General features: G+C 38.6%; 2 protein-coding genes across 6 annotated transcripts; both read right to left on the bottom strand.

Annotated features, from left to right (window-relative positions):
• Positions 1-13659: 13659 nt before the first annotated feature.
• Positions 13660-39973, bottom strand: FHL5 (four and a half LIM domains 5). Of its 5 annotated transcripts, none has more exons than XM_060689123.2 (7): positions 32854-33378; positions 30435-30484; positions 28481-28659; positions 24119-24293; positions 19549-19718; positions 17667-17853; positions 13660-16920 (listed from the first exon to the last, which is right to left on the bottom strand). In XM_060689123.2, exons 3-7 carry the CDS (start codon positions 28637-28639, stop codon positions 16769-16771), a joined length of 843 nt encoding a protein of 280 aa, XP_060545106.2. In that variant the 5' UTR covers positions 28640-28659; positions 30435-30484; positions 32854-33378; the 3' UTR covers positions 13660-16768. The 5 variants fall into 5 exon arrangements, with proteins under 5 accessions (XP_060545106.2, XP_060545107.2, XP_034264919.2 ...); XM_060689124.2 differs by lacking the exon at positions 32854-33378 and adding an exon at positions 32556-32795; XM_034409028.3 differs by lacking the exons at positions 30435-30484; positions 32854-33378 and adding an exon at positions 39537-39973.
• A 6528-nt stretch (positions 39974-46501) lies between these two features.
• Positions 46502-79125, bottom strand: UFL1 (UFM1 specific ligase 1). Its single transcript, XM_034409027.3, has 19 exons — positions 78818-79125; positions 75662-75807; positions 73525-73553; positions 72683-72780; positions 71529-71643; positions 69681-69811; positions 67973-68031; positions 63903-64049; positions 62678-62853; positions 60846-61025; positions 59598-59718; positions 57922-58044; positions 56505-56625; positions 53980-54143; positions 52811-52941; positions 51665-51745; positions 50134-50219; positions 48898-49078; positions 46502-46750 (listed from the first exon to the last, which is right to left on the bottom strand). The coding sequence occupies exons 1-19, from the start codon at positions 78892-78894 to the stop codon at positions 46532-46534; spliced, it is 2385 nt and encodes a 794-aa protein (XP_034264918.2). The 5' UTR covers positions 78895-79125; the 3' UTR covers positions 46502-46531.
• Between the last annotated feature and the right edge of the window lie 36414 nt (positions 79126-115539).

Raw genomic sequence — 115539 nt, 5'->3', positions numbered from 1 at the left:
ATCTCCTGCTTACAACACATTCCTTTCAGCAGTCCCAAGAAGGTTGCACTCCCATTTGCACTCTGATTCAGGTGACCCTGAGGGTACAGATCAGTGGTGAAATGTAAAATTTGTTACTACCAGTTCTGTGGGCGTGGCTTGGTGGTGGTGGGTAATGTGACTGGGTGGGCATGGCCAACTTTTTTTTTAAAACTTTTCTAAAGCATTTTTTACAACCTATTCGGGTGAATAGGTTCTAAAAAAATGCTTTTAAAAGGTAAAAAAAAGAGGCTCTGACGATCGTGCGCCACAGCTGTGATCATCAGAGCCTTTTTTTTTAACCTTTTAAAAGCATTTTTTTTACAACCTATTTGCCTGAATAGGTTGTAAAAAAATGCTTTTAAAAGTAAAAAAAAAAAAGAGGCTCTGACGATCACAGCTGTGGCGCATGATTGTCAGAGCCTTTTTTTTACCTTTTAAAAGCAGGAAGTAATGACACCCGAGCGGGTGGGCAGAGCCTCGCGCCGCCATCGCTACCGGTTCTCCGAACCACCTGCCACAATCGCTACTGGATTGTCTGATCCAGTCCGAACCGGGAGCATTTCACCCCTGGTACAGATTAATCCCCAAATGGCCTTAACAACTTTCAGAGAGGTAATGACAGATCTTCAGAGTACTAATGACCAGATGCCTGCAAAGAATATAAATCCGTTTATTCCCCATTATTCAGTCAGAATTGAAGAAGCTGCTTGGTTGAGAAGCAAAATGTTTTCAAGAAAAAAACCAGGGAAGTCCAATTGTCTTTTGAAGAGCACCTTTTGGACAAGATGTTCTGTAATGTTGGTGCAGTCATTAAAAAAGCCCTCCCTTTGATTCCAATCCATTTTTCTATTATAGGCAAGAAAAGAAAATAGTGCCTTCTCATGTCTTTTTAATGATAACATTTTGAGAAAATCAGTTATTGTTTTGTGGAGGAGGTATTAATGAAAAGGAAACAAAGGCTTTGGCCTAATAATTCAAATCACTCTTAAATATGCAATGACCTGATAAAAAAAGTTGCAATTTTAAAAGTTAAGGGAGAGACTATAGAGCCTAACTATAAAAAAAATTGTTCATGAGATTGTAATCTCTGCACTATTTTTTCCTGTCTTATTTATCTGATGTCTTTTCCTCTTGTCTTAGTTTAATTTATATACACTGCTCAATTTAGATCTCTAATCATAAAGGTTTTCTCCCTCTGTGGGTATTGGGTCAAAGAGGCAACCTTTGCAAAACAGAAATTACAAATGTACAGAGAACCTAATATAGTCTTTCCATTGTGTGTGTGTTTGGAGGGAAGGAAGGAAGGAAGGAAGGAAGGAAGGAAGGAAAGAAGGGAGGGAGGGAGGGAGGGAAGGAGGGAGGGAGGAAGGAAGGAAGGAAGGAAGGAAGGAAGGATTGATTTTTTATTCTCCCTGTCAGATTGCCACAAGGAAACTCAATCAGGAATCCAACAGGAAGTCAAAAATTGCCCCTGCTCCCACTGCTTTTTTGCTCACCTGTGATCTTCCCATTTCTCTGTTTAGATAAGGAAATATCTTTGAACAATCATCAATGGGGTGTGGGTTGTCTAGGTCCCTATACAGATCTTGAAGCTCCATCATACCTTGTGATATCTCCTTCTTCTGAGTGTAGCTGCTCACCTTTAGGCTAGATACAGATTGGCACTGGAGGACTGGAATAATTGTGGCTATATAGAAAACTGGGTTCCCATGTTTCTGCAAGTCAAAACATGGTTTGTCTGATTTGGTGTTAGCAGATTAGATGAAGCCAGCCAATGAGATTTATAAACCATGCTTTACAATTTAGTGTGCTGTGTAGTCCCAGACAATTGTGGTGTGTTCAGTGAGCCATGGCTAAATAATGGAGGTCTATGAATCCAGATTGATTCTCTATAGATAGTATCCTGATTGTTAACATTTCCCCAATAAACATATGTACTTGTTGCTTAGTAATTCTGTGTATTTAGCATAATGTGGAGTTTTGTCCTGATATTAGTATTTTTTTTTTGCTTAAGCTTCTCAATTGTGTGCTTTCAGATGTGTGGACTCCAATCCCCAAATTTCTCATTGCTGAGAATTGTGTATGTTCAGCTGCATTGCCTAGAGGCAAGTCTTGGGCTGTGACAGCCCAAGGACGTATACTAAACCTCCCCCATCCAATCAAGAATTCTTTTAGAGCAGGCACAGTTGGGCTGCTAATTTGCCTTTGACAGAATAAGAAAGAAGTGATATTTCAGAAAATGTCTGTGAGGAGGAGTAAGTCTTCTTGAGTCACCGAATTCTCTAACAATCTCAATTACTTATAATTGTCTGAGGAGCCATCTGCCAATTTTAATACCCCCATCTGCTAAACTGGGACAAAGTAGCAGCCTCCTTCAGAAGGACATTTGGAGGATGGAGGCAACAGTGGCACTACAGGAGCAGCAACAGTGAGGTACAAGGCAGAGGATATTATAACAGAGAATTAGTAGAGGAGAGAAAGGAGCTTCACAGTGGTGCTGAATGTGAAGCAGAAAGGATACAAAACAACAGTGTCTTCTCAGTAACCCTCTATCCAAATCAGCCCAATTAGAGGCTGAGAATTAAGCAACAAGTACACAGTTATGTTGACAAGTGGTATAAATCATTTAGATAAGATACGTACAATTCTAAAAGAATAAAAGGCCAGCTATTTATCAGTCTTCTCCAATGTAGTAATATCCAAATACATTGGTCCCAGAAAATCGAGACGTGTCCCCAAATTTTGAGAGATGGAATCCCAACACCTTAAGACAGGGGTGTCAAACTCAATTTCATTGAGGACCGCATCAGGGTTGTGTTTGACCTTGGGGGGCCGGGGTGGGCATGGCCAGGGTGGGTGTGGTCAGCTCAACATCACTCATGTTGGGGTGGGCTGTGGTAGCCTGAGCGCTCTGTCAGCAAAAACGGGGCTCCCGAGCTCCGTTTTTGGCTGCAATGGCCTCCTGCAATCCTCTGCCAGTGAAAACGGAGCTTGGAAGTGCTGCCCATGGCCCTCACAAGCTCTGTTTTCTGCTGTGATTGCCTCCTGGAACCCTCTGCCAGCAAAAATGGAACTTGGGAGGGCCGTAAGAAGCCCTCCCGAGCTCCATTTTCACTGGCAGAGGCACTGCAGGCTGGTCTTTCATTGTTTCCAGGGCAACCCTGAGGGCCAGATCTAAGCACCCCACAGGTCAGATCTGGCCCCCAGGCCTTGAGTTTGACACCCCTGCCTTAAGAGTACAGTAGACTGGAAAAGCTGAAGGATGGTGTATAGGTGACCACCAAATTATTCTAAAGATTGCTCTCTGCATTTTGTTTGCTTGTCTTTTACATTTATAAAAGGTAAACCATACCTGTAAAAGGTATAGGTATACAGGGAGTTCTTGATTTACAACAGTTCATATAGCGACTGTTCAAAGTTACAACAGCACTGGAAAAAAGTTACTTATGACCGATTTCCCCCACTTATGACTGTTGCAGCAATTCCCATGGTCATGTGATCAAAATTCAAAATGTTTGGCAACTGACATAGATTTATGATGGTTGCTGTGTTCTGGAGGTCATGTGATCACCTTTTGCAAAAAAAAACCCGTCAATGGGGCAGCCAGATTCACTGAACAAGCTTGTTGGTATCTTAATAACTGCAGTGATTCACTTAACAACAGTGGCAAGAAAGGTAATAAAATGGAACAAATTTTGCTTAACAAATGTTTCCATTTTGGGCTCAATTATGGTAGTAAGTTGAGGACTACCTGTAAACGTTGCTCATGCAGGATGATAATGGGAGTGGAACAATGGTGGGTTTCAAATTTTTTTACTACCGGTTCTGTGGGTGTGGCTTGGTGGGCGTGGTGTGGCTTGGTAGGCGTGGCTTGGTGGGTGTTGTAAAATCTCCATTCCCTCCCCACTCCAGGGGAAGGTTACTGCAAAATCCCCATTCTCTCCCCAATCCAGGTGAAGGTTACTGCAAAATCCCCATTTCTGCCTGATCAGCTGGGACTTGGGAGGCAGAGAATAGATGGGCCTGGGGCCAGTCAGAGGTGGTATTTACCGGTTCTCCAAACTACTCAAAATTTCCACTATCGGTTCTCCAGAACTGGTCAGAACCTGCTGAAACCTACCTCTGGAATGGAAGTCCAATATATGACAAGACATAGGAAAGCTGTTGCATAGGGTTCAAAATTCATCATTCATGATATTGTCCATTTAGTATGGGAAGAGGAGGTTGGGTTGGTGTTATTTTGGTTTTTCTTTTAAAGCTTTTTTTTTTTTTTTTTTTACAAAATGTATGTTTCTCTTGTTCAAAAGACATTTCAGGATTGGCCAATTTGGTTATTTCTTGTTCTTTTTCTGTTACATTTTCACCTTTTTTGGTGCCACCTTTGAAAGAATCCTTGTTTCCTTTCATTCTCCTTATCGATGTTGCTTTCCTTGGATATAAGCCATACCGTCCTTGTATTCAGCACTTCATTCAGTTAATCAGTTGTGATAGTTAATTAAAGACTGCAGTCAATTTAAAAGGTGAAAATTAAGCTGCTGATTAATTTATTTAATGCGCTGCTCTCCTGCTTTCCTCCATGGTGCTCAAGGCATTGTACATGTTCCCGTCGATCATTAATCTTGTTTTTACACCAACTGATTGGCCCAAGTTCACCCTACAAGCTTCTTGGTTAAAGAGAGTACAGCAATCTTTATTTGAAAGATTGTATACTTTCCATTGCTTTCACGCCTACAGATCAGATCAGATCTACAGCACGTTAGCCCTAAATCAAATAATTTGGAAGGTATTTGTTTGGAAACAGGCTCAGGCAAAACATACCATTCAAAGTTACTTCATGAAGCAACAGAGCTCTTCACTTCTAACAGGGAATAGAGTCATTCTCTTTCCAGGAAAGTCAGAAAAAGCCAGAAAAGAAAAGTAGAATATTTTATTAAACCAAGTAAATACACTTGTTTATAACAAATATGGGGCAGAGAGATGGGGAAACTTGAAGGGAAAGACAATTAGAAGTTGTGAGGAGTTGGTTGACAAATAAAAGAATAAAAAGAGAAGGGAGAATAGAGGAAAAGAATATACTCTTTGTGCACACAGAGGTATAAGTGTTTATCTGCAAAAATAAACACTGGTAGACCTTATGAAAAAATAAAGTTTATTCTGTACACAGCATGAAGTGCTGTACTTTTCAAGAGAACCAACATTTTTCCTATCACCTGTTTAGATAATTAGCTTTCATCACTGATAAATCGTCTCTCAGCAAGTGAGAGATAGACCATAATACCTCTCCTGCAAGCCTAAAATAATGCATTATCAGAAGAAGATCTGATAGGAGAGAATAACATCAGTATAAGAACTATACATTTACGATTTGGGTGTTGTGGTATCAAAGTTTTAAACTCTATTTATTTACACACACACACATACACACACCACAATAAACTTAGAAGCAATGATTTAGCAAATAAACATGTCTGGTTGCAGTGGCAATAAAGAAATACATCTTCATTTCACCTTGCCAATATCAATTTATCTGCCTTTTTGTAGTGGCAGCTAGTGTGCTCTGCCTCCTTTTTCTTATGTTGTCGTCTTACCCAAATTGTCAAATACTCATAAAAAGTAATTTGAAAGGAAAAACGTATGGCATTTCATAGTTCTATTTTCAGAAAGCAGGTTTCATAAAACCAATTGTATCTTTGATAAGTTAGTTAAAGCTTTAATTCTCAACTGGCTGTTGCATAATGCCATCTATTGTGTTTGACACAATGCCATTTTCACAGGTAGTTAGGCTGAAAACTGATTTTATGCGCCAAAGAATTGTACTGCTATCGTAAAGGTTTTGAATTTTATTTCGATCAATGAATCAGTTAGCCAATTAGTTAACTACATCACAAGAGCCATTTATGTACATCTCCACCCCGGACCACCCCAATGATGCCCTGGAAGTGATGTCCCGGTGCCTGGAGGCCGTGCGGATCTGGATGGGGAGAAACAGACTCAGGCTCAACCCATCCAAGACCGAGTAGCTGTGGTTTCCAACATCCCGATATAGTCAGTTGGTGCCATCACTGACTATTGGGGGCGAGTCACTGGCCCCCACGGAGAGGGTTCGCAACTTGGGTGTCCTCCTGGACTCACGGCTGTCTTTAGAAGAGCACATGACGGCCGTGGCCAGGGGGACTTTTTATCAGGTCCGCCTGATTCGCCAGTTGCGTCCCTTTCTGGATCGGGACTCGTTAAATACGGTCACTCATGCTCTCGTTACTTCCCGCTTGGACTACTGCAATGCTCTCTATATGGGGCTCCCCTTGAGGAGCACCCGGAGGCTCCAGCTGGTCCAGAATGCGGCCGCGCGGGTGGTTATGGGAGTGACGTGGCGCTCCCATGTGACCCCCCTCCTGCGTGAGCTGCACTGGCTCCCGGTGGTCTTCCGGGTGCGCTTCAAGGTTTTGGTTACCAACTTTAGAGCGCTCCATGGCATCGGACCGGGGTTTCTACGAGACCGCCTTCTGCTACCAATAGCCTCTCACCGACCAATACGCTCCCATAGAGAGGGGCTCCTCAGGGTGCCGTCGGCCAAACAGTGTCGACTGGCGGCCCCCAGGGGGAGAGCCTTCTCTGTGGGGGCACCTACCATCTGGAACGAGCTCCCCCCAGAGATACGGAAGATCCCGGACCTGCGCACGTTTCGCTGTGCTCTCAAAACTTTTCTATTTCAGCAAGCTGGCCTGGCCTAACTCCCATCTTTTAAATTTTTAAATTTTTTAATTCATGATTTTATAAATTGGGTGTTTTAATCTGTGTTTCAGCCGAAATATTTAATAATTTTAAGGGATTTTTTAAATATTTGTATTATCTGTATTTTATCTTGGCTGTTCACCGCCCTGAGTCCTTCGGGAGTAGGGCGGTATAGAAATTTGATTAATAAATAAATAAATAAATAAATATTTATAAATTCCCACCACTACATGCACAAGAATCTGTTTATTTTTATTGCTACTATACGCTCTCTTTGTATCTGAGGAATATCCTATCAGCAGAAACAATCCTGTAATTTTTAATGATAATGTAAAAAGGAATACATTGAATTTTAAAAACAAAATGCTGGCATAGCAATTCTGTTTGCAGCGTTTTGTAACAAAATCCAAAGGTAAAGATAAAGGTTTCCCGTGTCCCTTCATGTCCAACTCTAGGGGGCAGTGCTCATCCCTGTTTCTTAGCTGAGGGAGCCGTTGTTGTCCAAAAATATTTCCATGGCCAAGTGGCCAGTATGACTACATGCCAAGATAGATGAACCACTGTTACCTTCCAACTGAAGTAGTACCCATTTATCTATTTGCATTTGTGTGTTTTTGAACTGCTAGGTGGACATGAGCCAGGTAAGTTCCACCCCATCACATGGGGCTTGGAGCTTGAACCTGGGCTGTTAGCTTTCCAACTAAAAGGCTCAGCGTTTTTAACCTCTGAGTCAGATACCTCCCCCAAAAACCTCAAACACTTTTAATTTCTTCTACTGTTGTATGAAATATTCAAATACCAAATAGTGTGTGATCACTTCCTAAGTATTTGATAGTATGCATAAATGTATTATACTAAAAATGATGGCAGAACTGGAAATAAGTTACTGTATTTTTCAGAGTATAAGATGCACCAGAGTATAAGACACACCTTAGTTTTTGGGGAGGAAAATGGGAAAAAAAAATTCTGCCTACCAGATATTCATCTGGCTAGCGTCCTTAGCCTGGTCAGCTTCAGCACATTAGTTCACTCACTAGTTTTGAGTGTGCGCTGAAAAAAAGCTTTGAAAGCACAGCTGATTGTCAGAGGGAGCTCCAGTGAGGCTCGGAAGGGTAAGAGAAGGCACAGCTGTTTTGGGTAGCCATTTTTGGCACCACGTGTCACATTTTAAGCCTCCAAACACATTGAGTTTTTGGGTGGCAATCATCGCCGATGTGCTTTGGTGATCCCCACAGCCTTGAAGGGCTCTCAAATGGAGCGTTTGGAGGCTGAAAACATGATGCGTGCAGCCCAAAAACATAAGCCATTGTTGGTGGCAATCTCTGTAGGCAGGAAGAGGTCGTGCGTAGGCCGAAGGGTGAGGGCTGGTGGGTGGGAGGTGCTACATTCAGAGAATAAGACGCACCCAAATTTTCAGCCTCTTTTAGGGGGGAAAAGTGCATTTTATACTCTGAAAAATACGGTATCTCTCTTCTTTTTCTTGATTCATAGTTTCTTGACTCAGGACCAAGGACAGCTCCAAATGAATTAAGATACTGTACAGTACAATGATATAGCTATAAAAAAATCCCTTCATTAAAATAAAAGTATGCTTTGAAATCCACCACATTACATAATTTTCCAGTCATAAAAAAACATTTCACTAACTTTTATTGGTTTTCGGTTACTTTTGACTCTCATGACCCAATGCAGGTATTTTGCTATAATATCTGACAACCAATTTGGTATAGTGATTAACATGTTGACCTGGAAATCAGGATATTGTGGAACTGTTTCCCTCTTTCTATTTGAACTGAAATTTCCAACATCCTTGACTAGCATGGCCAACGTCATCATCTTAGAAAATAATGCTGGGGTTTTTTTTTTTTCATAGATGACGACAAGAAGAAACAGACTGTTGATCTAACTGACCTTGGGTATTGATACAACCACAGTCATTTTGTTTCCATTGCTAAAATTGGTAATTCCACTCCATTGAGATAATTTGTAGGGCATATAGAATGCAAGGGCAATAAGCATCCCATGTAACGACTTCAGACAACGTTCTGCACAGAGACTGCAGATGCATAGCTTAACTAAGAGCTGATTCTTTCTATGGAATTGGGAGCCTTGTATTTTTTGGAATTCTTATAATCTAAGAAAAAGGAATATTGTCCCTGTATACACGCAAGCTCATTGTAGCTATTTGATGATGTAGGTGGAGACTGAGTGAGACTCCTCAAATCAACCAATGTCAACCATGCTTACCATGTCACTATCTCCTGGAATTGAAGTTGGTAGTAACATTGTAGGAAGAACCGATGAGATTTGGGCAGCAGTTCCACTTTGAATAGCTGCAGCCATTGTTGGAACAGTGAGCAAATAAATTACTAGTTTAAGAGTTTTGTGTATCAGTTTCCATGGTACCTGACCATGGAGCATAAACAATATATGAATCATAAGAGATGCTCTTCAATGCATGTGATAAATGGCTTAATGTCGAACCACATTGATTGGAAATGTTTAATAATATCATTGGGCCAGGCCCAAAGTTGGCAATAATCAATTTTAGCATAAATGGAAGCAACAGTGCCAATTTATTTCTTCCATGAATTCTACTTTCTCATTGTTTCTTTTTCCTATCAGTTTTTTTTAAATTTATATAAAACAGAAGGGATCAATTTTATGCCTATTAGTGGTCCTGAAAGCAGCATCTCATTCCACTTGGTGGGTTTAAGCATCTTTGCTCAATTTTTCATACAAGAGTCCATTTGTTTGGGATGGTTTTTATTACTGCTGCAGAGTATTAGCCATACAGGAGAATACTCTTCTTGGTGTTCCTCATTCAAAGTCACTTTGACAAAAATTGACAGCTATTATATGTTCTTATTTGCAATTTCTCCTGCCTGCAGCAATGCAATCCACACTAAAATAAATTGGGTATTTGTGGGGGTCTGTAACCTTGAAAGAAGACCATGATGGAGCATTCCTTCTCATAAAAGGAGTCAGAGATGGCAGAGAAAATACAGCTCAGGGGAAGGGATCAGTAGCAACCTTCCCCTCTGTGTATAGGAAGCATTAATTCAACAGAGTTTGATAAGGTTCAGTTAGTAATACAAGTCATTGTGAACATCGATGATGCTCTCATTAAAAATAAATAGGAATGAAATAAATACTGTGGAACCAAAAGGGATAAAACAGCCTGGATTGTGAAATAACTCAGAAGAGATTTTAGCTGCTTGGAATCTCCTAATAATTTGTGGAAGGAGAGAGAGGAAAGACAGATTTCCTCAGTTTTGTTTTTAGTTTTATCCTTAATTTCTTTGGTATTTTTCTTCCTTTTAGTAAACCAGTACATTGTTTCCAATGATTTTCTCCATAAAGGCCGCTGCATACTGGGTGATTCGATTTTATTTTAATTTTTCCTAGTTGTTGAGCAGATTGCATGGTATAGAAATGCCTCTGGCCACACAATCAGAGAAAGAATAAAATCATGGTCTAGGGAAGAAATCAGCTAAATAAAGTGTCTGTAGTGTTTTCTTAAGGGATGCTGTGGCTCAGTGGGTAAGACGCTGAGCTTGTCGATCAAAAGGTTGGCAGTTCAGCAGTTTGAATCCCTACTGCCGCGTAATGGGGTGAGCTCCCGTTACTTGTCCCAGCTTCTACCAACCTAGCAGTTTGAAAGCACGTAAAAAATGCAAGTAGAAAAACAGGGACCACCTTTGGTGGTAAGATAACAGTGTTCAGTGCGCTTTTGGCATTTAGTCATGCCGACCACATGACCATGGAGATGTCTTCGAACAGCGCAGGCTCTTCAGCTTTGAAACGGAGATGAGCATCACCCCCTAGTCGGGAAAGACTAGCACATATGCGCGAGAGGAACCTTTACCTTTACCTTAGTGTTTTCTTGAAAGACATGTTTAAATCTCAGCAATTATGGGCTTATGTTATCTGTAAAAAACTAGAAAAATTATGTTTATTGTTAACTGTAAAATTAACAATAAAGAATGAAAAGGCATTATTAAAAACATTTGGGATTCTTTTAAAGAGAAATCTCTTTGGATAGATTTTCCCCAAACGATTTTAAAATACTTTTTTTACTTTATTGTTCAAGAAATCAATCCTATTCAAGGCACAATTACATTTATCTCAGAAAGAACAAAATCTCAAGGAGAGGAAGAACTCCTACTGAATCCACAGATTAAACAGCTAGGAAGCAGCTGGCAGAGAAAACATTTTTGCCTCAGCATCTGCAGACATCAGAGAGACGTATCAAGAGGTGCCTCCTCTCCCTAAATAAATAAATTTTAAAAAAAAAACAATCTAAGAGATTTGGCAAACGTTCACCAATCTCATGTTAGATATTGAAGATTCACAGAAAATTCTTGAGCTGCAAGAATACCAGCCTGACCAGATGTTGACATTCTACAGTGAAATGGTGTGGGATTTAGTGTTTTCCCATGAGTTCAAAGCAATGAATTTTGGGTGTGGGTGTGTTCAAAACATGTTAGATTGTGCGATATATCCGGGTTCAGAAATGATTGCTGACTTGGGCCAACAAATACTCATAGAATGCATTTAAAAAATTGGAACACTGACATTTAAGAGAAGAGCTTGTAATATTTATTTCAGTGAAAAACATTCTATTGCTAAAAGAACAAGAGATGTCTTGCAAACGAGACCACTTGTTTTCGTGACAAACAAATAATGATCCTAGAGCCTCACTCTGTCTAATTCTTGTACCTCTCTACTAGGTTAAAATTTGTGGAGGGAAAATGTCATGCAGGCTGGCAATGGGGTTAAAGCATGGATGCCTACAGTATATCAATATAAGCATTTCCTTGAACAAAGAGGCACCAGCATTATACACATCTTACTGAAATAAAATACATTGTTGTTGTTTAATATGGTTTGGCATCAGGTTGGTGTCAGTTCTTAGAGACACAATGCAGATAGAACTTCTCCAGGATGATAGTATTGTGGCCCATACGCGGCCTGTGCGGCTGGTAGCTGATTTGGCCAGTGAGGAGGCTGGTGTGATGCTGCGTCAGCAGCCTGTGCAGCTGGCACTCGAGTCGGACAATGAGGCTGGAGAAGATGTGGTGCCAGAGGCGGGCATTCAGCCAGGGTCTTGGGAACCTCCAGAAGCTCCCTTAAGTGAAGAGGACGAAGAGGAGGAGCCTCTTCTCGATGCATGGATGCGCAGAGCTGCCAAAAGGCAGGAGTGGCTCCTCAGGAGGAGGTCTCCTCGAGAGTAAGGCTTGGGGCTAATTGGCCACTTCCTTAGCCTATTTAAGGAGAAACGCCGACTGAAGCAATTTGCAGGGAGCAACTTCGTTCACTCTCCTTCGTGCCTTGATCTTAGTTCTCTGCAAATTGCTTCTGGGCTTTCTGCCAACCATAGTAAGATTAAGATTATTTATTCCTTGGATTCTTGTAGGCTGTTAAGAAAGTTAATTAACAGCCTTGGTTTGGAAAAAAAACCTGTTTACTTTAGTAAACTAAGGTTTGTACAGACTTTGTGTGTGCTGCGTTCTTTGGGGTCCGTAGCTGGGGCAGAACAGATAGGTCTCCGATTTAGCCTTTTACGACTTCCAACTGTGCCTATACAGGTAGTCCTTGACTTAAAACAGTTCATTTAGTGACCGTTCAAAGTTACAATGGCACTGAATAAAGTGACTTATCCATTTTTCACACTTACAACCTTTGTAGCATCTCCATGGTCATGTGATCAAAATTCAGATGCTTGGCAACCAATTCATACTTATGACTGTTGCAGTGTCCCGGGGTGATGTGATCACCTTTTGCCACCTTTTGACAAACAAAATCAATGGGGAAGCCAGATTCACTTAATAGCCATGTTATTAACTTATTAACTGCAGTGATTCACTTAACAACTGTGGCAAGAAAGGTTGTAAAATGAGGGCAAGACTCACTTACCAAATGTCTCAATTTACAACAGAAATTTTGGGCTCAATTGTGGACATAAGTTGAGGACTACCTGAGTTGCTGCTTTGTCATTGAGTGCATCCACCTTGTTGTTGGTTGCTCTCTTCTTTAGAAGTACCTGTCAATGCAGATTAATGCCCACAGTCCCCAAAAGAAACCAAGGATCCTTGCAAAACTTGCACAAATATCAAAGTTCAGAAGGCTGAAAAAGCAAAACATTCGATAAAAATAAAAAGATGTATTTTGTGCTGTATAGCTTTACTTACAAATATAGGGGGTGGTGCGATGATTAAGACGTTGAGCTTGTTGGCTAGAAAGCCGGCAGCCCAGGTTCGAGAGCCGAGTGCCATGCAACAGGGTGAGCTACCATCTTTGCCCCAGCTCCTGCCAATCTAGCAGTTTGAAAACATGCAAATACGAGTAGATAAATAGGTACCACTTTGGTGGAAACATAACAGCATTCCATGATGTCGTGCTGGCCACATAACTGCAGAAATGTCTTCAGGCAGTGCTGGCTTAATGGCCTTGAAACAGAGATGAGCACCACCCCCTATAGTTGACAATGACTAGCGGAGTAAAATCCACAGGGACTCCTATAACTTTACTTTAACTTGAATTTAGTTCAAAATTTGCTTTGAAAAGATAAGCATATACTTTTAGAAGCTGACAATTGAGATTCAGGATGTAGAACCAGTTTTATGATGATACCTATATATTTTATTATCTAGCAAGGGTTATGTGAGATTTTTTTAATCTTAAATTCTAAAGCAAGTTTCCATAAATACTATATTTGGATTAAACTCTATGTTTTCTTCAGTGTTTCTCCATGGGCCTTTTCTTTAAAAGAAAGTTCAGCTAAAAGGATACAAAGCAACCAATTAGATTAGTTCTAATTCTTACTTTATGATCTCGCATTGTAATCCATCTGGCAAGTCCCGATACACCCAGTTCTTATAAATGATGGCACACATGTGCTTCTATCCGTGATTTTTATTTTTAGCTTTCACAACCTACTTCTATTTTTTGCTAACGAAAGGGTTGTTAAGAAGGGGAAATTGTGGGAAGACAGAAGAGCAGGCAGCTGGAGACGGTAAGCAGGGTTTGTACAAAGTGGGGGGGCAGGTGATGCATACAGGTGCAAAAAGGTGTGATGCTATTTTGAGTAAAATAAAATATGTATTTCATATAGTTAATAAAAAATGGAACACAACTATTTTGATGACACCGCTTGCTGTCTACTGCATCCCCTTGTGGGTCAGGAAAGATTATCTAAAATAACCTGAAAAGAAAGCACGACTCCTTAACGGGCAAAACTGGCATTGTCAATAAAAATACAATTGTGTAAAATGAAATACCAGCACTCAAATTATTATTTCTTTGCTCCTTTCCCTATGGAAAACAACCATCAGCTCTGAAGCAAGCAGTGCTTTGCCTTCTCTTCAATAAACCATCAGTGGATCCAATAAAACGGGATCCATTTCCATCAGGTCTGCAATTTTTCCTTGGTAAGAATCTTGCTGAAAAGATGGTGGGCCTATAGCCGTTGAAGACTTGGAAGAAGCCAACTATCTGTACCATTTTAAGTTTGGTTTTAGGTTGAGTGATAGTACCATGATAGCATTAATCACATTGATTGATCATCTTTGCAGGGTTCGAAGTGGGAAAAGTGCATTCATTCTGGCCCTTTTGATCTTCCGGTATCTTTCTGGTTTTTCTGATCATGGTATCCTTCTGGACCAGCTTGAGGAACTGGGACAGTATGGGAGGAGCTTTAGTGATCCAACTCTCTTCTCCAACTCTGGCTTCAGTCACTGGTGTGGGTAAGGTCCAACTCTAGATACTCTGCAAAGCAGGATGACTCAGAGCTCAACTTTTTCCCTATTCTTATTTAACATCTATATAAAACTGTTGGGTGATGTTATCCATAGGCACATGTTTAAATACCCTGTTTTTCCCCAAAATAAGACATCCCCTGATAATAAGCCCAATCGGGCTTTTGAGCACATGGCAGTAAGGCCAACCGCTTATTTCAGGGTTCAAAAAAATATAAGACAGGGTCTTATTTTGGGGGGAACACGGTATCATCAGGTATCATATGATACCTAGCTATATACCTCGATCATGAACTAAACAAGTGATACCATCATTTTTTTTTCCTGTGTCTGAAAGCTGTAAGAATCTGGATCCTAAACCCAAACAAGACTGGTTGTGGTTCTGGTTTTAGAAACTTCCCTGGATCTGATGACACTTCATTTTTAGTTGTGGATGGCAGTACTTTTGTTTAGACAGAACTCTTTGCAATTTGGAGTACTCGCAATTCCTGCCTGAGAAGCAGGAGGTAACTGTGGCCAGGAGGACATCTGCCCCAATCCATATTGTACACCAATTGTGCCCATTTCTGGAACTGGGAGGCTCTGCTCCTGATCATTCATGCCTTAGTCACATCCTGATTGAACTATTCTAATGATACTCTTTCTCTGCTTCTAAAGGGCCCAAGCTACTCATAAAACAACAGCTAAAGTAAAGTCAACCAGGTATAATTTGTTATAGGTTTCGATTATGTGAATAAATTCTAGAGTTTAAGATCTTGACATGCACATACAGCAGGCTAACTATCACAGCAGAATTTACACATTCAGGGATGATACCCATTGTTTTTCTTCATGTTAAGTGTTTTTCCTCTTCCATCAAGCTAATTCATATTCGACAACTCCATTAGAAGAAAAAAATATATGATGTATACTAAATGCAATAGCCTTTCCATAGCCAACTAAGCTAAAGCCAATCAAACGATATCATGTATATGCTTCCAAATACAGTATGCTACTTCTGCACTGCACAATTTTTTTCCCCCAGGACAAGCGGCCTCATTGGCTGTTGAATGAGATGCTACAGCTGCATATCCAACCAAATTAATTAACTTAAGGCGATTTCCCCTTTAGTTGTGTATTTAATAATGTTCTCTTTCAGTTCCCCTAAAATTGCAGTTTGGTGACAACTTTGGAAGAGAGTCTGGGAGGTCACCTTCAAAGCCTTTGAGGATTGACATATAGTCTAAGAACTTCAGATTTTGTTCCTCGGGATAATAGCAGTTTTAGTTCTGTGCATATATTGGGGAGTGGGGTGTGTTGGGAGGAGGAATAAAGATTTGAATGACTACATGACAGTCTGCATTTTTAATATTTTTATGGATAGTTATGGGATGTAATCTTAGAATGATACCTTTGGTGCAGTGGTGAAATCCTCCGAGGTTTGCCACTGGCTCGTGGTGCATGCATGTGCGGTGCGTGCCAAACGTGCACTGTGTGCGCATGCATGTAGTGTGCACCAAATGCACGCTGCACACACATGAGCACCACAGGGGCTACCACGCAGTGTGGAAAAAGGAGGCTTAAAAAGGTAAGTAGAATAGCGAGGAGGGGAACAGCTGTGCCGCGTGATTTAGATTCACTAGAAAGCAGGATTTCGTGCTTTCTAGTGAATATAAATCACACGGCACAGCTGATCATCGGAAATACCAGTTTGGACGAACTGGTAGCACTTTTTTTACTACCAGTTTGCCCGAGCCGGTAGCTTTTATTACTACCAGTTCACCCGAACTGGTGCAAACTGGTAGCATTTCAGCCCTGCTTTGCTGGCAGCAGACTATAATCCTTCCTCTCTTCTTAGTTTTTTCTAAAGTAAGCAAGCCAACAAAAATAAACCATTGAATCTTAATTGCCTGCCAAGATATACTTTTACAGGTATGTGTTACGCAATGAAAAAACATTGTACTGTTGGAGAGTTTGAAGGGTTTTTTCCCCTTGCAACACAGCTCTTGCGTAAACTTATTCACTGAGAATTTTAGCACGATCATGTACAGACTCAGATTCCTAACAGCAGAGTGCACTCTACTACAAGAAAAACACAATGACCGCAAACTTTTTCTGGCTCTTGTTATGTTCGGAATGATATGGAAAGTAGCTATACTGGATGCAGGGGTTGTAAACTATGAATCTTCTTAGATGGCTTTCTGACTAGTGAACAATTATGTGCATGGCTAAAATAACGAAGGGGAAGGGACGAGCAACCTTGAAGAGCTCCTGAGTCATATAGAAGACCCACAATTGCTGCAGAGGACTTTATCTTCCTGGATGAGGAAGCCCTTTCCCACCAGGGAGCAGGCGCATTGGCTGCACTTGAAGCAGTCGCTGTGCCATTGGCGCTCCTCAAACGAGATGAACTTGCCTCCTCCAAGAGCTAAAAGGAGAAAGCAAAAAATGAGATGTTGGGATTGCATGCGGCTTTTGGCAGATTTTGATTAGACTCTAATAAGCAGAGTTTTTTCTTCTATTTCTTTTGTTGTTTTGGTCTTCTGGCTTTGCAAACATATGATCCAACCCTGAATTACTATGTTCTCAAATGCCTGATTATTTCATTTTTCTCTTTAGAGGCACAGATTCTGAAAAAAGAATTATTTTTAGGCATTTTGCCACGAACTCCCCACATTCACAGGGAAAAACCTGCTTGCTATCTCAGCAATGGATCCCCCCATGCACTGACATGATAAATGGCTGAAACTGGTTAACTGAAGCCCAGCCCAACCCAGACCCTCCCTCCCTCCTCCAGTAAAAGCAGCAACATTTTTTCTTCTTTCCCCAATTCTGCTCTTCCTCCAGCGAGTAATTCAGTCGAATGTGCTTATCCCTTTCCACTCCAAATTCCAACCTGTTGGTAATTAAACCTGCAATGTTGTGGTGTCAGATACAATGAAAAGATTAAAATCATGTTTTCTAGTGCCACCACATATTTCAGATCACTTTCTATCTAGCCTGAATATCATTTAGTCTTATTCATGATGGAAAATTGTGACATTGCTATCTGATCTTTCATATGCTTTCATGAAGTAAGGAATGCAAATGCCAGCTATGCCTAGAACAAATTTATTTCTCCCAGGACTGTCAACATTGAAGTTACTTATATGCAAGAAGATTAAGAACAGTCACCAGTAATGGGTTCGGTGCAGGCCACACACTTCTTTGCAAAATGTCCTCTGAAGCACTCCAGGCAGTAAGGAAGTTCATCTTTGGACATGAATTGATGTTCTGCAAGTTGCTTCTTACATCCAGTACATAGAAAACATTCCTTATGCCATGGCTGGTCATGGTAAGTCACCCCACCATTGGTGACCGTCTAGTATATGAGAAAATATCATTAGTGTAAAATGATGGATTGACATATGGTTGTACCAAAATTACATTAAATACTGTGTTTTCCTGAAAATATGACCTACTCAGAAAGTAAGTCCTAGCTTGATTTTTACACATGCGCCCAAAATGAGCCCGAATTAAGACCCTGCTCACTCCCGGATGCATGGGTAAAAATTAAGCTAGGGTGAGGGTAGTGGAGCTGCCCTAGTTGCAGCCAGTCCTCGGCCCATTTCTTCTGCAGCCAGCAGAAGAAGAGCTTTTCTGAAGGCCGCTACAGCCGATAACAGAGCTCTGGATCGATCCAGAGCTCTGTTATTGGCCACACAGGCCTTCAGGAAAGCCTTGCTGGCTTGCAGAAGAAATGGGCTGAGGTGTGCAAGGCGTGGCTACAACTATCCTAAAGGCTTCTGACAGCTAAAAGGAGGCCGGGGGCAATGCACGCAAGTGAGGTGCATCAGTGGATAACATCCCTCCCCCCAAAATAAAACCTGGTGCCTTTTTTGATGGCAAATATATATATATATATATAAGACAGGATCTTATTTTTGGGGAAAGATAAGTAGTTATTACTGCCGCTTGATCAAATTTCAAAAAGAGATAATGAGAATATTGAGGAAAGCACTATAGGCAGTCCTTGTTCAGTGACCACCTCGTTTAGAAACCGTTTGTAGATACAAACAGATTGAAAATGTAACTTTGCAACCATCTCTTGCATTTATGACTTTGCAGGTTTGCAAAGGAAAGCTGAAGTAAGCTCATAAGGACAATGGTGGGTTCACTTAGCAACTGCTTTGCTTAATAACTATGTTGCCAGTTGTTCACAACTGCTATTTGGGGTTGCTAAATGAGGACTATCTGTATCACAGTGTCTGAAGAACTAAGCCTTTTTCAATTAATATCTCCCTTTTCCTTCTCTTTAGGGTAGTGCTGAGGAAGCAACAATGCTCCAGATGTCGATAAATTATACCGTAGCAGCTTCAACCGGCATAAAGCCGGTTATTGTCCAGTTCGCATGGTGGTTTTCATCTGTATTTTATTTGCTTTTATTGTATGAGGTGGTATCGGGGTGAAATGCTCCCGGTTCGGACTGGATCGCCCAATCCGGTAGCGATGGCGGCGGGTGGTTCGGAGAACTGGTAGCAAAAATCCCTGCGGCATTTTTTTCTGCAACCTCTTGGTCGAAGAGGTGGTAAAAAAAAATGCTTTGAAAAGTCTCTGACGATCCCAGCTGAGTTGCCTGATCGACAGAGGCTTTTCAAAGTGTTAGAAAAAATGCTTTGAAAAGTTAAAAAAAAAAAAGTTGGCCACGCTCACCCAGTCACATTATGGCCGCCCCCACCAAGCCAAGCCCACAGAACCGGTAGTAACAAATTTTACATTTCACCCCTGGGTTGTATTCCAATTATCTCTTTGGATTTCTTTCATTGTAAATCACCTATTGAAGAATATTTATTAAACAAACATAAATATATATTTTTAAATGTGCGCTTCCTTGAGGTCCAAACAGAAAGTAGGATATACAGTATATATATATATATATCTGACAAATAAGTATATTCTCACTGTGTTCATAGAGTTTATCCCCAGTAAAAGTCACTTTTTAAATGAATGCCTGCAAGGCCACTGTACGACTCATCCCTTCTCTGCTCCCTGCTCTTATTTTCATTTCCCATACTACCTTTTTGCAGGAGTAGCAATATTGTGCAAATTGCTTCTCATAACAGGGTACACAGTAATTGTCATCATCCTTGGTAATCAAAGGTTTCATTCCTAGTGGTTGCCGGCAGTACCGGCAAACAAAGCAAGCTTCGTGCCAACAATTGCCTTTAAATTCCATTTTACGAGAACCTGCAAATTGAATTGTAATCCCAGTTACTTTCCTGGCAAACAGCTCTTCTTTCTTTCTTTTTTTTTTTTTTTACTGAATCCACTGAAACAAAGATGAAGTACAGTTAGTCCTCAACTTACGACCACAATTGAGCCCAAAATGTATGTTGCTAAGTGAGAAATTTGTTTTCTCACTTAGTGAGAATGAGTTTTGCCCCATTTTATGACTTTTCTTGCCACATTTGTTAAGTGAATCATTACAGTTGGTAAATTGGTAACACGGTTGTTAAGTAAGTAAATCTGGTTTCCCCATTGACTCTGCTTGTCAGAAGGTTATAAACAGTGATTTTTTGTTCACTGTTTATGAACAAAAAACATGTCCATGGACCCCAGGATATTGCAACTGTCATAAATATGAATCAGTTACCAAGCATCTGAATCTTGATCACATGACCATGGGGATGCTGCAACCGTCATAAGTGTGAAAAATGGCATACGCCACTTTTTTCAGTGCCTTTGTAACTTCGAATGGTTACTAAGGGAACTGTTGTAAGTTGAGGACTACCTGTATTGAGGTACTCTTTCTTTACCAGTTGCATATAGCATCACATCACAAAGGGCACAAATTTGTCAATAAACACTTTCTGTCAAGATTTCTTTTGCATTGTAAAGATTTTCACAAACTAATCACAGGATATACAAATAATTTGTTGATATGAGGGCCCTACAGTTTATGAAGTTTGCTTCAACATATTTCTAGTAACTTTCTTTAAATTTCTTCAAAAATCTGTATCCATCTCCCTCTCCCTCCTCCTCTCTCCCTCTCTCTCTCTCTCTCTCTCTCTCTCTCTCTCATATCTATCTATCTATCATCTATCGATCTATCGATCTATCGATCGATCTATCCATCCATCCATCCATCCATCCATCCATCCATCCATCCATCCACATATATATTGTATACATCCACACAAATATGCATCGGTTCCTTCGAGTTCCTGTAGTTTACTTGGTAAGATTTTAGGTTGTCATTGCCTGCTTCCTAGAGTTGAGAGAAATGATTGGCCTAAGAACACCCAGTTGGTTTTGTGCCTAAGGCGGGAATAATTTCCTCAGTCTCCTAGTTTTCAGCCTGGTGTTTTAACTATACCACTTGAGTTTCCAAAGCACCACTATGGTGGTACCTTTTTGCAATTACAATTGTGTGGACACATGGTGAAATTAATGCTGAGATTTATATGCTGCCAATTTAGACAGAATCATGAAAGCTAACAACAAATCCATAGTAAAACAAAAATACAGTAATCACAATTGAAATGTCCATGGTAGCAATTAAAACTTCCAAATAAATGATAATTTGAAGAGTCCATAGGATTGGCCCTATTAACACTGTGAGCTAGGGCCATGCACCAGTGAATAATGTCATAATAATAGGATAAGTAGTATTTTAAATATATATTTTACCATCAGATAATTGGAACTTTACAGCATCATTGCCTCAAGGAATTGAAAAATCATTGTTTGAAATTGCTATGTGAGGGAGACTTTGCAAAGCAGAGGAAGACAATTAGAGAAAGACAATTAGAATAGTTTTCTTATATATGGAATAATTTGAATATAAGCATAGTGAAATCAATGTGTTCCTAATCAGTGAGTGAATTAAGTACCTTTTTAAAGATACAAGCATTGCAAATTGAGTCAGTACAGAATGACTTCATTTTAGCTTCAGTACTGTATTATCTTTAGGTTTACTAAAGACACCTGTGGCAAGACACATTTCCATGAGTTTCTTCTTCATTTTATTCATTTAACAAGAGGAAGAATTGCTGTGGATATGCTAGAAACTGAGATCTGCCTCTGTGTTTATATATCAGTATTCCTAATCTAAATCAACATAAGAAAAGTTAATAATGTGCTTATCACTGACCTGATGGATGGCTGAAACTGGTTAATCGAAGCATGGAAGTGATAAAGCAAATAACAAAATGCAGCCAAAGAACAATGGTGAATAGATTTAGTGTGTTGTTATTGAATATGAGTTTGCAGGTGCTGTGCTAAGGGAAACTGTGAGCCTACACAAATATCTCAATGAGAAAAGCACAAATTGGAAATACAATTATAAATATCAAAAAGCAGGATTTCATCACGTTTCTCCTCTCTTAGTAATCAGAGGTTTCCACTGAAGACTATTCTTGACTAGCAAGTTTTTGAGAAGGGTTGTTATAGGATGGGATATATATTTTATAATTACTGGGTTCTTATTTCCGATTCTTTGGGCATCTATTGTTTGAAATAAAGTCAAAGTGAGCAAAGTAGCCTTTTCTTTATGGACAGAAGGAATGGATCATAACCATTTGGATTAAACACGGGGTGGGCTGCTGGGGGTTCACAGGGGTTTGGGAGAATCTTTAACTAAGATTCTGTACAGTTCAGAGTACCCCCAAATCCCATTCCTGGCTGGCCCTCCCCTCCCAGGACTCCCCACGTGGCCTGTTTTGGATGCAGGGCTTGCACGGAGGCTCAGGGAGGGCGAGAAATCAGAAATGGGCCTCCTGGAAGTTCAGGAAGGCCAGAAACAGGCGCATTTCCGCCCTCCAGAGGGCCTTTGGACCCTGGGGAGGCTGTTTTCGCCCTCCTGGAGGTTCAAGGAAAGCCTCCGGAGCCTGGGGAGGGCAAAAAGCCCTCCCTGCTGTGGTGCAGGAGGCCAATTAGGCCATGCCCACCATTGCCACACCCACCCAGCAACCGGGCAGAGAATCCCTTGCTAAAATTTTGGAAGCCCACCCCGATTAAACACACAGACAGACACACAGACACACACACACACAAACCAAGATTTCAGCAAGCAGTGTTTAGTCTCCCAGAGTTTTTTTTTAAGGAAAGGACATCACATGGCATTCTAGTATCAGCCACTTCTGTTTGGTATACTTCAGTGACAATAATGGGACAACACAACTCTAAAGTGTAGGTAGTGTGTGAATGTATGTAAGTATAAATGTGTGTGTGTGTGTGTGTGTGTGTGTGTGTGTGTGTGTATTTGTTTTCGTAGATTTTCACAGGGTACAGGTATGCAAGTCTTGGTGTATTCGGGTCTTCTCCTGTGTAAGAAGACCCCTTGCATATGCCTGATGATGGCAGATGAGATTCTGCCAAAACGTTGCCAAAGTGCTCTCAATCTTACATGGGAGAAGACCCGAATACACCAATACATATACATATACATATACATATACATATACATATACATATACATATACATATACATATACATATATACATATACATATACATATACATATACACACACACACACACACACACACACACAGTGTATATATCTATATCTATATCTATATCTATATCTATATCTATATCTATATCTATATCTATATATATGTTTTTCTTCTAGCCAGATCAGTAGCCTGGCTTGAAGAAAAACACACATAAACCCTACGAAGAAGTAAGAAAATTGATATATATCTATATATATAGTTTTCTGAGTTTTTCGCGGGTGTTTGTATGTAGGTTTTTGGTTATTCGGGTTTTCTCCCGAGTAAAATTGGAAGTGTCTTGGCGACGTTTCGACGAAGTCTCATTTGTCATCTTCAGGCTGGTGTTTTCAGCTTCGTGCTTCTATGAGCAAAGGATTCTAGGAGCAAAGGAAAACACCAGCCTGAAGATGACGAATGAGACTTCGTCGAAACGTCATCAAGACACTTTCAATTTTACGCGGGAGAAAACCCGAATAACCAAAGACCTACATATATATAATAATATATAATAGGGCTGCATAATATCTTGGTTTACGTAGGTAGACCCTGGCTAAAGAGACATACACATAAAACCTACGAAAAAGAAAGAAAAACATACACACACACACACACACACACACGTACACATACATACACACATACATGTGTATACATACATACATACATACAGAATGTGAGAGGGCACTTTGAGAAAGAAACAGTGATACCAGTGGAAAAGAAGAGTGGGGAGAACTGCAATGAAGAATAATTTTAATTACAGTTCTATAAGAAGAAAAGGGACTACAAAACTCTATGGTTCTGATGTAGTGGAGACTATATCAGCAGTGACACATTTTACAGAGACACCGGCAATCATTTCCCATTATACTTACCCATCCCAAATGCTTGAAAGATGAAGAATTATTAATAGGTCATGGGATGGAAAAGAAATAGCTGATTTCTACAGCAACATATGGTCTATGCAGGGCACATATAATGAAGCATTTGCCTGAAAAGGAGAAGCCCTTGGAAGAAACCTTCCCCCATCAGATTTTTTTCCCCCTTACCAATTTCCATGAATCAAAGCCTCCAGGTTCAAGTGTCATCCCACCCTTTTCGTTTATTTATCTCCATTAAGGAATGCCCATCTCCAGCTCCCTATGATCTTACCAGGCATAATAGTCCTCTTGCAGTGAAAGCACTTAGATGAATATTCATTAGAATAACAAGTTGTACACAGCAGGCGCTCGTCTTTAGCTGCAAAAGGCTTCTCAACCAGGGAGTGGTGGCATTGGGCACACTTGAAGCACGTTTCATGCCAGTGGCAGCCTTTATAAGCAAAATCCTTGGAGAGAGTGAATAATAAAAAAAGCATTGGCTACTCTGATTCCAACTGAACAAAACTATGAGCTCTCGGACTTCACACCAATTGTTTAACAATGACCCGAAAGAAGATAATTTCCCTGTCTTTTATTCCTCTTCTTTTTTTTTTCTTCTCCTTCTGATGTTCTCACAAGGAGAACACTTGCAGATTGCACTTGTACCATGGTCTGCAAAGGAATCAGTAGTCTACTGTACAGCTAGTCCTTGTCTTACAACCACAATGGAGCCCAACATTTCTGTGGTTAAGTGAGACATTTGTTAAATGAGCTTTGCCCCATTTTACAACCTTTCTTGCCACAGTTGTTAAGTGAATCATTGCGGTTGATAAGTTAATAACCGGATTGTTAAGTGAATCTGGGCTGCAAAGGAATCAGTAGTTTACTATATAGGTAGTTCTTGATTTACAACCACAATGGAGCCAAAAGTTTCTGTTGTTACATGAGACATTTGTTAACTGAGCTTTGCCCCATTTTACGACCTTCCTTGCCACAGTTGTTAAGTGAATCTGGGTTCCCCATGGACTTTGCTTGTCAGAGGGTCGCAAAAAGTGATCACAAGACCTTGGGACACAGCAATGGTCATAAATATGAACCAGTTGCCAAGCATCTGGAATTTTGATCATATGATCATGGGGATGCTGCAAAGGTCGTAACTCTGAAAAACGGTCGTAAATCACATTTTTCATTCCTGTTGTAACTTTGAATGGTCACTAAATGAACTGTTGTAAGTTGATGATGACCTGTATATCTTTAGGTTTGTTATGATTTTATGGTTTAAATTACCGTATAAGATGCATTGGAGTATAAGATGCACCTTAGTTTTTGGGGAGGAAAATAAGAAAAAAGCTGATTGGCAGGTGGATCGGTCTCCCAAAATATCCCCAATCAGCTGTTCCCAGAGGTGAATTTTAGCAACAGGTTCCTTGGCTGTGAGCGCTGTGCCTTGCTTTCCCCCCCTTTTTTTCCTGCTTTTTTTTCTGCCTCTGAAACCTCCGTTTGAGAAGCTGGGCGGGGCTACATTCAGAGTATAAAACGCACTCAGATTTTCACCCTCTTTTTTGGGGGGAAAAGGTGTCTCATATACTCTGAAAAATACAGTAGTACTTTCCCTGCAAAGGATTCATGAAGAACATATGCCTCTGCAGCAGAGCTAGAGCAGAACTAAAATATCTGCAATCAGCTGTTAGGCAGAGTGAGGCTTTTGCCTTGAGCAGCTGATGGTTGGTGGCTAAGAGAGGAAGGAAATGGAAGAACAGCCACACAACATCTTGACACCATTTAATCTAACCTTCTGCCCTCATTCTGGTTCTTTTGTTGTTGCAGTGCTGAAATAGAGCTGGTCTGGTCAATTTTAATGCATGGAGTGTGAGATAAGACTTTTGTCCTTGCTTCAGATAGTAAAGTGACTGAGTTCATTTATAAATGTACTATATATAGCACTATATTTTTATATATACAGACATGTTTTGGGTGGTTCTACCCTATAGACTCCAGTGGAATCTGCAAAATAATAGATATTATCATCTTCAACATCATCTGACAAATGTCTATGGAGATTCTCAGTCATGGTTGTCCCAAAAGTGCTTTTTCAAGGGACTACTGGACTCTCTGGTATTTTTTCTTTGAAGCTTCTTGGATGAGAAGCGAAACGTCTTCAAAGAAAAACCAGAAAGTCCAGTTGCCACTTGAAACTGGGATGATCCCACTTTTGGGATCATCTGACAAAATTTGTATGAGGAACATAATTAAAAAAGAAAAAGAAATAGAGAAGATCTTGATAGTTATCCAGGGTAGTTCTGATTCAATTTGGCCACTAAGGATTCACAGAATATAATTTGTGTTTCAGTTACTTTGCTCCTAATGGGCATCGAGTTCCAAAGGTTTCTTCTCCAAAGCTTTCTGGAAATTCTAGGGGTCGAACTTTTGTCATGCAGAGTATCACCTAGATTTTTTCCTCGCTGTCCGATTTCACTTGATGATTTTGCAATTGTAATTCATTATGATTTATTCAATTTAGATACCACCTTTTTACTTAGAGGGCTATCAAGGCAGCTATTCATTGCTATGGCTGTTGTCTATGTGCATATAGGAGACAAGAGGTAAATGTATGTGTATGTGTATAAACATGTGCATTTATGTTTAGAGAGACTCAATGGAGTTATTGAAGATGCCTCCCTTCCTTGATGATAACTGCTAATAATTAACTATAGGAAGGAAGGAAGGAAGGAAGGAAGGAAGGAAGGAAGGAAGGAAGGAAGGAAGGAAGGAATTATTGAAGGATACTTTGAGGAAAGATGAAACCAAAAAAACCCTCCAAAGATATAGTTAGTGTATTCAGGCTTGCCCTATTCCTGGAACTGCAAGATATAAGAGATATATCAAAAAATTAAATTATCATTTAGCAAGTACAGTATTTTTTTTAACCAAAGACATCAATTTCTTCCTTTCTCTTCCTTTCTTTTTCTTAGATATCATGCTCACGTAGATAATGTTATAAACATAAAAATGATGAATGTCATTTTATTTTCTAGTGAAACTCCCTTTAAATCTTTGCAGTCAAATAGAGACCATTGGCAATATAGGGGAAAGGAAGTCATTTTTCACTAGCTATTTGTCAGTGGAATTTATTTTAAAGGTTTGGTTGATCTTATCAATTGAATGAAACCACGCATAGAAAAGAAAATCAATGCTGTTATCATTATGGAATAAATTGTGAGAATAAAACAAATACTTTTTTTAAAAAAGGGGGATACTAAGGGAGCTAAAATGTTGCACTGAAGTTAATACAACTATTTTATATCTTTCTAAAGCTTCTGCAGTCAGATGAAGGATGAAACCAATCCTATCTGATCTGTAGGGAATCTACGAACCATTAAAATTCTCTGTATCTCTCTAGAAGCTTAATCACATACTTGCCTTTGTGTCTGCATAAAATCTATAGATCTTAATCTATGTGTATACAGTGGAAGTAATATTTTCTTTTAATTGGATTGTATATTAATGTGTCAATGGATTATATATTACTGAATATAAAAACATCTTTATCAGGTCACAATGAAGCTCTATCTCTGTGCCAGCAATATTAGATATAAATCTTTATTTTAAATTTTTATAATGGACACTGCTGGACTATCAGCAGCAGATGGTCTTCAGGACAGGGGTGTGGATTCCATCTTTCATTATTCTCACTATTGGCCACACTGGTTGGGGTTCACAAGAGTTCAATCATACTAGACAAGTGATACAATACCTAAGAAATAAAAAGGTGAAATTTGCAGCTATCCAAATTCTACTTAATTCTGAATAAGCAGACTTGTGCAGTCAGGGAATATTTTAGGAATATCAAGAAGATGTTGATATTCTGTACTCTGCCATAAAGATCCTGCCTATTCAAAATGTAGTGGTTTTTGTGATGTAGCCAATCAGAAGACACATTCACCCAGGGACAACTGGTGAAATTGTTACCTGCAGGTCCCTGTCCTCTTCCAGGATTGTCCCTATCACTTCTGCCAACTTTAGCTTTCTGTTGCTTTGTTGACAGATCGAAAGCTTCCAACGAAAACATCCATCCATGTTTATTGTTCATTTGTATTAACATTTATGTGTTATTCTGTGGTCCAGAGATACATTTGGAAGTAAAGATGAATATTAGAAGCATGACTCCCTAATAATTACCAGGTTGCTAGCAATTTTTGCCAACAAAATAAAAGTGGATGCTAAATTTGCCAGGTGCTAAAGTAGATATCCAGGGTCACACTAGTAGCAGTTTGCTAATCTGCAGGTTATTTCATTTAGTACATCTACATCAGATAGTACAGAAAAAATGATTGTGTACTCCAGTGCTAAATTTGTTACCCAAATTAAATCAAATGTTTCCAAAGTTTTAAATACTAAATGATAACAACCTTCTGTTCCCTGCTGACTTAAAACATGCTGAAAATGAACCCATGAAGCTGGAAGATTCCAGTTTAGACAATCTAAGTTTCATCAGTTTCTGTATTAACATAAGAGTACCATTAAGAAGAATCTCCAAATTATTACAGAAGAAAAGATTCACATCACAAATAATAATTGGATAGATGAGCCTTTGGGTATTTTTTTTCCCCAGTGGGAGTATAGATGGTCATGAAACTAACTAGTCAGTGCTTACCTTTGAGTCACATTCAATGGCTTTCTTACATTTTTCACAAAAGTTAGCAAAGCAGCTGTCATAGCATTTCACACAGAAAGCGTTTCCTTCTTTCATGACGTATCGTTTTCCACAAAGTGAATCCTTGCAGTGAAAGCAGTTTGACTGAACACTGGCCATTTTTAAGCCTTTTGATGCTGCTGCAGATGGAAAGACAAGGCACGTATCAATGAAATAATATGGCTGCAAGAACAAGATTCTCAATTTTGGAAGTTCTGCACAGTCACAATGAGTCAAACCCCTCCCCCCAAGTTCTAATACAGAGGAAGGAACAATTTTAAATCTTCATTAGTCTCATTGATGATTTCAGCAGATTTAGTCTGTCTTTTTCAATCACCCCACCCCCACCCCGGCTAGTCCCTTTAAAATATAAAAATTATACAACTTGTCAGTTTTTAACATTAAGCAGAGGATTCTTTATGGGTGCTAAATGATCTTCAATAGGACCAACCAAGATCAATAGAAAACTGATTGGCAGATTGCTATTTGGGGAAGTAGCATGAGACATCGGCCCCCATTTCTGGATATTTTTCAGAAATGCATTTCTAGAAAGATTTATTATCAGTCCATTGCAAATCTTCCTTATCCCAACACACCCACACATGTATATTTTTGGCCTGTTCAAACTGAGAAAAACACATTTTAGATAAACATTCAAACTTCACGATACAACAGAATCTTCAGAGGTTTGCAGGCAAGCTATTTTAGTCTCGTTATTTGCCCACTGGACCAGAAGAACTTTGCTAAAATTAGTTCCTGGTTCCTGAGAATGAAGAAATAAACAGAACCCAAAAGAATTCCCAGTGAAGCTGATCACAAGTGCATCTGCTGGATTCATTGAATTCTCACTATTATAATATCACTATGCATAGGGTCTGTTATGGGCTTAAAAAAGAACTATCTGGAAAAAAACCCCAAGAAACTCCTTTCACATATTTAGCATAGGTGTGTAAACTGGTTCAAAGGGATGTGCTCTGAAATATGCCTTAGAAGAAATCAACCAAATGAAAACCTTTCTTCCATCTTTGTAGTCTTCTACTGATACTTCTTTATTTCTATATTTTTCTCCATGCATTAAATCACTGGTCATATGCTAGTGCTGTCTGGATATTGCCTGAACTCACTATTTTATTTCAGTTTTAATAATTCTACTCAGCAATTTTTAACATGATGTATGACGATATATAACTCTTCTCATTTTGTGGGCATTCAGTTTTACTTTCTTCTGCAATGACCTATAGTATGCAGGGGTGGGCTTCAAAAATTTTAGCAAGGGGTTCTCTGCCTGGTTGCTGGGTGGGCATGGCCTAGTCGGCCTCCTTCACCATGGTGGTGGTGTGGGGGCGTTTTTGCTCTCCCCTGGCTCCAGAGGCTTTCTTCAAGCCTCCAGGAGGGCGAAAACAGCCTCCCCAGGCTCCAGAGGCCCTCTGGAGGCCAGAAACGGCCCGATAACTGGCCTTCCTGAAACTTTCAGTAGGCCCGTTTTTCACCCTCCCCAAGCCTCTGTGAGTGCCCTGCACTTACCTGCCGCGTGGGGACTCCTGGGAGGGGTGGGCGGGGCGGGGCCAGCCAGGAGTGGGATTTGGGGGTTCTCTGAATTGCATAGAATCTTAGCTAGAGTTCCCCCGAACCCCTGAGAACACCTAGCAGCCCACCTCTGCCTGTAGTATGGTATTTATTGGACCGAGTTTGTTTGAGGGGGGGCAATGTGCTGACTCTGTAAATCACTTAGAGAGGGCTGTGAAGCACTGTGAAGTGATATATAAGTCTAAGTGCTATTGCTATTGTGAATTAACATTTTACATTGTTTTTCACTACTATCTATTTCATATCTAAGTTCCCTGTTAAGTCCAATTCCTTCTTTCTCTCTCTCTTTCTCCCAAAGGAGAGGATGTGGCACGCAAGGAACCCTCACCTGCATTTTAAGTTATATTCCAACTGTAGAAGTTAGCACCCACTCCTTTCCTAGAAGAATGAAATATTTTAGGAAATATTAAAAAGGCAGAATATTATGTTTCCCTGTATGAGAAATGGAGAAACATGTTTTAAAGACAAAGCAGCTCCCTTTGCTTTGTCCATCCTTTGTTAATGGGCCAAAGGCAGAAACTCAATCTTTGTCAATGGACCATCATCTGCAACACAATAGCAACAGAAACTAACACAATGGGACCCATCTAGGACAGAAACTCACCACATGGCACCTGGGAAGATTACATCAGCCAGCAAGGCTAGCTAAGACCCCCAACCCCTGAAAGTCTGACAACCAATCAGGATACTCTTTCTGGGCCCTAGGAAGTTCAAAGCCAGAGAGAGCATGAAACCCAGGGACTCGCTGTATCTCATCCCTTTTTCTGTTCAGGAACTCAAACCAGGTGATCCTGTCCACCATTTAACCATCTTTCCAAGCAGTCTCCATGTTTCCAGTGTCTTTTTCCCCACTTGGAGCTGAACCCAGAAGGATAATTCTTCCTACACTAACCATTCCTTGTTGGGCTGGAAAGGAGAAGAGACTAAATCCAGCTTCCTATTCCTGAATGGGTAATTCAAAGTTTTACAAAGAAAAGTAAAACGTTCATGCACATATAGGTAATCCTTGATTTACGACAATGGGAACTGGAACTTCCATAACCCTAGCAAGGTGGTTGTTGCATAATCACCATGCTGATTAAGCAAATCCAGCTTCCTGGATTCACTTGTTAATATTCTGACAAGATTAACTTGTTAGAAGCCCCCTAGGAAGGGCACAAAGATGATCAGGTGACCTTGGAACAGTGCAACTTTCATAAATATGTGTTTGTTGACAATTGCCCAAATTTTGATCATGTGATCACAGGGTTCACTGCGGCAGTTGCAAGTGCAAGGATCAGTCAGAAATCACTTTTTTCAGTGCCATCAAAGTTGGAAGGGATCTTGGAGATCCTGTAGTCCAACCTCCTGCTCAACTAGGAGACCCTATACCAGTGATGGCTAACCTTTTCCAGACCAAGTGCCCAAAGCACGCACGCATGGATGCAAATGCATGTGCGTGCGGCCGAACCCCCAAAATGCAATTCGCACAAGAGTCCTCCACATGCGCCCCTCCTCCCGTGCATGCACGTGTGGCCCCCCCACAGCATCCTGCACACCCACATGCGCCCCATGCATGCCTGTGCTGACCTCCTGCAGCACCATGCTACCCCGCACATGCGCGGCAGAGACCCAAAGACAGCTGGCTGCCAGGAGGTGTGTGCACATGTGTGGTGGAGCTGAATTGGGGTGACAGCTCACATGCCCACATAGAGGGTGTTGTGTGCCATCTTTGGCACGTGTGCCATAGGTTCACCATCATGGCTCTATACTATTTCAGACAAATGGCTGTCCAATCTCTTCTTAAAAACCTCCAGTTTTGGAGCACCCACAACTTCTGGAAGACCAGCCATTCCACTGGTCAATTGTTCTAACTGATCTTTTTCGGGATGGGGGGTGGGTACGGCTTGCATGATGTTTACCATCTGCTTGGGGGAGAAAAAAAAACTGCTTTTTTTTTATTGTCCCTGCCTGCAGATCTGTGCTGAACTGGACTGGGAATGGCATTCAAATAGCAGATACTATTGTCTAAATATATAAGCACATCCATGAGAGTTATTACTAATGCAGATTTCTCGGGTAAAAATGAACCAGCGATGGAGAACTGAGTTTTTAATTCTATTCCTGGAGGATTTGTGGTATGACAGCGTGGGGGAGTAGAAGAGTATGACAAGGATGGAATGCTATCTCAGGCCAAAAATAGCAATAGCTTTATTTGGCATAAGCAGTGGAAAATTTCTTACCCAGGGCATTCAGAATCATTGCATTTAAATGCTTTGCTGCATCTCCAACTGTGTCACAGCTCTCCACTCTCCAAAATGACACATAACACAACCCATTAAAACAAGCCACAGCGTAAACATTTGTGAAAGCCTCATACTTTCACAAATATTGTTCGTTTGTTCTAGATCAAATAAGTGAGAAGAGCACCACAAATCTCAAGAACAGAGATAATTGTTGCAGTAGAAACCTTTCCAACATGGGAATCTCATTTGCGGGGGTGGTGGGCAGCTCCGTTGGAACAATTGAAGCAGGAATATTGAACTCCTATGTCAAATTTCCTTATAATAAACAAACAAATAAATAAATAGGCATTGTTACCTACTGTATGCTTGGCAAAGAAGTATTATAGCCTATAGAGAAAGAGTGATGCAAAGACCATTGATTTCAAGAGCTTTATTTCCAAAAATGTACTGTATGCATAGATTACAATGGCTTGTTTTATAAATATTTAAAAGAGAACATTGGGTAGAAAATGGATCACTTACCATCTTTTTTAAAAATTCATCTTCTGGCTATCAGAACTGTTAAAATAGTCTAAATGAAAAAAATGTTAGTCTGCTCCAACAAACCACTCTTTATGGTTATGAATTAAGAGTACATAGCTGGAATCATTTAGCACAGAATTCTTGCTAGTTAATCATTTAAACAGTATCAACTTTATCCTCTATACATTTAAAGCATGCAGAGAGAGTGACAGGATAATAAACCATGTAGAAATACCCAGATTCAATGAGTAGGGTTCACATATCACTCTAGGTCATAGTGTGTGTTGGTTTTGGCTTAGAATATTAGGTGAAGTCACCCCCTGTGGTTGGCAACTCATGACTTATGTCTGAGCATAATATGTGAACCCAACAAATCAAGTCCTAGTGAACATGTAACTATGTTAACAATTTAGACTAAAAAATTAAGGAGCCTAGCTAGCTAGACAAAGCAAGATCATTGTTCATACCCGATTTGTGACAACAGTCGCAGTGGTGAAATCTGAACCAGTTTACTACCGGTTTGCTGGCTGTGCATGAGCAGTGGTGAAGAGGTTGTAAAAAAAAATGCTTTTAAAAGTAAAAAAAAAAAAAGCCTCTGATGATCGTGTGGCTCAGCTGGGCATGGGCTCGGGAGGGGGGCAGGGATTTTTGCTACCGGTTCTCTGAACCACCCGCCGACATCGCTACTGGATCGGGTGATCCGGTTCATACTGGGAGCATTTCACCCCTGAACAGTTGGCTCAAAAAATCTTTCATTTGATTCCTGTTCTTTCTGATGAATTCTATAAATGAAAGAGCAAGGGAGCGAGGTTTGTTCTTTCAGTCTCCATCCTTCCATCTGTTGTATGAGACTTAAAAGCACTGATTTATCATAACTGATAAGGATTACAGTTAGATAATCCCGTGATATCGTTTGAATACTTAAAAGCTATATAGATGCTAACTATGAAGTGGTTTCTGTTTTATATTAACTGATAGTGCCAGGTGTTCCACTGACGGTGACTAAATCAGAGTTCTTTCTCCAATTTTAATTTTAGTTTTGTAGTAACTAAGCTTTCTTTTTATTGCATCTTTATCAGATCCACAGAGTTAATGGATGGCTCAGCGGTTAAAGACTCTGAGCTTGTCAGTTGGAAAGTTGACAGGTTAGGTTTGAGACCTGAGTACCATGCGATGACATGAGCTCCTGTTCTTGCCCCAGCTCCTGCCCATCTAGCAGTTCGAAAGCATGCAAATGCAAGTAGATAAATAGGTACCATTTTGGTGGGAAGGTAGCAGCATTCCTTGCACCTTGGTGTATAGTCATGCTGGCTACATGACCACAGAAACCTCTTGGACAAAGCTGACTCCCTCTGCTAAGAAATGGAAATGAACACCGCCCCCTAGTGACTGGCAGGGAAAACCTTTGTCTTTACCTTTATCCACTAGGGATCATAAACTGAATGACAACTACTATGAGTTAGATGTGCCTATCCTGACTGGTTAGTTTTGTTATAACTAACATAATCCCATAAACATACACTGCTTTTTTTTTTTACAGACATGAATATAATATATTCCAAAAAAGTGAAATACCTAGGGATAAATATGACAGCCAGAAGTACAATGATAAAAGAGAATAACTATGGACTTTTGGTCCAAAAAATAAAAGAAGATTTGGAAAAATGGGGAAAATTAAAATTGTCATTGTTGGGGAGAATTGCAGCAATAAAATCAAATATACTGCCAAGGCTCCTTTATTTATTCCAAACAATCCCAATAAAATTAGATAAGACATTTTTTAGCAATTTGGATAAAATAACTACAAAATTTGTGTGGGAGGGGAAAAATCAAGAATTAAATTAAGTATATTACAAGATGACAAAACTAGAGGCGGATTGGGACTCCCGGCATGGGAAAAATATTATAAAGCCTCAAGTTTAACATGGATTAGAGAATGGGTAACCCTGGAAAATCAAAGATTATTAAATTTAGAGGGTCACGATTTAATGAAGGGATGGCATGCCCTTTTATGGAGTCCCAGAAATAAAATATTTAAGTATTTTAATAACCATATTATTAGGAAATCATTAATTGACATATGGCAAGAGATAAAAAGCAAACGTTATATGAAAGTTCCTGGCTGGTTATCAACGATAGAAGCAATAACTCATCCCAATTTATTAGTAAAACAAAAACTGTTAAGATACAGAGAAATATTAGATTCACAAGGAGTATTGAAAACAAGGGAAGAACTTAATGAACAAGGAATATTAAAAGACTGGTGGCCATATTCACAAATAAAAATAAGATACAGAAAAGACCAAGAGGAGGGAGGAATAGACCCCAAACCAAAAAGATTAGATAAATTATTAGAATCCAAGGAAGGAAAACTAATTTCAAAAATTTACAAATACTTATTAGAATTCGATTTGGCAGAAGAACTGGTTAAAGGACAGATGATAGCATGGGCAAAGAACATCAGGCATAATATACAGTTAGAAGAATGGGAGAGGGTATGGGAAAATAATTATAGTATGACAAAATCGGCAGCATATAAGGAGAACCATTATAAGATGTGGTACAGATGGTATCTAGCTCCCTCGAGGCTAGCAAAAATGTACCCGAATGTAAATCCTGTTTGTTGGAAATGCAAACAAGCTCAGGGTACTTTTTTCCATGTTTGGTGGCTTTGCCCAGAAATAAAGAAATATTGGAAAAAAAAACATGGATAGTAGAAATAATAGATCAAGAAACTGAATTAGAACCAGAAGTTTTCTTATTAGGCATGATAAAAAGGAATATTAGAAAAGACATAAAATATTTAACGCTATATATAATTACGGCGGCCAGACTGGCATTAGCACAATTGTGGAAAACAGATCGTATGCCAACAGATCAGGAAGTAATTCAAAAAATTTATACATGCGCAGAAATGGATAAATTAACTCTAGAATTAAAAGACAAGGAAGACTCAAAATATTTTATAGTATGGAATAGATGGTATAAGTGGATAAACCAAAGGAAAAAAGGGTAAAGATAAGAATTAGGGGAAATTCAATCAATAAAGAATGCACCGTCAGATAGATAGAATAGGTAAATAAGTCACTGTTTGTATATATGTGTTTATATAATCACATGTATTTAGTTTGTTAGTGTAATTGTGGATTGAAAATGTAATTTTATGATTGAGAAAATTTGTATATTTTCTCTTTTTTAAAATATTTTTAAATTTAATAAAGTTTGTTTTTTAAAATAAAAAAAAAAAGAATATAATATATTCCACCTTTGAACTTTATTATATCATTTTCCCAGTCCTAAAATTTTGTCAATCTCTTCCCTGAAATTGGAAAAGACAAGTTGGCATTGGCGTGCTGTCGTCTGCCAGTTCTTTAAATTATATCTTTGTCATCATCAATATAAAAGAGGCCTCTTTGAAATGTTTTGATCTTGACATTGTGTTAAAAGCAGCAAATGCCAGGTAAAACCACAAGGCAGAAATGACAAAAAAGTGAAAAGGTGGGTGACTTAATCCAGGTTGGTTCATGGACCCAAAACAGTCCATCAGAGTGATTTAATTCCTGTTTCTTCTGTCCTCCAAAGATAAATATTGGAATGTCAGAATTTTTTTCCTCATAGTAATATATTAACATCTAGGTTTATGTTTCCTAATTTTATCCCTCTTTTTTATGGAGGGTAGATGGGTAAAACCACCAATCCACCTGACTCTTAGTTCTGAGAAAATTCCATTTAGGCATGAAGTTTGTTGATTCAATACTTTTAAAATATTTATAGTAACCTTTGTTTGATCTTGCATCCTTTTAAAATTCTTTAAGTGATGTCAGATTACCCAGGAATTTTTTTAAAATAGTACAACATTAATCTCTTTCAGCTAACATGACAGCCTCCTGGATATAAGCTTGGTTTTACATTTGTACGCAAAAATGTGCTTTGTTAGAACACCAGATTTGTTCCACAAGACCAAATCAACCAAATATGGCACGATCCATACCTAAAATGGAAGACTTAGGTTCTTCCAATTTTTTTAAATTTTTATTTTAAATATTTGATTTCTAGTTTTACTAATCACAAGATACTGCCTTTGGTTATCCTGTTCATTTATCTTCTTTTTTTTTTACATAAGAAAAAAACTATAAAGAGTGATGGGAATATGCAGTAGATTTAAAAGTCCTGAATTTGAATTATTGATTACATCCTGATTACATCTTAAAAGGTACATCCTGGTAGCTCTCGGGAGGAATTTCAAGCTTGACAGTTGTAAAAAATAAAAATAAAAAGTTTTTTTTCAAAATGATAGGGGTATGGGAATGGACTTATAAAGTTCCTTTCTTTTTCCCCAAAGAGTTTCAGAAGCTCTAAGTATGCTTCTTACAATTAAATTGCTTCTTGGGAATCCCTTCTACAAAAATCTGCTGTGCAGATGTTGAATAGCAAGGGAGGGACTAGGAGCAGGAAATACAGGTAGTCCTCAACTTAGGACCACAATTGAGCTCCAAATTTATGTTGCTAAGCGAGTCATTTGTTGTGAGTTTTGCCCCATTTTACGACCTTTCTTGCCACAACGGTTAAGTGAATCACTGTAGTGGTTAAGTTAATCATACAGTGAATCTGGCTTCCCTATTGACTTTGTCACATGTTCGCAAAAGAGTGAACATATGACCCCGGGGCACCGCAACAGTCATAAATATGAGTCAATTGCCAAGCGTCTGAATTTTGATTGCATGACCTTGGGGATGCTGCAATAGCCACAAGTGTGAAAAACAGTCGTAAGTCCCTTTGTCAGTGCCATTGTGACTTTGAACAGTCACTAAATGAATTGTTGTAAATCAAGGATTACTTGTACTGCCGATTCTACCATTTGTGATGAAGTAGCCTCTTCCATTTCAGAACTTCAGTGCTTACTTGAACTTGGGGTGAAAAAGAGCCCGATTCTGATTCTAATTAGAAAAATGAAAGTGGCAGTTTTAGCACAGTAATGCAAGGCCACAAATATATGGTATGGATATAAACAGAATAGTTGCAGAATAGAAAACAGAAGGCAACTGCTGATGTCCAGGTAGTAATCTTTGTCCTAACTGGTTCTTCTTATCGAGGCATTTTAAAATTTTAAATATTAGCCCGTCTCTAATATATGTGGTTTCTGAAGGTCGAAACATGGATTCTTTCTGTTTTTTAAAAAAGTTTGAAACTATGACATATGGTCGACATAATTATTGACCATAATATCATTTTTAAAATGATTTAAGTAATCTGGTCCAAAGGCAAATGAAAATAACTACCTTGCTGAAGCTCAGAAGGTTTGCCTGCTGTGAAATTCGATGTATTATTTCAAGCTTAGGCAGTAGATACATAGATATGGCTTTGTCAAGAAGAGGGGCTTGCAACGAAGTGGAAAAAAATATTTTGTTTGACTAATTTGAAACAGATCTCTATTTCTGGTCCCATTTGTTGCGCGATAGAGAAGCAGATTCCTGTATTGGGAATTGACGTAGTTAATTGTTAATAATTGGAATCAGATGTGAGAAATTCCAACTTGTACCTCTGCTCTTCCCTGAAGCAACATACTGAAGAGCAAACCATGAGATCTTCTCATGGTATGATTACGGTCCATCAGGAAGTGAAGTTAGATTGATGGATTTGTTTATTTGGTAAATTTACATACCCACCTACTACATAGATGCCACTCTGACTGGATTTCAGGGAGTGATGGGCTTGTTCTGTGGCTTCTCGGAACTTCTGAAATTCCCAGGCACAGAAGATATATATGGTCCAATTTAAGAATTCATCTTTGAAGATACTTTATTAAAAGTGTTTTATTTTCTTCATCAGAAACTTTTAGAGGAATGAAATGATGATCAGCTCTTCTAAGAAACCCTTATATTTCTTACTGTGAGAACAATGTGCTCTGTAAAATACAATAATCTGCTTATTTTTTCCTCATAAATAAATATCTCTCTGCTATACTTGCCTGAGCATTGCTCACCCTTTTATAGCCCTTACTTAGTTTTATCTTTGCATCTATGCCGTTTACTCCACCGTACTGTAAGAATTATCTTATTTAGCAATATATTACACAAGGGTGGGAGATTCCTTTTGGTAGCAGTAAATAATTTGTTAGGGATTTATTTATTTAATGTATCAAGGGATTTATACTCTTGTTAAAAATGTTGTATTTATAACTGCACAGAATACTGTTTTTTATTGTAACAGTTGGTCAAGGACCATCATAAAGATATTTATTTCTAAATAAGCACATACATAATAGAATATGACTTATAACTGCAGATGAACACAAGTTTTAACACCCCATCAACATACAATTTGCAACATTATTCCTTATTCAATTTTCCGGATATGTTCCCATTCCATAGTTTTTCTCAGAACAAATAAAAACTTCTGAAGCATCTAAAATTAATTAGTCCTTCCAGTGCATAACATGCACACTTCTTTAAAACTGTACTTTTTTTTTTGATATAAATGTTTTTCCACTATCCACATAGTGAATATTAATTGACACATTTTGTCAATAGGATTACAGGAATAAAAGGAACTAAAGTTATACATTATATTTCATAATGGCAGCTATGGGAGGAGATGCTTGGTACAGATTTGATTAATATTTTGAAATCATGACAGGCAAAAATAGATTGGAAAAGAAAAGGAAAACTTGTCGCAATACTCACCTTTTTTTTAACAGTTGCTTCTTGTCATCTTTGGACCTGAGAACAACAACAACAACAAATCTTGAAGAAACAAGCTCCAGCCGCCAGCCCTGTTTTTCTTCTGCAAGATTCTTTTGGTTTTGGAAAAAGCAGCCAAGAAGGTCACTGTTTCCTTCAGATCTCAAACAGCTGACTCCCTTCCTATTTGTCATTACACACAGCTTGCAAATTGGAGTGCAAATCCCTGTAGGAGGGTCTTAAACAGGCTTATACTTCAGAAGCAGGGAGGAGACATTTCAAAGATCTGGACATTTGAGAAACTACAACTGGCAAAATAACTTGTCCTGTATTTTCCATATAAAAGAACTGATCCTGTGGAACAGTTGTTTACTAAGTCGCATTTGGCTGGTTATATGGTATTGAATTAAGCAAGAACCAAACCAGCTACATGGTAGCTTAGTAAAATGTATGAAGTCAGTCACTGATTTATAAGGTGCCACATTCTATGGGCCCATCCAAATTGGGCCATCTTTCCATAAATTCTAGCTTCTGGGTGGCCATGAAACTTGGCTTTTCAGAATACCATCTTCCTTTGGCAGCATTTTGATCAAGGTTGAGCATTGGTAGTACAGTGGTCTAAAGCACCCTGTTATTAAGACCAGCTGCCTGCAATTACTGCAGGTTCGAATCTCGCCAGGCTCAAGGTTGACTCAGCCTTCCATCCTTTCTAAGGTAGGTAAATTGAGGACCCAGTTGTGGGGGCAATAAGCTGACTTTGTATAACTATACAAAAGTATGAAGGCTATTGCTTAGCGCATTGTAAGCCGCCCTGAGTCTCCGGAGAAGGGCGGCATATAAATCAAATTAAAAAAAAAAAAAAAGGTTGCCTAGGTGCCATCTCTGTCTGAGTTGGATCCAAGAGTTCAGATTACAGCTCTCCATTTCAAGCAAGGTGTTTGAAATGTATTGGGGCACAAACCCATTTCTTTTTGTCTTTTAAAAAGCAACTACCACTGCAAACCATAGTGATGTCACAGGGTTGTTCTAATCACCCAAATGCTGCAATTAATTACATAATTGCTTCAGGAAGTCTGATGCAAGTACACAAGTCACAGCACTATTGTGATTACATCATCACACACATAGTTTTGCTTCCCTTGGGTTGCCCAACCCATACATATATATTCAGGATAGCTGCTCCTGGCTGCCTTCATATTTTGAAGTAGCTGTGCATGTGCTCACAAGCACAACATTTGGAAGTTTCTAGAGGCAGCTGCGAGACTTTTCCTGGGGGGAAAAGATTCAGCTGTTTTCATAATTTGGTGTCAGTCCTCCTGGGTAATCCAGATAGGAAACACGATTAAAAGAGCTAAATCTACCTAATTGTAAGGCTACATTAACAGAGCAAGTCTGAAGGTAGAAATTTCCCATTCCCACTTTTAACCACTTGACAGTTGGGCAGGTCTTTCCTAAGTTTCGTTCTCTGCCTGTTAAACAATTGTAGGCTCCTCCCCCTTGTCTGATTTTTCCTAGGCAGCATATTTTCTCTTGTCTTCAAGGTTGCAGGTTTAGATTTGGCTAGTCTAAAGAAAAGAAGGGACATGATAGCAGTATTCCAGTATTTGAGGGGCTGCCACAAAGAAGAGTGGGTCAACTTATTTTCCAAAGCACCAGAGGGCAGGACAAGAAACAATGGTTGGAAAGTAATCAAGGAGAGAAGCAACTTGGAATTAAGGAGAAACTTCCTAACAGTGAGAACAATTAACCAGTAGAACACCTTGCTGTCAGAAGTTGTGGGTGCTTCATCACTGGAGGTTTTTAAGAAGAGACTGGACAGTCACTTGTCTGAAATGGTATAGGGCTAACCTTTTCTGGACCGAGTGCTCAAAACGCGTGTGTATGAACCCCCAAAATGCCCCCACATATGCGCACCCCACGCACATGTGCGGCAGAGACCCAAAGACCAGCTAGCTGGTGGGAGGCACGCACGCATGCGTAGCAGAGCTGAACTGGGGCGACGGCTTGCGTGCCTACAGAGGGGGCGCTGCATGTCATCACAGATATAGGGTCTTCTGCTTGAGCAGGAGGTTGAACTAGAAGACCTCCAAGATCCCTTCCAGCTCTGTTCTGATTGAAGTCAGGTCATTCAACGGCCTCCCATCGACCTGTGCGCTCCCACAGAGAGGGCCTCATCAGGGTGCCATCAGCCAAACAATGTAGGCTGGTGACCCCCAGGGGGAGGGCCTTCTCTGTGGGGGCACCTACCCTCTGGAATCAGCTGCCCCCCGAGATAAGGAGAATCCAAGACCTCGGTGCCTTCCGCCGTGCCCTTAAAACCTTCTTTTTCCAGCAAGCCGGGCTGGCCTAACCCTTTTTAAAATGTTTTTAATTGTTTGTTATTGTTTTTAATCATGGGGCCAAATTTATATATATCTTTTTAATTGTATTTTAATGTTTGTAGTTTATGCTTTTACTTGGCTGTTCACCGCCCTGAGTCCTCAGGGAATAGGGTGGTATACAAATTTAAAAATAAATAAATAAATAAATAAAATCCACATATTCCATTTCATTTGGAGAGATACTTCTTTTGGGCTTGTTTGAATACTTTGTGTGCTTCAAGCTCATCCAGGTTTTTCTTCAGTTTATGGTTGTAATGGGAATGCTTAAATAGTATTCCTTAACTAGAATTGAACAACCTTTCAGCTTTCAAAGCACAATGATCACTGTTAGTTCCACTTTAGTTGCAAATTACTGTACTCTGCAATCTGCAGAATAAATTACTTGTACACATGGGTAGAAATTATCGTACAACATTGGAGCTTTCTTCTAGTCGTCTTCTACTCTTCTAAAACAAATAGTCAACTTCCAGAGTTCTCAATGCAAAATGTTGGGTTCCATCCTAACTGCTTTTCCAATTTATTATATTCATGCCCTTTTTCAAACTCACTTCTGCATGTAACCTTTGCAGTTATTTTCCATATGACAAAATATATAAAAATTACCAGTATGATTTCTTTTATCTGTTGCCCCAGACAAATTTGAAATACAGATTCATGCAGGGACCCAGGAGTGTCAAATAAATGCCTATGGTTATCTGGTTTAAAAAGAGTTATCAGAATTGCAATTTTGATACCTCAGGGTATTAAAAAGATAAAATAAATATCCCAACGTATTAAAGTTGGTTCTTCTTGCTTAATATAGCAAAAGATCTGTAATCCTCTAGTTAAAATAAATATATGAAAACCTTACTTGCTTTAATTAAAACATTTTAAAAATATAATTTTATTCAGAAGCCCTTACAAAATGCATTATTGTATATATATTTAGGATAGATAATCATATAAAGCTATATCCAGTAACAAGTTAAATATGCTGAACAGGCTTGTGTAGAATGAGAGTCGGAGTATTTGAGTAATTAGCTTCTGTCATCTTTGTTTTTTTATCATCGGCTTAGTGCTATGCTGTTTGGATGCAACACGGAGGCACAGAACTGATTACAATACATCCCACAGATGCTAAAACTCATAGTTACATTTAGAATAAAACAGTGAGACTACTAGCTAATGTACACGTAAAGCTGGCATGTGGTGATTTACTTGGCTGCTTTTACCATTTGGCAAGTAATATATTAGCAACTCATCCTTATCTGCAAATGATTGAGCACTCCATGCAAATTTGAGCTGGAACCTGGGGTGATACTGCTGCTTCCCAGTTTTCAAGTGATTTTAAATCACAACCCTGTCTTTTTAGTTCTCTGATCCTTTCCAGTATCTAAAGCAAGATCAGAACATGAATACACTAGTACTATTTTCATTAAAAGGAGACCCTGAAAGTTAATGTTGGAATTTAATGAAAAACTCTGAAATATAAACACACACACTCATATATTGATTCAGAACCTTTTACATTTGGTTATAACTGGCAGTGGAGGGGGGGATGTTTTAAAAATTTGATTATTATGCATTCTTCTCGATCAGTAGATCAAAATTGAATTGCAATGTTTAATTTGTAAGAACAAACGAAAGAAAGCATAGGAATACAGAATAAGGCAAGACTGTTCTCCAATGGAAACTTGGAAGCACTGAGGAAAGCAGAATACTGAAGAAAAGAAAATTGGAACTGATGTAAGTAGCAGAGATCTGATCCAAAGTGAAGGGCAGAGAGAGAAAATGGGAGGGACAGGCACAAAATATGCCACAAAGGAGAGGATACTAGCATGGAGCAACTGGGTACATGATGGAGGTGTGGGAAAACCAGGAGGGTAAGAGTTGGATAAGGCAGGGAGAAAAAAAAATCTGTCCAAGAGGAAGGAAGGAAGGAAGGAAGGAAAAAAGAAATCTCATTTTGAGACAAGTAATTCTGTTATGCTTTTATGACTAAACACTCTTCCATGGAATCCAGTTTGGTAGAAGACAACTCTGCTTCCCTTTAAATCCAGCTGTCACAATCCTATTTTGTGTCTTCATTTAAAGCCAGCAGATGCAAATTACGTTACAAATGCAGACAAGACATGAAGAAACAACGTTAGAAACATGGGAAAAGATATGGGTTCAGAATGTTAAATTTACACAATCGCAGAATTTGAGGGAAAATTTTTATAAGATGTTTTACAGATGGCATTTAGATCCCAAGAAATTATCCTGTATGTATCCTAATGTCCAGCCAAAATGTTGGAGATGTGATTGTTTAGATGCTACATATTATCATGTTTGGTGGAATTGTAAGAAAGTTAAGGCTTTTTGGATTAAAATATGGTGGGTTATGCAGAATGTTTTGAAGAGAAAAATTCCATTTTCCTCACAATTGTTCTTATTGGGTATAGTAAAGGGTTTTACACTGGATGAAATTAAGTTGATATTGTACATGATCACAGCAGCGAGGTTATTGATAGGTAAATATTGGAAAAATGAGTCTTTACCCACTATTGAAGAATGGACTTTGAAGATGGCCAGTTTTGCGGAGATGGCGAAGATTTCAGCATTTTTAAAAGATCGCCCACAAGAGACTTATGAATGGGAATGGAAAAAGTGGATAGATTATGTGCAGAACAAATATCAAGTTAGGAAATACCAAATAGCTTTTCATTGAAAGTATTATATAAAAATAGAAATGTATGAATACTGTGAGGGGGGGGGAATTTTTTTTTTTTTTTCTAAGGGGGTTTGAGGGGTTCAAGTTTTGTAAAAAGGGGACTTTGATGGGATTATACTTCATGGAAGTCAGGGGGGGAGGGCTAGGGGGGGTTTGAGGGGGGTTAGGGTGGGGAGCGGGGGGTGGGATGGGGGGGGGAAATGCGGTGAAAATGTAATTGTAAAACTTTTGCAATAAAAAAAAAAAAAAAAAAAGACATGAAGAAACAACATCAATTCTGGCATTATAAAACCTGCTAATATTGTAGTATCCAAAAAGCACTACCATATTACTGCATATAAACTGGGCCGGGGGGGGGGGGAATCAGGAATTACATGAGTGTCGATAAACCAAATGCTTACTACAGTGTTAAAGTCTGATGAAATTATACTGCTAACACAAATGGATAGAATGAAAGAACACAGCAGCACTTTGTACAAAAATAATAAAATCCTCCAAAAATAGCATTAGGATGAAATAACTCACTCAACAACACTGAGAAATACAGAAACTGATGAAAGTGCAAGTGGTAAGTTTTCCTTCTGAAAGAAGATAAAATCCTATTATTATGGATATTACTGAAGAAGCATCTTGCAATAAGCAGCCATAGATCCTATTTAAGTCCCTTTACTATAAAAATACGGCACGCTAGCAAAAACATAAGCTAGAATATATTGGCCTCCAAAGAATCTTAAAAAAAATTTGGTGAGCAAATTTTCTCTCCCCCCCATAAGATCAAAATGATATATCTTTATATTTAATATAAATTTAATTTTATTTAATTTATAGTATTTAACCTTTTTCAGTAACTTTAAGAATACCAGACAATTTTGGCCACTCCCATTTTCTTCATAATAATATGGCTTTGACATTGCCACTGTAAGAGCTTATGCATATTATATTGTATTCTTCACCAAATAATCATGCGTGTTGAAAAAAAGGTTACAGTGATGGCTGTTGAAAGACCAGGTTATTTTTTAAATCACAGCCCTGTCTTTTTATTTCTCTGATCCTTTCCAGTATCTAAAGCAAGATCAGAGCATGAATAAAAAGGAGACGCTGAAAGTTAATGTTGGAATTTAATGAGAAAAATCTATCCATGTGGTTGCTAAGGGCTGACACTGACTTCATGGCACAGAATCAATTAATTTTAGGGGGGTGGGGGATTGCTATTTCCCTCTTTCTCCAGTGGACAGTTCTGGAGAATAACATACTAAACATACCAAAACACAGTCTTGTATGTTACCAAATGTTTCAGAATGATTCCATGTTCAGGCAAGTCACGGTTTTGCAAAAATACTAGATTTCCTAAGGGGGGGAAAAACCCTCTCTTGTACTGAATGTATGAAATTGTAGGTTGTCAAATTAAAAAGAATTTCCTAGACAGTGTTGTATAAAATCTGAAAGTTGGCATGATTCTATATAAAGCACTTTAATAATACTATTACTGATATAACTAATATATTTTATATTTAAAGATCATTGCTGCAGGCAGCCAATCTCCAAAACCGAGTATTAATTCTGTTTATAAACCTGCCTAATAATCACCTGATACAAGAATTATCAGCTGTATAAATAATACGGAAATCAATTGACCACTGACCAAAATGTAAATGATTTTTGTAAAAAAAAAAATCTTGTTTATTTAACTGCCCACCTAGGAGCTCTTGTTGTTATTTTCCCTTTTTTCATAATTAATATTCAATGAATATTTCTTGACTAGATGCCCACATTGCTACTACATTATTAGCTTCTGGGTTTCATAATACAATACAGTTTTCCAAGCAAAGCTTCTAAAAGCCAAGGCTGTTTCAAGATCATTAGCAATGTTTTTCTCTAAGAAAATATTCTGACTCTTTGAGAAGCCTGAAGGAAGTTTATTAGTTTTAACATTCCTCCGTTACAGAAGATTTTCTGGACCTGAGAATAAGATCTTTGACAGAGCCAGACAGCTCCTGGAGTTCTTTCCAGATTGCTTCTGTGTTTTCTTCAGTGTTCAAGGTGCTCTCGACTGAATCATCATCACCTTGCCCAATCTTCTTGTTTTGACTGATCAGTTGCTTCACTACTAATCCCTGGTACTTGACAAGAAGAGAATGCTGATCCTAAAAAGAAATAAATTAGAATTCAAAGTGGCTTTTATGAAGGTCGTAAGGAGCCTGAGTGGCGTAGGAGGCTAATGCCTCCTAAGGCAGCATTTAACATCCAGCTGCCTGCAATTACTGCGAGTTCAATTCTCACCAGGCTCAAGGTCGACTCAGCCTTCCATCCTTTCTAAGGTGGATAAATTGAGGACCCAGTTTGTGGAGGCAATAAGCTGACTTTGTATAAATATACAAAAGTATGAAGGCTATTGCTTAACACATTGTAAGCCGCCCTGAGTCTCCGGAGAAGGGCGGCATATAAATCAAATTTTAAAAAAAAAGGCTAATTAGATGAAATGAAACAGACAAAAATAAACTCAAAAATCCAGAGAAACGGCTCAAAGGAAATGATAGATCGCAAGTTCCAATCTTGCCTTAAAGTATGGAAGACTTTGGGCCACTCACTTTCTCTCAGACAACCCACCTCAAGGGCTGTTTTTGTGGGGAAAATGAGAAGCGGGAGAATTAATGTATGCCTCCCCGAGATGCACAAAATGAAAGTGGAATAAAAACCTAACAAATTAATTAATGCTTTCTGAACAGGATGATAACATTGGGATCAAGGTAAAAGAGAAATGTGCAGTTTTGTACACCGTGCCATATTTTAGTTCTTTTATGAAGAATATGTCAGATCCAGAAATGTAACATAACAGCTGCATCAAAGGCCTAATTTGTTAACCCAGAGCTATTTGGGTTTCATTTCGTTGAAGACTTAAAATATTTTGCTAAAATGTGGTAATAGAAATGCAACCCATTACAAAACAATTCTGTACATCCCCATAAAATCAAGGCCCATCAAATTCAATGGATCTTTTCCAATAAATGAGCATAGCAGTGCCCATGAGCCGTGCAATTTAAGGGCTAGACAGTATTGTATCCATTACCATATCCCAAGCTCCATTGGTTTCTACTGGTCAGATGAGAAATCCTGTATGTTTGTGGGAAAGGGTTTTTTAAATTATTATTATGCCAGGCTAGCATAGCTTATGGTACAAAATCAGACTCTTTGAAAGGTCCATGAGATTTTTGATCCAGTGGATCCAGTGAATAACTCTCTATTTCTCAATCACTGGAACTCTGTCATAGCAAAGTCTCTTTCCTTAGACCTCTCTACTTGATTTTAATTCTGCCAGTCCTTCAAAAATAGTGGTTTATAAGTCATTAAAAAAAATGGTTTAATGAATGTCAGTATGTTCTTTTCTTTTGTCCCCTCAACCCCTATTACAGATGCAGAATGAACACTTGTGAGAAGGCCCAGGACCCTAACATTGCAAGTCAGACTATAAGAGTAATATTAACTATTGTGAGGCCAGGTTCAATATGAAGATTCAACTGCAAACTGCAGATGACCTTAGAGGGGAAGCAACCACAAAAATGTAGTACTGCTGAAGTGCAGACACGAAGCATCAAAGCTGACGGAATGAAAAGGCACTGGCTCAACTGTACACATATGTTTGAAAAGACATGAAGCTACAAAATAAGTTCAAAAAAGAAAAAGGCCTTCAATCCTAGGATGTGGGCTGCAGTGCTGCTTGTGAAAAGAGGCCAATCAGAAAGGAAACAAGAAGTGTTGGAATGCAGACATGGTTTCTTCCAATGCCCCAGACCAGGGGTGTCAAGCTTGCGGCCTGTGGGCCAGATGTGTCACATGCTGGCCACGCCCACCCCCGGTTTAGCGAAGGGGGAAAAAGTTGTGATACGTCACATAACGACGACATGAGCTTGACACCCCTGCCCTAGACTCTGGCAAACAGAGCGGTAGGGGCAGGTGTTTGAGGAGCTCTGCTTTAATAAACAATCTCTCAATTACTGGAAGAACCATTTAACATTCATTGGGAACATTAATGGCTGAGTTGTGGTTGCATAAAACTTATGAGCCTGCTGAATGAGATATGGTTTCCAACAAATTAACCCCCATACACCAGGACTGGGCATAATTTTCTTAACCCCCTCTGCTCTTTGATTAGGCAAAACCAGATGTGCCTTAGAGTCAAAAACATAACCAGGAGAGTTTGGTGCTGAGTCCCTCTTGTCAGTGAATGAAGTATATATGTCTATGAGTGGAACATAGGAATATAAAATAATCTCCTAGTTTTCAGTGAAAATACCTCTGGGATCCTTGTACTTAAGAAGGTAATTATCTGCGGCACACATCTTCCTGGTGCATGAAGCATAGAATGGGTTGAAAATTGAAACACCAAGACTGATGTCAGATGGAGAATTAGAGCTGGATCTTCTGTGACTTTCAGATGTTCAATCAGAGCTTGTCTATGCTGAAACAGGATTTGTCTAAGAAATTAAACAGGAAGAGTTAAGAAAGATTTTTTTTTTATCAACTAAAGCATGTTGAGATTTACCACAATGTTCAGCACATTTGCAAAATAATGTATTAAAAACCATAAAACTGTTGGCCTTGGAGAAGCATTCTCTTGGGAACCAATATGCATATTAAATACTGCTAAATATTGCTCTATCAACCTGTATTTACCTACCAATAAAATTGAAAATATTTAAATTATATCTAATTTTATAGTTATATCTATACTATAACTTTTAAATACAATAGCAGATAATAAACGTTTTAAGAATTTAACAGGCTTTCATTATATCAGTAATATAAAATAATTAAAATTCTCTACCCATAAAGTGTTTATAGACAATTCTGGCCTGATGAGCGAAGCTGAAAATCATGACTAGATTAATTTCCATTTGCACAGATCTTCCTTCCTTCCTTCCTTCCTTCCTTCCTTCCTTCCTTCCTTCCTTCCTTCCTTCCTTCTTCTTTCTTTTTCTTTTTCACTCTATCCCGCTCTCTCTCTCAATCTGATAGTTTTAATTTCATTCCCCCCCCCACACAATCTATGTTCTTAGTTAAAAAGCAAAAAACAAAACAAAACAAAAAATCCTTGCTTTTCTAGTACTGGCAGCATCAGTGAGCAAAATCCTTGCAATTTGGTCAGCTCATCTCCAAACCTCCTGGTCTGCTTGTGGGCTTTTTAAACAATTCCCTGGAAATTAGATGAATGCCTTTCAAAGTGGAAGTCTTTCCAGCTGGCATATCTAAATGTTACAGCCTTGACAACAATACAGAAGTAGGTTGCCATTGCCTTCTTCCGGTCTTGAATTTGAAGCTTTTTTCTCCTGTATCAGTTGACTTTCTTCAGACAGAACATGACCAGCTAATCCCTGTGCTATCGACTAGTCTTAGTATTCACACACCCCTTTCTAACTTATTGGCAAGGGTGATTTACACAGAACTTCAACCCTCAGGCTCATATGAATCACTATTATATCCTCACCACAACAAGGTGGTAATCTTCCATCACCCCCAAATTAACACTTACCTTTCTTTCTTCTTATCTCCCTTTTTCACCATAATATCACAAGCCTCTGCAGCAGCATCAAGACAAGAAACAAATTCTTCCAAAGTCTTTTAAAAAATAGAAATAAACTCATTATTACCAGTTCAGGTTCCAGCAATTTCTCTAACAAAAGTATTCTTTTCTAGGCATATAAAAAGAATAAATCAATGAATCACCAGAAAGGGGAAAAAGAGAGAGAAAATACTCTTCATCTATCAAAGCAAGGATGTTCACACAGAGGTATGTACCACAGATAGGACTGTATTAAGTCTAGGTGAGATATAGGATAACATTTGAGAGGTCAGATACAATGGTTTGATAACTTAAAAAGAAACAACTTAAATATAGGATTTTGGATAGATCCAGTTAACTGAAAAGTGATTCCATTCCTAAATCTGATCATGTTGTGGCCCCGCCCTCTGAGCCTATCTCATCGGAGGAAGAAAGCTCCAAACATGAGGGAGAGGAGTCAGCCAGGCCTCCCTCTCCAGGCCCCTCCCCTCTGGCACTGTCTCAGGTGCCGGTCGAGGGAGAGGAGATTAGCCAGGAGCCAGGTGTCTCGGACGAGAGTGAAGAAGGAGAGCCGTCATTCCTGGATGCACGCCAACGAAGGCGTGATAAACGGTTGCAGCAGTTAAGGAGGCGTGCTAGGGATTAGAACTGAGTCACTGGACCACACCCCAGAGACTATATAAGAGAGGGTGGTGGCTGGTAAAACTCCGTGACGAACAAAAACTAACTTTGGCTAGTTACTTGAACAACGTCTGAAGCTGCCGAAAGGGATATTGTTTTGCTGGACTATTTGCAATGCGTATGTAATTTTATGTTATCTGTTGCAGTAAAAGCTCTTGGCAGATGGTGCTTATATTGCTGCCAAGTTTGAGATAACGACCTGTGTGCGTGCCAAGTACTTTCTTAACCCTCGGCTGGCTGTGTTTGTGTGTGTGTGTAGACGGGGACAGATCAGATCACTGATTGTGAGGATATACCTTTCGTAGATGCTCTGCCATTTTCTCTTTACATTTTCCCATTACATTTTTGTAAAAATAGTTCTATCACAATGAGTCGCTTAAGAAAAAAATTAAATTCTTATATCAAGGTATGGAATACAATGAGATGGATCAAATGAAAACTATCCACATTTCATACAGATTTCATTCAAAAGCAAAACTACATTTTAAAACTAATCTGACATTTTCAACTGAGAAAAATGTAATTAATGTTTCCTATTCCTATTAGGAAGTTTTATAATTTTATAACTCTCTTCTTCCAAATAGACATGAAAATTAATTTTCTACCATTGGTGTCCCTACCTTCATCTCCATTTTGATTTCTATGCAGATAAAATGTCATTTCCCCCTAATCTGACTGGTAGTAACCTAATAGTGGTTGGGGAAGAGTGGTTCAGACTTAATATCTACATATTTCAAAATGTCATTAAGCTAATAAATAATTAACAACATCCTTCAACAAATTAATTACAAAATAAACTTGTAATTAACTTGGAACTTACCTTGCCATTCAGAGAAACATGGAGCTTTGTTAAAGGACCTCTCATCTCTTCAGATAATGTACTTAAAATTTTTTTCCTCATCTGTTTGAGTTTTAAGAAGAAAAGAACATGTTAAAGATAATGTGAGGTTTCAAGGTCTAATTTGTTTATTTCTGAAAATGCTTAAATATTTCACAAGTATCAATATATTCTTAAAACTGTTGTATGTGTATGTGCATGTGTGCGTGCACACACGCGTAATTTATTTTTCCTAAGCTACAGTATCTCTTCCTTATTTTTACAAATAAGGAAAGAATTGGATAATATCCTAAATAATTTTTTTTATTTATATGCTAGTCTGGGAAACAGACAGGAAATATTGAAAAGTTTAGTCTTAGCTATTTATCTGAGAGGAAGTAAGATACCTAACTCACAGCTACTTAATTCTAAATGATACAATACTTGGCTTAATTTTTTCTTGTTTAGTTTATTTCTACATATTTAAGATACACTTAAGTTTCAAACTGCAATTGGAACACAAGGTAACACAACAGATCCTTTTCAATGTGTCACTTGCTGATCCTACTACACAGGTTTCATCTTAATTGTACTGCTGCTAAGTTGTTTCCATGCACTGTTAAAGGTGATAGTTATTCCTACAAATTACTAAATGGTTTAAGATCAGGATATCTGAAATATCATCCATTTTTCTATAAACCTGCCTATTTTTTTGTTGTTCAGTCACTAAGTCATGTTCAATTCTTCGCGACACCATGGACCATAGCACACCAGCCCCCCCCCCCGCCCACCACTGTCCTTACACTACCTGTGTGATGTTTTCAGTAATATGCTGGAAATATTATTTCCATTTTAATTATTGTAAAATGACTTCAAATGTATTTGCTTTAATCTTCTCTCTTAAAGGGTTCAGGTTCCCCCATGCCTGTTTTTCTTATTTTAGCTTTTTTGAAAATCAATTTAAGTTATAAGTTGTAAGTGTTAAATTTTGGTATGTTTTGGAAGATTCTGGAGGCCATAATCAAACACAGTGAAACGTGGTACCTGTCAAGATTTTAAAATTAACTGTAAATGGGCAGATTTCTTGCACAGTTTGGGAAACCCATCATTCTTTAAACCAAGACACTACAGAAAATTGCATTGTTGTACCTCAATTGTAATGGTAGTGTAGTCATCAGCTGCCATCATTACATCAGCAGCAAGGAAGTTGAAAATAAGATTAGTGATATCTGTACAAACTGTCCTCAGCATGTGTTTGGCAATGTTATTTTGTGTCTCATCTGTAAAGTAAAATTTCTATTATTAAAATGCTAGTTTAAAATCAGCACATTACGTTAAGAAATCTCCACAATCTAAGTTCAGCATAATATGCATATATGGGTTAAATGGCAAAATAGAAATCTCAAAAAATAATAAAAAAAAAACTTGCCATAGTTATCCCTTTTCTATCCAGTAAACTTTCTTTGGGTCACACTGTGAAACTGTGTCCAGCTGCTTTTATTACTAAAATGTGACATCAAAGAGCATGAAAAGCTTGCTGGAAATGTCAAATATTTCAAACTAGATCATCCTGCTTCCAGCAGACCAAAAAACAACCACCCATACTATGTAAATCACAAATTACAGAATCAATAAAGATCAACACAAAAATATTGTAGAGATGAAGCAGCAGAGAGAAGACCAGAAAAAACAATGAGCCAAAGCTGTAGCAGAAAATGGTCTAAGAAAATTGAAGGAGCAAGATCATCAACCAGCTGGAAATCAACAGTTAGAATCAATAAAATGTGGTTCATATGAAACCGAGGTGAAATAAACCTGGAACAAAAAATGGAGGCACTTCAGCTACTGCACAGTAAACACTTAATACATACATACATACATACATACATACATACATACATACATACATACATACAAACAAACAACTGTTTTCTTGTTTCTTCTGATTAAATATTTTTTTAAAAAATCTGGATTGATCAGAATCAAGTAGCATCACATATACAATGCTGTATTATGATATGATTTAATTTCTTCTTAGAAAACCATAGGAACCCAACCACAAGTTTTATGAGTTCAAAATTATGTTTGAACCAAACCACTATAATTATCTTCAAAAAATTATTCTTAAAGCAAACTGACTTATCAAGACGTGTAAACCCAGCCTTTGTAATTTGATACTCACTGTAACTACCTAAGTTTTTCTAATCTATCTGTTGTTTAGCTCAACTGTACTCTTCCAGTTCTCCATAATCAATAATTCTCTGCTCTAACAACAAAATGCTTATTTATTATCTTGTTATGAAAACTCTTTATCTCACCGGTGAAATGTTTTGCTCCTTTTTCAAATAACCGGATATTGTTATACAAATTGGAAACTTCTTCCTGCAAATCCTTAATTGTCCTTTTTCTGCTAGCTCCAGAATAAGAAGTTGAGGACAAGAATACTGAACGCAACACTTCCTGATAGTTCTTTGTTAAGGGCCTAAAGGATAGGGGGAAACAGAATACAGGGTGACAATTAGCAGAAACCAACCATTGGTCCAAAAATGATAGACTGTCAAAACAAAACAGCCTGATCTTGAATCAGAGAACTGCTGATGTCAGGCTGACCTTCACATCTGTCAGTACAGAGGAGTGAATGGCTTCCAATAAAGATAGGAAAGGGAAGGACCCCATACTAGGTGGCAGAATGCCCAGGCACGAAAAAGAATTAGCCCTGCAGTACTTTGTGTCTTATTGGCCTTGTTAAAATTAATTTTCCCAGTGGGCATAGTAGGCAGACGGAATGAACTTGAGGGATAGGAGGAAGAGTTGCTACCAAGACAATGATCAGATAAAAAACAACAATATTGAATATGGGGAAGAACTATAACTTGAAAAAAGAAATATCAGACACGTTCTCACAAAGATAAAGGGAGGAGGAAATGCATTCAAGATTCTGTTACTATAATCATATAATAAAAGTAATATAGGCCTATATCAGTGATGGCTAACCTTTTCTGGACTGAGTGCCAAAAGTGCGTGCATGTGTACCCAAACCCCCAAGATGCAATGTGTGCGTGGCCCCCAGGCGCATGCGCTCTGCCCTTCTGTGCATGCACCCCCTGCACACGCTCTATCCCCATGCATACACGCACAGCCTTCACACGCAGCCCATGTGTGCACGCCCCCTGCAGGCACCCTGTGCATGTGGTGCGGGCCCCCCCACATGTGCCCCACTCCCGCGCATGCATGCGCCCCCCCACATGCCCTGCAGAGCTAAACTGGGGTGACAGTTTGCGTGTCATCAGAGAGGGTGTTGTGTGCCATCTCTGGCACGCGTGCTGCAGGTTCGCTGTTATGGGCCTATATGATTTTGGTTTTCTAGGTTGGTCTATCCTGAAGGATTGATAGTGGGTGGGAAAACTCTCTCTCTCTCTCTCTCTCTCTCTCTCTCTCTCTCTCTCTCTCTCTCTCTGTGTGTGTGTGTGTGTGTGTGTGTGTGTGTGTTCATGGGGGTGGAGGGAAAATACAGAATACATGGCTCCATTTCCTCTGGTGTTAGACACTTTTATAGGCCACTTGATGCATCCTGTGCAATTCCTGGAATCAAAGATTAGCTGTTTCAGTGATACTTTTCTAATATCTATTTGAAGTTGCTGGATTCTAATAGCAGCATTTACTTTTTTCTTGGGATATGCTGATTGATCAAACAATTTAAAAGTCAATAAAACAAGAGTCAAGAAAGAAGTTTCACTTTTTTAGGGGCATTAATGCTTAACAAAGCAAGAGCATTTTCACTCATCAGCTGGAGCTGCTTGAAGGAATGACCACCTTGTTTGTGGAAGATTTCAGGTCATGAACCATAAGGGAATCTAAGAAAGCACAGATTCTCTCCATTTTTGCACTGTGAAATTTCAACCAAGCTACAAGTTACAAGCTCTAGATAAAGCTAGATGATTACAAAACAATCAGAATACACTTGCAGATCAAACCAGAGACTATTTTTGGTCCATGGTGACTATATTTGTATTTCTATCCTTCTAACCAAGATAAGCATCTTCTTAGCTCTTATTATATTTACAAAGATTTCACAAACATTACTTATCTGTGACTTAAGAGAAAAATTAGTAACACTCAACTGCTGTCAAAGTGAGAACAAAATACCCTGTAGACATGTATGAGGAGTGATTCTATGCATCTATTGTACGTCTATGTGCATGTAGAAAAAATTATGAAAGTTGTAGGGATTTGTCAATGCACTGCATCTAACAGGATATCCTCAGATAGTTACTGAATAGTCCTAAAACAGGGTTGCCAAACTCATGTCATCATGGTGTAGTCACGTGACATATCGCAATTTCCCTCCCTTTGCTAAACCAGGCATGGGTGTGGCCAGCATGTGACACATCTGGCCCGTGTGCCGCGAGTTTGACAACCCTGGTCTAAAATAATATAAATTTCTATCTCTCCGGAAAGAACAAACATTACAATGATCCATACCTGAGTAATATTATAAACTGTCTGCAGCTGTAGTTTCATTTGTGAAAATACTGAAAAATGTTTCTGCCCTTTCAAGTTCTATGTATTCCTTACAAAATGGAATGATGGGTTTCTGCTTGGCCAGTTATGGGCAATATATCTAACTGCATCCATTTCTAACTGCATCCATGACAAAAATCCCATTGAGATTTCACAATGCAAACTCTCTCCATTCTTGCACTGTGAAATTGCTACCAAGTATATAAGGATTGGAATGTATGCCGCAAAGCAGATTTTGTCACTTGCCCTCTGCTGCTCCTGTAGATGTCTGTGTACAAGAGATACAGATTAATATTTTCCCAAGTTAAATGATTGCAGCTACCTGATTAGATGACCCGCAAGTTCTGTGATGAGCTCTTCAGGACAGTCCCTTATGTGCTTTCTTAAAACATCCTCAATTTCTTCTTGCGACATAAAATGGATCTCAAGTTGCTTGCTCCTACCTGTTGTAATATGACAAACATTTCTAATTGACTTAACAGATCCTTATAGATAGAAGAAGCTATTAGATCTTTACAGTAAAAGCTAGTGCAAAATAAAGTCATCTTAATATCAAAGGTTATTCCACAATGCAGGAAAACATTCAGTGCTGAGCATTGCTCCAAAATTATTCTAAATGATGGATATGTTCATGCCACAAACCTAAGGTTTGTTTCTTATAAAGTTATGGTGATGAATTGAATTCAAAACACAGATAGGTGTGTTATTTAAACAGTCTTGGCTGATCTTGAAAAGCTAAGCATGGCCAAACCTAGTTAATACTTAGTCTACAGATAATTTAGGAACTATAGTTATAGGTTGGACTATGAAACTGAGAAACATCCTGGAAGAATTCATAGCAAACCAGTTCTGAACAGATGCCACAAAAACTACATGGATGTGAATGTGAAGCCACCAGGAAACAGGTGACTCAAAATCTTTAATTATTTAATCCAGGAAAACAATCTATGAGAGAGCCTTAATAAAATGGATTTCCTACCCCAAACTACTTGTTTAAATGACCCATCACTGCTACTTAGTGCAAATAATGTGCTCTGGTATTGGGGTTGGGCAAAGCATTTGATTAAGAGCCGTGATGGCACAGTACTGTAGACTACTACTGCTGGCTGCCGGCTGCCAGCAGTTCGACAGTTCAAATCTCACCAGACTCGAGGTTGATTCAGCCTTCCATCCTTCTGAGGTTGGTAAAATGAGGACCCAGATTTTGGGGGCAATATGCTGACTCTGTAAACCGCTTAGAGAGGGCTGCAAAGCACTGTGAAGCAGTATATAAGTCTAAGTGCTATTGCTGTTGCTATTAAGGTGCTTCACAACATACAAAGCGTAAATGATTCACCTGTCCTTGAATTATTAAAATAGCCCCTTCCTTCAAATGCTTTGCATAGCGCCACCACATAACAATCAGATGTAATTTGTTAAGGTAAAAATTAATTAAAATTTAAAGTAGCTAAAGAGTTGTATATTGGGATTTTTTATTTTTGTTCATTTCTTTAGTATTTGAGACAGTATCTTTTCAGGAAGTGTCACTTTGTCCTTAATTTACTTCAAGACACTTTTCAAAGAATTATCTATAAAAATCATCATCATATTTAACTCCTTAGTGGGGGTATGTTCATATACATACACATTTTTGTAGGCATGCATTTTATGATAAATTCAAGCATGTACAAATAAAATGAAACACAAAATAGACTTGGAAAACTACAAGAGGTGGCATAATCAAAGCAAGCACTACTTACTTGTGCTACTTGCTTGTGCCTCGTCATCACTATCGGCATCTTTTCTTGCCTTCTTTTTGGTTTTTTTAGTTTTGATTTCTCTAGCATTTCCACCACCACTATCTCTCACCCTTCCAGTGCCCTCTGGTGGAAAAACAATATAGTTACCATTGGTCATATGAATGAGTCAAGTCATATTCACGGAACACATTCATAGAACATCATCTATTTTCATAAGCATAATGAAATGGAACTGATATCCTTCTGAAAACAAACAGGGAAAAAAATTGTAGTCCTGAATTTATAAACACATTCATGGAATTAGTAAAAAGCCACTGTGACCTGATTGCATAATAATGAATTAAAGAGAACTAGGAGCACAATAGTTCAATATTTATTCTAATTTTTTAGAATATTGATGAATTCAATATTTTTTAGAATATTGATGAATGAAAATTATTCTAATTCTTCATCCATAAAATATATGTAGAACTGGTTGCAAAATGTAACTCCTATGTAAATCAAACAGTTACTAGGAAAAAGAGAGCCAACATCTATAGCAAGACCTCAGCCATACATTTGCTTAGGAATGAAAGAAAACACATTTCAATCTCCAACACTGGAATTAAAATAACACTGTTTTTCAAAAGAGGGGAAACGATTATTGTAGGTAATTTAAACAGAACAATGTCCTGTAGTATTTTTCATATAAAATGACCTCAATTAACCAGCCAAAACATTTTAGCTACAAGCTATATTCAAACACTTTAGATGTATGCTCCACTAAATAGTTGTAATCAGAAAAATTACAGAGTGGCATTGTTATTGAGGGCTTAAATTGTTTATATTAAAACATTTTTACAAAGAAATGCATGGATAAAGTGCATTCTTTAAAAAAATGTTTTGTGTTTGTTCCTCCATAGTTATTGTTATTGGAGAACAAAACCGTCTTTTAGCTAGCTATCCTGTGATAAATATCACTTAACAGAAGGGCCATCTATACACAAGTTTGCCTGATTTTCATGCAATCCAAGCTAATAAATTTTTTGTTATTTGTTCAATGGGACTTTCTTCTCTTTCCTCCCACCACAAGTTTCCGCTGCCTGCAATCCCTATTCCAGAAGTCTCACAAATTTTAAGAATGAGTGCTGAGAGAGGAATAAATGCTTTTGAAGGCAGGCCCCAGAAAAGCCAGAGGGCTTTAACTCTGAGTAAACACGTACCATGCTACTATCTCCTCAGCAGCATAATGGAAAAACTACAAAGGGTCCTTGGTGCTCTCCGAGCTTGGTTGCTTTCTTGCAGACATTTCATTACCCAAACTATTACCTGACCTGCCTAAACTAGGTCACCATCCCAAATTTTAGCTAAAACCCAGTCTCCCTAGGGCAACAACAGAAGGGACACCACTGTTCCTCCCACTGGTCAGCTTTAAACAGGAAATTCAAAAGATAACAAGTCAACTACAACAGGCAAGATAGATTCCAACCACATCAAAGAGAACAAAACACTTGAAACACTTCTGTCCAGGAAAAAAAAATGGAACTTGTCCATATCTGAAACAAGACCATTCAATTTCCCGCTATGTCTTGAATAGAGTATCCAAAACTCAACATTTCTATTGGAAGCCCAGATCGTCCGAGATGAGATGAGTACAAACTATTTTGGATACCCATGGTTATGTCCCGCATCTTTACCTGTGGCTTTCTTCCTTCTTTCATCCTTTTTGTCTTTTCTGCTCAAAAATGTGTTTTCCATAAGAGCAGACTGTTTCAGGTCCTCTTCTGTGATTAAATGAACGGGGTCATTTTTCATTTCCTGAAATGAAGACCATATCCAAATATGTGTGTCATATTAGGAATTCCTGTGGGGCGTCAAGATTTTCAGTTATCTTCCCATCAGTTTAATATTAGCCTGAGACCCAAAGAAGTTTGGAGCAGTATGAGATCAATCAGGGAAAGTTCCAATTTATCTCATTTAAATTCTAGACCCAGAACTGAATACAGAATCTGTGATTCAATTGAAGCTAAACCTAGAAAAAATACATAATGTGGAAATGGTTTGGACATCTATGAGATCCTATGTGGGCCATCTGCAGTTCAAATATACCTTCCATGCCATAAAAACGGTAAGCTAAGCCATTGATGCACCCCTCTCCCCGTCAGGCAGCAGTTCTAGTTATAAATATGTATGTCTGTAGCCTTGTTCAGAGATAGGCAAATTTTAAAAAATGCTCAGGACAAGTCCTTCAGACGACGTTTTGCAAATCATCTCTTTTGAACAGCTGTTCATTTGTCCGTTTGCATGTGCATGATCAGCCACTTTGCTTTGCGTTTCTGATTTTTTTAAAAAAAACCTGCCTATATATTTCTGCAGATACAGAAATCATTGTTCCCTCTCTGTTGTACTTGGTTTATCTGCAACATTGCCTCGAGTCCATCAGTTGAGACACCTTGGAAGAGATCCAGTGGCAAATTATTGTATCTTTGCATACCAGTAAAGAATAAACTGAGAAAGGCCAAAGCTTTGTAGCAATTAGCTAATAAGTTTCCCAGAGCTATCTGGCTACCTTTAGAAAGATGATACTGAACTATATATTCTTTTCTCTATTGGGGAATGATTATTATATTTTGATGACAGATACAAGCTCAAATAATCTTTGTGGAAGTAACATATGTGTCAGATCCAAATTCATTACTATTATCTTGGACACTACATATTGCATTATGTCAGTTTTTGATAGGAAACATTTAATCTCACTATCTTTCACTCTAAATGGCTATTTTTCCTGCAGAGAAATGTTTACACCTCAATGCTTCACAAAACTGCTTACAGTATGTATGTCTTGGCTGTAATTTTGCTTAGGCTACTCTCTTAGAAATTATAAATTAGTCAAGCAATCTTCTCCAAGGATTGTTTTGAAATGTTACACACAGTAAACCAACCTTTTCAGCTTTCTGGTGCATAAGATCACTAAACAAATCAGCACAGCTGTTGATAAATTTCTCACTGACTACATTAGTGTCGCCAAAGACCAAGGCTGAAGGTTGCTTATTGAAGGATCTCATCACTTGCTGAAGAAACATGCTGGCATCTTCTACAGATAATGAACTTGGAAGAAGAGGCTAGGATCATAAAACAAACACGGTCACATTCAAGCTTACATTTATTGGTTAATGAACCACCTAAACTTTTTTAAAAAATCAAGGAGGAAGCAAGCACTTCACAGTGTATGCAAAATATATTTAAATTTCAAAATACTACCGGTATGATAAAAGCTTCATACTTTTATCATAGATTTTGAAATTTCTTTTTGCTTTTTGGTGCCATCCTCTTTATTTGATTGCTATAACATATATGCAGTCATTTGTAAATTTGATATATGATAGTAAACCTGGCACAGAATTTATCAATGCAAATCTCAATTTCATAAAAGAAACTAACCTTATTCAAAACATTACGTTTCCAACAACTGGTATAAAAATATTAACATGATGCTTGATAACATCATGGCATCATGTGATGGTTGTGAGAAATCCACATATACATCTGGATAAATCAGGTTTTACTGATCATGCTGCAGAATTAAGCTAACTTTGATTGTTCTCTTGTATTATATCTATGGTAATTTGAATAGATATAAATTGTATGGAAGAATGCATAAAGAGAAACCACCAAGATTTTAACAGTGAGCACACTTGTAAAATAAATAAAGGAAAGGAAAGGAGCAGACAAAGACAAACTAGTATTAAAATGTAAGTTAAGATATTGTAACTCAAATATTATGTTCTGTAGAATTTGGTTGCAGGAAGTTGATTTCAAGCAATAATTCCTTTAGGATGAGGACAGGTATTGATATATGTCTAGTAAGTCTTGCTACAGGGAAGTGAAGAAATTACTACTAAAGCTCCATTCTAATAGCTCCAGACATACAGTAAAATTCAATAGTCATTTATAGCAGTAAAATGATTGTGTTTTTAGACAAAGTTCTGCAATAAACCAGATGAAATAGTTCAAGCAGGCATTAAAAACAGTGTAAGTTATAAGTTACTATTGAGCATAAGTAAGGTACATTATTAATTTAGGAATCCTAATCTCATTCAGGTCTCTGTATAACAATTGACTTTAATTTTACCTCTACATTCATTCAAAGACATTTAATATCAAGTACTTTCTAAAGGGATGATGAAACAGAAATCAGATTTCAGCCTTCAAAGAAATCTGATAGAATTTCAAAATATAGAATACGTTCTTCTTCCCAACGGAATCACGGAGCAATACAAAGTATGTCACTGATATTATATAGAAGGCTATATTAAGAAATAAATCTGTTCATTCAAGATTTGTAAGAAAATAGCACTTCAAACAGCATTACATTTTGTTGCCCAGGTTAAATATTGATTTGATATAATCTACTCTTTGAAAATTAACCTGTTAATTCTTTTCAAATTAGAATAAATGATTGTCGAATGATTTTCAACAGTCTCACACTTGGAGAGGTTGTACTTCTAGAACTCACACTATTTCAATCTGTCACAATTAGATACACAATATTGTATTAAAGAACTACATACAAATACAGGTACAATACATCACATCTCATATTATGATTGTAGCACTCTGAAGTACTCTGTAAGATTCAATTCAAGACTCCTTCTCAGGCCTTCCCACATATATTTGGGATTGAATGCAGGATTTTCTATAGACAACATATGTCACTAAAAACTAGATCTTATTTCTCAACAATAAAAGTAATCAAAAGTCAGAAAAAGCATACCATAATATCCACCCACAGACCAGAACTGATGGCTTCGTCCACAGATGCCTCCACTTGATCCAACATTTCACGACCAACACAAGATGCTTTCAGAAACAAAATTGGCAAAGACTTGTATCTTTTCTTTATGTAGCTCACAGGATCAGGGATGCCAAGTCTTGACAATGCATCGAATTCTACAAAATTATATAAGGTCTTTTACAATGACATACAAAGTATTAAGCATGGGGGGGGGGAGAGAATATTTATTTCTCAGTGGATTCTAGACCCTTCTTTATATATGGACTGTGGGTTTTATTCTGATCTTACCTAAAAGCCTCTTATCTTCAATTTGTTTTATTTATTTCTGCAATGTATGCGCTACTAAATTCCAAAAAGGCTCTGAGGCACTTTTATTAATACAAAAGGTAATACAAAAATAAACCAGCAGTATCAGTCAGCTTCCTAGCCATTAACACATTAAGAAAAACAGTACCAAGAGCAAATAATACCTACTGGAAAGAGGGGACCTGCCATACAGACCACCCCAATTTTTTTCCAGAACATCCCAGTCTTGAAAGCTTTCCTATGGCCAAGGGCTGCTTTGACCACTAAATTGTGGTCAAAGCAACCTTAGCTTTATTCCAAAGATGAAGGGCAGCTCTATCTATAGAGCCTTTCTACTACTCAGATTGCCACCAGTTTTGTCCCTCATAATAAACTGGTTACCAGCTTCTATAGAGTAAATGGGGGGGTGGGGGTGGGAGTGGGTAAATAAGAAAGCAATATTATTTTTCTGAGCCAGAAACTGCTTTTATAATCTGTATCCATGGGCTTTGGTGAAGCTATAAACACATTTCTCCATTCTTTCTATATGTTCCTTTCTATAAAGGAACATATTGCTCTCTTTCTGGGAATGTAATTTTGGTGATTGTGGACTCCTAATTCAGGAATCATAGTCCCAAGTATGCGCTTTCTTTCTTTTCCATAACAATTAATGGTCAAATTCTCCCTTATAGGAGAACATAAAAGAGCAAATGTAAAAACTCCTGTTTAGTGACGCTACCTTTTAACAATTCATGTTTTCCCTAGTTACTGCAGTTCTTTTCTTGGTCATACAAATGGATACAAGGATAATGAGAACTGACAAGTGTACAAAGTGTGCACACATATGTGTATAAACAACCTCTAGAATATATTTCTCTTAATTATTTTAAAAAAGGGTTGATCAAAAGGATTTTGTTACCTAAATAACCATTTTGCTTGAAAAATGAATCCACCCAATTACTCTGAGTTCTGGCGTAAATGTCAGGGATAAACACAGCTTTATCTTGCCTTCCACCAACCACTGTGCCTTTTAGACATCCAGAATTAATAAGTTCTTCAAGCAGAGCTGAGGAAAAAAAAATGAAGTAGCCGCAATATTAGAAAGTTTTATAAAGAAATAATGAAAGCAAACTTAGCTGCAATAATAAAGTACCGGTATGTAGCCTTACGTTTCAGGAATAGAGCTGGCAGAACATAGTAACATAGTAAGTAGTTAAGCATATTTAATGGTCTACAACTAGGTTTCTTTTGTGAAATTATATAGTTTAAGACAGGATTCGCTTAGTTTCCGGTTTGATTTGTAATTTGGAAGCATGAAAGTTTGGATTAAAGTGATTTTTCATGTTTAAACATTGTTTTTGCTTTGCAAACCCCATCTGTCTCTTGTAACGGCTATCAAAAGTCAAATTCAAATTATTAAAAAGGGAAATGGAGAAGTGCTTCTAGGCATGTACCTGGCCTTAGATTAAATGATAATGTATTTCTATATATTCTGCCATCTACTCTTACATCATCAGTGGGGCATTTTCTACAGGTTTAGTCCCATTTCTGCATCAGCAATAAATTCAGCCATAAAAAATAAACATGAGAATTCATACATTTGTGCGCACATTTTGGGGAATCTTCTTTTCTAATATGTATAGATTTGCAAGCAGTAACTTGCTGTTTATCCATACCAGTGGTGGGTTGCTACTGGTTCACCCCGGATCGGGTGAACTGGTAGCGGCAGAGGCGGGAGGTTCCACCCACCTGTCCGCTTCTGCACATGTGCAGAAGCGTTACGCACGTGCACAAGTGCGCCCATGCCCATAAGCGAACTGGTAACGATGGGTTTTGAAACCCGCCCCGATCCTTACATATATTTTTATGAACTTATTTCATTAATAACTACATTTAATGAATATTACAAAATACTAAAAGCTATGGATTCCGACATATTGTACATATGCATTTTTTCCTTTATAAATTTATAGACAATTTATATACATAAAAAATAGAACATAGCTAATAACCAGGTCTTAAAAAATAATAAGCACAGGGAATATCAGCCAGATTTTTTAAAGCAAGTAGTTGCAGATCTCTCTCACTATTGCAATATTTAAACTCCAAGAACAACTAAGACTGGAGTGAAGTGAAAGGTTATGATGTGTGTTTTCTTGGGTTTTTGATCCCCTGGCTTAGATAAAGCTTCTGGACTTTGGGAAGCAGTTATTTGCATCAGACTTCCGTTTGTTGATATAAAGTCCCTAGAAACTTTCATTGTAACAGCTATTATTTTAATAAAAATAGCTTTCATAGCAACATGAGTCGTTTTGAGTTTAGACAATAATGTCCTTCTGGGAATAGCACTCTAGTTCTAAGAACACCAGCCTGTAGAGTGGGCTAAGCAATTGGCTCCGAAGCAAATTATGATTCCATTTTATGGACTTCAATGAATCTATTTTAAATGGGTACGCATCTGAATCCGGCTCACTGCATTCAAGAAAACAACCATTGTACACTATTGATAGCATGGCTATTCTGTTTTCTGTCAAGGGCAGACAACGAAGTGGTTGAAAGGCCAGAACAAAATGCTTTGGGCTCCTTTAGGGATAATAGAAAGTAACATGTGAATAAGGCTGAAATAGTTGAATGACCACCAAAGAAAGCCCAAGGCCTCTTCCTAGAGTGTGGGGAAAAAAAGACACTCTCTTCCCAATCTCTGCATTGTAGAGCAAAGGCAATTACAGGTAGTCCTCAACTTATGGACCACAATTGAGCCCAAAATTTCTGTTGTTAAGTGAGACATTTGTTACGTGAGTTTTGCCCTCATGTTACGACATTTCTTGCCACAATTATTAAGTGAATCACTGCAGTTGTTAAGTTAGTAACATGGTTGTTAAGATGGCTTCCCCGTTGATTTTGCTTGTCCCATGACCTTGGGACATGGCAACGGTCATAAGTATGAACCAGTTGCCAAGCATCTGAATTCTGATCACATGATCATGGGGCTGCTACAAAGGTCATGTGAAAAATGGTCAAAAGTCATTTTTTTCTGTTATAACTTCAAGCGGTCACTAAATGAACTGTTGCACCTGTACCTTGAGAGAGAGTTATAGCCTTCTTCTTTTCTGAAGCCTTTTTAGGTAAATGAATGATTTTAGTTGGTTTTTAAACTGATTCTTTTATTGTTATTGTTGATCGGCTGTTGCTTTGTTTTAATTGTGAGTATGCAGGGTATAAATCGAAATAATAAGAAACGTTAATATACTGCCTGATACGGTACAGAGTCAGATTCTTTCTAGCTTATGATTACCTAAATGACAGGTAGTGGACCTCCATTGTTTCAGGCAACAATCTTTTCTAGATCTGCCTAGAAATGCCGGAGATTGAACTATAGAATACAAACTACTTTTGTGTACTATCAGCTATCATGATGGTGCTGACATGTATCATACAAACCATTTTTCCATAACAACTTCTCTGCTATAGTCACCTGAAAACCTGGAATAACTAGCTCAGACCCAATTCTATGGGTTTTTTTAAAAAAATCAACAGATAGCTGGCAAAACAAATCTGACACTGTGCTAAGAAAAATGCACACGTGGTTTCAGGCTTCCAAATATTATCAAGGGGGAAGAATGATTTCAACAGGATTGCAAATTTAAACCTGGAGAAATTAAAATGAAGGCAACTAGGGAGAAAAACAAGATTGTTTACAGCAACCAATTTATTTATTTAATACGCCACTTAGTCTTCTGATTCTAAGTGGCTTACAACACATGAGATAAAACATTAATAAAATAACACCAAATTGTAAAACCAAAAATAATAAACAAAAAGGTAAAAATCTATCTATCTATCTATCTATCTATCTATCTATCTATCTATCTATCTATCTATCTATCTATCTATCTATCTATCTATCTACATACATATCAAATTAGCTCAAATTCTCTCTTGAAGATAACTGTTTTCATTACCATCCAATGCCATTAGTTTAGTAAGGGCAAACTTAACTTGGGGGTAAGCTATTACAGAGGGAGGGGTCATCTGAGAGTCCAATATCTTCTTCTTACTTCTGGGCTAGATATTTGGAACACTTCTTTATTAGACTGTGTGAATCAAACAAATTCTATATGATGACAGTCAAGGTAACAAGGGCCCAAGCCTACTGGCAACTAAATTGGATACAGAAGTGAACTGGCAGCCAGCTAAACAGATGTTATACTGCTAAGTGGACGAATGCACATCAATATGTAAGCTTTTGCTTACTGTAGCAGTTGTAGCCTCTTAATCATTTTCAAAGGTAGCCCCATCTAAAGTAACTTGTAGTAGCGTAACAAAGTTTAAGCTACCATTTTTTTTAAAAAAAGGACAAAAGTAGTAAATGCGCTGAAACTAATCAAAGGCTCTCTTGGCTTTAGCTTCCATCTGCTGATTCAGCATGACAACCCGGAAATGTCCATCACCTCCTTCGGGGGCAATGCTATCCAATTAAACGTTAAGGGATGAACTATTCCATCACACAAGAAAGTTTCAGAAACGAGGTCTTGCTAGAATTGAGTCATTGTCTGTTTTGCCCCGTCTAGCCTCTCATAGCCTCTAGCCATTGAGTCAGGACCTCTATACATCTCCTGTTCAGTCTGGGATTGACATCTAAAATTTGATATCACAAATGTATTGATGATATCTGATCCCAAATGGATGGACGGTTTGTCCAGCAGGCTCATATAGATTTTTAATAAAATGGGAGAGAAGGTCAAGCATTCCACGCTGAAGTGCCCAACAGGTCCTCCCCCAACGGTACCAGCTGAACACTGCCCACTGAGGAAAAAGGAGTACCAATCAAAAACCATGTCTCCAATTCCCAAGCTCTGCAGGTGACTCAAAAAGTTAATATTGTTGCTTACAGAGACGTAGCAAGAAAATAGATAATGAGCTTGTTAGCACTTTGAAATGCTACTTTTACTAAATGGAAAATAAAGAAAGCGTCTGAGCAAAACTCACAGTAAAGCAGATGTTCCTGAAATCCATGTCGAGTGATTAGGTTAATTATTGGTGTAGGTCTAAGAAAGAAGTGACATAAGCATCATGTCAAATATCGTATCACCATGTCCTAAATAACCAGCAACGATCTTCAGTACAGATGAACTATTTTCTAGTGTTTGCTGTGCTCAATAACCAATACTGTTTTTGTGTTTGTTAGCACTGTATGGTAATACAATGAAAAAGTGTGGAAATTTGGGGAGGAGGCATATGCTCACTCCTAAACAACTATTTGGAAAATGCAGGGATCACCAATTAACATCCCTCCCTTAATTTTTAATGACTTTTTGGCAAATAAAATAATGAATATGGAATGCATTCTCATCTTAGTTTTAAAGGCCTTTATAAACTAGATTTTATGCTACAGAATTTAACTCCAAATTAAACATTTATTTACCACTTGGATTATTTTATGCGCACCATATCATGATAACAACTGTCAGTACAAATTTGATGGTTAAGGATGTAACAATTCTGAGTACAGTATTAAGGATCCAGAGTGAGTAGATATCAATTAAATCCATTTTTTAGATTATTTTTCATCATATTGCCACTTCATACTTTCCTTTTTGGGTTCTTGTGCAAGACCACCATTCCACCTAGCGCTACATACTTAGAATTACAGTAAATTTACTCAAAATATTGCTACTTGTATTATCAATTGTATAAATCAATGAACCAGTTTTAAGCCCCCAAGTGAACTGTCAGGATATGCATAGGGAGGTGGGGATTATAGAAGCTACTGGGCTCTTCTGGACCATGAATTTCTTGATGGAATTTTATGAGTCACCAGTAGTTTGGGCATGATGCTTTGAAAATCAATTAAATAGGAGTAAATTGGAATACAGATAAACAGTGGATAGGGGCAAGAAGCTGTGATGTATGAATGGATCCTTTTTCCTATCTTCTTTTTCCCTTTTTCTTCATGAAAAGAGTAAAAAACCATTCCAGATTTTTTATATTGCTCTATATAGAACTTTTATGTATCTTTTAAAACTTTTGAAGGGTTTTATCAAGAATGTAATTGGCCTAAAGCAGCTAACAAGCAGTATATTGACTGCTTTGGAAACTCTAATAGTTTTGAATGTATTAGAGAAAATATTTTCAGAAGCTAAACCAACATTCACTTCTACCAATAATTGAAATGTTTATGAAAAGTTGTTATAAGATTAATGGTCTCATGTTTTAAAAACAATAAAATACATTTTTTATGCTTTTAAAATGAGGTATAAAAGAAAACATACAATATAACCTTTTCATGCAACTGCATTCCACAATAGATACCTCGGTGCTACCTCGATATTCATCTTTAATTGGTTCTAGGAGGTACGAATACCAAAAATGATGGGTACCAAACAAACTTTTCTCATAATGTGGTTAGTCACAAGGCAGCCGACATTGACAAGTTCTATCTTGTGTGTTGAGTACCAAACAAACGATGAGGTATATAAGTCTAATGCTACTGCTAGTTTAAAAACTGAATGGCCGGATGCTAAGCAAAAAATAAACAACCCACATTTGGCATTCCACAAATCTAAACTTCATGACTATCTGTGAAGAACAGAAGGCTAAATTATTTTACTTGTACCTTCAAAATACACATTTCATCAAAAACACTTATAAACGTATTAAATTACTCATAGTCATCTTTGCATTTTCTTTGACTTACCGGGTAATGGCCCGGAAGAGACCACGAATACGGGCCCGATGTCTTGTGACAAATGTCTTAGTGAAAATCACCCCACGGTTATCCTGATCGAATTGGCCATGAATAATTTTTCCCAAGCGAACAGAAAACACCTAGAATAAAAATACACCAATTAAGAGAAGAATCACATTACATGCTATTATGTAGGAGAAATTCTTATGCATGAAAATTCTAAGTTCAACACATGAGTAATATCTAACTTGCACGTTATCTTATTTTACTTGTACATTAATATAAGAAAATGATTGTTTTACTTCTGGCTGCACAATATTTTGTTCATATTAGAGATTAATTGACCTTGCTAATATGTAATTCAAATGTTAAAGAATGGACCACTATCACTCATTGCCTATTTGTCTTCCTGTCAATTCGTCCTGCTCCTTTCCATTTACTTCTCTTATATGCCAATACACAATGTTTCATATGCCATGAACATCAACAGATAGGACAGTAATTACTGACTGACAACACCCATCATGGTTTGTTTAATAAAGGCATCATAACTTCATACTATGCATTAATTGTACTTGTTCCTGGATCAATGGGCCCTTTTCACACCCTGGTCACCTCCCGGTTTAATTATTGTAATGTGCTTTACATGGGACTGCCCATGAAGAGTATCTAGAAACTTCAGCTGGTGCAAAATGCAGTGTCATAAGCAGTTATGAGTGCCTCTGGTAGAGTACTGCTGCATGAGCTGCATTGGTTACCAGTTTGTTTCCGGGCCCAATTCAAGGTGTTAGTGTGGATCTTTAAAGCCCTTGATAGCATAGGACTGGGTTAACTGAGGGACTGCCTTTGCCCAATTTCATTTATCCATCCCACCAGATCTATCAGAATGGATACGTTATAGGTTCTATTATTTAGGGAGAAACATTTGGTGGGCCCTAGGGCTAAGGGCCTTTTCTGCTGTGGCCCCCACACTGTCAAATCTCCTCCTCCTTCTAAGCTTTCAAAAGTCCCTTAAGACCTGGTTAGCCAGGAGGCCTGAGGATCCCAGAGGCAGGGGAACTAGTGCAGGGGTGGGTTCTACTTACCTTTACTACCGGTTTGCAAGGGGATTGCTACCGGTTCGCAACGGGATCGCATGTGTGTGCTCGCTTGCGCACGTGCCTTGCTTCTGTGCATATCGCTTCTGATGACGTCAGGGTCAGTGGGCGGAGCCTCCCATAGGTTTTACTACCGGTTCTATAGAACCAGTCCGAACCGCGGGCAACCCACCACTGAACTAGTGGTACTATTAACACTCCTTCATCTATTATTCTTGTTTTTAGCAGTTTTATGGGTTTTTTAAAAATGTTTTTAATATTTGTTAATAATAGTTTTATATTTTGTATTTTATTGTTTCAGTTTTGTTGCATGCTGCCCAGAGCCACTTCCTTGTGAGATGGACCGCTATACAAAATAGATAAATTAATAAATTTACTGTTGCCTACATCCCACCAACTAGAGGATATAATATAAGCAACCCATTAACACAATCTCAGGATTCAAACTATTTTGTTTTATAGAGAATTTCATCAAAGCAATCATTTAATTGGTTCTGAATTACTTTTCATAATTTAAAAGCTACCTTTTAAAGGTATATTTACTGTTATTAGGCAAGCAGTTGCCAAGGAATTGGCTACAACCTTACCCTAACAATGTGGCAGAAAGAATTAAATTAAAGCTATGCATATGAGCTTAGTTATGGTTTAAATCTCAAGTTAAAATAGTGTTATCACATTACATTTAGGATATATCTGGCATTCCAAATAGCTACCAAAGTGAAATAGTTTCAGTGAAAAAAGTAATTTTCAGATGAATTACCTGCTTCAAGAAGTCTCCTGGAAGATCGTACACCTTGCATAAATCAGATATTTTCACTTGGCCGCATTCCTGCAACTTGTCATTTATTTCTTCTGCTATGTGATCTAAGTAATTTCTGATATGACATGAAGAATCAGTATTAGTGTAATGTTTCAAATGTGCTATTAAATATACATCATATCAGTATATGGTTTAGGAGTGGTACTTGATGATAAAACAGAAAAGATATAGCTGTATGGTTCCTGACTATAAAACTTTCAAGGAACAGAGTAATTTTATTCAAATAAAAGCTACAGTTAAATCCATATTTTCAGGTAGCTGATGAAGCAACAATTTCGTTGTTTGTGGAATATTATGCTATCATACCTCTGGATCTCTGTTTCTTTGGTGGGTTTTAAGAGGGCTTCAGGAATGTTAGTTTGTGCCTTCTCTAGTAGAGGCTATTGTTTTTAATGTTGTTTTTGTTTACTGTTTTCAATTTATTATTTTTTCTTGTAAGCAGTTCACAGCCAGAGTATAATAGGATGCACACTATAAAACTGCAAAGTGGAAATGGAGATATACAAATAGCTAATTCTTTGGTCTTGTTGTTCTATGAACTTCCATGTAGTTTATAAAATTCGATATTTCTTTCTACTAAAATCCCAAGCTACAAAAGTGTAATGTAACTTAAAAGTAAGGGAACTTTTGTATGTAGTAAGATTTTTTAGAATTTATTTTTGTCTTTTTTACTAGTCCCCAAAGACAGACTACTTGTTACTGCTCTCATTCACCTTCATTTTAGATGTTAAGAATAAATGTCTCTGTTTTTACTGTGCTTTCTCTTTTTTAGCTCTTCCCCTCCTAGTATTATTTAGTAATTTTATTTGAGTGTGATTTAAATTTGATTATAATAAATAAATAAATTCAGAGTGGTTTTCTTTAGTTTGGATATTTTTTTTTTACCATCTAGACAGCAACACTATTTTAAGATGAACCATTTATCTCCAGTTTAACAAGAAAAATACAATATATTGTGGTTTACAATAAAGTCTAGAATAGCATTTTGATTGGATTCGAAACCTGAAAGGTTTATGTAAATGTAGATAAAGCTATTCCACAAAATTATGTCTCAATCATAATTAGATTGCATTTAATTATCCTAAGCAACTCACTCATCTATAAGCTGTCCCAATACCAATCGAACTGTTCGATCTGATTTGACAATGTTGTTAGCTCGGTTCTCAATATGGAGCAGATCAACGTTTATTATCTGGCAGAGCAAAGAAAGGAGGAATAAGTTAGTAATTAGTATTTTATCACTGTCACTGACCTGAATTCAACAAATTAACAGCAGTTGAAACAGAACAAATGCAATAGTTTATAGCAATCAAAATGTATCTGATTTTACAAATACTGTAGTATAGCAAAATAAATCTAATTTGTTACCTCCTGTTAAAACAATCTACTGACAATTTCCTACATAATTATTTAGCAGCTATTCCAATACACGAAATTTTAACTAAAATATGGATTTGAAAAAGATTAAGACAAAACACGAAGTAATATATTACTAAAAATGTTATAAAATAATTCAATTTACTTGAAGTCTGAGAAGAAAAAAGGTTACTGGAAATGAAATATTTTATTTAATTCACGGATATTTTAAATGAATATCGGTGAATATTCATTTTTATTTATACACTCACCAACATTCAACAATGGATGACTAAAAGGAAAGCTTTTCTCAAAAGTTACAACAGCTTTAAGAGAAATGAAAGAAATTAAAACAATATGATAGAATATTTCAGTATGAATAAAATATTTAAGTACAAAATTATAAACATAATAGAAACTAAGTAGGTGATATATACAATGATTATAAAACCTACAGATATCAAATAGTTTATACTTCCTTTAAAAATTATTTAATGGCAGAGCTATTAAAAACACCTATAAACTTCAAACTGACCTAATAAAGGGAAAATAAACAATGTTTATAATAAAGTCCAATTACCTGTTGCAAATCCACAATGTTCACCCGACCTGTAGTAAGATAAAATATGAATGCCATGAAGTATTAATATTTGTTCATTATGTTTTTCATTTTGACTTCAAATCTCCAAAGTAACTTGGGACAACTTTAAACATGAATTGTGTCTATGACTGCTGCCTATAATATTTTCTCCAGCATCATTGCTCCCATCTGTATGCTACTTTCATCTGAATAGCAATAGCAATAGCACTTAGATTTATATACTGCTTTACAGCCCTCTCTAAGCGGTTTACAGAGTCGGCATGTTGCCCGCAACAATTTGGTCCTCATTTTACCCACCTTGGAAGGATGGAAGGCTGAGTTAACCTTGAGCCTGGTGAGAGTTGAACTGCCAAATTGCAGGCAGCCGGCAGTCAGCAGAAGTAACCTGCAGTACTGTACTTTAACCACTGCGCCACCGTGGCTCATATACAGGTACACCGTATCGTAAATACAGGTAGTATTCAACTTACAACCACAATTGAGGCCAAAATTTATGTTGCTAAGTGAGAAATTTCTTAAGTAAGTTTTGCTCCACTTTATGAATTTTCTTGCCACATTTGTTAAGTGAAGTTGTTAAATTAGTAACATGGTTGTGAAGCGAATCTGGTTTCCCCATTGACTCTGCTTGACAGAAGGTCCCAAAAGGGGATCCCATGATCCTGGGACACTGCAACTGTCATGAATGTGAATCAGTTGTCAAGCATCCAAATGTCAATCATGTGACCCTGGGGATGCTGAAATGGTCATAAATGTGAAAAATGGCCATAAGTCAGTTTTTTGAGTGCCATTGTAACTTTGAACGGTCACTGAGTGTATTGTTGTTAAGTCGAGGACTACCAGTATTCTCTTGCATTAAGGGAAACATACCATTTATGATGCAGAACTGGACTTCTACAACTTTAAAGGCAAAGACTTAATCAGCACCACCAAGAATAGTAAAGAGGGAGAAAATGCTGAGTACAAGGATTCAAAGTAAGCCTTACGTGATTTTTTAAAAAAAATTGGGGCATAAAGCTGCCTTCTTTAGTAAAAATGAAATCAGCTCAAAAATGCAAACATTAATTTGAGTAAAGAAAGAGCAAGATTGCTAAGGATGAAGTCTTGACGCGGGTTTTTTTTTACATTCTGCAATAAAAACTGCAATCATTTTATTATAGAAACATGATATAATCCTTACAGTGAACTTCAAAAGAGCTAAGCTCTTATCATCTCTGTTTCACGAGGCTGGGAAGGTGCTGCCACAAGCGTCATGACGAACACATTCACAAGAATGAAATCTGCCTTGGAAAGTATTTTAATATTACAGGAGTACTGCCTTTATCATGCAAGGAATGTTTCAGAAAGATGAAGGAAGTTATGCAAGATTTGTCAAGAAAATGTCATTGGAGAGAGAAAATATTCAAAGCAATGTAGTCCTGAATCACACTGGCGTACCACAGAGGCACTTCTTATAAAAATGCAAAGAGATGGGAGATCTACTTTTTGTTCCTTATTCACTTCATGGATAAAGTATCAGTGAACTAATGCAGTGATAAAAAAAAAAAATCTGTGTCCAATGAATTGTTTTAATGGTTCTATTCAATACAGCTATGTAATTTTCCACCAGAGAGGAATTCTGCGCTTGGAATCCATATAAAAATACTTTTCTTGCCATTCCTTCTAAGAAATGACCATTGAGTATTATATTAACCAAGCAATATATAGCTTGACAAAAGGGATTTCATATACCTACTTACCTGATAGGAAATGTCATTGAACTCAGTGAAATTTCTGAATAGAGCTGTTTAGTGTTACATAAATTTAAACAAAATTATTATTAGCATTTTGGCTAATGCTTTTAGAAATGAAATGTCTAAAATGTTTCTCTTGTTAAATTCAAGTACTCTCTCAACAGTCTAATGACAGAAAAAATGCATTTCTACTGAAAATATGGCTTTGTAGAATCTCAGTATCTACTATTAGGCACTGTACCATGATTTCAGTTTTAAAATTATAATTATGCAATGCCTAAATAAGAAAGATACACATTTCAGTAATACTTTTCTTTTAAAAAATAAGTGATGCTTAACGACAAATTCTGTCAACTTTTGAAAATTACATCAATACACACACTTACCGCCACGAATATGAAGTTCATCACGTATTTCTTTGCTAATCTGTGCAGGAGTGATATACTCTTTTCCATCAAGAGTATGTACTACATCCAACTGTTTTTCAGTAATTAACTTAGAAACAATCTCTATGCAATTACGTTCTGACAGTCTGTATATTGAAAGAAGAGATAAAGAGAATTTGCATGTAATCCTAAATATCTGACTTTAAATGTGTCATTTTGCCACTATAGGTAGTCCTCATTTAGCAACTGCTTCAGAAAACAACTATTCAGTTATGATGGTGATTAAAAAGTAACTTTGCGATCAATGCCTACATTTACAATGCTTGCAGTCTCTCTCTCTCTTGTCATGTATTCACTATTACAGTCAGTTAATTTGTATTGTCCTGTGCCTTAGCAACCTTTTCCCTACTTCTGGAACAAACTCTCTCTTCCTCAGCTACTTTTCTCCACAGCATAGTGCATCTCTATTGCAAGTTAACAAGCTCAGCTGTATGAGCTTAATTAGTTGATTAAATCTCTCCAGGACAGCTGCTGCTTGAAATTGACCAGACCTTAATCAGTTTCATACTAAAGGTTTTTTGGCCTCTTAAGTAGCTGGTGGCAGGAAGTATGAGGAGGCTAGGCAAGCAGCAGACTTTAGTGTACATTCCTTTCAGTGTATATACTCCATTGTCTGCCTGCTTACTCTCTTGTAAACCCTTCCTCTACAATGAAATTAAATAGAAACATTAATTCTCTTCTTCCCAATTATTCTAGTGCTTGGTTGAGCATTCCAAATGGTGGGGGAGTGAGGAAAAAGGACTATAACATTTGCTCTTTTATCCAGTTTCCTTGTGAGTTTGGGCTCTGGAAACTTTCCCCATATTTGGTTTTAGCTGGCTGTTTGGGGTTGTATCCTTCTGATGCTGTAAAGCAAATGAGAGCTGAAGTGAAATCATCAGCATAGTCACTGTCACATAATTTTCACGTAGCAAGTGCTACCTTTAATGACCAAATCGCTAGAAGCTACCATAGTCAAAAATTCACAGTCAAAGCAGTTCAAAGCTGCCTATAATTTAGGTCTGGACCTTCTTGTGTATTTTCTATCAAACTTCCAGTATCCAACTTATCAGAAATTCAGCACCCAGCGTTTTTAAAATTCAATAGAAGCTAAAATTATATGAAATACATTTTAAATATGAATCATGGAGACTAGTATTTCTGAGTTAAACACATTTAAAATCAATAGGGTCAGATTGATATATTCATCCAAGTAGGATTTTATGAAAACTGATTTTCCCAATGCTTATTATTATTATCGTAACTTCATTTCCCCAAAATTCTGTTTCAAGAATCCTGCTGAATTAAGTAACTTTATCACCATGTTTTTTTGATAACACCACTTTTTTTCTCAATTTCCTGTTGATACCACTTTTATGGCAGAAAGTGAAGAGGAACTAAAGAACCGTCTGATGCGGGTGAAGGAGGAGAGTGCAAAAGTTGGCTTGAAACTCAACATTAAGAAAACTAAGATCATGGCCAGGCTCAATTCCTAATAAATAGATGGGGAAGAAATGGAGGTAGTGACAGATTTTATTTCCTGGACTCCAAGATCACCACACATGGGGACTACAGCCAAGAAATTAAAGATGCTTGCTCCTGGGGCGGAAAGCTATGGCAAAGTTAGACAGCATACTAAAAAGCAGAAACATCACCCTGCCAATAAAAGTGTGTATTGTCAAGGCTGTGGTTTTCCCAGTTGCAATGTATGGTTGTGAAAGTTGGACCATAACGAAGGCTGAGCGTCAAAGAATTGAGGCCTTTGAACTATGGTGCTGGAGAAGACTCCTGCGAGTCCCTTGGACTGCAAGGCGATCAAACCGGTCAGTCCCAGAGGAGATCAAACCTGACTGCTCTTTAGAAGGCCAGATCCTGAAGATAAAACTCAAATACTTTGGCCACCTAATGAGAAGGAAGGACTCACTGGAGAAGTAATGCTGGGAAAGAATGAGGATAAAAGAAGAAGGGGACGACAAAGAATGAGTTGGCAGGATGGAGTCACTGAAGCAGTCGGCGTGAGCGTAAATGGACTCCAGAGGATGGTAGAGGACAGGAAGGCCTGGAGGAATGTTGTCCATGGGGTTGCGATGGGTCGGACACAACTTCGCAACTAACAACAACATGAGATTATTGCAGTCTGTGAAAGAAACCAGTACTTCAAGTGTTGAACATTTGAAGATGTCACCAGCAAAGCTCTTTCCCCTATAATGAACATGCTTCAGACAGGAAGGCCACACTGGTAAATTTCATGTACTTTCCATGAAAAGCGGCAAAGAAACCCAGGCATACTGAAGAGAGCGGGAAGAAAACCCTGACATGCTGGATAGATAAATACAGATATATGTAGGGAGAATTTTTGTTTTTGTGGGCTTATTCCTTTGATAGTAGGCTTACAGGAAAATCTAAGAAAATCCAATGATTGTTTGTTTAGTTCCTGGCATGAAGAAAGCCAAGGGTGAAATCCAGCAGGTTCTGGAGAACCGGTAGTGGAAATTTTGAGTAGTTCGGAGAACCGGCAAATACCACCTCTGGCTGGCCCCAGGAGTGGGATGGGAATGGAGATTTTGCAATAACCTTCCCCCCAGGAGTGGGATGGGAACGGAGATTTTGCAATAACCTTCCCCCAGGAGTGGGGTGGGAATGGAGATTTTGCAGTATCCTGCCCACCAAGCCACGCCCACAGAACCGGTAGTAAAAAAAAATTGGATTTCACCACTGAAGAAAACCATCATGTTTGTTTAGTTCCTGGCAAGGGAAAAATCATCCCAGTCAATCATCACTTGACAACAGCAATCAAGTATGGGATGCATGCAGGTGATGCTTTTGAAAGGAAGCCCCCCCCCCCAAAAAAAAAGAAAAGAAAAAAGAAAGAGCAGCTGTAATTGAGAGATTACGGTAGACTTATTCAGAAACCTCCCCTTTTATTAAAAGCGGGAAAGACGCGCCGCTTCTTCTACAAGCATTACGGTCCTGGCATGGGGCAGAGAGTTAAGGGGCAACAGAGCATTGGAAAAGCGTCGCTCGGTATTGGGGGGTGGGGAGGACGTGCAGCGAGCGGACGGGCGGGGGGGGGCTTCTTCCTCGTTCCGCCCACTTAGTACTTCCCCCTCCCCTCACCTCTGCGTCGCCTGGGCGAACTGAGCGGATTGAAACTGCTGGGACAACTTGAGGATTTCTTCCCACGTAGCGGCCATCGCAGCCCCAGGTCTGGTCGGGGGGGGGGAGGGAGGGTGGAGAGACGACGGTGTAGAGAGAAAGGGGCGTGTCCAAAAGAAGGCTTCGAAAGTCACACGTCAGCTCAAAGAAGCCTTCCCAGCGACCGGCCGCGAGCAGGAACAATATTCCTCACGTCTTCGCAATAAAGGCGCTTCGGTCGGTGACGGCGCCACCTGCAGGAGAGTTTCTGCCATTCCCGATTCGGAAACCTGAGGAAATATTGGTCGTGGGACAAACAGACTTACTCTTTTGATTCTTGACATTTCCGAAAATACGCTGCCCCTGGAAGGCTTTGAAAAGTAAAAGGAGAAAATCGTCTCCGTATGGTGGAACCCTATTGGAATCAAATCTTTTAAAAAAACCAATGCGCATTTCACGATGTTCGAGAAATAACTTTTTTTTTCTTCCCCTCCCTTGCTTTCCCCCACTTTTCTCTTCCCTTTTTCCTTCCCTAACTTTCCTATTATTTACTTTTGTATTTTCTTTGTATGTTATATTATAAACCAATAAAGAACTATTGTTAACCTGAAAAACAACTTGCGGGTCCGAGGAAAAGGATGACACTCCCTCCTCCCCTTCTGAGTGTCTTAAGACAATCGTGGCAAAGTTGTAGCTCTTTTGCAAAAGGTTCCTTCGCACGACGTTTTCTTTCCTTAAAAACTCAACAAAAAAGAAAAAAGAAAGAAAAAGAAGATACCTAAGGTCTTGTTAGATTCGATCTTGACAGGTGGAGAACTCCACTGGAGTTAACCTGTACTCCTTACACTCAGCTGACCTACAGCAGAAAGCTAAAAAATACAAAATATCCCCCCCCTCCAAGAAACAAAACAACAACAACAACCCAACAATGACAACAGTGGGAGACGGAACCTTTCCTCTCCACGCTGTGGTCATGTTTGCAAAACAACACAATTGAGAAGGACAGTGATTAAACGGTGAAATGATTATTTATTTTTTATTTATTTAGTTTGTCAAAACGAGATAACAGATATAAGTATAAACATAGATATGAACACAGGAAATGGGTACGAATAAATGGGGACAGTAGGACAGGGACAGTAGGCATGCACTTATGCACGCCCCTTACAGACCTCTTAGGAATGGGGTGAGGTCAACAGTAGACAGTTTAAGGTCTACGTTTAAGTATAATACATGAACGCATTGCCTCCTCAACTGAACCTCTTCTAAAAAAGAGAGAGAAGAGGCCAGAAACTGAAAAGCAGTTGGCCCTAAGACAGCCTGGCGATTTCTGTATTGCAGCTAAATTGGCAATAAATAAGTGCTGCTCCACAACTAAGACAACAGGGCTCAAGAGGGACATGGAAATGAGCCAGAACCAGGACAAATGGTATGTTTGTAGATACCCTAAAGATGCAGAAGACATACAGTCTCCTTCAAATCAAGTTTTATGTCTGGTGGACAGTCCATATAGTTTTGCTTGACGGAAATGTAGAACTGATATGTCATGGTCTTTTTCTGGAGAATTACCACTCCCAACATATAGTCCTGGATTTTCTAAGTGTTTCCCCATCTAATAGCTGTTCAGGCTTGATCATACTTAGTTTCTGATTCCAGGCAAAGTTAGCAAAGTGCTTGCTACCTCTGCCAAATGCAAGAAACTTTCACTATTGAATGAACACATAAAGGATCGTGTTATATTAAATGATGTACAATGCCTGTCAGCGGATTGAACAATTTTTTAATACAAAGTTAAATACTGCTGTAAAATTTTGTAGCTGATCACATTTAGGACATCCTTTCATATGTTAGTCCAGTGATTGTCTAGTGCAAGGCCTTGGATGAGGATGTTAGTTAGAGTGGATAGCATCAGAGGAATGTCTGTCATGCAATAAAATGTCATCCTAGAGGCTTCTTCCGCTCTGACAGGATAGTGGAGAATGGAAGGATTTATATTCTTTTAGCTATACAATTTGGGATGAACACCCTTTGAATGGTGTGGGAGTAGGAATGGATTTCCAGAAAAAAAATTACAGACTATAGGAACCAGGAGCACTATTCAGGTGACCCTAAGGACACAGATAAACTTCCAAATGCTTCAATGACTCTCTAAAGCAGGGGTGTCAAACTCAAGGAAAGCAGGCTGGATCCAGCTCACAGGGTGCTTAAATCTGGTCCGTGAGGCCAGCCTGGAAATAGCAAAGGACCAGCCCATGATGCCTCTGGCAACCAAAAAGGGGGCGCAGGGAGCATCCTGTTTTGGCCAGCAAAGTGCTGCAGAAGGCCGACAGGCACGGGGGCACACACGGTCTCCCTGCTCCCCATTTTGGCCGGCAGGGTGCTGCAGGAGGCATCCATCCCATCTCCCCCCTTCCGCCTGGCCAGCCCGTGGAGGAGAACTACAGTGTTGATCCGGGCCCTCGAAGAAATCCAGTTTGACACCCCTGCTTTAAAGGGTGCAAATTACCAGCTATCTGCAAGGAATATAAATCCTTCCATTCTGCACTACCCTGTCAGAGCTGAAGAAGCTTCTTGGATGAGAAGCAAAATGTCTGAAAAAAAGAAAGAAAGTCCAGTTGCCTCCTGAAAAAGCACCTTTGGGATATCTTCACTATGGATAAGGTTGAGACAATGGCAATGTCACTGAGGATGTATGACTGAAAAATGATTCATGGTTGTGCCAATGAGCTCTCATTGGATAATATCAGTTTAATGGGGCAGTGAAGTGAACAGTTCATTTTATTAATTTCTTAGATATCACTTAAAATTTATTTTGTAATTCAGCACTTCATATAGTTCATGCAGTCATCCCTCTGAAAGCGTCTTACTCTCTAAGCTTTGTGTAAAATTAAAAAAAGCATTATGGGAAACTAAAATAGTTTAGAATACAGGGAATACCAAAGATATCTTTCATAAGATCCTTTCAAGCCCGGAGAGAGTTACCTGAACAGATGAAAAAAAAGGACAAATGGGGCACAAAAAGAGAACATATTATTTATATTATTCCCGGCACTCATAACAATTCATAACCTTCCTGGCACTCGTAACAAAATTTACAGTGAAAAACAGAGAAAAAAACCCTTAGATCTACATTTAGATGAAATAACTTTTTCTAACATCAGAAAGACTGGTTTTTCAATCACAATATTTTCCAACCCTTTATTTTCAAGAATATAGACAATGACATACTTTTCAAATTTTACCATAAAAACAATCAGACATGTGATCAACAGATTACAGTGATTGAAGATTTGCTGTGGCTGGATTGAAGCTGGAATCAGGAAATAAATTGAATAATGTAAATCTAAGTTATTGAATCACAGACATGAAAGAAAGAAGCAGATAATTTACAAGATCGCAAGATATAAAAGTTTGAATGACTTATGTGTAAAAAAGTTCCCGTCCCATCCCAAAAATCCTCCAAATCCTCAGAAAGCTGGGCAGTATTTGATTTAATCAAGTTCAAACCAGATCTGAACTGCTGTATTAGAATCTAACATAGAAAGCGGTGTCATTCTGTTAGGAGCTAATCTATGATTTATTAATTTAGTTCAGTTGTATGCTTCAGTGGCTTTTGCATTGGATGACAATCTTAATTAATAAATTTACTGCCAATTCTTTTAGCATATTCTAGCTAATTCATACCTAGGGTCAAACTTGATCTGTCCTTGGCAAAAAGCTCATTCAGCCAAATCGCAGCTCAGAGGGAAGTTAAAACAAATTATTCAAGTTCATACACACTCCATACACACTTCATATATATTACTCACTGAATGCAAAGAATGGATGCAGTTTCCTGGCAACTTTACAAGAAAATAATGTCAAGCCAACATTGCTAAAGTATTCTATCTTTAAAAAAAATACTAAAAGGAATGATGTGAGATGAAATTATTACCAAGATGCAAGGCAGATTACAGGTAGTCCTCGATTTACAACCGTTCATTAAGTGACCATTCATAGTTACAACTGCACTAAAAAAAGTGACTTATGACCATTATTCACTCGACCACTGTGGCATCCCCATGGACATGTGAACAAAATTCAGCGCTTGGCAACAGATTCATATTTATGTTGGTTGCTGTCATGTGATCCCCTTTTGTGATTTTCTGACAAGCTAGATTAATTTAACAAACGTGTGATTTAGTGTAACAACTCCAGTGATTCACTTAACCACTGTGGCAAGAAATGTCATAAAATGGGGCAAAACTCACATAACAAATATCTTGCTAAACAACAGAAATTTTGGGATCAATTGTCGTAAATCGAGGACTGCCTGTACTGAGTTTGGGCTTTAAGGTTTCTTTTATGCTTCGGATTTAGCCTTCTGTTTTTTTCCTGACAGGTCCAAGTTCAAACCATCGATGACAAGGGGTGAGGAAGAGGGGGTAGGTCTTAACTTTGAATGGTCAGTGACTCGTCCTAAATTGAGAACTATCTGTGAGTGTATAGCAGCATTTTAAGACTTGGCTTTTTTTTCAGAGCATAGATAATCCTCATCTGAATAAGGGGTATGTGGGGGAGGGAACTCATAAATACTGAATCATTTGAAAAGAGATCAGCCTAGTTTATTTTGATCACTGTCAACAGTATTAACACAATCCTTTAATCCCATCTCTCAAAATAAATCATTCAGTACTATCGGGGTTCTTTGACATGCATTCATGTGTATATACTAGATTAGATTACTGATTACAAAGAGACATGTGGCATCTAAGCATTGCTTCAAGGGGTGTTCTTTTTAATTAAGACCCTATTATTTAGTGCAGATCTCGTTTTTAGTGAGAAATATGATAGACTGCTTCTTATATGTAAGTATGCCAAGTCTCTTTCTTTTAGCCTCTTGCCATCTAAATCTTTGGCAGCTGTAAGCAAGCAAATAACATGTTAGTTATTTAAATTGGCTGTAACTCTTTAAAAGGAAATGTTTGGGCAAAAATATTTTCACCTTCAAATGATTACTTACACCATTTTTGTTGCATGATTGATAATACCGCCATTCTGGACGTCAATATTTTTATAGGTTCAAACTTTTACTCTATTCAGAGCTATGAATCTAGGAGCACTCCCAGATCACACTCTTTCGAGGGAATGAAGTCCCCACCAAACCCAGCCGGAGGGACTAAGAAACTATAAAAAGTTTTTTGAAAAGCAGCTCCAACTGTTCAGCTACACCTCAACTTACGACCACAATTGAGCCCAAAATTTCTGTTGTTCTGCAAGACATTTGTTAAGGGAGTATTGCCCCATTTTATAACCTTTCTTATCACAGTTGTTAAGTGAACCATTGCAGTTGATAAGTGAGTAACCTGGTTGTTAAGTGAATCCGGATTCCCTATTGACTTTGCTTGTCAAAGGGTTGCAAAATGGCGATCACATTAACTCGGGACACAGCAAGGGTCATAAGTATGAACCAATTGCCAAGCAACTGAATTTTGAGTTTGGGGATGCTTTAAAGGTCGTAACTGTGAAAAATGGTCATAAGTCACATTTTTTCAGTGCCTTTGTAACTTTGAATGGTCACTAAACCATTCTGTTGGTTTAGAACTGTTGTAAGTCGAGGACTACCTCTATTTCAGTTCATTATGTCCCATCTAACCCCTTTGGTTTATAAACGTTGGGTAAGCTGCCAATTTCTCTACTCCAATTCTGAGACACCGTAACCCACAATGATGGATCATTTCCTTTCTGTCCTGTTTTTATCGAAGGCCTTCTTGTCTGTATTGAATGAAACAGAATACCACTACTGCCATCCTGGGAACCTATTGTGGCGATGCGGTTGACTGGGATTTGAATAGTAGAGGAGCACCATATGGCATCTGCTTCAGGAAGTGCCTTTATGTCTACACAGTCATAACATTTTCTCTTAGCTCACCAGTTTGTTAATATTCTGTTATTGGTTACGTTACTGAGATAGATTATTGAGAATGCTGAATTGCATGGATCATACTCAATACCTACAAAATGAAGCTGGATTCTTTCCCTGCTCTAGATGAATTTCATAATTCTCTTCAAAATAAAGTTCTGCTCCAGCTTTTGAATAAGTTTGAACTAGGGTGAAAGGCTATTGTTGTGTTTATTAAGACAATAATTGGTTGATAAATTGCTGTAGGCTTTTCTGAAGGAAGAATAGTAAAGAAAGAAAAAGATTTGCAGTATGCAAAACAACTATAAATTAGAGGGGAAATGTTGCTTATGATTTTCTTTACCATGGATTATGCTTTTGCCTTTACTTTCATACCCCTTGAAAGCAATATTACTGAACTCAGATGAAAAGCGGGATAATCATTTTTTAATTTTTATATTTCAACCCTATATCAAGACAATATTGTTTGTTTGATTTCAGCTTAGTTGTTATTTGAAAGCAGCTGTTGTGCATTGTAAACTACAATCAATAGTTGCATATGTTATGAATGAAGTTAATTGTGGTTAATTCAACAACTAACAGGATTTAGTGTGAATTGAATCTGTGGCATGAATTAGAAGGATTTTGGATTGGTAACTTTTATGGAGCAACCGGATGGATAGTTGCTATATAGGAGGTAGGTATGAAGCAGGGGTGAAATCTACTTATCTTCCCTACTGGTTCAAAAATGCACGCGCCGCGTCCCATGCGTGCGCAGACCCTCTGCACATGTGCAAACCCTCCTGTGCATGTGCAGAGAGTAAAAAACAGGTTACTTCCTGGTTAAAACAGGAAGTAATGACGACTGGATGGGTGGGCGGAGCCTCGGGCTTCCATTGCTACCGATTCTCTAAACCACCACCCGCCATCACTATCATTTCAGCCGAACCGGTCCAAAATAGTAGCATTTCACCCCTGCTATGAAGTGCTTTACTGAATATCAGTATTTTTAAAAACTGAGCCAATTGTCTTAGTGAAGTGGTTCGGGAATAACGAGAGGCACAACCAAGCAAGTGACAACAGCTCTTTAATTTACAGTGAGACTTCAGCAAAAACTCAGAGGCTGCAGCCCTCCTTATATACAATCCTGGAGGGACTGTCAGCCAATCAGAAACATAGGCAGGTTTGAAACTCCCGCTCAAAAGTATCAATACATAACACCCCTCCCTTCCCAGAAGGCACTGTCATTCAAAAATTTACATAACTACACACAAAATCTCGCAGGTGCCCAGGGCGAGTTCTCGTCCTAGTTGACCTGCGCAGTTCAGTGTTTGGTGGGGCGTCGAGCTGGTCGGAGGGACTTTCTGTCTCTCCTGGCTCCGCCAATGGAACCTCCTGGATTTTGTCCGGGGCGTGGTTATCCCCGGTTGGGAGTGGTGACTCGCTGGGGCGGCGCTGGAACCAGGGCTTGTCAGCTAAGTATTCTCGCGAACCCGGGCTTGAGTTAGCTGTTTTGGGAAAGTTGTTATAGTTAGGCTCGGATATGTCTAAATTTATGTTTGCTTCGCCGACTACCCTTTTTCTCAGCTGGTCTATGTGGCGCTTCCAGAGTCTGTCTACCCCCACGTCTACCGTATAAGATTTCGGGCCCGTTATGCCCACTATGGTTCCTGCAACCCATAGAGGTCCGCTGGCATAGTTGCGAGCGAACACCGGGGACCCAACCTGAAACTGTCTTAGTCCGGAGGTCTCTCCCTTGAAATTTTCGTGCGAATAGTTGGGGTGAAGCCTATCTAACACGCACCGAAGCTTCCTGCCCATGAGGAGCTCTGCTGGGCTTCTCCCTGTGGCTGTGCATGGTGTGGCATGCTGGACAGCTAAGAATTGATCTATCCTGGCCTGCCAGTCCCCGTTATCTAGTCTGGATAGGGCCTCTTTGGCCGTTCTTACAAAACGTTCGGCCAATCCGTTAGAAGCCGGGTGGAACGGGGCTGACAGGGCATGGCGGATGCCCAGTCCGGCCAAGTATCCCTCGAACAGGGTTGCTGTGAACTGAGGGCCGTTGTCAGATACTAGGGTATCCGGTAGGCCATGTGTGGCAAACAGCTTGCGAAGGGCTTTAATGACAGCCTCGGCTGTGGTAGAGGGCATTAGAATGATTTCAAGCCATTTCGAAAAGGCATCTACTACAATTAAAAACGTTTGCCCATGGAAGGGGCCAGCAAAATCAATATGGATCCTCCCCCATGGCCCTTTTGGTTTTTCCCACTCTCGGATGGGCGCTACCGGGGGATCGGGGCGAGACTCCTGGCAGGGTCTGCACTTTCCCACCCACTCAGAGATAACTTGGTCCATGTTGGGCCACCATACGTAACTGTGGGCTAAACTTTTCATTCTGACAATGCCCGGATGCCCTTCGTGCAACAATTCTAAGACCCTCGTTTGTAGTTTTGGTGGCACTACCACCCGATCACCCCACAACAAACAACCACCTTGCGTAAACAGTTCGTTTCATTTGTTTACAAAACCTTGATAGTCCCCCCCGTCCACCTTGACCGGCCACCCTTTTAGCACCCACCCCATCACAGTACGAATGATCGGGTCCCTGGCTGAGGCTTTAGCCACTTCGGCAGAGGAAAAAGGTCCCAAAGTTAATGTGTCCAGTAGAAGGACGGAGGCCTCAGGTGTTGGATTGGTCAGTAAGTCAGGTAGGGGACAGTGGCTGAGGGCATCCGCGTGACCCAGGGTCCGTCCAGGTCGATGTACAAGCTGGTATGAATAGGCCGAAAGAAAAATAGCCCATCTAGTCAAGCGTGGGGACAGAGCAGCGGGGGTGGGCCTGTCGCCTGCCAAAAGTCCTAGCAAGGGCCGGTGATCAGTCACAAGTTCGAATTGCCGGCCAAAGAGATATTCGTGGAACTTTTTAACCCCCGCAATTGCAGCCAGAGCCTCTCTGTCCAATTGGCTATAGTTTCGCTCTGCGCTTGACAGGGTGCGAGAGTAAAACGCAATGGGCGCCTCTAGGCCGTTCGGAAGTCTATGGCCCAGGACGGCACCAACTCCTACAGGGGAGGCGTCACAAACCAATACAAGCGGAAGCGCTGCGTTGTATTGGATTAGGAAACTGTCTTCAGACAGAAGTCTCTTAACTGCCTCAAAAGCGGCTGCTTGTGGTTTCCCCCAGACCCATGGTACATTCTTCCCCAATAGTTTGTGTAGGGGATCTGCGACGGTAGCTTTGTCTTTCAGGAACATTGAGTAAAAATTGAGCAGTCCAAGGAAGGCTTGGAGCTCAGCTTTGGTTTTGGGGGCAGGTGCGCTCTTAATCGCCCTCACCTTGCTTTCGGTAGGGTGGATGCCTGTGCCGTCCACCCTGTACCCCAAAAATTCAACGGAGGGGACAGCGATCATACATTTATTTTTCTTTAACCTTAGTCCCGCTTCCCTAAATCTAGAAAGGACGTTCCTTACTCTGTCCCCTAACTGACGTTCGTCCTGAGCGCTGACTAGAACGTCATCAAAATAGGGCACCACTCCGGGAAGCCCTTGCAGAAGGCGCTCCATGGTGCTTTGAAACAGGCCGGGTGCGACGCTCACCCCAAACTGGAGCCTGGTGCATTTGAATGCACCCCTATGAGTAACAATCGTTTGTGCCTCTGCCGTGGCATCATCAACTGGTAATTGTTGATAGGCCTGAGCCAGGTCTAATTTGGCAAAAATTTTTCCGGGCCCCAGGGAGTGTAGTAGATGATACACGATCGGCACCGGATAGGCGCTCGGCTGCAAAGCCTTGTTGATCGTGCACTTGTAGTCGGCGCAGATTCTAATTGAGCCGTCAGACTTTACTAGGGTCACTATAGGGGTTTCCCACTTTGCATGGTCAACGGGAACCAACACCCCTTGTTTAATCAGTTTGTCCAGTTCTGCATCGATCTTTGGTTTCAATGCAAAAGGCACCCGTCTGGCCTTGAGTCTTATTTGGGCTACGTTGGGGTCTAAATTAAGGGAGATAGGGGTCCCCACATACTTGCCCAACGTGTCCCCGAAAACGTCCTGGAACTCGGTCAGGAGACTGTCTTTTAACGATGACTTGAGCATCTGGTGGACGCCGGTGAAGCCCATGCCGAGGGCTCGGAACCACCCCATGCCGAGAAGGCTGGGAAGCTGCTTCGTGACGATGGTCAGTGGCAGGTCTCTTTCGTAGTCTCCGTAGGTGACTCGGAACGTGCCCACGCCTTCGAGGGGGACTCGGTTCCCCTGGTAGTCTAGGATGCGCAGTCTCTGTTTGGAGAGCTGATCCTTCCGGAACGACGGCAGGAGGGTCTTTAGGGTCGCCCAAGACATTATGGAGAGAGCCGATCCGGTGTCGATCTCCATTGAGCATGGCTTGCCGTTGATTTCGACCACCGTGCTGACTTTGTCCTCGATTTCCGCGCTGGCCTGGTCTATGTGAATGCTGCGGCCATCTCGAGGTTCAAATTTGCGCCGTTTTTTCACGCCGCCTTCTCTCGTTGGTTGTTTCTGGCGCGTTGATTCTGGTTGGCTGCGGCGCTCACGTGGTTGGTGTTTTCTGGGCAGAATGGCTCTACAGACTCGCGCCAAGTGCCCTTTTTTCTCCCAACGCCTGCAAATAGCCTCCCTATATTTGCAGGACAGTCTGTCATGGTGCCCTCCGCAGCTGGGACAGCTTCGCCGGGGGCTGCCTGTGTCCTTTCTCTGGTGCTCCGTTCGGAAGATGTCTTCATCCGACTCGGACTCCGAGCTGGATCCGGCGTCTTCTCTGTGCACCGGGGCAGACTTGGGGTTGTCTTTGCTGGTCAGCGGACACTGCAGCGTTTCTGCGGCTTTTGTGGAGGCTTCATGAGCCCTGGCCTCGTCTAGGGCTCCAGCAAGCGTTAAATCAGGCTTGGCGAGTAGGCGCCGTTGCAGCCTAATGTCCCGGACACCACAGATGAGTTGCTCAAGCAACGCATCGTCCAAGTCTCTATAGTCGCAATGGGTTGCGGCTTTTCTCAGGCTGGCCATGTATGCGCTGACCGGTTCTCCCTCTCGCTGTACGCGCTGTCTGAGTTGGTATCGTTGCACGAACTTGGAGGGCACAGGAGCGTAGTGAGCCCGGAGCGTGGCCATCAGGGTGTCCCAGGAAACGGTCTGCACCGGCGTTGGCTCGCACAGTGACTCTGCCATCTCGAACACGTTCGGTCCGCAGTGGCTTAGGAAGAGGGCCCTCTTCCGATTAGCGGAGAGCCCCTGCATGTCGCTGGCTTCGAGTGAGCATTCGAACCTCGTCAGGTACGAGACCCATTTTTCGCGGGTCGGATCAAAAGGCTTGGGCGGAACGTAGGCAGACATGTTCGGTATGCCTCCTGTGGTTCGCCTCGTCGCCTAGCTGAAGCTCGTGGTCTCACTGGTTCGCTTGTTGTGACCTCAATCCCACCTTCGTCGCCAATGAAGTGGTTCGGGAATAACGAGAGGCACAACCAAGCAAGTGACAACAGCTCTTTAATTTACAGTGAGACTTCAGCAAAAACTCAGAGGCTGCAGCCCTCCTTATATACAATCCTGGAGGGACTGTCAGCCAATCAGAAACATAGGCAGGTTTGAAACTCCCGCTCAAAAGTATCAATACATAACACTTAGGGATTAAGGCCCCAAGCTACAACGTGGAAGTCCCTAAATTCTAGTTCCTTTTTAGCCATGAAAGACAGCTGGGTGATCTTGGGCCAGTCACTCTCTCTCACCCAACCCATCTCACAGGGGTGTTGTGGGGAAAATAGGAGGAGGAAAGTGTGTTGGATATGGTTGCCATCCTGAGGTATTTGTGAAAATAGAGGTGGGATATAAACAAACACACTTGCCCAAATGTGGACTTGGATGGCAGAAAAGACCTTAGTATTAATATATGAATAGTTTCCAATAAAATGAGGCCTTTGGGAACAGTGAAAATACTGCTAAATGACAAGCATGAGAAAATAACATCACAATGATACTACAGTGATAATTTAGCTTAGCCACTAAACATTTACTGCAATGTGCTCTTGATAGATACTGTTGATCAATATTGCATACAGCAACTGTTTTGTATGCAACAATTCCGTGTCTTTGTTATTCTTTACTTTTCTTGTAGAAAAGAGATAGAAAGCATAATATATGTTCCACTGAACTGAAAAATTGTAAACTTTTAGGTCATTATTTTATTTTTTGTTTTTTTGAAATCAAACCTTCTTGCATGTTTCCAGATAAACTTTGGCTTTGTTTTGTTATATTTTCTTGTAAAGTTGTATCAGAGTGGTTTAGAAAGAGGAAGAAAAACTGCTGTTATATGAAGAATTAACTTGAAAATGTCTATTTCCAACTTTCTATCTGGAACACATGCTGTGAGCTAAGTGATCTGAGATATTAAGGGAATGTTCATTTCAGTTATTTATTCATTCAAACTTGTTTTTCACATTATAATATTCTTGTAAAAATAAGAGTTATTTTTCTAAATTACAGCTTTGTGTAAAATGGGGACAAGGGAGGAGGCAAGAACCAGAACTGATAGTTTTGAGAACAAATTGAGGTTTGCAAACACATGGGACAAATTGAAATTGAGGGTAGTGTGTGTGGGGGTAATTTTTTCTTGTTTTGTTTGTTTTGTAATTTGCTCCCTCGGATCATTTTCTTTTGTTTTTATTAATGCCACATTTATTTAAAGCCAATTACAGTATTCCCTGTCCATCATAATATTCCTAGAATATACAGATTAGAACAGTGGTGGATTGCCTCCAGTTCGGACCGGTTCACAAGATCCGGTAGTAAAACCGGCGGGAGGCCCCACCCATCACCCCAGATGTCATCATCGGCGATCTGCGCATGCGCAGAAGCGATCCCGTTGTGAACCGGTAGTAAAGGTAAGTAGAACCTACCCCTGGATCAGAACCTTATTTATTGAATCCCTAGTTCAATCACTTCATGGCTGCCCTGTAGCTTTTGAAAGCACTTGCAGAATTGCAGATAATTCAAGTGACTTTCCTCCTTTTTGCAATTGTAATGTTATTTACATTTGTTTCCTATTTTAAGAAACCTGATTAGATGAAGCTGTACTGCTTTGAACTCTGAAAAAAAAAAACTGATTGTGGAAAGGTTGCCCTGAAGACATCACAGATAAACAAAAGAGAAGAAGATATTATTAAGCAAGAAGAAATGACCGTATGAAATTGTTAATAGCCAGGTGTTGCTTATAATAGGATGAGTAAAGGGGCTATTTAGGTGACATCCAAAGCAGTTTGGGAAATGACATTTTAATTAATTTCTTTTTATAGCTGTCTTGCCCTGTCCACGTAAACTGTTTTCAACTTAGTAGATATAATTATTTTACAATTGGTAAACATACAGAGGTCTTCTGTATGGTGGGGGTTTTGTGTGTGTGTATGTCATTGGAATACCCCATTTACTGAAAATTTATTGAGTCTCTGATGATGCCAACAGAGTGCAGTTATGGTGGAATGTACATCTGGAGAACTGGGAGGGAGGGAATCTCAGCAAGAGCACCAGAGTTGTATATGCCAGAGAGAAGCCCAAAAGAGCCTTGGTGGTGCAGCGGACTAAGTGCTGTTATGTAGCACTTAGCTGCCAGCTGCTTGTAATTAGTGCGAGTTCAAATCTCACTAGGCTCAAGGTTGACTCAGCCTTCCATCCTTCCGAGGTAGGTAAATTGAGGACCCGGATTGTGGCGGCAATAAGCTGACTTTGTAGAAACACCTTATTATTAGGGCTTTATATAAAAGCCCTAATAAGCAGGTATATACAAAAGAATGAAGGCTATTGCTATAAGTGCATTGTAAGCCGCCCTGAGTCTTCGGAGTCTTCAGATGTCTTCTTTCAGTGCAAAGCAGCTAAAGCTTATGTTGAGATGATAATAAACAAGTATAAGGATTATGGATAGAAGAAGTAAAGTGCTGGTATGTTCTTTTCTTGTCTTTTTATAGAAATTTTTTTTTAAAAAAGAAAAATCTGCTCCAGGATCCATCTATTATCAGGTGCAAACAGGCAAGGGCAATCACTGAATGTCAGAGACAATTGATGGTTGGTTATCTGAATGTTCTTTGCCAACTGAAGTGGACAGAACATAGTGCCACCGTCCAAAAAGTAAAGGTACATGCAGCATAAAGATAAAAGCAGTAAAGGTACAGTACATGCAGAGTACTCTGTTTTATAGTGAAAAAACAAAGCTGGATAACGATAATTTTCTGGAAAGGCTTATAAGCTATGAACAGATTTCTCCATTTCAAAGAAATAGCCGTGAGGTGGTATAGGAATTTTACACTGGATAATGAGAAGGCTTTTCTCCTAGATCCTGCGAGCTGAAATTCTTTGGTAGACCTCTTCCATTGGAACGAATGGAACAAGCCAATCCCATTGGGGTGAGACAACTCCTTAGATACTCGGGACCCATGCCTTGAAGGCCTCTCCATATTTCCCAAAACTCCACATGCTCTCCAAATCAGTAGCATTTGTCTATCCACAATTCCTTCCTTTTTGTTTTCTTTTCTTTTTTCACATTGTATTTTGGAAGCTAGACGTTTAAAAATAAATCTTAGGCATAAAGACAAAAAGGTCAAATGTTTACTATTTTTCTGTTATATCCCCTGCTCTTTGGAATATTCTTATCCTGGAGGTGAGTCAGCAGCCCCCACACTTCTTAAAACCTGGCTTCGTAGCTGGCCTGGGGCCATAATAGGGGTGCGTAATGGTGATGGTGACTTATGGGATAGAGAGAGGATCTCTCTCCCCCCGTGTGGCCTGTCCTTTGGTTTTTAGTCTTTATTTAATCTTTCTAAATTTTAATTTTTTGCATTATCTTTTAAAAATATTTTTATTCCTTTGTAACCACCCAGAGTTGCTGCAAAAGGGAGAAGGATGGCATATAAATTTAATACATACATACATACTACATATTTTTGCCCTTAATGAAGATAACATTAAAGAGTATCATTTTATTATAGTTGTTGCTTATCCCTAACTGAAATGTGTAATTCCATTGCACCTATAACAAGAAATATTTAATAAAAAAAATTAAGTTAAATCACACATCTGCTGTTCGAAATCGGGATCCAGGTTCACAGCTTATCGCTAAACAAATTCAACGTGGCATGGGAGTCCAAGTTCTGAACTGAGGCTTTGTAATTAACGTTGCCATTTCCTTCAGGTTAGCTGAGAAATTAGCTGCCACTGTTAGCAATTTCTAAAGATTGGCAGGGTAGCTCATTTTCCAAGCTGCGTTTTGGATATTGAAGTTGGTTACCGCATATAGTTCTTTGTTCTTTTACATTTGTAGAATTTTCCTGTGGAAGAAAAAATTAAGCATGCTTTTTCAACTTTCACTGAGAGCCAGCCAAACATTTTCTGTCAATTTCAAAAGACATTCGAAATGCCAAAATGTGACTGTCCTTGGAGCAATTACCTGTGGTTTACTGTAACTATACAATTTATCAACTCAATAAAACAACATATAACTTTGTGGAGTTCTGTCACTAAGCAAAGGGAAAATAACATATAACTCTTTTCTTCCACTGAATGTCATTCCAAACCAGGACCTTTTATGATTTCTGCAAAAACATGATTTACATTTTTAGTAACTACAGTATTATATGGATATTATTTTTGCTTTCGTGATTTCATTTCTTTCCTTATATTTGACAGTGAACTCTAGATGGCAGCATAGATGAGTGGATATTGAATGATGGAAAAAACACTTGCTCTAAGCAAGCGTATTCAAACATGATGTTAAATTATTTTCCCCTTTATCAATAGATATACTGTATGTATTTTTTACAGGTATTTCTGTATTAGTTTCATATATACATATACATACGGTGTGTGTGTGTGTGTGTGTGTGTGTGTGTGTGTGTGTATACATATACATATACACATACATACATACATACATGGCAGGGGTGGGTTCTACTTACCTTTACTACCGGTTCGCAGCAGAGCCGCGCGTGTGTGCTTGCTTCGCTCGTGCTCGCACGCACTCTTCTGTGCATCTGCAGAAGCGTTTGATGACATCGGGATCAGTGGGCGGAGCCTCCCGCCGGTTTTAGTACCGGTTCTATAGAACCAGTGCGAATCGGGGGCAACCCACCACTAATACATGGGATATATATACAGTATATACATACATACATGGGATATACTGTATATATACAACCACACACATACATATATACACATATATATATGTGTATACACGCACACACACACACACATATATCCCCCTTGGAAGGGACATGTCTTTTTTAACAGAAGAGAATCTCCCACACTTTTTGTTTGTTTTATTAATAACATTATATCAAAAAGTTAAGTTACAATACAGTATAGATTGATAAAAATATATTAATTCTGAAGGGATAGCTAGATTCAGAGTTATGAATGGTAACAGATGGTAACCTACCACAGATGGTAACCTACTGCTAAGTAAAGCAGAATAGGAAATTTTGCTCATAGACAGAACTCTTCTATAAGTGCGCTTACCGATTCACCAGCAGAAATGACAGTGTTGACAAAATATCCAGATGGTTACGTTTTTGTTATGACTGAGTCCAAGATCTGTATGACATACTTCCATTCTCCTCATTCTCATCTTCCCCTGTCTCTCTCCTACAGTAGACCTTGTAGAAGTGCAATGATAGTCAATGGTAGCCAAAAACCATCTGATGCTACCTTTTCCAAGTAACAGATTTTACAGTCTGCAGTGTAAAAAGCAGATGCTTTTAAAATGCTAAAGCTACAATTTCCAATGAAAATCCCTCTCTTTATGAAACAATCTCAACAGAGCAGAACCAAATGCCATTCAAGGCCTCAAAGAATAACAGTAGGTTCCCATTTCTATTTATTTCCATTGGGTTTTTTTTTTTAATTAATAACACAAAAATAGAAAAAGGAGCAGAACCCAAAGGTAAGGGTGGTGGAGATACATACATTGTGAAAGAGAAGAAAAAAAAAAATACAAAAAAAGTGCTGTAACAAAAAACTGCAAAAAATATGAAAAGAAAGAAATGATAGGTGAGTTATAACAATATACAGTTTTAATTTAATATATACTTGTCTAATGCAAATATTATTTAAGTGCATACATATATTTCTAATATATTTATATGACTAGCTTTTTTATATCTACTGTATTCTGCATAAATGAGTCCTATTTTCATTACACTTGTCTATACAATGTCTGTGGCTATAGGTAATCTGCTCATAAGTGGCAAGTGCAAGCAGGTTTTCAATTCATTGACTAAATAGAACCATAATTTATTTTTCCAGTGCTAAAATATTAGTCTCTTAGCCATAATAAGGACTTGGAGAATCAATTTATGCAGTCCAATTGTCAAGTTCCATGTTTTAGGTATGTAGTTATCCTCTGAAAATTTTACCTTTTGTTGCACAATCATATTTATATAATAGACTACTTTCTCCCAAAAAACCTGTGAAGTATAGGGCACTATGGAAACATACGTTTTTAAGAAGCATTATCCTTATTACATCTCCAACTAAATGCTGGCTTTGACAGTCCTTTTCTATACAATTGTAATACCATATTTTTTGGAGTATAAGACACACCTTCTCCCCCCCCCAAAAGAGGGTGAAAATCTGGGTGCATCTTATACTTCGAATGTAGCCCTGCCCAGCTTCTCAAAGGAAGGTTTCAGAGGCTGAAAAAAGCATTAGAAACGAAGCTTCAGAAAAGAAGCCCCCCCCCCCCAAAAGCAAGGCACAGAGCTCACAACCAAGGAACCTGTTACTAAAATTCACCTCTGGGAACAGCTGATTGGGGGTATTCCCGGAGGCCAATCCACCTGCCAATCAGCTTTTTTCTTATTTTCCTCTCAAAAAACTAAGGTGCGTCATATACTCAGAAAAATACAGTAATTGTTTGGATTTATAGCCCCAAAATTCTAAAATTTAATTTCAGCTCCATTGATACTCTTGCTGTAGAAGTTAAGCCACTCTCACATTTTCTTGACAATATAGGAACTTCTTTCTTTCATTCATTTCTTTCTTTTTCTTTTTTTTCCCTCGCATTCAACAACAGTAACTATAACATGAAAAATTGCGCAAAATAAGGATGAATTACATCTGCAAAAACCATATATGGAACATTTATTAGAGAAGCGTAGCTACAACATGTAAAATGTAGTTGTTAAAGAAATATTAAAAGAAGGATTTGCAAAAGTCCCACCATTCAGTCATGTAATGTTTTGCAAGTATTTCTTTTCCAGAAAACAATAAACTACCCTTGAACTGATTAACGTCAATACGTTCTAGGGAAAACAGGATATTCTGTAACCATGGAATTTTGCATAGAAATGCAATAAAAGTGTCAGATTCTTTCATTAATATTTGAGAGAGAAAAAGAGAAACACTGAGATATCTTGTGATATCTATTGATTTGATTTACCAATTTAAACATATTAATTTTTTTAAAAAAGACTTATCCAAAAAGAGTGGTTAATACAGAAAGCATTGAATTCAACCTCCGGTTATTGTTCTAAAATTATTCTTTGGTTCTTTCCGAATTCTATTTTCATTTTCGTGTTGATCTCCGTGGTCTGTGTTCAATATACTGTAACACTGGAGATTGCGGCTATATGACTTGTCCTTGTCACAAAGTCCACTGGTTTAATACAACATTTATTTTGCTTCTGATGCAGCTGGAAGACAGCACTGATCAACCTTAAATCCTTATTATTATAGGAGATCAGACAAAGATTGGATAACATCCCAAGAAACAAACTGGACACAGAGCTATTGCCTTCTTTCAGACCCAGATTGCCTCTTGAAAAATTTTCCTTTGTGGAACTGTGTGTCAATGTGCCAGACAGTGCTAAATCTAGCATGTTGGGAGAGACAAACTGGGTTATATTTGAACTGATCACATGTTTCAGAAAATGGAATAATTTGTTACAACAGTATTAGTAATAGTACACATGCAACACAGTTAATGCAACACAGGGCCTACATCAAAATACCATGCACTTTATATTTGCCTCACTTTTCTCAGCCTTCTTGCTGGGGTAGCCTTCAGGAATGGCCAATTCTTAGAGCATTCCAATGATATTTGAATATTTGTCTTCTCTTTAGAATAGAATAGAATAGAATAGAATAGAATAGAATAGAACAGAACAGAACAGAACAGAACAGAACAGAACAGAATAGAATTCTTTATTGGTGAAGTGTGATTGGACACACAAGGAATTTGTCTTTGGTGTATATGTTCTCAGTGTACATAAGGAGAATAAAATACATTCATCAACAACAAAAGATACAATACTTAGTGATAGTCAAGGTTACTAAGAAGCTATCAAATCGTACTAGGAAACAAATAAAAACAATATAATTGAAAGATACAAGCAACATGGTTATAGTAATAAGTGAGACGAGAGAGATACTAGTAAGGAAGAGAAGAATAATAGTAATACAGTCTTAGTAAATTAGTAAATTATTTGACAGTGTTGTGGGAATTAGTTGTTAAGCAGAGAAAAAACTGTCCTTGTGTCCAGAGCCTTTGGGAGGTCTGCAGGCTGTTCCAATACAAATCTATCCCTGTAGCAAAAATAGCTAACACTATTAGTTAACACTAAAGATGGGAATGCAACGGGAAGAAAAGCACTTTCAGGCGGAAGCACTGCAATCCCCTCCCTGAATCCAAAACGGTTCCCAGTTCCCTGCTGCACATTGCAGTGGAACTGGCCTCCCGCCACCTGAAACGTGGCTCTGATTATTACGTTGGGGAATCCGGGCAGTGGTGTCTGGAAAGGAGGGGCATTTTTCTTTAGAAACTTTTGTTCGGCTCTCTCGGCTCCTGGGCGCAGAGGGCTTAGGCGGCAGCTCCTACATTGCAGGGGAGTGAAGTCATTGTGGCCATTGCCTGCCCTAAGCTGCCTGCTGGGCGGCCAGAGGGGTGACCAGCCGCAAATCGTGGCACCCGCCTTGTTCCCTGAAGCTGCCAGGCAGATTTCCCCCCCCGACCGTCCCAAAGAGGGTTGTTGCTCAGGCTGTGTCGCGACCCAGATTCCTGCCGCCTGGAATTGCCCGAAAATGGCCAAAGGGTATGAGCCGGCGGGCAGGCAGGGCTACATTCGGCGTATAAGACGCACCCAGATTTTCACCCCCCTTTTTGGGGGTAAAAAGGTGCATCTTATACACCAAAAAATACGGTGAGTTTTGCCCCATTTTACGATTTTTCTTGCCATAGTTCAAATCAAAGTTCAAATCAAAGATTTGATAGTTCAAATCAGAGATTTGATAGTTCAAATCAAAGATTTCTGAGACCAATGTTGAATACTTAAATTTCAGTAGTCACCAATCCCAGTCTTAAAATGAGTTTAGAATCAGTGGGAGTCACTGATAACAATGAACTAACTAGCTACTGATAATGAGTCCAGTCATGCCTTTCTTTTCCTTCCGTCCAAGTTTTGCAAATACTTTTTCCAGGTATATGTTTTATTCCAAAGTATACAAACCATTATTGTTAGGGAAAAAATAGGTCTTCCAAGCTATTTTAAAAGACACTGTCAGAATGATTCTGCTCTCAGCTCCCCTTGTGGCTCCTTGAAAAGCACCCCCCCCCCACACACATATATAAATGAAAAGAATAAACTTAAAAATCCTAGCCTTTTAAAATTGAAAATATGGAGAATTTGGAGGATGAATATGAGACACTAAGGGAGATGTTTCAAAAAGTAAGGGAGGCATTTAAGGTAAATAAAGAAGCAGAGAATTGGTTAGCTTGCAAAAAAAAAAAAAAGAAAGAGAAAAGATGAATGAGAAGCAAGAGAAACAAGGAGCTAATACTGAAAAGGAAATAATTGAAAAAAAAGATAAAGATGATTACACTGGGTTCAATAGAAAAAATGGAATAAGATGAAATATACTGCTAATAATTAAAAAGATGAGGGGAAATTTTGAGAAATATACTTGATAAATGAAAGAAAGACCTGAGTTGCCTGGACTCCATAGTGGAAAATATAAAATTGAAAATGAATACAGCAATAGAGAGGGATGAAGGAAGGAGAAGAGAGATGGAAGAAGGAAGGAGAGAGAGGGAAGGAAGAGAAGGGAGGAAGGAAGGGAAATTAGAGTAGGAGTGAGGGTAAGAGAGGGAGGAAGAGAGGAGGAGAAGGAGAAAGGAAGAGGAAATAGGGAGAAGAAGAGGGGGGAAGAGAAAGTAAGAAGGAAAGAAAAGAGAGAGGTGGTAGGTTTGAGGAGAAAGATTGCTGTACAATAAAAAAAGATGAAATGGAAGAAAGGCAACCCCAAACAAATATAAAGATATTAAGGTAAAGAATGAATTGTTGAACTTTAAAGAATAAAAGAGAACAAATATGAATAAATAGCAATAATTAGAAACACACATACAAACATACAATGTATTTTCTTTGAACAGAGTATTTGGCCGGTTCACAAATTTAAACAGTGTTAGTCATTTCAATTAAATTTACAATTTCTATATTTCCTTTTTGCCATATTTATTCCTCATCTATTTTTTTTAAAAAAACAATATTACCCTTCATCCTCATCTCTAATATTAATCAAATTCAATTTTCCCTTCTATTCTATATTATACCCCTTCCCATTGTCATCTATTTTTATATCCATCCTCACATTGGTTAATTATGTAATATTACAGTTCTTTAATACAAATTAAACATTTTAATATAAATCAATTAGTTATATAACTATCTTTTTTGTATATTAATCAATATGAATATAAATATTCCAATTATTTCCATGCAATCCAATTTCTTACAAATCAATTAATTATATTTACCAATAATAATAAACCAAATAATTTCCCCCATATATTCCTCCAAACCACAACTTAACCATTTCTGCTTTCAACACAATATACAATAGTATCTCAATTATTACAATTCCCTAGTTAAATAGAGCTTTTTTTTCTTTTGTGTTTTAAAATCTTGAACTCTCCTCTTTTGCCCTAAATTTCCCATTGTTTGCACCTACCTTTTTTGATGAGGAAAAAGAAAAGAAATCTGCCTCTGCCTAATTTTCCAATGTTGCGGCAAACAGCAAAGCCAACAACCTCTTTTACTTTTGGTTTCGGTTTCAGCTTGAATTGCACAAGGAGAAAAAAAAAATCTGCTCCAGCAATTTAGCTCTCCCTGCGCAAAACAGCTGAGAGCAAATCAGCTGAGAGTTGCAAATCTAATCAACGGGCTAATTAGCCTATGCTGAAGCTGAAAGGAGTTGTTTTTTCTTACTGTTTGCTTGCAAGGAGGTAACTGCACAGGCCAAAGGGTGGTGGCTACCCTCTTTGCCACTTAGCGCTCCCCTGCCACCCCCTTTCGCCTCTAGCGCCCCCCTGCCGCCCCCCTTGCCTCTTACCGCCCCCCTAAGGCATCCCATCGCCCCCCACAGGGCGGTACCGCCCACTTTGGGAACCACTGGTCTAGACCTACTGGGGATCTGATTCAAAGCTTTCAACATTATGCTGCCCTCCCCCATCCATAAATGTGTGCCTAAAGTAATTTGAAAAACAAGTTGCATATATTAAAATATATCTGTGGATAGTTGAATGCCACCCATCTTAAAAAGAAGAAAATGTCTCAGAGACATCCTGTTTAAAAAGATTTTTAGGCAATGTTTCCCATTTTGACCCTGTCACCCCAGAGCTCTGGATTGGATTGTTCCTGGAATGTTCTTTGGTTTTCTGAGAAGATCTGGGATCTAAAGCCCCAGAGGAGTTCTAGAAGCACCATTGGAGGAAAACCAAGAATGAGTTTACTAAACAAGGGTATAAAGGTGATGAAACATCTATCAGTGTGTCAACTGGCAGCTGTCTAGTTGGATGAGCTGTTGGATACAGACAGGACGTTGGATCATTGGCAGTGCTGCTGTGAGGAATATTCTGGCTGTTTGGCATAAAAGTTGGATTCCAACTGCACATATTTAGGAGAGATGCCAGAGATACAGTCTAGTGATGTGATTTGGGATGGTTTTTGAGGAGTTGAATAGTATTCTCTGTACTGCTTGGTTGGCTACTGTTTGTTGGAATTCAGAGCTTTTCTAGCTCATGAAGATGACAGGGCCAGTTGTTCTATGTGGTGGTGCTGGCCTCATTGAGAGGTGGTAATACTGGCAGTCTGTAGGAGATGTGGTATGCCCCCTCCTGAAGAGGTCATCCCTGGACCTAACTATTTTAGAGAGATCCTTTCTCCAATCTTTTAGGGAAGAAGTGGATGGGGGTGCAGTTCCAGAAGACCCTGGAGGGAGCAGATTTCTAGACCCATTGCACTTGGGTTTCAGGTTGGAATTCAGTATGAATACAGCCATGGTTATCCTTGTCTATAACCAACGAAGAAGGTAGCATGTGTACCCTTGATTTCTCAGCAGCTTTTAATACCATCAACAATGGGGCCCTTCTGTAGCAATTCTGGTATTGAGAATTGTGGGCACCATATTACGTAGTTCTCTTCCTTCATAGCCAGTTCTAGTCAGAGTTTGTGTGTGTGTGTGTGTGTGTGTGTATCAGGAGTTGTTGCTGCCTTGTGGGATACTATAGGGCTTGACATGCTCCCTCTTATTTAACATATACACAAAACTGATGACTGAAGTCACCTTCCAATTTGGGGTACGGTGTCATTAGTATGTTGCTGATACCCAATTATATATTTCTACCACAAGCTGGTCAAGTGAGGTTGTTAAAGTTCTGATACAGCATCCAGATGTTGTATAGACTAGCTCAATCCTATCCAGACTGAATGGCTGGGACTATCTAGAATCAGGAATTTTCCATTTTTATTCCTGGGTGGGTTGTACTTTTACACTTAGAGTAGTATACAACATGTCGGTTTTCTTGGATTCACAGATCCTGCTCAGGGAGAATCTGGCAGCTGTACCTAAGGCAGCCTTTGCACAAGCCCAGCCGGTACACCAATTGTGCTCTTTCCTAGATTGATTGGCCCTCCAGAAAGCCACTTGTGCTCTAGTCACATGACAACTTACTGTAACTACTGCAAAACACTCTATGTCAAACTGCCTTTGAAGTCCACTTGGAAGCTACAACTGGTCCAGAATGCAATAGTGCAAGCAAGAGTAATGGGTTTGCCTCAGCATGTCTATGTTTCTCTTATGCTACACTAGTTCTGGGTCTGATTCAAGGTGCTGATTATTGCCAGTAAAGCCCTATATTGTATACAGCCTGATTGTTTGAGAGATTGGCTAGCTCCCAGTTTTTGCATGACCAATATGATCCAACAGAATGGGCATAATCCAAGACTCTTCAATTAAACAATGCTATCTTCTAGGACATAGGAAGTATGCTTTCTCTGTCAGGCTCCCACCCTGATAGTGATCCATAAGGTCTTGAAAACTGGGCTATTCTCCTAGCCCTGGGGTAAAATGGATGTGACACCCCTGTTTGTATTGTTTTGTGTTCTGATATTTTGCCTGGATTGTCATCTTGTAATTATTTTGTAGTTATTTTTGTAATTTGCCTATTTTATTGCATTGTATTGTGCTTTTGTGAGGCACCCAAAGTCAATTTCAGTAGGGTGGCATCAACACTGAATAAATAATCAAGGAGAACTCTCTAATATAAAATGCTAATCACAATTTTTGTTTCCTTAAATAATTGCTTGTTTGCACCCTTTTTTCTATACAAAATCAAATTCAGGATTGCTATTTTTAAGGAGGCCAGACAAGCTTATTTTGCACAGCTGGTCCAGACTATTAGCTGATCACAGGCCTACTTCAGTTCCATCCTATTCATTTAAAAAGTAATCAGATCAGCAAAACCTACAAAAAATGCCCTTATTTATATGCTCAGCATTGGGGGTATTTTTATGTATAATTTTAAAATGCAAGTTTTACTTTCTGTGAAGACAAGTAAGATCCAGAAATTCTGTAGCATTTTATCAACAGAAATATCTTGATACAAGTTGGTAGCAGGTTGTTGTGAAACTGTTCTATTTAATAGACCATTACCTTCAGTGATGATATTAAAACACGCTCAGCATGCAATTTCATTAACTTTCAGAATCATCTTTTTCCAAAATTAAATTCTATTAGGAAACTCTACTTCTCAGTGAACAATAATTGCTTATCAAAACAGCTTAACATTTTATTCTGTGGTCACTGGAGTAATGCATATTGAAAAACCTTGGTATCAAGTGAACAAAATGCCAGAGTGATATAGAATATTAATAAAAACAGTGAAGCCTGTAAAAACACAAAATGAGATTAAAAAAACATATTAGCTTACTTCAATGAATAATGAGTCAATATTGTTCAGATTTCCTTTGGGATAACATGACAGCAGCTATAGATAAGAAATAAAATCTTTTTTATCCTAAAGCTTCACTGTCTATCTTAAGCCTGAAGGTAGAATGTAGTTAGTTATGGCATCTTTTTTCTGTTCAAGATTAGATGTACTAAAATAATACACTTTGTATAAAGTTTTTCATATGATATAGTCATCAGTATATGAAATTGCTCCATGAAATAGATATATTGCAAATGGTAATGTCACTGAAGTTTGTTTTAAATAAAGTTGGTAAAGATTTTTTTTGACCTTCAGACAAAAAGGTAAAGAATTCTAGTAAATTGAAATTTATAACAGCCCATTGAATTGCTCCAATCATGTGATTATTGGTGCATCATTATGAGGCTGGAGGGCTCATGCAGCCTTCAGAAACAAACTGGGGTCAAGTTTGAGAAATATGTTTAAGAAATATATTTCTTTTAATATATCTAAAAGTTCATTTTAGGACAAAGAACAAAAATACAAAATTTAGTAGGCAGATAAAGGACTGCACAATTTTTATGTATAAAAATCTTGTACTGTCTTTCATTTTAATTTATTAGATCTAGCACAACATCTCCCAGAAAGTATTGGTCAAAATAGTGATGCTATTGCATTCATTACTCATAAAATGATGGTTGCAAGTAGCTTCACTTCCATCTCCTATAATGATTGACTAATAGTTTCTGTGGTCAAAGGACCTGTGAGAATATGGAATGTCATATTGTGTCTCCCAGAGAATCTCATCAAAGAGTAAACCCCAATTCTTGGACGAACAGTATTGGATCAGGTTTGGCCCATTAGAAGAGGCTTTAATCAGGCAGAACCTTAGCTGAATCTGTTAAACCCAAGAGAACAAAAGTGTTTGAAGATTAAGTCTCACAAATTGAGTCTCATTGGGAGTAAGGGTTTACTCTGAAATATTCATATGTCAGGAATGGAGAACTTTCTAAATATATGAGCCAAAAGTAATGTCTGAATTCCAGTTTCTGATTTCTTATACCTGCATTATCCTTTTTTGCTGGTATCTTGGGTAATTATTTGACTTTTGACTCCATTTTGAAAGCTGAATTTGCCTGTTGTTTTATATTATGATTGATTACAAGTAATCCTGGGTTAACAACCACTCATTGCAATGACTGTTCTAAATTACAATGGTGCTGAACAAGTGGTACTTATGACTGGTCCTCAAAGTTCCTTCTGTCTCACCATTGTCATAGTCACGTGATTGCTACCTGGGCACTTGGCAGCTGGTTCTCATGGCAGTTGCAGCATCCCATGCACCCAATCACCATTTGCAAATTTCCCTGCCAGGTTCCCACAAGCTAAGTCAATGGGGAAGCCAGCAGGAAGATTGCAAGTTCTTTCCTTCCTGATCTTGCAGTAGCTACCCCACACTTGTACCACATCACAACTTGTGACCCCTTGTGCAGTCTTATGCACCCTATAGTAGACTTCCCAAGCCAGACCCTTGTGCACCCGCATGAACCTGACACCAGCCCCTTATCTGCCTGCCAGCTTGCTTACAAATGCCCTGGAACGTGTAGCTTCTTTCAAACTTTCCCGCTGATCTTACTTGTTAGAAATCAGCAGGAGTTGTTATGGGGTCCTCACATAACAAATGGCAATTCTTGCTTTAAGATGGCAATGGGACTGCAGGGATTGCCATCACTAAATGATGTAATTCTCCGGTAACATTGTACTGTAAATTAGGGCATACAAAAACTTTGCCAGACCAATTCTCGAATACAGCTCATCTGCCTGGAATACACACTTTATAGCAGACATTAATACAATTGAGCGATTGTATTAATCGAGGTATTTTATGAGAAGAGTACTTCACTCCTCTGCTCACAATAGAATACTTTATGCCACCAGGCTTGAAATTTTGGGCTTGGACAACCTAGAACTATGTCACCTACGGTCTGACCTAAGCATAGTACACAAAATTGTCTGCTACGACATCCTACCTGTCAATGACTACTTCAGCTTCAACTGCAATAATACATGTGCAAACATGTATTAGATATAACCTCAAGGTAAACCGCTCCAAACTCAATTGTAGAAAATACAACTTCAGCAACAGAGTGGTCAATGCCTGGAATGCACTACCTGACTCTGTTGTTACATCCTCAAACCCCCAAAACTTTAACCTCAAACTGTCTACCTCATTCCTAAGAGGTCTGTAGGGGGCGTGCATAAGCACACCAGTATGCCTACTCTCCCTGTCCTATTGTCCCCATTTATTCGTACTCATTTCCTGTATTCATGGCCATGTTTATACATGTTCATGTGTTCATGTCTATGTTTATATATTGTTTCTTGTACATGTTTGACAAACTAAATAAATAAATAAAAATAAAAATTATGCGATGTCACACTTTATGACTGCTTTGCTTAGTGATGGAAATTCTAGTCCCGATTACCATCATTAACTGAAGACCTCATATAATGCTTGTTGTAATTTATTAAATTTCTATATTCCTGGTCTATGGACTGACTTGGTCAGCCTATCCAAAACAGAATACCAAAAAAGGAAGAACTTGGACCTACTGTTAGAGCCCCTTTTCTCTGTCTTTGTCTCTGTCTCTGTCTCTGTCCCTGTTCTGCTAACATATTGTTTCCCCATAGAATGACTATATCCGAGTTAAATGTGCATCTAAAATAAGAAGGTTATTCTGTATGGTAATGTCCCTTTAATGACATTTTTGTAAAGCCTAAATGAATTGCTTCACTTTAGGAAACCCTTAATGACTTGGGACGAATACATTGTCAAGGCTTATTCTTACTGTGTTTTTTAAATTCAAGATATTCTTTTAACTATGTTTCATCAGACATGGAGAAGATATACCATATACTATAATAGGGATATGTTTATTTCTGTCTTTTCTCTATGAATATTTTATCCCCCTGTCTCTTACAATTAATTCTGATTCAGAAAGGGGGTTCTTAATATAAATTACTTTCTTCAAAATGGGGTTCATTATTCATATCATATTTTTAATGTGCCATTGGTTGTTTAAGCAACAGGTTGTTTTGATACCTAATGGCACATTTAAAAATATGATATGAAGCCTGAAAACCCTGCCTTGTATTAGTGAAATTTCATCAGAATTCCTACATGGAATCTTCCATCATGGCATTTTAAAACAGACTTTGGAAGTTCAATATTAACACGATATTTTAAAAAGTGCACAGTGAAAATACAAAGGCTCAGCAAAGTAACCTAAAATCAAGATAGATAGATAGATAGATAGATAGATAGATAGATAGATAGATAGATAGATAGATAGATAGATGATAGATAGACATAGATAGATTACTTTAAAATGCAATTTTGCATTTTAAAATTGATTCTAATATATAATTTAAAGAGACATAAGAGAATGCAGAGTCCACATGCAAACTAAGCCAAGTCTAAGAATTTTTTTTTTCCAATTTCTGCCTCTTGGCTGCCCCCAGTTATCATTTGAGATTGTGAAGTGACTGGATAGTTATTTTTGAAAACCTGGAGTTTGAGGAAAACATTTTGCTGTAGGGGAGGAAGGGAGAAACCAGGGCTTCTATAGAAACAGCATCCTTTGTAAACAGAAATCCCAGTTACGAAGGCTACAGAAGCATAAGAGCTAAATATTTAGTTATATGACTTCATACCAGGGGTGAAATTCAAAATTTTTCCCTACTGGTTCTTTGGGCGTGGCTTGGTGGGCATGGCAGGGGAAGGATATTGCAAAATCTCCATTCCCACCTCACTCTGGGGCCAGCCAGAGGGGATATTTGCCGGTTCTCTGAACTACTCAAAATTTCCACTATCGGTTCTCTAGAACCTGTTAGAACCTGCTAGATTTCACCCCTGCTTCATACTCTCTTGGTCAACCTGTTGACCCATCAATCAATCAGGTGTTGTTGTTTTTTAATGACTGTATAAGCAGGATTCTACTTACCCCCACAGACAAATCAGCACTGCAGAACAAATACTAAATCAGGTAACTGATACAATAAGGCACCCCTACAATAGACTTTCCAGAATAACTGGTCTGGGCTGAGCAGATTGGCTTCCTGACCATGCCACTCATGCCTCATCTTCTTTTATGTGCCATGAATTATCCAGATGGAGCCAGGTTAGGGAACATAATTCTTTCAAAACAAAGAATCTAAAGATCCTGTTTTGTATGAATCACGTTTCATTAAAATCTGAATTCAAATATTTTGCATGTGAATGGTTTTTCATCAGGGTTAATCACAATAAAAAGGCTATTTTAAATCTTGGAAACCACGTAGGCTTTAAATTACATTTATCTTTACCAAATTGTCTTACTGGTTACGTGGAACATATTTTCAGTATAGCTGATGAAGCTCAGCAGAGATTTCTGTATATGCAAAAATGACACAATTTTTAATTTTCCACCTAGCCTGGATCTGAATTATTCATTCTATTCAAATGGCATTTGGGTTATTCTTCATCAGTATGTAATCCAAAAATCACTAGCAGTATGGTCAGCATCAGCATCCATTATTATTCTTGACTTCGAGTGGAAATGACATTGTGCTATATAATGGAGCACTAATTGTCCCAGAGATGCCATCAACATTTTCATAAATCTTCCCCCCCCTTTTTTTTGCTCATTAGAGACACAATTTGAATCCTAACTTAATGTATGATTATTTAGCTTCTTATTGCCGCGCAAGATGGAGATGAAGGCAAAGAAAGGCGACAATTACCCCAAATTACTCATTTTCCATTCATATTTTGTTATTGGCTGTTTAGACAATGTTTTCGTAACTATTCATGGGACAATCCTATATGACAGAAATAAGCATATTCATTCCAAAACTACAATTCTAGTGACTGTATACCTTTAAGTCAGTGTTGATCCGTAACAACTTCCTGAAAACGTTTTTGCAGTTTTCTTGGCAAGGTTTTTCAGAAGTAATTTGCCCTTTTGTCTTTCCTCGGCCTGAAAGAAAGAGTGACTAGCTCAAGGCCACTCAACTGACTTTAAACCCAAGGCAGGACTAGAACTCACAGTCTCCCAATTTTTAGTATCATACCTCAACCACTACTCCAAATTGGCTGTTAGAATACAAAGTTAGAGAATTTCGAATACATCAGAACAACCAAAGGAATAACAACAACAACAACAACAACAACAACAATAAGGTTGAAGGAACCTTATTGCATATTTAGTGTAATAGTGTAACTGATACTGTGGATATTGTTTGATTTCATAGCTCCAAGGAAAGCAAGATGAGTTTTATGTCAAACTTGTATAATTCCTTTTCTAACAGTAGAAAACACGTGTAAGTATACTTGTGTATTGACAAGACAGCCATGTATAGTGTAGTGGTTAAGGCTCAGACTAGACACTGAGAGACTTTGAGTTCTAGTCCCTCCTCAGCAGTAGTGGGTTGCAAAACCCATTGCTACCGGTTTGCTTGTGCACGCGCGCACATGATGCTTCTGCGCATGTGCAGAAGCACCCGGTGTGAGTGGGCGGAGCCTCCTGCTGCTGTCACTACCGGTTCACCAATCCGGGTAAAACCAGTAGCAATCCATCACTGCTCCTCAGGCATGAAGCCAGCCTAACTTTGGGCCAGTCACAGTCTCTCAGCTCTAGGAAGGAGGCAGTAGCAAACCACTTCTGAAAAACATGTATGGAGATTCTCAGTCATCCAGGTCATGGTTGACCTTCAGAACTGAAGAAGCTTCTTGGATAAGAAGCGAAATGTCTTCAAAGAAAAACCAGAAAGTCCAGTTGTCTCTTGAAAAAAAGCACCTTTGGGAACTTCAGAAAAACCTTGCCAAGAAACTGCAGGACAGACAGTCTCCAAGAATCAAACACAATTGAATGATTTTTTTTTAAAAAATACAGTACTTTGGGCTCTACAGACAAATAGACTAACTGATTGCAAGAGAACTTATGTTTCTAAAGTCTTCAATTACCTATATATTATATATTAAATATATATTACAATAGATCAGTTTCACTTGCATTATTTAGCCCAAAAGCCTATCTTGCATTATTTAGTTCCCAATATCAGCTTCGCCACATCTGACACTTTGAAGTGTCAACATAGCTCATTTTTCTTGCCACATATTGGTTATACTGCATTGCTCATTTGCAGATTTAGAGCCTGGACTTAATTTTTAAAAACTTTTTACATGTTTGCATTTTTTCTAAACAAAGACAAACAAACTCACAGGTGATTTATTTAACACATGACTGATTACCAAGGCAAATGCAGTTGCATTTCCATGTATGCTTATTGGATATAATAACTGCCATATTAATAAATTAACATAGTAGGAGGCTGCCTGTCCAGGGAGATATAAAAAAAAACCCCTAGTCTCTAGATTTCAGAATTATCATAATCCCAATATTGTAATCCACATTTCCAATGTTGGCATCTGTTTTTAGAAAAACAAAAGAGTATTGTATTGAATATTTGAATTCTACTCTCAGTCAGTCTCAGTAGAATAAAAGTAGCAGCATAATATATACAAAATCAGGCCCTGTCAACTGTTTTTATTTAATCAGAATAAGTGTTTCTTTAATTATACATAGAAAGTAAAATAAAATTGGCTTGTCACAATGAAGAAGAAATAATCTAAGCTAGAGTAGGTTGGAGAAGCTGAGATCTTGTAAGATTAAATAAATGAAATGGGTCCAGTCTGAAACAGATTTCTGGTGCTCAGTAACAAAAGTATGTTTGGATCAAGGAGAACATTGTGACAATAACTTTAGATAGTATTTTGATGATAAAATAATAATAAAAAAGCCAGGTTAAAACTAAGCTGGAATGTATCATAGCTAATCAAAAAGAAAAAAAAAGGATGCAGAGATATTTAAAGCAGAACTTAAGATACTTCTACATATTAACAAGTCACTCTTAGAAGCATCTGATGGACGACTTGGTTTTAAATATATTTTTATATTTATATAATGGAAACCGGGTAAAATGGGAAAATCAATTGAAAACAGTCTTATCTGGATATCAGTTCTGTAGAAAGGATAGAAAAGAGCATAGTAGGCACAGTATTTGCTTTAAATATCAGAAAGGATATCGAGTGAAATCAGCCAAGCCATGAAAGTAATTTATTACTGGAACATTTTGTCATCAACCTCTCAAAATGCTGAGCGATCAATCAGGTACTTGAAGGAGACAAAGTTGCCAGTGCCAACATTCTACCTCTATCGGTCAGTACATCATTTTCCTTTCTCTTGGTACTCATCTGTTTTTATTTTTAAAGAGTTTTGGTTAAATAAGAATAAATAAGAAACTAGTATGCTGCAATTTTAAAATAGTATTGCTGCGCCCAAAGAGAATCATTTGCAAGAAAGCTGTTGGTGTTTGGGAAAGCGATAATTAACTTTCCCCAGTTATGATACATAGATCAGCAAAATGCCTGCAATTGCCGGTTCCATGAAGTAGACCAGACCAGAAAATAAATTCCACAAGGAGACTACAACTAGATTTTATCAAGAGTGGATCAGTGGTGGTTTTCAATTGGTGTTACAACCCGTTCACTTTGCTCGCTCGCATGCATCCCAAACTTGTGCTCCGTGCAAGCGCATTACATTTCAGAACAGCTGAGGCGTGGCAATCCGTTCTGCCGCGCCTATCAGCTGAGCTAAAAACAAAGGAATATAAGTAGGTATAGCGCAGGGGTGGGCGGAAGGCCCAGCTGACAGTCAGAGCGAATCAGTTTGCTATCAGTTTACCAACACCGCTACCAGCTCGCTCGAACTGGGGCGAACCGGTAGAAACCCACTACTGGATTGGATACAACAGAATCTTACAAGCCTGATTGTGCTCTACTTCCTTTCCTTCTTCTACTCCAGTTAATCTGAAAAGCATTTGTTTGATCTGCTTCCAGATATTATCTAGGTTCCCTGGACCTAAAGACTATTTCAGACCTCTTTGCTTTGGCAGTGGTTTTTACTGTGGCTCTTGACTTTTATTAGTCAAGAGGTTAAAGGTAGGTTGTATTTTCAGCTAACAGAATAGTTTCAGCAGCAGCACAAAAGGATGTTAACCGATCGATACACTGTCTGTAATTGTTTGGAATGATGATAGCTTTATGTTTTATTTTTGTTCTAAAATAAAAAATTGTTTTTGCAAAAAAAAAAAAGAATAGTTTCATCAGCATAGTCTAGGTTATTCATGTTTCTCCTGTTTTAAAACCATGGTCATTTTCTTCCAGTCTAGCTTCCCTCAATATATTTCCAACATATGCATTGAATAAATGAGACTACACAGTCTTGTTGCACTCTTGCCAGCCTAGAGTTAGTATTCTTCTCTAGCATCTCCCATCCTGTGTCTCCTGATCTGCCTATAGGTTTCACATGAGGACAATGTGGTGTTCTGGGATTCCCAATTTTCTAAGTACATTCCACAGTTTGATATGATCAACACAATCAAAGACCTTTTTGTGATCAATGAAGTACATAATGATTTCTTTTTAGCTTTCTTTGTCTTTCTCAATTATTCGGCATGCATCAGTAATAATGTCTTGTGTTCATCTCCCGTTTCTAAAGCCAGATGGAACATCTGGCATCTCTTTTTCTATGTAGGATTCTAATTGGCATTGATGATTCTAAGCATTATTTTGCTATCATGTGAAATTAAGGATATTTTTCAATAATTTGCAAACTGTTCAGTCAATCTCCCTCCCTCCCTCCCTCCCTCCCTCTCTCTCCCCTCCTCTTTGGAATGTAAATTGTCCTGTGATAGAATGTAGTCTGGAATCACAAGAAGGACTTTCCCAGAGAGTAAGGAAACAGCAGAGTTTAAGATCTTTGGCATGCAGGAAAAGGATGATGGCATACTGGCAAAATTTCTGCCTATTTTTTCATTTTTAATTTATTATTAAATACATATGCTGCATAACTCACTGTCCAGAATGACTGTGGGAAGCTTACAAGTACTATTCATCTATAAGTGAATACAGTAAAGAAACTACTCAGAAGTAAACCCCATGTGTCATTCTTGGTTCCTTGGGCCTGACATTAATCTTGCCAGACTTGAGCAACTACTGACATTACCCTTAGATATCCTTTGTGAATTGCTGGGTGGAGAAGATCCACCTTCACACTCTTCTTGCATAACAAAGATTCCAAGCTCTACTCTTTCTTTGCTCTCTGGGAAAGAGCCCCTCCCTCCTGTGACTCTGGACTACATCCCATCTCAGTCTTCTGCCAGTCAGTTGGCAGAAGATTCTCCAGATTTGCTAGCATTGCTTGGTTAGAATCTTTACTGATTCTTCTTCTGTTGCTTGTCATATTTCTGTGGATATTCCATTTGTTCTTGCAGCCTTCTGACTTGGTGAGGATTTCTAGTATTAGGGGTTCTTGTAAATTGAAAATATCTTCTAAAATATCTTGGATGATGGCCACACTACTGTACTGTATAGTAGTTCAATATACTTCAATATGTTTCCTTGATCTCCTTTGAATCAGGTGCTATCTGTCCGTTGGCATCCTTTAGCGTATCAAATTGAGGTAGGAGCTTCCTTCTGAGTTCAGAGATCTTTTGGAAGACTTGTTTCCATCAGATCTCTAAATTTCTTTATTAATATCTTCCAAAGATGTTTGTTGTTCTTGGCTTCCTTTCTCTTCTTGACAACACCCATCTGTTCCGACGTCCAGTTTGATTTGGGTGGCAAAACAATTTGGTGGTCAGCTTTCACATCCACCCTTTAATTACTTCTTTAAGTCTTCCGGCTATCTAGTTATTGAGATTCGGGACAAGATGATTCCTGAAAAAGATGGATACTATTATATGCTTAAGGTCATATTATGGAAATTGGTTGCCTCCCCTCCCCTCTTGGAGCTTGCACGTGAGCAGTTTGTGATCTGTTCCACAGCAAGCATCTGGCTATGCATCTGAATTTAGCTCCTCTAGACCTTTTAGTTTAATATAGTCAATCTGATTTCTACATGCTCCATCTGGTGATGTCTATATATACAGACACTTTTTTAGTTATTTGAAAACAATTCTAGCTATGAAGAAATTTTTGGAGTGTCAGAAATAATAGGTCATTCTTCTGCTTCATTTCAGTTTCCTAAGTCACACAATCAAATTTCATTTTCCTCCTTAATATTTCCAACTTTATCATTTCAGCCTTGAACCACAAGCAGCTCGTCTTGCTTCCATGTTTTGTCAATTTCAAATTGAACATGATCATAAAGAAGATCATTCTTCTTCTTCTGCATCAGTGGTTGCAGCATAAACGTGCATTACTGTCACATTAAAGGGCTGTCCACAAAATATAATTTGTCATTGATTGCATTATAGCTAAAATACTATTTTTTGCTATACCCTTCCTAATTATAAAAGTAATACTGTTCCTTCTTCGTTTTTATGTCTCAAATAATTAACAGAGTGATATTATGTCTGAAAGCATCTAATTTCAAGATGTCACTTTTCAGTCGTTTCTTCTTTCACTGTATTGAGTTTTCCCATTTTCATGCTTCTTACACTCTAATTCTGTCTTTGTAGCTATGTAATCTTTGTTTTCTTTTCCTATATGGCAACATCAGCAACTAGATGTCCTGAAGGCTTTAATCTAGCCACATCATAAGTACTATTAGTACTCCAAAAGATGCTCAGTTCTTCCTTAGTAGCATCTTGAGTACCATTTGATTTGAAAGGCCCATCATCCAGCAAATATATCACCAATAATTTTATATTTTCTGTCCATGTAGTTTTCTTAATAAAATATACGAGTGCTTTACCATTGCCTTTTCCCACTTATTGTGAACTGATACCTTTTCCATTGTCCCTAAAGTGATCATCGGTCTCCAGCATCTTTCTATATCATTGCTGCCCAACATAGGTGCCTGCTGGCTTTAGGTCGGCAGCCGAGATGACCTTCACTGTCTCTTCATTCTTCAGCCCTTCGATCTTGTTAAAATATGCAATTCTGAAGTTCCTTATTCCAATCAGTAACTGCTGCTAGGCTAAATATCCCTTGCTAAACCTGAAAGTGTGGAAAGTCAAATTGACTTTTCTCAATAGGTAATTGCAATCCACAAAGAAGATGAAAGTGGGTAAACTTGTGAGGTCTGCAGGTCCAGGTGAGACCAAGTCATCTAGGCAGGACGCCAAGATCAATCCTAAAAAAGACAATGAAAACCATTCCTATACACTTGAAGAAGAAAACTATAGGGATGGACATGACATATTTTCAAAATTTAATACAGGAAAAGATCAAGGTGGCTTTTGTAGCAGGGAAACATAAAGGATTAAAAAATAAAATGCCTCTTTGTTTATTATTTTGATTTATATTGCTGTCTGTCTCATAGGCCACCCATCTCACAAAAACATGGGCAATAAAAACATATGATGATCAAACAGAGATTTTCTAGATCATGGGTATCAAACTTGTGTCATCAGGTTAGCGTCATGTGACATATCGCAACTTTTCCTCCTTTCGCTAAACCAGGCATGGGCGTGGCCAGCACTTGCCACATCTGGCCCATGGGCCGCGAGTTTGACACCCCCATCTTAGAGAAAACA

Source organism: Pantherophis guttatus, chromosome 1, assembly GCF_059756535.1.
Source record: "Pantherophis guttatus breed Tessera chromosome 1, ASM5975653v1, whole genome shotgun sequence".
In the NCBI taxonomy this organism is placed as follows: Eukaryota; Metazoa; Chordata; class Lepidosauria; order Squamata; family Colubridae; genus Pantherophis; species Pantherophis guttatus.
This window is presented reverse-complemented; position numbering and strand designations above follow the sequence as displayed.

Excerpts from the sequence above, each read along its gene's own strand:
- UFL1 (XM_034409027.3), bottom strand. The coding sequence starts at position 78,894 with ATGGCCGCTACGTGGGAAGAAATCCTCAAGTTGTCCCAGCAGTTTCAA. Across the intron at positions 71,644-72,682 it reads TTGGGACAGCTTATAGATGA|AAATTACTTAGATCACATAG; the intron begins GTGAGTTGCTTA and ends ATGTCATATCAG. Across the intron at positions 59,719-60,845 it reads TGCACCAGAAAGCTGAAAAG|GAAATGAAAAATGACCCCGT; the intron begins GTTGGTTTACTG and ends TCTTCATTTCAG.
- FHL5 (XM_034409028.3), bottom strand. The coding sequence starts at position 28,639 with ATGGCCAGTGTTCAGTCAAACTGCTTTCACTGCAAGGATTCACTTTGT. Across the intron at positions 24,294-28,480 it reads CCATTGAATGTGACTCAAAG|GATTTTGCTTATAAAGGCTG; the intron begins GTAAGCACTGAC and ends ACTCTCTCCAAG. Across the intron at positions 19,719-24,118 it reads CAAGAGGACTATTATGCCTG|GTTCTCGTAAAATGGAATTT; the intron begins GTAAGATCATAG and ends TTCAATTTGCAG.